Here is a 144,179-nt window from a genome sequence, read left to right on the forward strand (position 1 = left end):
CTAGGACTGTTAGCGCTCTAGTTGTTCTTTAGAACACTCTAGGAGGCTGCAGTAGAACACAAAGGAATCAACTGACAGTCTCTGTCCTTGTTGGATGTGCATGTTTTACTGAGAAGGTCAGACTTCATTCTCACATGACTGAGAAAGATAATGTGAATTTACAGAAAATATGCTTTCAGTTTAGCTTATAGATCCCCTTCCAAACCACTGTGGGAAAATCATGAGATATTAGTTTTCTTTCAAACATGATTCATGATATCACAGCAGAAGGCTTTTTCACATGGTAAAATCACCTTAGAACACACCACAATTCCTAAAATGAGTATGGAACCATCAACAAATGATTTATAATGTAACTAAAGTCCTAAAACCCTCTATTAACTACAATGCTTTTTAATGAGGCGCTATCATGTATATTGGTCCCAAGGTGGCTGCCAACACTTCTTGGATGAAGTGCTGACAGCCAATCAGATCAGATGTGTGGTTAGGCTCCGCCCAGATACATATATTCTTTTAACCTAAATTACTCAAAATCCACTGGAGCACATATCTTGAGACATAGCAAAGGCACATCGGGCTACCAGTCCCTACAATTTTGCCAAGTTTTGTGGAAATCCATTCAGCCGTTTGGGCTAAAAGTGAGTCCAACCGCCCTATTGAAATTAACATGGGGAAAACACGTTTTGGGACCCACCTTTTATCTCGGCCCCCGCTTGACGAATCCCCCCCAAACTTTCAGGGAAGGAGCGGAGCGCAGCGAGGCAAATTTAAGGAACATTACAGGCAGATTCCTCAACCGGCGCCAAAGTTATTCTCAATAGAATGTTGCGGATTTCCTATAGAAAACAATCCTAACTATAACTACCTACTGGCGACCGCCAGTAGGTAATATGTACACACTTTCGCACACACACACACACACACACAGATCTTGTAGTACAAAGGATTACTTAGTAACCAGCAGTCCAGAACTTGTTAAGAATAAAAATTGGCTTCGCAAACGAAAGGGATTTGTCCGATGCACGAATTGCAAGGCCTGTAAACATGCAGAAAATCGTACAACATACAATGCAGGCTTCAAAGACAACCCCACGATGATAAATAAACAGTTAAATTGCAAGTCGGAATTTGCAGTATATGTACTGGAATGTACCTGCGGATTAAAATATGTAGGAAGTACCCGGCTTCCAGTGCATAAAAGGATTCTTCAGCATCTAAGGGCCTGGCATTTCAATGAGATTCATAGTAGAAAAACAACAGATTTAAAATACTATGTAATTGGCTTGGATGGCAACGCAGGCAGTCGCCTAAGTCCAAGAGCTCCGCAACCCCGGGACAACAACGGCGAGTCATACGGCGAGAACCTGGTGCTGAAGGTGATGCGAGCCTTCCCTAACGCAACACAAGAAGGAAGAGCAACTAGCTAAAATATCTCTAGCACTGCAGAGAGGTAAGGCGTACCTAAGATGGCGGTGCATTGAAGAAGGCTACAGCAACCACCACACACTGCGGTGCCAGAACGCCTCCCTCATAACAACGAGCGGAAACAAAGGGGGGCGAAGCTCAGGAGAAGCAGCCACTCCAGAGCCTCAAAAGAAGGTGAAACAATGCTCTGAGCTACCCGCGAGCAACCAACTCCCCGATAACGGAAGAAACGAAAACGAAACTTACCACTCCAGGGCGGACATCTTGCGCTGGCAGCACACAAGCACGGACAGCAGCAGAGGTGATCACACCGGAAGGCGGGGTACATTTTTTTAAATGCGCGCCACCACCGAGGCATTAAAAGTCCCAGCAATTAAAGACCTAACCGAAAAAAGGAACCGTTAACCAGGCAGCATTTACGGAGGTCACAGAGGCTGATACTGGAACACGGCGGCCATCTGGAGAGGGGCAGGTGGCAGAACAACGGGCACAACGAGCACGGAAGGTAAGCGCGCCGGGGGGGAGAGCAAGCCCCAAGGCGCGTGCAGCACCACCTCAAACCCCCGAGCCAAAGAAGCAAAAAGGACAGCCCAAGCCGGAAGGGCGCATAAAGGTGCTGGATGGCAACACGGCGGCCATCTTGGAAGGGGCAGTCGGTGACTAAAGCGCAAGCAATACGACACGAGAGGCGACCGCTGGAGGGTATTGGAGCCTCAAGCGCGCGACACCTGGCCTCCCCAAAACCAAAGTGAAACAAGAAAGTGCCGGGGGCCCAGACCGTAGAGGCGGACACACAGAAACGGCAGCCATCTTGGAAAGAGAGGCTGGCGGCACGGCGCAATGAGCCCAGAGTAACTCCACAGTCATTGGAGGTGAGCCCCCAAACGTATGCCACCACCCAGAGCTGGCGACACAATAGACACCGGAGCTCATCCCTCGCTGTGGGCGGCCATCTCAGAACAACCAAGAGGTAGCGACCCAGCCGGGAAGTGCGGTACTATCCTTCTGAAGCTCAACCGCCTGGCGCGCTAGACGGCACTACAGAGCTAGCTTCAAACACCAGGGGAGCACACCGAACTAACGCAGCATAACAACAAGCCGCAAGCCAAACCCCAACGGCACCGTAAGTCAGTCTGCGGAAAGGGGCAAGGTCAGAGCCAACACAACAAGTAGTGTTACCAGCCCACGGCAGGCAGCTCGTCAGGGCCTACGCCTACGGAACAAACGGTCCTACCCCGTAGAAGGTCTAGCACCACACATGGCTACAATCGCAGCAGCAGCAGGCACTGGGAGGCAAGCAACAGCAGTGCACAGAGAAGTCCTGGCGTCCAGCAAAACAAGAACCAGGACAGTAAGGTGGCCTAGCAGGTTCACCTTCAGTGGCAATACGAGGGACAAAGACACCACATCAACAAACAGCGGCCCACACCAAGAGAACCAGCAGACGGACCAACAGAAGAAGGACATGCTGTCCATATACCTCGCAAGAAGAGGTTTCGATAAGATGGCCGGCAGAGATGACAAATTTGCCAACGACAATAAAAAGCAGAGGAAGGATATGGTGGAATCGCCAATCAAGATGAAAAACAACCACACCATTGATGAAGCGATGTACCGCTCCTCAAAAAGATAACGGAAGCCAACGACCTAGCCAAGGCCACTAAGAACTCCATGGATAACGTTCAGCTAGAACTCACTGCAATACGAGTGGACCAAAACAAAATCACCAGCAGGTAGGTGAAGCGGAGAGGAGAATTAGGGACATAGAAGATAGAACAGCCAGCACAAAGAGAGACGTACGCTATGTCTCCAAGATATCCAGCGACCTTCAAAGAATGTTTGCGGAACAGGAAGACAGAAACAGGAAGGGGAACATCAGGATCCTGGGAGTGCCAGAGGATGAAGAAGAGGCCGCAGGGTTGTGCGCAGCAATGCTAGAAACCCTAATTCCAAAACTGATGGGCCTCAAATTCGAAAGAGCCTTCGAGATAGACAAGGCATATAGAGTACCGGCAATGAAGCAACAGCAGACAAAAGGTCCGAGAACAATCATTTGCAATCCCTTGCGAGCCAACCACACCGATGCCATTTTTGCGTTTGCGAGAAAAGGCCAAACAGTGAAGTGGAATGGCCATAAGATAATAATTGCCCAAGACTTCTCGAAAGGGACAGTGGAAACTAGAAAAGGCTTCCTAGCACTCAGGGAAAGGCTAAAGAAAGCTAACATCACGTGCAGCTTTGCAGGGCCTGAAAAAATGCGAATAACGGACAGGGGAGGCACGCGCACTTTTGACGACCCAGCCGACCTACGTAGATGCCTCCAAGGACCAGACCCAGAGGAAATGGAAGAAACAAGCCCAGGGACAGCGAAAAGGAGGGCATCATCAGACGGCTCAGAAACAGGCGCAGCAGGCGGACTCTAAGACACAAGCCAGGCCAACACTACAGCAGCTTCAGCATACCTAAACAACGTCTACCTCACCACGCCACAATGCAGCGGCACCACTGATCACTACAAACAAGTATCTACCTCATGACCGCTAAGGCGCGGCAGGCCTGTGACCTAGACTTACCACCTGAAGTATTTTGTATCACTCAGGAAGGCTGCAGCCACACCGCAGCGATACCACAGAACACTCTGAATGACTCATCTACGTCAACGGACCTTTGAACTTGAACTCTGAACTCGGAACTTGGACTATATACTATTATTATGTATCTCTCAGGGAAGGCCGGATCACGTGCAGGCTCCAGCAGTCTGAAAAGAATATCCTTTACCAGATGTGTACAGCACAGCAGGAGGCAGGGGAGTATCGATCTAGAGGGGGGCGGGGGCGGAGGATCGTTGCTGTCGCGTGTTTACAGTACATTGACAGGGAGGAGGTGGGAGGGGACGGAGGGGAGGGGAAGAGGGCCGGGCGGGGAGCCAAGCGGCATGGACAATCGTAACCTTGTGGAGACACTTTTTCTTTTTTTCCCTTTTTCTGTCCTACTACACATCCCAGATTCCCAACCTGCCCCGGGGGGGAGGGTGGGCGGGGGGGGGACCGACAACATGTGGCGGGGGTAGCCTCTCTGGGCCCAAATCTGACACCAAGGACTAATTCTAGCACATGCGTAAGCACAAGCAAAAAACACAGACCGCCATGACCACACTCACCACACAGACCCTAGCGCAAATAGCCGCAGACATCAAGATAGTATCCCTAAACGTCAAGGGCCTTAACCATCCCGTTAAACGTCGGAAGACACTAAAATATTTAAATAAACTCATGTCCTCCAAGAGACCAGAGTCTCAGTAGAGGACGCGAACCGACTCAAGGCGAGCTGGATAAGCGAGGTAGTATGCTCACCAGCCGTAAACAAGAAGGGGGGAGTGATCACCATCATCAGCAAGAAAGCAAAGTTCAGGGTACACGACCACCAAGCAGACACAAAGGGCAGAAGACTACTCACTTGTATCAAAAGAGGGGAAGAGACTATACACATAGCCAACATCTATGGCCCGAACTCAACAGACAAAAAATTCTGGGAAGAGGTAGAAAGCGAGCTCAACAGCATCCCCTGGGGGAGCTGCTAATCACAGCGGGAGACATGAACCAAGCGATGGACATTGCCACGGACAGACATCCACATAGACCCAGCCACATAACGCAAGAGCAGACAACACTCAAAAACGCATGCGCCAAGCTAGCACTGTCAGACCCATGGAGACTACAACACCCCAGCGCCAGAGAATACACATTCTACTCAAACCCACACAACTCATACAGCAGAATTGACTACATACTCATGTCCTCCACTCACACACATCTGACTGAAACAACAGAAATAGGGCCCATAACAATTTCAGACCACGCTCACATCTCCCTCTCCATAAGCAGGAAGCACAACGAGAAGCCAAACCGTAGCTGGCGCCTCAACAGCGACATACTAGAGAACCCGACAAACATAACTGAGGTAGAAGAGGCGATTAAGGAATATCTAACATTCAATGACACCGCAGACACTGACACCATCACCCTCTGGGAAGCACTAAAAGCCACAATAATGTAATGTAATGTAATGTGTCTTGTAAAGCGCACTGCTGCCCTGAGGCGTCGTGGCGCTGTAGACCGCTGGGGAACCCGTCCTGGCTATCCCTGTGAGATGGTCCCTACTGGGTATCTCCAAGGTGAAACCAGGCATCCCCGGCGAATGTGGGGGGCCGTTGTAGAGATGAGGCAAGCTAATGCCCAGAGTTGCCGAGTGTGATCCCTGGTTAGAGTAGGCACCGAGGCGAGAATTATCGAGTCCGCTGACCCTGGTCTACGAGCCTGCCGCGTCGAGAATTGAACCCTGGTCCCATGCAGTTCTCTGCTTCCGGGTCTGCCGCCTCTAACCAGTGAGCCACACCACTCCACTCCACAATAGGAGGGAAGCTCCTGAGCATCAAAGCCAGGATGAACAGAAGTAGGCACAAAAAAATTACAGAATTGGAGGGCCAGATAAAGGATCTAGAAAGGAACCATAGCGCCAACCTGGTGGATAGGAACACCCTCACCACACTCACAAAAAAGAAGTACGAATTGAACAGGATACTAAGTGAAAGGGCAAGCACTTGGATTAACAAATACATATCCATAAACCTATGCTCAGCAAACAAAGCAGGCAGAGCACTAGCAGGATACCTGAAAGCCAAACAAAGGCAGCACTCTGTTGTAGCGATTACAGACAAAAATAACAGAACCCATACGGCCAACAAGCTAATCCCTGAAACCTTCAGGGGTTTCTACAAGGAACTGTACACAGCGGACAAATCACTAGCGGCAGATGGCGGCGCAAACTTGCTAGACAAACTCGATCTGCCCAAACTGAGCAACGAACAAAGAGACTCACTAGAGCAGGACATAACTGGAGCCGAGGTGGGGATGGCAATAGATTCGCTGAAGCCAAATAAAGCGCCAAACATCATTGTCATCCCCAAAGAGGGGAAGGACCCACAATTCCCGCAAAACTATCGGCCGATCTCACTAATAAACGTAGATTGTAAAATATATGCAAAAGTAATGGCTGCAAGACTAAACACATATCTACCTGACCTCATACACAAATCGCAAGTAGGCTACCTAAAAAACAGACTCTCACAAGACAACACCAGACTACTCTGCCACCTCATAAACCGCACAGCTAATAGCATGGAGAAGGCAGTCATGATTGCGCATGACGCAGAAAAGGCCTTTGATAGAGTCTCGTGGCCCTTCCTTGACCAATGCATGCGCAAATTCAGCCTAGGGGATAAATACCTGGGTATGGTCATGTCACTCTACAAAAACCCCCGGGCACGAGTGGTGGTCAACACAACCACGTCGGCGATGTTCACCCTGGAGAGGGGGACGAGGCAGGGGTGTCCTCTATCACCGGGACTATTCCTACGCGCATTAGAACCACTCCTTCACATGATCAGGAGTAATCCGCTAATAGCAGGAGTACGAGTCGGAGGACAAGCTTTCAAGCTGGCAGCATATGCCGACGACATCCTCATCACCACTAATGACCCAGAAACATCAATAGAATCCCTGATGCAAACCATTGAGGATTATGCGCATTTCTCAGGATATAAATTAAACCGTGACAAATCTGAATGCAAGACAATGAACTGCCACACAACAAGGACAGTACTAGGCACGTCCGGACTTGCGTGACAGAGGAAACCCCTGAAGTACCTGGGCCTCCTCTTTGGAAGAGATCTTAGGTCGACCCTAGACCACAATGAGGAGGCAATGCTGAGGAAGATCAGGAGCAAGCTAGAAGCCTGGAGCCCCAAATTCATCAGCTGGTGGGGTCGAGTCAAGACGATCAAGATGATGATCACACCAATGCTAAACTATCTGCTGAGCATGCTACCACTAACCTTAACTACGGACTTTCACAAAAAAATAGATAAAGCAATCAACTCATTCCTCTGGGGTGGCAAGAAGGCCAGAATCAGCCTATCAAAACTTAGACTAAAAAAGCACCAAGGTGGGCTAAACCTTACGAACTACAAGGCCTTCCAAATGGCCTGCCTAGCAAAACAGGGCATACACTGGATCTCCCCCACACCAGAGTACTTGCCGGTCTGGCTCGACCTGGAAAGATGCATCCTGTGGGGGGGGGGGGGGGGCATTCATGGCGCTGACAGCCAACAGACACCCAGAAGCAAAGAATGCAATCATCAGGAACATCACGACGCCGGCCCAACTAGAGCTAGGCAGCAACCCGCTCACATTCGAAGCACTACAGCGCACGCATAAACTACCAAACAAGGAGTTCTATGAATTCCTCAGGATCAAGGCAGCCATCACCAAAGCTAACCTCTCGAAACACAAACCATCCATCAGACAGTACTCACAAAACCTAAACAAGACAGGCCACCCAACTGCTCACATTTACAAACTCATCACCCCCCGCACCACAACACTAAACAACAAAACACTAGCATTCTGGGAAGGGGAGTTACAGAGACCACTAAACGAAGATGAAAGGGCCAGACTATGGATCTCAGCTTCCAAAAACAAGATAACTCCACAACTAGCCCAAACAAAATACTGGCTATTACACAGACTACACTGGACCCCAGCCAAGCTAGAAGCAGTAGGAGCCAGCGAGAGCGGCACCTGCTGGAACTGCCACAAAGCGAGGGGGGACCTTGCTCACGTCCTATACGAATGCCCCAAGGTCAAGGTTTTGTGGCGCAAAGTTTACGAACTCATAGACACGCTTACAGGCTGCCACATACAACGCGGCCTACCAGGCATAACCATGGCCTTCCTGGCCACAGAGCTTGACTCCAAAGAGAACCGCAAACTAGTTGACGTCTTGCTAACCGCAGCCGCCAAAACAATTCTAGGTAACTGGAAAAACACGAGTAAAGCCACGTTCAAACGTTGGTTCAACTGGGTAACATTTCTACGAGGGGCCAACATCATTACCGCCAACCACCACCCAGCGAATCACACGGCCAGAGGGGACATGTGGACGGCCCTGGACGCCCACCTGGAACGATAACCCCCCACCCCCTTTCTCTCTCTCTCTTTTCTTTCTCTCTCGTGCTCCACCACAAGCCAGACATTATATTTTGGTCTAAGCAGTCAAGAATTGTGACAAACTGTTTGTATATGTCAAATTTATTTTCAATAAAAAATACTTTGAGATCTAAAATAAATAAATAAATAAATAAAATAAAATAAAATACTATGTAATTGATAATGTCCCGCCTCTAAGGAGGGGTGGAAATAGAGATGCAGCACTCAGAAGACTTGAAACTAAGCTAATTTTAGAAATAGACAGTAAAATCCCACATGGTCTTAATACATCGGAAGACCTACACACATGGTTATAAGTCTAATAATATAAAGCCTGTATCCCTGATTGAATAATGACATATGTCTTCTTATGTTTATATGTAGTTATTAACTCAATAGATATATATTTACTGACTTTTTAGTATTTTTATATATTTATTTACGATATATTCCTCTTCTCTTCCGGATAGTTTCCCTGAATTTTATGTTCATGGGCTCATGACATAAAAACACAGATTTTTAATGCACAAATATAGAAAACTTGAATATGCTGGCTAGCATAATGAGTATTATTTGAACTTTGAACTAAACAATATTCCACTAACAGATTTGCACATTGCACTTTTTGCACAACATAATTTATTACAATTTTAAAATGTATTTGCCACTATTTATAGGTTGTGACAGGATAGTATTGCTATTATGGTCAACACTTCAAAGTATAATCAACTGCTTTATCAAATGATATACACCCATAGGAAAACAGGATGTTTAAAATAATTTATGATGAAAAGGATTTATCCTTTTTAGATTATTTATATTCATATTTATTATTATGCTTTTATTAAGTATTTATACAGTTAATTTAAAAAGCATATGTACCTGTAACCTATATGTGGAGAAATATATTTTGATTAATTCATGTATTGGAAGTGTTGAAAACATGTATTTTACAGATATGACACCAACTATACAAGCCCAAATGCTTAAAAGTTACAAGAAATAACCCTCTTTTATAAAAAAAAGATTTAAAAATGTAAATATGCAAGGAATATGAATTGTATTATAATGTCGAAATAATGGATTACAATCAAAATCAAAATCTGTAAGTAATGGTATACATGAAAAACGAAAGTATTTTGTTTCTGTTGTTTAAAAAAGTAGCACTATAGCACTTTAAATGATTTGAGAAACTCACTTGCAGGTCATGTGATCAAGGGCTCAGTGAAGCACGAAACGCGTCATGGCGGCCGAAAGAAGCACAAATAAATAACGCTGCACCAAAAAAAGTGGAGTCCGTTCCGTTATTTCTTCTGTGAATTCCAAAGAAAGGAGGTATCGAATACTGTTTCCAAGGAGGCTTCCCTGGTAAAAACGCCCCCCCCCCCCCTCTCAAATTAGAAGCCTAATCCGGTGTAAACAGGATTATACAAATTCTCCAGGAGGAGATAGCGTTGCAAGCCCCCGGACGGAAAAGGATTGTAAAACTACCGATTACTGCAAAGCAGCATTTTCTTTGAGTCGGAGGACAAAGGAAAAGACCGCGAACGTCGGAAAGGTAGGAGATACTAAATTAAAGTCCGGTGAGAGGAATGCAAATAACAACTGTCAGTTCGTAAATAATATACAGCAGGAACGAACGTTTGTTAAATTTCTGTGCAAAAAAATGGCTGCGGACGTGCTAAGAGGAAGGGAGGAGGCATCTGGTGAATTGTTTTCTGACACAGTCAGCACGCCTATGACACAACAATATAAACAAATGGATAAAAGAAACGAGGGCAACAGTCTAAAAGACTTATTTAAAAAGCTGGAAAAACTAATGAGATCTGAGCAGCAAAAATGGTGGGAGCACAAATCATTGACTAGATATCTTGAGGTGGGTCGGATTCCTAGGGGACTCGGGATAATGCTGGCCCCCAGCTACGATAATCCGAATCCCAACATGATGAAAGACTGGGGTGAGTGTAACCTGGACTCGTCCAAGAGATTAGTCAAGATACTAGTAAAATATGCTGACATAGACAGGATGGCTTTACAAAAACAAATTGATGAAATGGAAGTACAGATCAGCTTATTGGAGGGTGAAAATACAGATCACAAAATGAGAGAAGAAATGATGGCACGATTGAAAAAGGAGGAAGACACTATAAAACAGCGCAAAGCGTATAAATTTCAACGCGATAAAAATGATTATGAGCAGGGGCAGATATTCACGTTCTCGAGAAAATATGATGCGGCAAAAGCAGCCAACAAACCAATACAACATCGCGGGGAATCAACTGTGATAGTGGGGACAAGTAAAGAATTAAATACGGTGTCTTCAATATCTGACCAAAGCTGAGCTGCAGAAACAGAATCAGAATCGGAGATGCTAACTTCAGCAATGAGTGGCACATCAATGGTGAAACGCAAACACACTCTCGCAGAAGAATTGGATTTTTTACGAGAGGAGCGTCGCCAAACCCTTCGTCCACGGAAACAAATGCAAAGGAGAAATATCAGGCGACGCACGCGAAGAAAAAGGCGGCGACAACTCGCAAACGAAAAACAACAAAAAATCTTTCAAGAATGGATGGCGCAAATAGAACCATTGGAGTGCACTAAAAATGACAACTCTGTAATAGATCTGGCAAACATAAACTTGGACGCAGCAGAAAAACAAATATTGTCCTTAGGACTCTCGTATTGTGTAGAAAGTAATTTCAATTACCCCAAACACGTGCAGATATCTATGAATATATCAGAAAAATTAAACTCCAAAAATTTCACTTACTAAAATCTCGCAAACCGAGCACAGTAACACCACTAGTGGGACAAGCGAATGATATTACAGCTTTGACAGCAATGGATGTGGGGCTCTTATCAGATTTGAACGAAATACAAAATGGAGATAACAATGAGAGTATTGAACAGAACTCCACACAACAAAGAATGGCTGACTTGGGCATGAATGTTGATGTAGCGCCAATTACAACATTCAAAGCAAAAAAATGAAATTTGTGCCAATAATGACTCGGGATTCGATTGACACTTTTAATGAAACGATCGTAAGTGAAATCCGAAAATTAAATACCAAAATACAAAATCAGAAATTCCGAAATAAACCGCACGTGCAGAAATACTATCAAATGATGAAAAAATTACAAGCTTATGACTCCATAGTGATTCGTAACTCTGATAAAGGAGGAAATGTGGTCATCTGGCCAAAGAAATTATATCTAGAGAAACCTCAGCGACAACTTGGTGACAGAGAATGTTACAAGGTGTGCTCCAAAGGTATAATTAAAGACATCCAAGACGAATTGTTTAATAGATTAGTGGCATGGAAAAGTTTAAACATGATTACTCAGGAGGAATTAAAATTTATGAAAAATGACCATCCAATAACGCCCAACATATATTTCATCCCAAAGGTAATAAGGACAAATTAAGACCGCCAGGTAGACCAATAATTTCCGCCAATCAGAGTTTAACAGAGAACATTTCAATTTATATTGATTCGTTTTTGCAACCACTTGTACAAAAGCTCCGGTCATATATTCAAGATACCACTGATGTTTAAAGAAACATATATGATCTACAATGGGACTGTGAGTATTTAATAATATCCATGGATGTATCAAATCTGTACACATCGATCCAGCATTGGGATGGAATAAGAGCAATGGAATACTTTTTAAGCACAAGACAAATTAAGTACCATCTACATAATAAAATGCTGCTGGATCTTACAAAGTTTTGCCTGAATAATAACTATTTTATGTTCCAGCAACTGATATACCACCAGGAGAGAGGCGTAGCGATGGGTGCAAGTTTTTCGCCCAGCTACGCCTGTCTCCACATGGGGTGGTGGGAAGAAATGGTTGTCAGGAAGATGTACAGTAATGAGTGGTCTGGAAACATCATAAAATGGATACGTTTTATAGACAATTTATTTATTGTTTGGAATGGGGACAAGGAGAGAGCTGAGTTATTTATAAAAAAGTTAAATGTAAATGATTTAAACCTGCAATTTACGTATGAAATCAGCAATAATAGGATTTATTTTTTGGATGTGGAGATATACATTGATGAGAACACCATACATACACGACTCCATCAAAAACCCACATCGGGTCATACCATACTGCATTTTAGCAATTTTCATCCAAAACATACAATAGGGAGTATCCCATACGGGGAATTTCTAGGAATTCGCAGGATTTGCAGCAGGAATAGCGATCTAGTTGTAGCACAACAGAGCTGTAAACAAAGATTTTTAACTAGAGGCTACTCTGAAAATAGTTTAAATCAAGCAATTGTAAGCACTCAATCTAAAACACGTGAAGCTCTTCTGTTTAAACAATCAAAAAATAGGATGAAACAAAGAGCTAAAACAGAAAGTAACAATAATTGCCCCAGAATAATTATGACATTCAGAAAACAAAAAGAAAAACTTAGACAGATCGTCAAGAAAAACTGACATATGATCCAGAGTGATCCCGTAATTGGGTACAAAATGCCAGCATCTCCCATAATCACTTTCCGCAGATCTTGTAGTACCAAGTATTACTAAGTAACCAGCAGTCCAGAACTTGTTAAGAATAAAAATTGGCTTAGCAAACGGAAGGGATTTGTCCGATGCACGAGTTGCAAGGCCTGTAAACATGCAGAAAATCGTACAACATACAATACAGGCTTCAAAGACAACCCCACGATGATAAATAAACAGTTACATTGCAAGTCGGAATATGTAGTATATGTACTGGAATGTACCTGTGGATTAAAATATGTAGGGAGTACCCGGCTTCCAGTGCATAAAAGGATTCTTCAGCATCTAAGGGCCATCACAAATAATGATAGTGCATATCCGGTGGCCCGTAGTTTCAATGAGATTCATAGTAGAAAAACAACAGATTTAAAATACTATGTAATTGATAATGTCCTGCTTCTAAGGAGGGATGGAAATAGAGATGCAGCACTCAGAAGTCTTGAACTAAGCTGATTTTAGAAATAGACAGTAAAATCCCACATGGTCTTAATACATCGGAAGACCTACACACATGGTTATAAGTTTAATAGTATAAAGCCTGTATCCCAGATTGAATAATGAAATATGTCTTCTTAGGTTTATATGCAGTTATTAACTCAATAGATATATATTTATGCTGACATTTTAGTATTTTTATATATTTATTTACTATATATTCCTCTTCTCTTCCGGATAGTTTCTCTGAATTTTATGTTCATGGGCTCATGACATAAAAACACATATTTTTAATGCACAAATATAGAATACTTGAATATGCTGGCTAGCATAATGAGTATTATTTGCACATTGAACTAAAAAATATTGCACTAACAGATATGCACATTGAACTTTTTGCACAACATAATTTCTTGCAATTTCAAAATGTATTTGCCACTATTTTTAGGTTGTGACAGGATAGTATTGCCATTATGGGCAACACTTTAAAGTATAATCAACTTCTTTATCAAATGATATACACCCATAGGAAAACAGAATGTTTTAAATAATTTATGATGAAAAGGATTTATCGTTTTTAGATTATTTATGTTCATATTTATTCTTATGCTTTTATTAAGTATTTATACATTTAATTTAAAAAGCATATGTACCTGTAACCTATATGTGGAGAAATATATTTTGATTAATTCATGTATTGGAAGTGTTGAAAACATGTATTTTACAGATATGACACCAACTATACAAGCCCAAATGCTTAAAAGACACAACAAGAAATAATCCTTTTTAAAAAAAAAGATTTAAAAATGTATATATGCAAGGAATATGAATTGCATTATAATGTCGAAATAATGTATTACAATCAAAATCTGTAAGTAATGGTATACATGAAAAAAATGAATTTTTTTTTATGTTGTTTAAAATAGTAGCACTATAGCTCTTTAAATGATTTGAGAAACTCACTGGCAGGTCATGTGATCAAGGGCTCAGTGAAGCCCGAAACGCGTCATGGCGGCCGAAAGAAGCACAAATAAATAACGCTGCACCAAAAAAAAGTGGAGTCCGTTCCGTTATTTCTTCTGTGAATTCCGAAGAAAGGAGGTATCGAATATATATATAACTGAAGGATGCAATGAAAACACGCCTGGTAAGATTTGAACAGAAGATCACGACGCGCAAACAGGAGAAGTTTGAGCGTGACGAGAATGACTACCTGCAAGGGCGTGTTCGAACCTTCGCCAAGAAATACGATGCCACTAGAAAAGCAATGCATCAAGGTACCCAAGGCACTCAATCCACCCAATCAACACCAAATACCAGTGCGGCGACCTCTGAATCTGAAGTAACTGCCGGCGAATCAAGTGATGAGCAGCGGGACCCCATTAACGAGCGTAGAAGAGTGGCTGTCCCTTTTCACGCCGAGTTTCAACTGATGAGACAGAATTGGCTAAGAGGGGGAAAGAACAAGCCCCCGGAGACAGGAAAAGGCGAACCAGGAGATCAGGCGGCGGCGGCAAAAGGAAGAGGACGGGGAAGAGCAAAGACCCAGAACTGGGCCATTCGCACCAAAAAGAAGTAAGGAGGTCCAACGAGAGTATAGGAATGACCAATTTGACTGTGGTCAACCTTACGAGCAAAGTCCTTACCAATGAAGAACGAGAACTCCTGAGCCTGGGACTTACTTTCTGCACCAATACAAACTTGGAGTATACACAAACAAAAATCGATCTTTTTCGTTTTACCAGGAAACTAAAACTGCACAAATATTTCAAGTTAAGACCACATACCAAGGCGTCAACAAAACAAGGGACTAGACTGACGGCTACTGATGCCCTAAGTGGCAAAGATATGTCATGTATTGAGGCTATGGAATCTCTGAGAACTGAGATGGAATCTGTGCAGACATCAGACATGGATATGGTACAGAGGGCCGCAATACAGGGGATTGAACAGGAGAGGGAAGAAAGTCAATTCAAACCCCCCTCTACATTCATCCCTCAATCACCCTGGGATGCAATTGATGCTTTTACAGAAGCTATGACTATGGATTTGGTCAAGCACAGAAAGACAACAAGCCCGAGCATCCGGAACATCACGATGGCACAGAACAAGGCCTTACAAAACCTGATGGCCGATAAGGAAATCATTATAAAACTCTCAGATATGGGAGGAAACGTTGTTCTGTTGTCTAGAAAATACTATCAACAAGAGGCCATTAGGCAACTCTCAGACAATAAGTACTATACCATCACTACAAGGGAAGCTTATGAATCCAGCATCAGGCAATACGACGACCTGATTCAGAAATTGTATAATCTTAAAATGCTAGGCAATGATGAACATCTCTTTCTACGCAGCAGCAATCCAATGACACCGACATTTTATCACTTGCCCAAGCTGCATAAAAACAGTATTTCTCCGCCAGGCCGTCCCATTGTCGCCTCGATTGATGGATTAACTGAGAACATGTCTAGATTTATTGACAATATCATCTTTCCCTTGGTTATGAACTTGGAATCCTATATTCAAGACGCTAAAGATTTCCTGAATAAAGTGGCAGACATGGGTTGGAGGCCGGATTATCTATTTCTGGTGATGGATATCACCGGCCTATATACTATCATAGACCATGAACACGGTTTAGCAGCCGTTAAACACTACTTGGACAACCGTCAGATCCGTTTTGCACAACACAATGTGATGATCCTTGAGTTTATAAAATTCTGTCTGACTCATAATATATTTCTTTTTGAGGACAAACTCTACAGGCAGACCTCTGTCACGGCGATGGGCACCTGCTTTGCCCCCGGCTACGCAAATCTTTTCGTAGGCTGGTGGGAGGAGCAGGTGCCCAGGAGCTGTAAGATTGGCCTTGACATCGGAAGGGTGGTACACTGGTACCGCTATATCGATGATTTGTTCATCGTATGGCAGGGTACTAGGGAGACAGCGGAGAAGCATATCGAATGTCTTAATAACAACCACTTCAATGTGCACCTATCCGGGACAATTAGCGGGGTGGCAGCCAACTACTTGGAGCTACGGGTGTACATTGAAAATGGACAAGTCCATACCTCGCTATACAGGAAGGAGACAGCGGGGAACTCCGTCCTCTTCGCGAACAGCGGTCACCCACCTAAGCTCATTAAGCGCATCCCCTATGGGGAACTCCCAAGGATTAAAAGGAATAGCACACAGGACAGGGAATTCGAGGCGGCCGCCTCAGAATGCCTGGATCGCTTCCGACTGAGAGGCTATGAGGAACCACTACTACAGAATACTTTGAGGAGAGTTAAGAGGATCCCTAGGGTGGACCTACTCCTAAAGAGGCCTGCCGCTACAAAAACTGAAGAACAGGGTAAATTCAGAATGATAACACCTTACTCTCTCGGAGCAACCAATTTAAAGGCAATGATGCATGAAAATTGGCATATTCTGTTAACCGATGGTGTGCTTAGAGAAGATCTGCCACCATACCCGCTAGTGACCTTTAGCAAGGCTAGGTCACTGGGGGATATGTTGGTACATAGCCATCTAGAGGTACCCACGCCAAAGCCCAACACTTTCAAGGAAATTAGCGGGTTTTATCCCTGTGGGAACTAAAAGACGTGCTCCACCAGCCGGAGGGTACTGCATTATGACATCCCAGATGCAGGGAGGACTAACAAAATATCAAAATTCATCACATGCAGCACCACCTACGCAGTGTATTGTTTAATATGTCCATGTGGTCTGCGCTACATTGGAAGTAATATCAATCAGCTCAAGCTGAGAGTGTTAGAACATCTCCGGGCCATAGATAGGGTGGATCCATCTTACCCAGTAGCCCGGCACTTCGCGAAGTACCACAAGAAAGATAGGAACAAATTACAATTCTTTGGGCTGAATCATGTTCCGTACAACCCACGGGGTGTTGATAGACTAAGACGGTTGAGACGCCTAGAATCTAGGCATATCTATCTACCAAGCATCCAAAGGGTCTAAACAGTGGGGAGGAAATGGCAGTCCATTTGGGTAAATGAACTGTACCTACTACATTAAGATCTAGAATACTGCCTACCCACACCTACCTTAGAATCTATAACTGTGATACACGACTAGAATTTGTATTTTATTGTAATTTGCTACTTTGATACAACACTGGGATTAATTATGTCTTGACAAAAGTGCCTTTATGACTATTCTTAGGATTTTCCTGTATTTATCGTATGAACTTTCTCCTCACTAAGATCTGTCTGATATATCTCACTGCATCTTATTTAACTTTAATTTCAACTCTTCTTGGGACAAGGGCTAAGCTGCTTCACTAACGCCTTATCTTCCATTAGAACTGATGTCGAATACTATGGAATCATGTATTATATATCTACAGCTTCTTCCTGCGAATAATTATCACACCAGCATGTCTATTGATATTTCTTTGCATGATACATGTTCTTTAATGGGATACATGCCGATCCACGGCTTTATGTTATGAAATTGTACATTTATTTAAAAATGCCTGTTTCTTTTTTGCCATTTTATTGATTAATGACATTAATCTGTTTGGTTTCTCACTTTGGGAAACCCGTTTCAAAATGGCGCTATTATTTGCTAAGGCTGGGCTAGTCCCTTGTTCATGTTTATCATTTGCAGCACAACTTTATTAGGAGCTCTGTGTTTAGATGGTCAGTAACACTGATGAAGGCTAACGTCGAAACGCGTCTGTTTATTTTGTAATTAAAGAAAAGTTTTCTAACTGCTACCCCCGGAGTGCTGTTTTCCTTTCAGACGGAGAGGATTTTGAGCGTCATATATATTATATATTATTTATATATATATATATATATATATATAACCTACTGGCGATCGCCACTAGGTAGTTATAGTTAGGACCTAGTTTCCATAGGAAATCAGCAACATTCTATTTGGAATAACGTTGGCGCCGGTCAATGAATCTGCGCCAAATTCTGGCCTGCTCCACTCCACTCCTTCCCTGAAAGTTTGGGGGTGATTCATAAAGTGGGGGCCGAGAAAAAAGAGGGGTCACAAAACGTGTTTTTCCCATGCAATTTTCCATAGGGACCTTTAAGACTGGCTACAGCCCGAACTGCTGAATGGAATTACACCAAATTTGGCAGAGAGGTAGAGTTTGGTTCACAGATGACGCTTTTTGTTAAATGGTGTAAATCCATGCAGTAGTCCCTGAGAAAATCAAGAGTTAAATAATAGATATGTCTATAGACGAAGTACCATCCGGGGATTATACGTGTACCCTTACGAGCACGAGCTGCATGCTAATTGGCTGTAAACTGTCTGTCAACACTCCAAACCAGGATGTGTTGGCAGCCATCTGGTGTCTCGGTAGAACTGAGGCACAAGAAAACAGAAAAAGAAGTGCGCAAAAGATGCAAAGGGGGCAGGTTAGACACACCCTGACCATCTAGGCCTGCTAAGGGGGTCCCACAAGGACCCCCAAGTCCTAAAAATTATTATGAATTATTTTAAATCGCGCAATGCGCGTATGATACGCGTATGGCGTGGAAAAAAAAGAAAACCTGAAGCCCGCTTTATGGCTAATTAGGCCCTGGGGGGTCAAAGAAACGGGAGCAACGTAGTTTATTATAATGGGGGGCCCAGAGGGGACTGCTACCCCTGGGTTTTTTTTAAAATATATGTGCAGCGGGGGCTCATGGCCCCCGCAGTAAATGTAAATGTATATGTGTGGGGGGGCTCTTAGAGCCCCCCCAGCCCCGGGGACCTCCACTCCCCGGAGCTTTAAAACATTAATTGAGGGGGGCTCTGAGGTCCCTTCAGCCCCGGGGAGCGCCACCCTCTGGAGCTTTAAAATATTAATTGAGGGGGAGTTGTGAGGACCCCAGGCCCGGGAACCGCCACCCCGGGGCTTTAAAATATTAATTGAGGGGAGTCTGAGGGCCCCCAGTCCCGGGGATCGACACCCCTGGGGCATTAAAATATTAATTGAGGGGGGGCTCTGAGGCCCCCCAGCGCCTCACGGCTCCCACCCTGTCATTGGAAACTGCTTTCCTATTAGGAAGAGAGAGCAGATTAAACTGCTCTCTCTTACAAATAGGAAAGCAGATTGCTTTTTCACAGGGGGAGTAGCATGGTAGTTTTTGGGATTTTGATAATGAGAACAGATTTCACTGCTCTGTCTTTCAAAATTCAAACTAAGTTTGTTATGGGGGGCGGAAGCCAGGAGACTTCCGCCCTCTCATAGAAAAAACTGCAGTATCCCAGAGGTAGGCACCCTGGGATGCTGCAGGAACCGGCTTTGGGCTTGGCGGTCTCCAGGGCACCAGGCGGAGGGCCACGCAGCCCCCCCTCACACAATACAGAAATCTCTGGGGGTGGTTATTCCTGGGGTTTGAGGGGCATTATTGAGGCCCGCACACTTTTAATTTTGTAGGAGCGGGGGCCTTGGACCCAAAAGTGGTGCAAGGGGGTTTTAAATCTGGTATAGTGTTTTGTTTTACTTTGCTTTCTTTTCTGTCTTGTAGAGCATCCAGGGTAAATATAATGGTTTTTGTACAGCCACTGCCTTTCAACCCTACCCCCAAACGGCTTTCTGCCTGTTACCATAGTAACAGTTCATGGAAGACTTACGTGAGCACAGAGGTTAGAAGTTCACCACACTATGTTGCTAATGGCGTTGTACTTTTAAAGTTTTGGATTGGTACAGCTAGTTGTAGCTATAGACTCTGGTACAGATCTGGTAAAGAGTTAGTCTCAGAATTATACTTCTAATTATAAATATCATTTCTATTGGGGACCGCTATCCCCCCCCAAAAACGACGTATATATTTTTTTAAATTAACTTTTATTAAAACAACGACAAATAACTGGAAACATAACTTAAAGATAACAATACAAGAAAGAACTAGAAACATAACTTTAATAAAACAATATAATAAACAAAATGTGATGTGTACTCCAATAGACATATGGTAGGTAATCTGCAAAACAAAAAAGAAAATTAGTGTTTAAAATTAGATCAAAGTGACTAAATGAGGTCAAACATCACAAGTCAATGTAACACTAGGATTTTATGTGTGCAGTGTGCCTGGCACATTTCACTTGTGTTATAGGTCTGCGATGAAGTGGTGTCAGTATGGAAGTGCCTACTGCGTCAGATTTAAATTCCAGATCAACAGGTCTTTAAAATGATTAAGAGATGAGAAGGAATTAGGTTAGAGATCAAGTCATTATGCAGGACAATATTCTTTAGGGCTTATTTACAAGAGTCTTGAGCCACTTTTGTGTTACTTTTTTCATGTTGAAAGTGACGCAAAAGTGGTGCAAGGGGCTTGTAAATAAGCTCTTTTATTTGTAATGCATTTAATCAGAGGTATTGTACATCTAGGCCGATCTGCTTACCTTCTATAAAAACTGGGGCCAGCAGAATTCACAATTTTTACTTAGCTTTGGTTCTACACGTCAGAGTAGACAGCAGCGTTCATAAGTTTAAAAGAGGAAGAGAAATTATGTTAAAGAGAAAGAGAGAAAAAACGACATTAAAACGTGGGAGAGAGAAAGTTATAGATGGAACAGTTAATACTGGAGAAAATACTCGTAGCTCATCTTTTGCCTCCGTTGTGTCCAAGAACATGGTAGTTCATAGTGCACCCTCCAATCTAATGATCTGAAAGATAGTATAAAGAGTTAGTAATAGTATAGTCCCACTTTCTCCTTTGACTGGTGACTTGTCGTTGTTTTGGAAACAAGCTTCTTTGCTCACCTTGTGCCATTGTCTTGATTGAAAGAGGGTGCACTTCGTGTCAAAGAAGCTTTCTCAGAAGTTGTTACGATGGCCACGCATCATCGCAGAATCCTCGAACATTGAGTTTTAGAAGTGTTGGGGGGGGGGGACGCCAATTTGTGATACACAACCTGTAAGATAAAAAGGAAGTTAACATTGTGTGTAATTTTTTTATCAAAGGAGAGAGGAAGTGACAAAGTGACTGCAAAGAATATTCGCAGCTCAACTTTCTGTCACCAGTGGGTTTTCACCACGTACTGGTACATAATGCACCCTGAAGCTTTACATCTAAAAGATAGTAAAAGAAAGATGTTATGATTGGTAATTGTTACTATCTTAATGTGGAGTTGGATAACATCGCCCTTTCTCACACGTTCCTGCTCACATTTATAAGAACTATTTGTATAGTTTATATTCTGGACGTTTGAGCGATTATAATAACGTTCCTGCTATTGGAAAAAAATATGTACATGTAATTTGATACACTATATAGGACTGCGTTTTTCTAAATCGCTGTGTCGCTTTTTTGTGTCCAGTCTGCTACAGCCCTTCGACTCCCTCCGATGCGCACCCAGGCCTCACTGCTCACCTTTTCGTGGATAGGACACCTTCTACATCATGCAGTCCCGCTCTGCCACTAAGAAGTCTCACATACTGCGCAGTCTTGATATCTCTATGGCTAACTACATACTCGTGCTCCCATCATCATCATCGCAGGTTTTTCACTCGCTCAGTGCTTCGGGTACCACTAACTCAGTGACCAAAGAGGCCATGCGTGTGGTAGTGGGCCCCTTTGTTCGGTAGTTTGGGCCTACATGAAGCGTGCGAACCACCAGGACGGGCCATCACAGCGCATGCGATGGGAACAACTCTAAAATGGCGTAGAGCACGTATGCCCTGTCTTTTTTATAGGTAGGGTCACATGTGTAGTGACGTATGTGCCGGATGCGTGTGGTGTGGGTGTATACCAGCCATGAGGGAATGTGTGTGCCGATCTGACAACTAGACCTGGAACTAAGAAATCACTACAATGGAAATCTGGGCCATGCGGTGTTGTTGTGTTTTCCTGGTAGCGTAAGCGGAGTGGATGTACTAAAGTATTCAGCCTCGATTAAGTTACCACCACCCCCGAGGCTTTTAAATGTTGGGAGGGGGGCCGCGCGGCTCCGGGACACTACAGGAGCTGGTTCTGGGGCCATCGAGGGCTTTAGGCATAGGGACACGCAGTCTGCCTCGCACAATACACTAAAAAAGAAGAGAAAGTGATGAGAGATGATTTGTGACGTGTTTGGGCTTGAGAGCCTGGATAAACATTTAAATGGGGTCTGGCAGTGAAGTGCATAGTTATTCTAGAAGAAGTCTTACGGAGTCTTGCGAAAGCAAGTCATCTTTAGTAATTGCCTCTCGCTGTGTGTACTTGCAAGGATATCTGATTTGCTCGTATGTTAAAAAAAGATACTTTCAACACCTCTTTTTGATTGGTTGTGAAGCATTGTAAGAAGATGTATTAGCGACCAATCCCTTTCCTTGCGCAGTTTTTGAAAAACATTTGATTGGCTGTTGTGTGGTTACGTGTACCTTCCTCATGGTAATTTTGATTGGCTTGTTTTTTCTGTCTGTGACATTACAATACACTCACCATGTATGTAGCCCATTTTGTGACACACTTTATTTTACAATGTGTTTCAAAAACTATTTGTGGTAGGGTGTTTTTAACTTAAAGTGTGTAGTCTGCTTACAAGTTTGTTGACTGTAAAGGTATTTAAAAATATAGACAAGTTTTCAAAATATTTTTATCGAGTCTTTTATATTCATCATATGGGTGAAATGCAAATCTTTATTTTTCCTTCATTGGTATCACGCTTTGGACCACATTTCTTTTATTTTATCATAAGCAGTCATTTCTTAAGTTTGCATTATATAAGTGTTGCCCCATCATTTTTTTAAAAAATGTTTAGGCTTTTTTTTGCTTTCAGATAAAGTAGAATAGAAGTGCTATGACAAACACTCCCTCACTCCTCCCACTTTTAAGTCACGTTTTTCAGTTGACAGGTGTTCTCATTTGCACTGTTTTAGTGTGTCACGGGTTTATGTAAAAATGCCTCTTTCTATACTTTTTAACTTTTGTATAATTTCTAAAATGCTTTATTTAAACTTGTTTTTATTATTTAAGCATTTTGTAGGGAGGGGGCCTTGGATGCGAAAGCGGCGCAAGGGGGTTGTAAATCTGGAACACAGTGTTTTGTTTTACTTTGCTTTCCTTTCAGTCTTGTAGAGGATCCAGGGTAAATATAACGGTTTTTGTACAGCTAGTACCTTTCAACTCTTCACCGGCTTTCTGCTTGTTACCATAGTAACAGTTCATGGAACAGTTTAGTGAGCACAGAGGTTAGAAGTTCACCGCACTTGGGGGCTCATTAGGATTGCGGATAACTTGCATCCTCCGAGCCGGCGGAAGCCACCGCCGGCCCGTAGGATGCGGATTATCCGCTGTGGACTGGAAAAAGACCCCCCTGCCAGATTAGGATGGCTGGGGGATCTATTTTACGTCCGCCGCAGTCGCCTTCGACCACGGCGGAAAAGCTCTAACATTGCTGGCGGTGTCTATCAGACACCACCAGGCATATTACGATAGCTGCGGTCATATGCCGTTCCACAGGGGCATTTCCGCCGTGGAAAGGCATACAGTGTTGTCTTCGGGGGAACTATAACAGGGGAATTTCAATGGTTTTGTATGAGTGAAATGTCCAGCTAACTATAACATGTGTGAAACCTATGGTTTTTTCAGTGAATTTCTAAGGTTTTTTAAATGCTAATTCCTAACTATAAAGTGAGTGAAACCTATGTTTTTTTCAATTAATATAAATATATATATATTCACTGAAAAAACCATAGGTTTCACACCAGTTATAGTTAGCAGAACATTTTACTCGCGCACCCCCAATCCACTGCTGATGATGTCGCATATTACATCATTCATGACATGGTCAGTGACCTCACTGATTACATCACTGATGACATCTCAAATGACATCACTGATGACATCATCCAGTGTCTGTGTGTTTCTGTAAAGTTGAAATACAATTAAGTTACAGTTAATAATTTACATATTGAAGAATGAGTGGATGTATGAGTGTCTGGATGAAGGATTTAGTAGGTGCGTGACTGACTGTATAAGTGAGTGATTAAATCTGTCTTACTGAATGCATTGGTTAGTGACTAAACTGTCTGAATATGTGCTTCAGTATGTTTGTTGCTGTGTAAGCTGCTGCATGTGTTGATCAGTAGCTATATGAGTGGCTATGTGGGTTATTGATTTGTTCAAGTATTTGTATGTGAGGGTGAGTGTGTGTGTGGGTGGCATATACGCAACTCCAGCAATGCATCCTTTCACATGGGGCCAGCCTCATGTGAAAGGGCTTGCATCAGTCTTATGCCTGCTGTGAGGCAGGCGCAAGATTTTGACGCAACGGTGTCCTAAAAGTGACGCAGTGAAATCTCATAGATTTCACTGCATCACTTCTACGACCCTTTCTTGCGTCAATACGCCCCCTTTGCATACATAACACCTGGATGATTTTTTTTGTAATTAGCTCCCGGAGGGACCAAATCCCGGGGGCATAATAAACAAAAAGTGTGGGTGGGGCCCCATCCCACCCACACTGCCCTGGGGACCGCCACCCCCATGGCAAAGTAATTTTAATAGCAGGGGATCACACGGCCCCCTGCAGCCCCGGGGACCGCCACCCCGAGGCTTTAAAAAAAAATAATAATTAAAAACCACGTGTGGGGGGCTGAAGTCCCCCCACACGCCCCGGGGACCGTCACCTCCCCGGGGCTCTAATATTTAAAATGGGGGGGTCCGTGACGGACCCCCCCAGCCCCGGGGACCACCCCCCACAGGGTTTTACAATTGTTTGGAGGGGGGCCGCGCGGCCCCTCTCCTGGAGCCCTCGATGGCCCTGGGGACCGTCACCTCCCAGGGCCGGCTCCTGCAGTGTCCCAGGGTGCCTACCCCCGGGACACTGCTGTTTTCTATGGTAGGGCGGGAGCCTCTTGGCTTACACTCTACCACAGCAAACTGCTTTGATTTTTGAAAGAGAGAGCAGGAAACCTGCTCTCTCTTTCAAAAATCAAAGCGTATTGCTTTTCTGCGGGAGCAGCATGTTAGCTTCTCCCCAAGCAGAAAGGCAATACCGGGTCCCAAAGGACGCGGAGAGCTGGCTCTATCTATCAAGTTTATGTGTTTATGTGTTGGTTGGTTCTAATGAGACCTTTTATCTTTATTAGTACTTATAAGTAAGTACTTATGCATAGTTTAAACTTGTTGAGGAGCAATGTTTTATAGAGTGCTGAACGTTTGACCTCTGTTGACAGTTCACTTTTGCATGATCTGTTGGGGGTAGGGTGGAAAGTTATGTCAGTTGGAAAGGTTTGAAATGTTGAACCAATAGAAATGTGTGTTTGGTTTTGAATTATTGTGTGATGGAATTTGATTTGTTATTAACATGTATATATGTGTAAATTTAGAGGGAAAATGTGTCATTTCTTGGTTTTGCTGCAAGCACTGAAGCAGAGAGATTCTGTATAAGACTATCTGCTGTGTGAGTGGCTTTCTTCTTAATCTACTAATCAGTTTGAGAGGTGAGTTGATAACTTGGAAGGGAATGTACTTGGTGCATTTTATTTTTAGTAAGAGTAATGTGTTATCCTTTTAAAATTTGTAGAATCATATTCTGAGTTTGTCTGCATTTGGATAACTATTGTGATAAAATCATTTGGTAAGTTAATGTGTTTAGTGAGTCACCTTTGTGCAATAAAGTGCAGTACTAAAAAATGTAGAATGTGTGCAGTCACTTTCTTAGTTATAGAGTAGTTAATAGTGTTGTTTGTTTAGAATGAGGCTTGTGTTCTAAATCTACAATTTTGTAGTCAGTATGCATAGATTGCTGCATACACTCATGGGCAGATTTACAAGCTCCTTGGGCCTCTTTCTTGTTCTATTGTGTCACATTTTTGGATGTAATGTTGGCAAAAAATAATGCAGCAAATTGGAAATGTATTTGCAAAATGAGTTAGGGTTGTCCACTGAAATGTAGTAGTTATATACGTGGAATGTGTTCAGTTACTTAAACGTTTTAGTGTAGTAAATGTGTTTTGGTAAAATGTATTGATTTTTTTTAAATATTTTGTCTCGAATCACACTGAGTGTCTGTGTACATTAAGGAATTATACTTGCCCCTTTCTCTATAATCGTTCCTGTCTCTCCTCACAATCTACCTCTCTCTGCTTATACTGTCCCCTCTCTTCTGATATTTCCCCTCTTTCCTTATTCTCTCTTGTCTTTCCTTATAGTGCTGCTTGTTCTCATAGTCCCTCCTGTCCTCTTAGTCCCCCTCTGTCCTCATTGTCTCATCTGTCTCCTAATGCTACCCCTTCTTTTTATACTCCCTCCTCTGTCCTCTTAATCCTCCCTCTCTCCTCCTACCTCCCTCTTAACAATTCCCCAGTCAGTATACATAGACTGCTAAATACACTCGGGCAGATTTACAAGCTCCTTGGTCTTCTATCTTGTTCTATTGTGTCACATTTTTGGATGTAATGTTGGCAAAAAATAATGCAGCAAATTGGAAATGTCTTTGCAAAATGAGTCAGGGCTGTCCACTGAAATGTAGTAGTTATATACGGGGAATGTGTTCAGTCTCTTACATGTTTTAGTGTAGTAAATGTGTTTTGGTAAAATGTCTGGTTTTAATACTCCATCGTGTGTACTACACTAGGACTACTCTGCACACCATAGGACGTGCCGCACACCGCTTTTGTCTAAGGGGCTGCGGGGAGGAGGGAACATTCTTTCATACCATATGGCAATGCCCCAGGGTCGCTGCATACTGGGCTAAGGTCATGAGGACGATGTCGCAGGTGGTGCATGCATCTGTGTTACCTGAGCCACGGTGTTGTTTATTAAACATCTGGGACCCGACTGACCTTATCCACCCTGCTCAAGACTGGGTGACGTTAGATATAATGTTTGCCAAGCGAAATATCGCCAAATACTGGGGAGCTGAGGAGGTACCCACGTTGAGGGACTGGTGCGCAGATTTAGATACTGCCATGCTGGCGGAAAGAGTGGTATACCTGCACCGGGGTTGTCCCCGGAAATAGGATAAGATTTGGGGTGCCTGGAATGAATACAGGGGGCATCTGTACGATCCACAGAGGCCGGATGAGGAAAGTGATTCTGAATTTTAGACGGGAGGGGGTGGGGGGCTATGGGAATGTACCGATGGATTTCAAACACTGTTATTTGAAGATTTTGCAAATTGTGCTGGCACTGTCTTTTACATTGAACTGCCTCTCATGCTGTATGTACCACTTGTCTCTCAGAAGCCCTATTATTGTTCTAAATAAAAACAATTTCACAAAAAAATGTATGGTTTTAAATATTTTGTCTAGCATCACACTGAGTGTCTTTGTACATTAAGGAATTATACTTGCCCCTTTTTCAATAATCTCTCCCGTCTCTCCTCCCCTTTTTCAATAATCTCTCATGTCTCTCCTCACAGTCTACCTCTCTGCTTATACTGTCTCCTCTCTTCTGATATTTCCCCTCTTTCCTTATTCTCACTTGTCTTTCCTCATAGTGGTGCTTGTTCTCATAGTCCCTCCTGTCCTCTTAGTCCCCCTCTGCCCTAATTGTCTCATCTGTTTCCTAATGTTACACCTTAGTGTGGCTCACTGGTTAGAGGCGGCAGACCCGAGAGCAGAGGACGGCCCGGGACCAGGGTTCGATTCCCGGCGCGGCAGGTTTCTGGACCAGGGTCAGTGGACTCGATAATTCTCTCGCCTCGGTGCCCACTCTGATCAGCGATCACACTCGGCAACTCTGGGCATTAGCTTGCGTTATCTTCACTAACGGCCCCACCAGACCGCCGGGGATGCCTGGTCTCACCCTGGAGATACCCATTAAGGGACCATCTCTCAGGGAAGCCAGGAAGGGTTTCGCAGCGGTCGAAGCGCCTTGGGACCCTACGGGTAAGTAGTGCGCTATATAAATGCCTATACATTTACATTTACATACATCTACCTTCTTTTTATGCTCCCTCCTCTGTCCTCTTAATCCTCCCTCTCTCCTCATACCTCCCTCTTAACAATTCCCCAGTCAGTACACATAGACTGCTGCATACACTCTTGGGCAGATTTACAAGCCCCTTGGACCTCTTTCTTGTTCTATTGTGTCACATTTTTGGATGTAATGTTGGCAAAAAATAATGCAGCAAATTGGAAATGTATTTGCAAAATGAGTCAGGGCTGTCCACTGAAATGTAGTAGTTATATATGTGGAATGTGTTCAGTCACTTAAATGTTTTAGTGTAGTAAATGTGTTTTGGTAAAATGTATGGTTTTAAATATTTTGTCTAGAATCACACCGAGTGTTTGTGTACATTAAGGAATTATACTTGCCGCTTTTTAATCTCTCCTGTCCCTCCTCACAGTTTACCTCTCTCTGCTTATACTGTCCCCTCTCTTCTGATATTTCCCTTCTTTCCTTATTTTCACTTGTCTTTCCTCATAGTGCTGCTTGTTCTCATAGTCCCTCCTGTCCTCTTAGTCCCCCTCTGTCTTCATGGTCTCCTCTGTCTCCTAATGGTCCCCCTTCTTTTTATACTCCCACCTCTGTCTTCTTAGTACTCCCTATGATATAGTAGTAAATAGTAATATGCATGGTTTCATATTTTTTGTCTAATATCACACTGTGTCTCTGTGTACATTAAGGAATTATAGTTGCCCCTTTTTTCATATTTTCTACACTCTTATCATACTCCCTTTTCTATCCTCGTACTCCTTCCTCTCTGATTATACTACCTCCTTTTCCTTATAGTTCCCTCTCTACTTATACTTCTCTTTTCTCTTCATATTTGCCTTGCTTTTTGCATATTTCCCCTACTCTTCATAATCTCTCCTGTCTTAAAGTGTGGCTCAGGGGTTAGAGGCGGCAGACCCGGAAGCTGAAATCGGCCCTGGACCAGGGTTCAATTCCCCGCCTCGGCGGGTCTTGGGCTCAAAAATTCCACGGACTCGATAATTCTCGCTCCGGTGCCTTCTCGACTCATGGGTTCACACTCTGCGACTCTGGGCAATAGCTTGCTTAATCTCCACAACGGCCCCTCGCGGCGGGATGCCTGGCTTTCACCTTGTGGATACCCTGCTGGGGTTATCTCACAGGGGAATACCAGGACAGGTTCCCTAAGCAAGCGCCGGGAAACCCTTTGTGGGTAGCTGTGCGCTATATAAGCTCAAATACATTTATATTTACAATATTCATCCCTGTCATCATAGATTTTACTGTCTCCTCATAGTACTCTCTCTCTCCTTATACACTTAGTCTTCTCTTATATTTCTTTTTTCTCCACATTTTTGTCTCTCTTTATATTCCTTCTTATTTTCTCATATATACTCTTTATTCCTTATATTCTCCCTTTCTTCTTGTTCTCGCTCTTCTTTGCACATACTTCACATTCTTTTCTCTTATTTTTGTTTTTCTTCCCATACTCTCCTCTCCCTGCTCACACTTCTCCTCTCTTTTCTTATACTCCCGACTCTGTCCTGATATTCTTTCTTTTCTTATTGTCATATTCCTCTCATCTATCTACTATCTGTTTATACTCCTTCCTTTGTCGTTATAGTATTTCCTCTCTTTTTGTACACCCTTTTTCTTCTCATGCACGACTTTTTCTCACATTCTCTGCTCTCCTCTGGTAATTTTCTGTCTCTTGTTATATTCACCCCTCTTTACTTATATATATTTTTGTCCTTATACTAGTGCCTGTTTCCACATATTCCTTGTTTTCTGTATATAGTCCTTGTCTCTCTTATTATACTGCTCCCCTTGTCTCCTCACAGTCTGTCTCTTTCTTCGTATACTGTCCCTTCTCTCGACATATTGCCACCTTTTTCCTCATACTCCTTCTTATCTCTTCATACTTTCCAGTCTTTTCATAGTCTCTTTATGCCCTTATACTGCAGTGTCTGCTAATATTCTTTTTTCTATATAAATTTCTCGTTGTCTCATAGTCCTCTTTGTCTTGTTGTAACACCTTCTATTTTCATACTCCCACGTTTGTTGTGATAATTTCTCTTCTCTTCTTATAAGTAATATAATAGTGTATTTCATATATTTATTTTTCTAAAGTGATATATATTTTTTATAATAGATTCTTTTGATCAACACTGAAAAAAAGTCATCATGCCGACAAAAACTAAAGAGGAAAGAACGAAAGAAAGCAGTTTATTTAAAGAGAAGTCATCTACAAGATTTACCTGAACAAGAATGTGTTAATAAAAAGAAAAAAGTCCTGGTAAGAAAACTAAGACTTTTCTGCGAAAATTGTTAAACACTAAAAGTAGTTTGCACAAAACCCAAAAGAGTATTACTGTATCTCCAACTAAGAGGAAAGAGAAGAACCATGGAAAATAATTTTTTTTTTAAATCGTGTATAGCAAAAGAAGGAAAAACCAATATAAGGAAATAAGGAAAAAGATGTTCTATAATAGAGTATTGACTAATTTGACTAAAGTAGTAAAGAATTGTAAAAAAAAACTGTATTTTATAAGAAAAAGAAATGTATTGAAAAAGTAGTTGAGAAAGCTTTTGAATTGAAAAAAAAACTTTTTCTTTTAGTCAATCAATCAATCAATCAAAATTTCTTTATTCGACTGACAGAAAAGCAGTCATAAAAGCACATAATACAGTAATATACAATTCATTCATAGAAAGGAAATTTTTCAGCAAACACGTTAAAAAATAGGCAATTCGTGAGAGAATTTTTAAAAAAGAAAAGATACAGTAGTCCAATGTGAATGTACTTAGTCAAGACAAGATTACATCTGTAATACAATTCAGCTTGGAATCATCCTTCCATACTTAATCTAAACTTCAAGGCTGTTTTTAAAAACTTGCAGGTGAAAAAAGTGCTATCTTCATGCAACATTTGAAGGTATAGGAGTGCAGGCTTAATTTGTACAAAATTCATCCTTTTGAGCAAAGGTTTTAAAAACATATTTTGTGGACTCGAATAATAAGAACATAGGAATAAAAAGTGAGCCAAGTCTTGCGGAGACTTATTGTCGCAGCCGCAAGCTGGCAACACTTGACCTCTATGGGCTCCACTCGGCACAGCTAGGAGCAGATGGTAGAGACCAAATCGGAATCTGCTCAGCAGGAAGCGCTCATATCTGGATATATTCCATGATAAATATGGTTCGGAGAACACACAGGTCTTTGTTAATGTGTGGCTCCTTACGCTGGACTTCTTTAACTCAATTTCTTCCCTGTCAAGTTGTCGTTTCAATATGAAAGTGTTTTTTACAAAATTAACATCTTTCTTGGTGATGTTCTGGGGTGTTAGGTAAAGGTCCAATCTACCCAGATCTTTACAGCAGTTTCTAATGTATTTCAACCAGGTTAACTTGAGTTGTCCTTCCCAAGTAAGGGCTTCAGCAAGGATGTTATGAGTCAGTGGTATAGATATATTGCGCCAACAGTTTAACCAGCAGAGCAGAGGGTTTGCAGCGATTTTGTCTCCTAGGTACGGTGTGCCCAGTTCCTCATGTACAGAGAAGTTAGCGGTACTCTTTGGCAAACTCATGACCTGTTTCAGAAAGTTGTTTTCAAGAGTCACCAGGGCATCTGCTGGTAAGAACCCCCACAGTTCACTTCCGTAACATGCCACCGCAACGCTTTTTGCCTGATAAAGCTTCATTATGGCGGACACTGGAGTATTACCCAATTTGCGAGCAAAATCCATTATTCCAGTGTTGGTCCTTAATATTTCGCCTTTCTTTTTGGTTATGGCAGGGCCCCATGTAAGTTTGTGGTCAAACAGTACTCCTAAATACGAAAATGTTTTTGTTAGCGGTATGTTTTCCCCATTGACTGAGAAGGGGTATCGTTTTTTGGGAGTTAATCCAACCGTCATAACAAAAGATTTGGAGTTATTGATATTCAGGCCACGTGAGGACATGAATTGATAAAAAGAGTCCAATAATTTTTGGAGTCCGAGTGCGGTTCTGGATAAAAGAACGGCGTCGCCCGCATACAGCAGGACCGGCACGCCTGTTTTCCCAATACGAGGGTAATCCGTGTCCGTTTTTACCAAGTGGTCTTCGAGTCCATTTATATATAGATTAAAAAGAAAAGGTGCTAAAATACAGCCCTGCCTGACTCCCCGGTTAATTTTAAAATCTCTCGTTACTTTCAAGTCTCTTGTGAAACGTACATTTGCACGGGTGTCGTTGTGTAGGTCGGCCAAAAAGTTGATCAAATTATTTTCAACGCCCATATTTTGCAGGACTTCCCATAATTTGCTCCTATCAACACAGTCAAAAGCCGAAGAAAGGTCCATAAAGGCCATATACAAAGTTCCCTCTCTTGCTTGGGTGTATTTACCACTTATTAGATATAAATTCAGACACTGTGTAGTTGTTGCATGTCCTGGTCTGAATCCATACTGTGCAGGGGTCATTATGTTGTTTTGTTTGGCCCATGCATTCAGCCTCTTTAGTAGTACCCCGCCCACTACCTTCGCAACAGAGTTTATCAGGGAGATTGGTCTGTAACAGGCCGCTTTTGTTCTGTCACCCTTTTTGTAAACAGGGACGATGGTAGATGCTCCCCAGGATTTAGGAGCCTCCAATTCGACCCCGGCGTTGATGACAGATGTGAGAATTGGTGCCCATAAAGTGATGTTAGATTTGAATAGGTCAGGTGGAAGACCATCAGGGCCCGGGGCTTTGTTACTGGAGAGACCAAGTATCCCTAGCTCAATTTCTTTAGTTGAAAAATGTAGCGGACTGCTTTCAGGGAGATGAAATGGTTTTAATGACTGTGGAGAGTCGCTCTTGAAAATAGATCCAAAGTGGGTGATCCATTCATTCTCCGGTATGACTGTACCGAGACTCTCATCATTTGGGTCGCCAAAAAGTGGTTTGTTTATTATGTTCCAGAATTTTGAGCTATTGCCCAAAGTAGAGGGGTCGAGCAAAGATTCCCATGTTTTAGTTTTAATTGACTTTTTGCGTGAAGCAAGGGCGTTTTTGTAATCTGCTCGAAGGGCCTTAATAAGTGCAGAGTCTCTCGGTTTGTTTTTAAGAGCAGCTTTTAATTTACGGTTTGCTGAAGAACAGGCGTGATCAAACCAACGGGGGTGTTGAGCAGTTGTTCCCTTAGTGGTTACCGTCAATAGTTGATCAATCCTTTTGGACACCACAGCAAAGGCGGATAAAATAGATTCTGGTGGAGCGGAATTTGTGGCACAGAGCTTAAGTTCAGGTTCACAATGTAAAGCAACGGTCTCATACAATTTGTCGCTATTTACCAGGTTCCATTTCAAGCGGCGGTTGTTGTTGACCGACTTAAGTACCCCGGTGTCCTTGATGTTTTTTTGGAGTACTAAGGAGCCGCATTGTAATTCAAGGTGCAGAGGATTGTGATCACTATGAATGCTGTCAAGAATATCAAAGTTTAAAACCTGTTGGACAACCCCAGCAGAAAGGAGGATATGATCTATGAAAGACCCTGACTCAGATCCTTTATAGGTTGGATTTTTGAAGGAAAAGGTGTCGTCTTTCATGGATAATGCCATGATCAAGTTCATGGTATCCATTAGGGTATTCAGTTTTGTTCCGCGATGGCAATGTGTAAAGTGGGGACCTGTTCTGAGTCCGCAGCCCAAGGATCCCAGAGTGGTTAAAAGAGGATTGCCGCAAATATGTGTATTAAAATCACCAAGAAGAATTTTATCCTGTGGCAATTTTGACCCATTTTCATTTAGGTAACTTTCAAGATTGTCAATATTGCAGTCATTCGAATTGGCGACAGAGTTGTAGAAGTTAATTAGGGTTATAGCTTTCTTCCCCCTTCTGAGGGTCAGTATCTGTATATTCCTGCTATCCAACTGCACACGGTTAATCTGCATTTTAAGAGACAGACTTATAAATATTGCCAAGCCCCCCTTTGCCCTGCCACTGGGCGAAGGGGATGCGGGAACAAAAAAACTTTGAAATCCCTCAATGAAGGTGTTGTTATCTATTAGCCATGTCTCCTGAAAACACAGGATGGTGTAATTTTTGACAAAAACTTCCCATGACGGGTCATTGATTTTAGAGGCCAATCCTGCAATGTTCCAAGACAATATTTTGATTGAATTAGGGACATTGTGCTCTAGGTTTAATGCAGGTGTTATAATAGAGAGAGGGCACAGTTCTGGGTTGTCCCTTGTCACAGGGTGCGTCCTTGGAATTACAGGTGATGGTTGAAGTTGGCAAACTATGGGTGTAGGAAAACTACCTACCTCGTCCGCTGAAGGGGCCGGGGCTTGCTTTGCTTGAGGGCTGACTGAGTGGCTTAATCTCATCGTGGAGGTGGTATTGGGTGGAATGACCACCGGGGAGTTAGATGTTTTAAATGAAGTGGTCATATTTTCTACATAGCTGTTTGTCTTATCAGGAAATGAGACGGGAGACAAGTCAGATGGCAGTCAATCAACCTCATCCAATTGGTCGTGGTTGAAGAGAGCATCGTATCTGTTGGCTGTTGGAAACCCGTAGTCCTTATATTGTGAGGTAGTATGGTTATATGCTCGGTAGAAACCATGCCCTTGTCGTTCAGCTATTTCTGTTGGTTGGTAGTTGTACACTTTGTTTCCCCATGGGTGAGAGTATGGGTGTTGATCTAGGCCCATTGGTATGTCTGGACGGGGTGGAACAGAGGCCAGCCAAGGTTGATTATTTTGCTGTGTCCTGTAAGGCCCTTCTTGGGTATAATTGTATTTGGTTTTGTTACTATAGGTGTCTAAACGGACTGGATAAAAGTAGCTTAGTCCCATAGTCCGGATCAAGCTGTTTGTCCCAGGGCTTCTCCAATCTGCGATGAATTTTGCCGGTCCTAGATATTTAAAGGTGACCACAATGCAGTCACCCTCTGTGGATTTGAAGCGAGTACCCACCCACTCTACTCTTTTGACATGTTGGATGGTACCTATTATGTTTGGGGGGAGGGGCCTATGTGTGGAAAGCCATTGCATTACTTTGTTCCTCAGTTCCTCCCGCGTTTCCTCCCTGTTGTCATCAACTTTTGGTACCCCAATCATGACTATTGTGTAGGGGTTGGACTGTGGGGGTAGGTTAATATGTGTTAGTGAGCGTGTTGTAATAGGTCTGGGGGGCTGTGTTCCTGTTTCTTTAAGTTGACTGTTAACTTTAGGAGGAGCCGTGCATCTTTTGTCCTCAGATGCGCCTACGTTTGTACTAGGTAGGTGACCCTCTGCAGCCCACTCACTGTCATCCTCATCCTCATCTATTTGAGTATTTGACGTGTTGAGTATGGGTGTCATTGTAATCACAGTGGTGGTGGGAACTGGTTGTGAGTTTGGTGTTTGGTCAGTTGAGGGTAGGCTCTGAGGTTGTGGTTTATTTAGCTTTCCTGTATTCTTTAATGAGTTACCTACTTTTTTCAACGTTTTTGAGTTTTTTACATTAAGTGTTGTTGAAGATGGAACAAAGGTAGTAGGCGTATTAGTTGTTTTAAGCAATCTGAGGATACTAGAGGATATATCATTTTGGGCCCTCTCAAATTTACTCAGCGCCCTTTCTATATTATCAATCTGATGGCTAATAGGTTGTAGAAGTGTTTTGATTAGGGCTTCAATCTCTCTCATAGATGGTAAGATCGTACTACTCTTCTTATCAATGTGTCCTGTTTCCTCATTAACTAAAGAAATACCTAAGTTGAACTTAGTGTTTCCATGTGCATCATAGACTAATGGGGAAATTGATAAGGGCCCCCCCCGTGTTGGATCAGGGAGTTTCTCTAGACTTTTCTTCTGCCACATGTCTTTGAGCGATCGCTTGGATTTGCCTGAGAGGAGATGGATTTTCCTTTTAGGGAGTTTGATTCTAGGCTTTTTTCGCTTGGTCTTTGGAGAGTTGCATTGTTTTGGTGGTTGAGTTTCTGTTATAGCAGTGGCTAATGGGGCATTCTCCACAGTGTGAACTTCCAGTGCAAAAGGGGGATCCCTTGCCTGCTGGACGTTATTTGCGCTGCTAGTTAGAATCGTGAGGCTGTTATCCAGGGTGTTCGCTAATAGCTCCATGGAAGAAGAATTAGAGGGTTTTTCCTTGATATGTGATCTTGGTAGTTCCGAAAATGATTGCATTAGAAGGGACTCCTGTGATGAGGCCGTGTCCTCCATATTTTGGTCTTCTGTAGTTGTATGTGAGGACAGATCTGGGAAGCATAGATTAGGTGTCAGAGAGAGCCTCCTCTCAGTGTCCTTAATAGCGTCCGCCACAACATTTATGGTTTTTTGCAGCATTTTATCTATAGCGGTAATAGTGGGCAAAGGTGTACTCACTGTTTTTAGTCTGCTGGTTGATCGTGTGGCCATCGGAGTTTTACAGGTTTTGGTCATCTTGGAGCAGTGTGCTTAGGGAGGTGGCCGAACCCGGCCACTTCAGGCCCCAGAGGGCCACAGAGGGCCCGCCCTTTGCCCGGGCTTAGCCCCGGGCGTCCCGCTCGCGTCCCGCGACGCGGGGGCTCTCCTGCTTTTAACCTCCTCTGGCGCTCTCAGGAGCGCGACCCGCGTCACTGTGTACGCGCCGCCGCGAGGCCTGCCGGGATTTGTGGTCTCCCGGAGCGGCGGCGCGGAGTCCGGTGTCCTAGGACTCTTGGCGGTGGCGGCGGCGTCCCCTGGAGCCTTCTCTGCTGCTTGGCTGACTCGTGGCGGTGGCGGCAGAAAGGTGAGTGATTCCCCCGCTTTGCCGGGGCTCTCCTGCTTTTAACCTCCTCTGGCGCTCTCAGGAGCGCGACCCGCGTCACTGTGTACGCGCCGCCGCGAGGCCTGCCGGGATTTGTGGTCTCCCGGAGCGGCGGCGCGGAGTCCGGTGTCCTAGGACTCTTGGCGGTGGCGGCGGCGTCCCCTGGAGCCTTCTCTGCTGCTTGGCTGACTCGTGGCGGTGGCGGCAGAAAGGTGAGTGATTCCCCAAAAATTTGTTAAACACTAAAAGTAGTTTGCACAAAACCCAAATGAGTATTACTGTATCTGCAACTAAGAGGAAAGAGAAGAACCATGGAAATTTTTTTTTTTTACAATCGTGTATAGCAAAAGAAGGAAAAACCAATATAAGGAAATAAGGAAAAAGATGTTCTATAATAGAGTATTGACTAATTTGACTAAAGTAGTAAAGAATTGTAAAAAAAAACTGTATTTTATAAGAAAAAGAAATGTATTGAAAAAGTAGTTGAGAAAGCTTTTGAATTGAAAAAAAACTTTTTCATTTAGTCATCTATATAATTTGATCACTAGATAAGCCAATCCATTTAATGAAAGCCAAAAGTAAGTGGAGAAGATTAATTAACAGAAGTAATTTTTCTGAGGTTTTTTGGGTGAATGGAAACATAGGGGTCGATTAGGATCGCTGACGGAAACGTGTTCCGTCCGCCATGGTCGCGGGAAAAATACTCCCGACCGCTCCGCGAATAATCCGCGGTAGCGATTAGGATATAACTGACAGCAAACACCGACTGCGGCGGACGGATCACATCAAACACCGACCGCGGCGGACGGATCACATGAAAGACCGCCACAGGCACAACATAAATTCCCTCCGCCGCGGACGCAAACACTGCGGAAACAGGGCCAACCGCCGCACGACCTGCAGAGGGTCCAGCCGCACGATTAGGATAACCCCGCAATCCCTACGGAACTCACCAGCTCCCACGACCGCCGCGGAATCATCGGAAAATGGAGCATGACTGCGGAAGGACCAAACGAACATCACGCCTGCCGACAAACCGATTCTAAAATGGCAGACGGAAGTAAACAGAAAACATACAAAACAGGACACCCACCTCCAACAACTACACGCCCCAAGGCCCCCCCAACACAAACAAGAGCACCCAAGTCACCACACCCACAGAATACCTGACTGCCAACAACCATTGGGACACAAGATCCACACAGAGTATAAAAGGAATCCCTTCCATTACCACAATCCTTTGCATCATAGCACAGCTGGAAGAAAGAGGCAGAATATCACAAACAGCAGACACACACACACACATAGAACCAGCACATCAGCACACCCACCACACAAACCCCCACAACACCATCCCTACATACCACACACCTGCACACCCCACCCCACACCACCCACACCTTGCACATCACACACCATGGCACCCAAGAAAAACCCCAAGTTCACAGACACGCACCAAACACGAGATCCAGAGGCGGTGGCACGACCTCAAGGCAAGGGTGAAAGGCATCCGGGCCAAGAACCACCTGCAGGCACACCACACTGGCGGCGGCACTCCCCTGGAGCCCATACCATTTTCAGATTGGGAGGAGAAGGTGCTGGACATACTGCACCCTGAGAGCCTGGAAGGAATAGAAGAGGGACTTGAGGCTGGTAAGTACAAACCAATGACCACTATCACACAGCACTACAACTCCCAACAGGCCCCCATGTTCACAGGGAGGGTGAGGGAGGGTGGGGTAGGGTGGGGGGGGAGGTCCAGCACTACAACTCCCAACAGGCCCCCACGTCTACAGGGAGGGTGGGGTTGGGGGGATTGGTCCAGCACTACAACTCCCAACAGGCCCCCATGTCCCGTCCCAGAGCAAGATGGAGTCCGCTTCCAACTCATATGTAGGTAGCCATCTTCACAGGGGCACCATCCAATAGCAGGACAGTCCCACACATATCCAAGTATTGTCTCCCCACCTCCACACCGCCATAATGCCCTGTACTGTGTAACACACCAATTTGATGACACCAACAACCAAGTACTCATTCCCTACAAAATAGAAATGTAACAACAACAAACCAGTCATGTCCACAGCATTGATTTCTATATTCTTGTCCCTCAGGTGACCGAGACTTGACAGGAGAAACCAGCAGCCGCCAGCACCAGTCACCCCCCTCACAGCATGGACTCTCAGGTGATGATCCGGTGGACACCTCGGGTGCGGAGGACGATGCCGGCCCAACTACACTCCCAGGGCCATCAGGCTCACAGGACATCCCTGCCTCCACCACCATCAACACTGGACCAACAGCAACTACTGCCACTGTGACCTGTGCAGCTACCACCACCACCACCACTTCTGCCCCCGCCATCCTGCCTGACCCATCGGACAATAATGGACCATCAACATCACAGCTAGCATGGAGAGTGGACGGGTGAGGACACAGGAGACGGCCCAGGTCACAGGTGAACAACACCCAGCCCATCCTGGGACAGAGACACTGGATGCCATCGCCAGAGTGGAAGCTCCTACGAGCGGTCGCAGGCACAGGCCGATCGTGCACACCAAGACTCCATAGACACCTGCCAGCTGTTGCGGTCTGTGGACACCCGTTTGGGACAAATTGTTGACATCATGGGGCAGCAAACAGCTCTTTGGAGGGGCTGGTTATCCCGCACCACACCACCTCCCCTCCCGCATATGGCCAGCGGGATAGGGCACCAAAACCACCTCCCCCTCCCCCAAGTGGCCAGCAGGACAGGCCACCAACACCACCTCCCCCTTCCCCAAGTGGCCAGCGGGATAGGCCACCAACACCACCTCCCCCTGGCCAGCGGGACAGGGCACCAACACCACCGCCACCATCAACTGAGGCCCCTGACAGGGAGGTTGTCCCGGAACAACCTGCCCCCACAGCTGGCACCGCTCCGGCTCCAAGACGGAGGGGCCATCTGAGGCTGGATCCAGCTCACAGCAGTGGCAATGCACCATCCACCCGCTCAAAGAGGGGCCGCCTTTGACTTCACCCTTCCTTGAGCCTGGCATTCACTCTGCGAACTATCTTGCACCACAATGCCAATCATTGGCCCACGTCTGTTGGACTAGGTGTACATCACACAATGTGGTGTCCCCACGGTGTTTTCATCTGATAGGACCTTCAACTCTCACTTCTCCACCAACACCTATTTGTAAATATGCACAAACAGTAATCCGCACCCTGTAAATAAACACCACGTAAACACTCAATGCTGTATGACCTCCATGTTTCAATCAAAGGTTCGTCTTAGTACTTGTCATTACCAGGTGCAGGTATCAATGTACTTGACAATCATTTCTCTGTGGGAGTGACCTAGGTATAATAAGAGAACAACAAGCACAGGTCAGGAAACTGAATCACAACCATCACACCACACCATACAGCAACATCCCACAAACCACACTCATCACAAATTAAGTGGATCACAGGACACACATATGGGAGCATTGGACGTACACCATCTCCCACACCCATTTGTTATCAGAACATAGCAGAACAGGCACCATCCACACACCACATCAACACATCACCAGCGAACATACATCACGCTTTGAACACCAGCACATGAGGTAGTTACTCACATTCAAGTAAAGTAGCGTGCAATGAGCTGACGCCTCTGGTCCACACCTTCTTCCTCCCCACTATCCTCATCACTGGACATGGGTGGTATGGGAGGCGGAGCAACCTGTTGGTCTGCAGGGTCCATGATCAGTGCAATGTTATTGTGTAAGGCCAGGTTTGGGAGCATGCAGCAGGCAACTACGATTTTGCATACTTTGCCGGGTGAGTATGGCAGGGCCCCTCCGGTTTTATCAAGGCAGCGAAACCTAGACTTCAGCAGTCCAAATGTACGTTCCACCACCCTACGTGTCCTCCCTTTGGCCTCATTGTAGCGCATTTCTCCTGGGGTAGTTGGATTCCAAAGGGGGCTCAGCAGCCACGGTCCTTTTGGGTACGCAGAGTCGCCTAGGTGGGGGGATGACAGACACAAACATCATTACCAGGATTGGTGGTAACAGCATGGCACACATACAACACAGTAGTCATCACAGCACACTCACCTACAAGCCATGCACGTTCTTGACGCAAATTAGCCATCAGTTGGGGGACAATGCTGCTCCGCAGGATGTGGGAGTCATGTGCGGACCCTGGAAACCTTGCACACACATGGGAGATGATGTTGTCAGCCAGGCACACCACTTGCACATTTATAGAGGGGTAGTGCTTCCTATTACGATAGACGGCTTCACGTGCCTGGGGTGGAATCAGACCAATGTGTGTCCCATCAATGGCACCCACTACGTGTGGGTTCTGGGCCAGGGCATAGAAGTCACCCTTCACTGCAGCCAGCTCTGCCGGACGTGGGAAATGGATGTAATCATCCTTGTAAGACATGGCATCCAGCACATCCCGCAGTACCATGCTGAACATGGATTAGGACATCCCCCCGGCATGTCCAACTGTGTACTGGAAAGTGCCAGTTGCAAAGAAGTGAAGTGCCGCCATCACCTTTGCTGTGGGTGTAATTGCTCCTGGATATGACCTGTGTGGCTGCAGATGAGGTGACAATTGGCCTACAAGGTCCTGCAACCTCCGTCTATCCAGCCGGAGTTTACAGATTACTTCCTCTTCAACCATGTCCTCCAGCACAGTGTATGGTTGATGCACATTTGGGGCTCTCCTGTGTGGGAGTACGTGGGAGCAGATGTCAATTGACCAACAACGCACATCTGGGCCACACCATCACATCTTGACCAACACAATACAAATTATACATGTTGCAGACACTGATTGTATGTGTGACGTGACCAAAATATAAGGCACTACAGCTACACACAATGTACTTCCACTACACACAATGTACATCCACAAACAACTCCGGTGTGCAAAAATGTTGAATGTTACGTGCAGACATGTTGAAAGGACTACCAACATAACATGACTGATTGCCCAAGTGTGGAGAAGCGTCCCCACAGTCACACCTTGACGTGCACACACAACACGAACATGGACCACACCCTCATTGTCATCATGCACCCATGACCCCAGCTACAATGCTCTGCATCCTCACATGAAAGGCATGGCCATTCAACAAGCGACACACAGACGCATACTCAGTATGCATGTATACCACCATCAATGCGGCTTGCAGACACAAACCACACACTCACGAAAGCTTCTGGATATGGGTACACAGCCGTGATGTACTGTGTAGATGTGTACCAATAGAAACGTGTGACCTCAAAACCAAGACGTAAACACATAGCCATGCACATCTGACGCAACTTGGGCTCACATCAGGTGGAGAAGTGTGGCTCACTGGTTAGAGGAGGCATACCCTGAAGCAGAGGTCAGACCCGGGACCAGGGTTCAATTCCCGACGCGGCAGGGTCTTGAGCCCAATTGTCCACGGACTCGATAATTCTCGCTTCGGTGCCCACTCTAATCACGGGTTCACACTCTGCAACTCTGGGCATTAAGCTTGCTTAATCTCCACTACGGCCCCCCCCCGGCGGGATGCCTGGCTTTCACCTTGGGGATGCCCAGTACGGGTTATCTCACAGGGAAAAAGCCAGGACGGGTTCCCAAGGCAAGCGCCGAGATGCCCTAGGGTAAGTCGAGCGCTATATAAGAACACACATACATACATAAATACATACATACATCACTGGCCTATGTTTAACACTGGCAAGGTCAATAGTATGGCCACACATGTCAACAATGGACATTCCTGATACACGTGTACACGTGCCATTGACATGACATAATGATTAGTGACGCATTCCGGACATGTCCTGACACACATGTACAACTATGAACATTACATGTGTGCGGAGACATGCATTGTGTGTACACACGACATCCGGGTACGCCTTCACCCAACACATAGGATGATCCTTGACACTGCAATAGTGCATTACATTTGCTGAGTTGACAAGGACAATCACGGTCACAACCCGCAAACCGCATGTGTGCACTACCAAGACGGTGCATCATTTGAAAATCATCACTCACTGGCATCGCAATGGCGGAGCACGCATTCCGCGTGGGCAGGGCAGGCTAACACATACATTTGAATGGACAAGTCGAAATGCCAGTTGGTATCCCTCCTTACCGTCACATAGCAGCACAGACCGCCGGGCCTGGCCGCCGGGTGCGGGCGGTGGGTGACCGCCGGTTGCAGGCAGTGGGTGACCACCGGGTGCAGGCAGTGGCTGACCGTCCTGTGTAGTGATATCAGCCTGGCATGGTTGCCCCTGGCCGCTCACCCACTGCCGGATGCGGGTGGTGAGTGACCGCCGAATGCGGCCGGTGGGTGACCGCGGGGTGCGGGCAGTGGGTGACCACGGGGTGCAGGCAGTGGGTGACCGCGGGGTGCGGGTGGTGGGTGACCGCGGGGTGCGGGTGGTGGGTGACCGCGGGGTGCGGGCGGTGGGTGACCACAAGGTGCAGGTGGTGGATGACCGCCAGATGCGGGCGGTAGGTGACCGCCGGATGCGGCCAGTGGGTGACCGCTTGGTAATGGTGGTGGGTGACCGGGGGTGCGGGCGGTGGATGACTGTGGGGTGCAGGCGGTGGGTGACCACGGAGTGCAGGCGGTGGGTGAGCAGACAGGGGCAACCATGCCAGGCTGATATCACTACACAGGGCAGTCAGCCACCGCCTGCACCCAGCGGTCACCCACTGCCTGCACCCGGAGGTGGTTGAGCGGCCAGGGGCAACCATGCCAGGCTTATATCACTACACAGGGCGGTCAGCCACTGCCTGCACCCGGCGGTCCCCCACCGCCCGCACCCGGCGGTGGGTGAGCGGCCAGGGGCACCCATGCCAGGCTGATATCACTACACAGGGCGGTGAGCGGCCTGGCCCGGCGGTCTGCGGTGGGTGCTTGAATGTGACTGTAAGGGGCGGTACCAACTGCCATTCCTACTTGCACAGTCAAATGTATGTGTTAGCCTGCCCCGCCCCACGGAATGCGTGCTCCGCCATTGCGACGCCAGTGAGTGTTGAATTTCAAATGATGCACCATCGCGGTAGCTGCTTACCAATCCTCCAACTGCTGCTGTTGTGCCGCAGTCCAGGACCCTGCCATGTCGAGAGTGCGAGAGATACGGTCTCGTCCCTTCACCGCAGCAGAGCTGGATGTCCTTGTGGACGGTGTGCTCCGCCACTATGACCGGCTCTATGGAGCCCCCGGACAGGTGGTAAGTGCAGTGGGGGACATGTTGGTGTGCAAGAGGTTGTCAGTGACTCCTGGCTTCTGCAATCTTGGCGGAGTGCTGTGGGACCTTCACATGTGCTATACTGTGCATGGCTGCTGAAGGATACGTGTTGCTCCTATCTGTGTGAATGTCCCAATGTCAACTGACTTTCCCCTTTTGTCTCCCATCATGGTAGGTCAAGCTGCACCATCGCAAGGCCGTGTGGAGGACCATAGCACGTGATGTACGGGCAGTGTGGGTGTGCAATAGGCGACACACACGCTGCCACAAGCGCATCTCCAGGCTCAGCAAGAATGTGGCGGAGATGACACTGGGGCAGATTCCACGTTCATCCCGGCTTGCACGACGCACCATGACCCCTCTGATGCTCCGTATCATTGCAGTGACGCATCCTGACCTGTCCGCCCTGTTGAGAGGGGATCAGCAGCAAACTAGCGGTAAGCACACTGAAAGTGTTTGTGACTTGTGAGTGCATGCATGTATTGATGCCAGACGCAGTAGTGACATCCGTGGTGTGTATGTTGTGCTGCAATAGCATGTTGGTGCCATTATCGGAGTGTGCCTTGGCATCCATGTCAGCCAGGTGGACATACCAGTTGCATTGTAGTGCAGGGTCCCATGACATGCCCTTGAGGTCTGTGTTCTCATGGCAACACATGTGTAGTGGTCTGCGTGCACTTGCCCTGTTTGTTAGAAGTACATGTTTCACAGGCACCCCCGGCTCTTTGACATGAAGATGTCTGGTAGGGGTGGTTCTTGTGCAGGATTGGGGCTACATGTTGGTCAGCAGTCAAGGTGTTTTGTTTTTGCAATTTGCAGTACGTGAGTGTGGCACTTGCGTATACCTATTTTCTCTCTTTCAGCTTTGGCCGAGGGCACTGACCCACAAACGACAGAGCTCAGTGGTGGCAGTGCATTAGAATCCAAAATCACACACACGCACACTGAGACTGAAGAGAGCAGCCCCGGAGAGCGGGACAGGACTGTCCCTGAGGACTCACATGTGGAGACACCATTGTCCTCATCTTCAGACGGTGTTGGTGAGTCAGCACTGTTGGTAGACACAGGGAGTGGACAATCTACACCTTCAGTCTGTACACAGCACACAGGGCCAACACTGCCAGCAACTGCAACAAGTACTGCTCGTGCTCGCCAGAATAAGGGGAGCAGAGTGGCCTTCGGTGCAGGCACCGCTGCCCCAGCCCCTGTGACACAAAGTGCCCTTTGTGCAGAGGCGGTTGATCTGCTGCAACAGCTGTGTGTAGGGCAGACCAACATGATCAATGCATTTCTAGACCACGATAGGAGGTTGGGACAGGTGGTAGAATTCATGGAGGGGATTAAGCATGGGCGGAAAATCCGTACCGCTCGCTGATTTTGCGGATTTTCGGTAAATTCGGGATCCGCGAACGCTCGCGAATTTACCGAAAATCCGCAAATTTGCACGCAGGGGATTTTTTTTTCTTGGTGATACAATTTTGCGGGGTGCGGCGTAAGTTCGCAATTGCGAACATGTAGGTGCGGCGGGCAGCAACAATCTCGCACTCGCGAAATTACAAAATTTGCAATTCTGCACAAGAAATCCACTAGCAAGCAGCATATACCTTCTGAAAATGATGATTTTTATCAGAATAACTCCTCAGGTTGACATTTGCCTGCCCTTTTTTGGATTTGAGGCCTTTTGACTTTCTTTGGATCACTTTTGGATTAGAAATCAACTTTCACAAGTAAGTTTGTTTGGGGCATTACATCTGCTGTTCTGCAGAAAAACGAGTTTTGCTAAACTGAAAGCACTCAGCAGGTGCAAAAGTTCAAATTCATCATTAGTAACCATTCCCTGTAGTGCTTCCTGACTGGGGCCCCTCCAGAGTTCAGTTGCTAGTTGCAACAATTGTATGATCCTGCTCTGACCCTCACAGCCGGATCATAGAATAGCTACAAGTAGGCCACAAAGGTCCTGGAAAAAAAAATTGCACTGCAACAGAAAGCAAATTACAGATAAGGAAGCAGGTGCCAGAGTGGAATTTTAAAACAGTGACACATTAATAAATCAACCCCAAATTAATTCATGTCAGTTGAAGCAGGGCAGGTGTGCTTGCTTTTTCCCCCCATAATCTACAGTGATGATGATGAACCAGAGGGTGGCATTGATGTACCAGAGGGTGGCATGGGTGAAACAGAGGGTGGCAGTGTTGAAACAGAGGGTGCTGTGAACCTGTGATGAACCAGACGTAGAAACAACATAGTCGCGACCATTGCGTTCCGACAAGTAAGTTCGCGATTGCGAACTGGTACAAAATCCTCGCGAACTGGCAGAAACCCTTGCGAACACTATAAAAACAAAAAAATCCGCAAATTCGCGAGAATTCGCGGATTGCGAGTTCGTAAATACGCAAATTCGCGAACGCCAGATTCGCAAAATTCACCCATGCTTAGAGGGGATGCATGGCGATGTTGCTGGTCTACACAGAGCAGTTCAGTCATTATCCAACACAGTATCTACAGCCATTCAAAAGTCGCAGGGACAAGGTTGTACTTCAGTTCCCCCCATCCACACCACTTGATGTCTCAGCAGAGAGTGACATTTCTGAGCAGGGCTCATTTTCGGGATATTGCACTAGAAGCAGCCACAGGCAGAAAGGCAGGGCATGGAGGGCACAGACACCATCCCCTAGGACAGGGAAATCTTTCACAGACCACGACATCAGCTACCCTGGAGTTGACACACAGGATAATCAAGGGGTGTTGGAGGACAGGGATTCACATGTAACACAGGCATCCCCCTCCAAAGGTACTCCCACGGCAAGGGCACCTCCCAAGGCCAGGGACACTCCCAAGGACAAGGACACAGCAAAGGAAAGGGCACCTCCCAAGGCCAGGGACACTGCAAAGGACATGGACACTGCAAAGGAAAGGGCACCTCCCAAGGCCAGGGACACTCCCAAGGACAAGGACACAGCAAAGGAAAGGGCACCTCCCAAGGCCAGGGACACTCCCAAGGACAAGGACACTGCAAAGGAAAGGGCACCTCCCAAGGCCAGGGATACTCCCAAGGACAAGGACACTGCAAAGGAAAGGGTACCTCCCAAGGCCAGGGACACTCCCAAGGACAAGGACACTGCAAAGGAAAGGGCAGCTCCCAAGGCCAGGGATACTCCCAAGGACAAGGACACTGCAAAGGAAAGGGCACCTCCCAAGGCCAGGGACACTCCCAAGGACAATGACACTGCAAAGGAAAGGGACACTGCAATGGACCTGGACACTACAAAGGACAAGCCAACTCCCAGGGACAGGGCACTGCCCATGGATCAGGCACATTCCAGAGACAGGACACATCCTACAGGCAAGGCACCTTCCAGGGCCAAGGGTTCTCCCATGGACACAAGCTCCATCAAGGACAGGCACACATCACCCCTGCATGCCCTGAGGCTGATGTTGGAGAAGGAACGTAAAAAACATGTGTCAGCGGTGGAGTACCCCCATACCTCTACTCCCATCCACACCCCGCAGAAGCAGAGGAAGGAGTACACTGTTGTTGCATCCCCCATAACACATGATGCAGAGGGCAGAAGGCAAGGCCACAGCAAACATCAAGCAGGGTCCAGCACGTTCCCAGAGAGCAGACCCACACCAGCACATGATCCACCTCACCAGTCCAGTCATGTCCAGGGTGCCCTTCCATATCCCAAAGAAACAGAGACACACACCTGTGACACCTGCCCACCCCAATGTCGCTCAAGTACAGCTGTCCCCAGCTCCCAGAGCCACTCTGCCTCCTGGCCCATACAGCCCTGTGGCTCATCATTTCAGTGGTCCTAGTGGGTCAGCTGCAGTTCACTCTCATGTGTCAGATAGTGGCACTGTGTCTGTTGTTCGCTGTCATTCCTCATGTAGTAGCACTGTGTCAGTTGTGCCCTCTTCTGTTTCAGGTACTATCAATGTGTGTGTCCGCCACTCTCATGTCTCAGATGCTGGCATGGTATTTGTTGGTCACTGTGCACGGTCATGTCCTGGCAGTGTGTCTAGGTCTATGGCTCATGTGTCAGTCACTACATCTGTGGCTGTGTCTTACACTCCTGTTTCTGGTGCTTGCAGTGTGTCTGGGTCTATGGCTCATTTGTCAGTCACTAGAGCTGTGGCTGTGTCTCACACTCCTGTATCTGGTGCTCGCAGTGTGTCTGGGTCTATGGCTCATGTGTCAGTCACTAGAGCTGTGGCTGTGTCCCACACTCCTGTTTCTGGTGCTGGCAGTGTGTCTGGGTCTATGGCTCATGTGTCAGTCACAAGAGCTGTGGCTGTGTCCCACACTCCTGTTTCTGCTGCTGGCAGTGTGTCTCGGTCTATGGCTCATGTGTCAGTCACTAGAGCTATGGCTGTGTCTCCTAATCCGGTATCAGATCCTGCCACTGTATCCGAGGCTACTAGTACGAGAAGTCCACCAGATTCAGTGCTGTGTGGTGTATTCACATCACTCACATGTCATTTTACTTGGTGTATAAACACCCTTGCATTATTTATGTCCATGGGACGGGCCGCTTGACACACGTCCTTGTGCTGCCTCTGATGTAGCTGCTCTGTAAAGAACACTGCCCTGTTGCTGTTAGGATGCTGAAATTTGGCCCCTCTCATGTGCTGCCTCTGATGTACCTGCTGTGTGCCATGGACTGTTGAGGCACTTGGCCCCTCTCATGTTCTGCCTCTGATGTACCTGTTCTTTGCCATGGACTGTTGATGCTCTGTGCCCCTCTCATGTGCTGCATCAGATGTACCTGTTCTTTGCCATGGACTGTTGATGCTCTGTGCCCCTCTCATGTGCTGCCTCTGATGTACCTGTTCTTTGCCATGGACTGTTGATGCTCTGTGCCCCTCTTATGTGCTGCCTCAGATGTCCCTGCTGTGTGCCATGGACTGTTGATGCACTTGGCCCCTCTCATGTGCTGCCTCAGATGTCCCTGTGGTGTGCCATGGACTGTTGAGGCACTTGGCCCCTCTCATGTGCTGCTTCTGAGGTACCTGCTCTGTTATGAACACTGCCCTGTTGCTGTTAGGATGCTGCATTTTGGCCCCTCTCATGTTCTGCCTCTGATGTACCTGCTCTGTTACGAACACTGCCATGTTGCTGTTAGGATGCTGCATTTTTGCCCCTCTCATGTGCTGCCTCTGATGTACCTGTGCCTTGCCATGGACTTTTGATGCACTTCACCCCTCTCATGTGCTGCCTCAGATGTCCCTGCTGTGTGCCATGGACTGTTGAGGCACTTGGCCCCTCATGTGCTGCCTCGATGTACCTGTTTTTGCCATGGACTGCTGGTGCTCTGTGCCCCTCTCATGTGCTGCATCAGATGTACCTGTTCTTTGCCATGGACTGTTGATGCACTTATGCCCTCTCATGTGCTGCCTCAGATGTACCTGCTCTGATGTGAACACTGCCCTGTTGGTGTTAGGATGCTGCATTCTGGCCCCTCTCATGTGCTGCGTCTGATGTACCTGCTCTGTTACGAACACTGCCCTGTTGCTGTTAGGATGCTGCATTTTGGCCCCTCTCATGTGCTGCCTATGATGTACCTGCTCTGTTACGAACACTGCCCTGTTGCTGTTAGGATGCTGCATGTTGGCCTCTCTCATGTGCTCCCTCTGATGTACCTGTGCCTTGCCATGGACTGTTGATGCACTTCACCACTCTCATGTGCTGCCTCTGATGTACCTGTGCCTTGCCATGGACTGTTAATGCTCTGTGCCCCTCACATGCGCTGCCTCAGATGTACCTGTTCTTTGCCATGGACTGTTGATGCACTTATCCTCTCTCATGTGCTGCCTCAGATGTACCTGCTCTGTTGTGAACACTGCCCTGATGCTGTTAGGATGCTGCATTTTGCACTCTCATGTGCTGCCTCTGATATACCTGTTCTTTGCCATGGACTGTTGATGCTCTGTGCCCCTCTCATGTGCTACATCAGATGTACCTGTTCTTTGCCACGGACTGTTGATGCACTTGGCCCCTCTCATGTGCTGCCTGAGATGTCCCTGCTGTGTGTCATGGACTGTTGAGGCACTTGGCCCCTCTCATGTGCTGCCACTGATGTACCTGCTCTGTTACGAACACTCACCTGTTGCTGTTAGGATGCTGCATTGTGCCCTCTCATGTGCTGCCTCTGATGTACCTGTTCTTTGCCATGGACTGTTGATGCTCTGTGCCCCTCATGTGCTGCCTCAGATGTACCTGCTCAGTGCCATGGACTATTGATGCACTTCACCCCTCTCATGTGCTGCCTCTGATGTACCTGCTCTGTACCTTGCCATGGACTGTTGATGCACTTGGCCCCTCTCATGTGCTGCCTCAGATGACCCTGCTGTGTGCCATGGACTGTTGATGCACTTAACCCCTCTCGTGTGCTGCCTCTGATGTACCTGCTCTGTTATCAACAGTGCCCTGTTGCTGTTACGATGCTACATTATGCCCTCTCATGTGCTGCCTCAGATGTACCTGCTCTGTTACGAACACTGCCCTGTTGCTGTTAGAATGCTGCATTTTGGGCCCTCTCATGTGCTACCTCTGATGTACCTGTGCCTTGCCATGGACTGTTAATGCACTTCACCCCTCTCATGTGCTGCCTGAGATGTCCCTGCTGTGTGCCATGGACTGTTGAGGCACGTGGCCCCTCTTATGTGCTGCCACTGATGTACCTGCTCTGTTACGAACACTGGCCTGTTGCTGTTAGGATGCTCATTGTGCCCTCTCATGTGCTGCCTCTGATGTGCCTGTTCTTTGCCATGGACTGTTGATGATCTGTGCCCCTCTCATGTGCTGCCACTGATGTCCCTGCTGTGTGCCATGGACTGTTGATGCACTTGGCCCCTCTCATGTGCTGCCACTGGTATCCCTGCTGTGTGCCATGGACTGTTGATGATCTGTGCCCCTCTCATGTGCTGCCACTGATGTCCCTGCTGTGTGCCATGGACTGTTGATGCACTTCCCCCCTCTCATGTGCTGCCTCAGATGTACCTGTTCTGTGCCTTGCCATGGACTGTTGATGCTCTGTGCCCTTCTCATGTGCTGCTTCTGATGTACCTGCTGTGTTATGAACACTGCTCTGTTGCTGTTATGATACTGCATTGTGCCCTCTCATGTGCTACCTCAGATGTACCTTTACTGTTGTATCCAGTGCCCATGCTCCTGCCTACTCTAGGAGTTATTTACTAATATGTGCAATAAAACAATTTATTTGTGTGTAGTGGTTTCTGTGTGTCATTCCTGGTTGTCTACTTGCATTGTTGATATATTGGTGGTATCGTAAATGCTGTTTCCCCAATATGCAACTCCCCCCTCCCCACGTCACAGCCCCGGCAGGTACTCCCCTTCCGGCAGCGATTGTTGTGTTTGTGTACTTGCGTCGTCATCGGCGACGGTCCATGACTTGGTGGTGGTGGAGCACGAAGAGGATTGGAAATGCGTTCAGAGCTGGGTCCATGACGGAGATCTGCCTTTGGTGGGTATCTTTCTGCAATGTTTTGCCTCTCTGCTGTGGTGAATCCGCCGTGTTCAGGCTGGTGGTTTTTCCGCTGCGATTTGCTGTGTCTTATCCGCTATCGTAATTACGTGGACGGTCGGAGACGTCATTTCGCACGGCGGTGTCTCTGGTTGGTTACGTCCGGTGTATGTCCGCGGTGGTGCTTGTTCTTCCGCGGCGTATGTAAATTTGACAGTGCTCCCCATCCTAATGTGGCGGACAGACTGACCGCGGCTGGCGGACTGGAAAAAGGCATTTTCCGCCTACTTCATGCCGGCGGACGTCCTTCCGTCCGCCATCGTAATGACCCCCATAGCTCAAGTTCTGAGCCTTTTTTAATGAAGAGAGTTATCTTCAGAGTAATGATTTGTTGGATGCAGTTGACACTACTGGTCGTGCTTATGAGGTTAAAATAGTTGTCCTATTGAGAAAGACTAAATTGTTCCTAGAAATGTAGAAGAGGTGTTAGCTGATGAAGTTTTAGGGAGACGTCATAAAGGTCCAGTGTACACTTGGAATTGCAGTAGTATTTGTAGTGTACGGCAGGAAGCTATTGATTTTTTATGCAATTTCTTACGTAACTATACTAAGAAAAGTGTTAAACAAAAGATTAAGATGTTGCAAGGACTAGACCCTTGCAGAAAGAGAGAAAGTACTGGTTTGCAAGGTCATTCTCTGGCTTGTCTTTATAAAAAAGTATGTTGAAGTATTTTTCACCATTTCACGATGTTAGCAGCACATCATACTGAAATGAGGAAATTAGTGAGAACGTTGTATTATGCAAAAAGTCCAGCACTAATGTTAAAAAAGTTGAACAGTGCTCTTTTGCGTGGATCTGTATCAGATGTAATGAATGTGTGTGATAAAATTCAGGTTAGTTACTTTGGTCCTGAAGAAGACAGTGCCGAAATAGATACGTTAATAGAAGGAAATGTAGAAGAGAATGTACACCATTTTAGTACAGAAGAATTTGAGCAAGAAATTTCAAAGTTCAAGGTGATTTCAGGTGAAACACCAAATTATTCTTGTATTTGTTGTCGACGTACTCATTATAAAAATCAGACCAGGACTGTTGATCTGTATTTAAAATGTGAAAAGGAAAATAATAAGGAGTGGATAGAATTTGCAACGTATTAATTGGTAGAGAATTGTTTTGATTTGGGTTCTGATCAGCATATTCGTAAATAGTGTTATAACAAATTAGACGAGAATAAAATGCCTGATAGAGCTGTGCATAATAATTTTGAGTTGGTGAATATTCCTTCTGAACTGATGGATATAAATACTTATGAGTCTATTCTTATTCAATGCGTGCATCCTTTTCAGGCTATTGTTCGTATGGAGCCTAAAACAGGGAAATTGCCTCCTACAGATTTACAGAGAGGATTAAAGGAAAGAGTTTTATATTTGCCACTAGATTTAAAGAAAAATATTGAAACAATTGGTGTAGGAAATGTAGAAGATGAACCTTTAGTTATTCTTGTTAATGGCGTTCCTACTAAGAGTAAGAAAATCTGGCAGGAATTAGTGGATGTTACGAAAGTGAAAAAGGCAACGTTGTATCTGGTAATAAATAATTAATATTATAAAAATGTGTTTGTGAGAGAAGAAGAAATAACTGTAATATGTAAAATAGTGATTTGCCATCTGGACAAATTGAAAAAGTGGATGTGTCCAGAACTGAAGAAATCTACGAACATTACAGTGTTCATCCACTGCATTCTAAAGAAGTGATGGGGAATACTATAGAGTTATTCCAAATGAAAGAAGCAAAGGGAAGTCCTATTAGTGTATGGGAAAAAAAGCTTGGAAGCTCGCTGTTTCCCTCAGTTGTTTCCCACAGGAAAAGTAGGACGATATGATGACCGACCTGTGCAGATTCCTGCATCTGAATACCGGACATCAAGATTGTATGCAGAAGATCCAAGATTTCGAAAATGTATTCCGTACTTGTTTCATCTTTTGTTGGAGAGTGATTTGTCTGGACTTTTTTATGCAGTAAACCATATATTGAAAACAGATGTACATCTGCAAAATGTTTTGGCAAAGGAATTTATGGATAAACTACACCAGAATGATAATGTTTTGGAATCTCAGCTAATTAATCTCATGGCATTTCAGCGTGGTACTAATGAGTACTGGTACCTTCGTCATGGAGAATTAAATGTATGCTAAGGAACTTAGGAACTCCTACATGGTTTCTTACTCTAAGCTGTGCTGAATATGCTTGGGATGATTTACTTCAATTTCTTTGAGAGGCAAATCCAAATATACTAAATATTGAATACAAGACACATGGAGAATTGTGCTTTTTGGATCCAGTTAATGTATGCAGATATTTCAATCATAGATTTGAAGCTATGATGTCTTTTATCACCAATAAAAAAAATCCTCCTCTTGGAGAGGTTCTGGACTTTTTTGGGAGAAAGGAGTATCAAGCAAGAGGTGCTCCTCACATACATATGCTGATATGGATCAAAGATGTTCCCAAATTTGGAACAGACTCAGATGATACTGTGTTGTCTTTTATTGAAGAATATGCTACATGTGATGTACCCAAAAGTACACAAGATAAGGACTTAAGACAACTAGTCTTACGATTCCAAAGCCATCTAAGGACAAATTCTACACCAAATGCCGTTTTGTATTTCCACATCCTGTAATATCGAAAGCAAGAGTGAATAGTTTTATGTCATCTTTGCGACATACTATCACAAGAAAGTCTCCAAAAAATACCTACAACTTAAGAAGAAATGAAGAGTCAAAATACATAAATGACTATAACCCAGTCATTTTGTCCATGTGGAATGCTAATATGGATATTCAATAGGTTGTGGACAATTCCATTGCTGTTGCTCGATATGTAACATTGTTCATAACAAAATCAGAAATTACGGAATTGAAGGAATTGTGGGAAGAGATTTTCCACGAGAAGAGTCTAAGTAAGAAATTATATACTTACAGTTTGAAGATGTTATCTCATTGAGAAATTGGACCGTATGAATGCTCAGATCTCTTATCATCTGCAAGTCTATACTCCAAATCTAGAGGAATCATTTGGGTGAGTCTAGGTCTTGCTGCAGCATGAAACCGAGTACTTAGATCTGTACAAGAAATTGAATATTTAGCTGAAAAAGAGCCAGAAAGTAGAAATATTGTGAAAACAAATATGTTGGATACATATTATCCAAATAGAAGTCCTCATCTTGAGAACATTTGTCTCTATGAAGTGCTGCAAAACTATATTTTTAAACGGAATATTACAGAAAACATCAATAATGGTATATATGCTGTGATTGGTTCTGAAGGATGTCTGGTGAAACAAAGAAAGGGACATTTGATTAATCACAGTAAACTGAGTTGCGAAACACCTGACAAAAGGGAATTTTACTATTTAGCTCTTTTGCAACTTTTCAAGCCATAGCGTTCAGAATTGGAATTACATGGAGATTTCGAGAGCTATGAAGATTCCTTCAAAGCAAGTAAAGATACTATAGAATGTCCTGTTTTTGCTAATCATGTGAAAATGTTGAACAACGAAATTGAGCAAGAAGCTACAATTGCAGCTGAGATTGCTAGAGACAGTTCTCAAGACAGTCAAACTTCTGCTCTGTTAAGTCAGGATCCATTAGGAGAACCAATTATTCAAAATGAAGCAGCAACTGCTATGGAAGAGGTTGAAACAACAATGTATCAAGCTCAAGAAGATGTAACAAACTTAGGAAACTTGGAAGAACAACTAAATGTTGAGCAGAAACAAATATATGAGTGAGTGAGATAACAGATTAACCATGGATTACTTCATGAAAAGAAAGAGTGCTCTTGCTCATCGTTTCAACCTATCCGATTGTACGTGAGTGGACAAGCTGGAACAGGAAAAAGTTTTTTAATTAAAGTAATTTCAACTTATCTACACAAAACAACTGAGTCATATTTGTCTTGTGTTGTCACTGCTCCAACTGGGTTGGCGGCACACAATATTAAAGGAATTACTTTACATTGTTTATTAATGCTACCAGTAGAGCATGAAAACAAATTGGAATACCACAAGCTATCTGGAGAAGCTTGTTGTGAAGTTTCAAGAGTCTTGAAGAAAATGAAACTTCTCATTATTGATGAGGTAAGCATGGTATCAAACTTAATGCTTGCCTTTGTGCATTTAAGAATGCAGCAAATTCTTAAAACATATTATTTGGAGGAAAACAGGTCATCATTTTTGGAGCTCTACTACAACTTACTCCTGTAAAAGGACAACCAGTGTTTAAAACACTGGCACATGAAGATACCAGAAAGTCTTTGGGGAGTATTGGAAATGTTAACATTTGGTCATTTTTTCAATATAAGGAACTTATTACAAATATGCGTCAGGCAAATGAGGCAGATTATGGAAAAATTCTTCAAGATATAAGAATTGGAAAACGGACAGAACATGGAAAACAAGCTTTACAGAGACGAATACTTTTCAATTTGTTTCCAAATGAAAATATTGTTCCCGAGAAAATATATATGAGAATTGCAGAAAAAAAATCTGTAATCTGCTTATTGCCAACACTGCGTGAATGTTCTATATTCAATGAAGAAATGTTGAAGTTGGAAAATGAAGAAATTATAAAATTGGAAGCTATTGATAAAATAGAACAAGGAGGAATCACTATTATTTTGACTGAAAAGTTGAAGAGGAAATTAAATTCTTTAGAGAAATCAATAAGTAAAACTGCTGGTTTAGAAAAGAATTTGTATGCATGTGTAAACTGTAGAGTAATTTTACGACGTAATTTGAATGTGGAAAAAGGTTTAGTAAATGGAGCAATGGGTAAAATTGTTGAGTTTGTTAATTATGTAAATAGAGATGGGATTGAATTTTTGAAAATCAAATTTGATGAAATTGCTGAAGCACCACAATTTAGTCGTTGTTCATCTCGGTTTTTGCTTCACCAAGGTTTGTATGTACGCAGAAAACAGTTTCCTATTTGTTTGGCATATGCGGTGACCATTCATAAATCTCAAGGATTAAGTGTAGATAGTGCTTTAGTGAATATTGGAAGTACCGTGTTTAAAGAGGGTATGGCATATGTTGCTTTGTCTCGAGTCAGAACTTTATCTGGATTGTACTTGATGGATTTTGATGAGACAGAGGTTAGTGCTGATGCAAATTGTGTGAAAGAGTATAATAGGTTAAGAAAAGAATATGCACCCAATTTAGGTCAATATCCAGTATTTGAAAAGGGTGTGGTAGGTAGAAAAAAAGATTTGAGAATATCTGTAGTGAAACTGTAGTGAAAGAAAAAAACAAGATGAAGTAGCGCCTGCAAGCAAAAAGAAAAAGGACAGTGTAGAAGAGAATGTTGGTTATTGGTTTGAAAATAGCTGTGGTGTCAACTGCTATGCCAATGTAGCTGTTAATGTTTTTTTTTTTTTCTTGAAAGTTTGCAACAGAAAATTGTTGAAAATCGGGATGAAAGATTCTGTTCATTGTTGTATTCTGTTTATGAGAAATGTAGTAGTGATAAAAGTAAAAACAAAGTGTTTCTGATATTCGAAATGTTTTGGACATATGTTCTGGTTCTAATCAATTTACACAGAAAATTCAGCAAGATTGTCAGGAATTTTTAATGTTTGTGCATGGTGTACTGGAAGATGAAGGTATAGATATTGAAAACCTTTTTGGCCTTCTTATAAATGGCAACATGACTGTGAAAATTGTTTTTCACATGTAGCACCTACATAGACACTGAAAGATTCATATATTTGACTTTACCAGACTGTGAATCAGTGTCTTTTAACAATCTAGTTAGAGGAGCAAGCCAAAACATGGAGTGTAGCCAATGTAAATCAGAAATGTCATCAACATTATTTATAAAAAGATATGGACAGTATGTAATTTTAATGCTGCACCGTTGTAGAGCTGATGGAAGAAAATTGGAAACTTTAATGAAAAATGTTGTAGCTACTCAACTATCAATATCAGGAAGAACTTTTGTAGCTGTTGCAATTATTTTTCATGAAGGACCTTCTACAACATCTGAACACTACACTATTTAAAATGTCTGAAAGGTTGAATACATTGTAATGATAGTCAATTCGTTTTTAAGCAACATTTGCCTAAAGAGTTACCAAATTCTTACCTAATATTTTTAAAGCCAAAATTTTAAGAACAAAAGTTGGCCTTTCAGGATTACTGCTTTTAAGGTAGATTAATCTGGTGTTGTAGAGTATTTTGTAAGTGAGGGTGATGAGCTTGAAGGTGATCCTCTTGCTGATGTTGAGGCAGTGTAGGTGTATCAGGTCGTGGGTGATATGGCTGCAGCAGGAAAGATTGAAGATCAATCAGGTGGAGGTGTTTTGGATTTGTTGTAGTCGTTGTAGGTGTTTGGCTGGAATCCCTGTGTAGAGTGTGTTGCCACAGTGTAGTCTGCTACTGAGGAGGGCCTGTGTTACTGTTCTTCTTCTTTTGGTTAGGATCCACTTGTAAATGTTGCAAAGCATGTGGAGGGTGTTACAGCAGTATGAGGAGATACTGTAGACTTGCTTACACATGGAGAGGGAGGAGTTGAGGATGAATCGTAGATTGTGTACATTGTCAGTAGGTGTTGGTACTGTTCACAGTGTAGTTGGCCAGCAGGAGTCCTCTGAGGCCGAGGTGGTGGGTCTGAAGATGAATACCTCCATGTTGTACAATTTTAGGTTTAGAGAGCTGCTCCTTATGCAGTCGGTGGCGTCCTTAATTGTGTCGTGGACGTTGGATTTTGTGGTATTTGTCTCCTTGGTGAGGAAGAGGATGAGCTGGGTGTCGTCGGTGTAGGAGATGATGTTGAGGTTGAGATGGCGGGCCACTTGTGTAAGAGTGACCATAGAGATGTTAAATATCATTGGGCTGAGGGATGAGCACTGGGGGACGGTGTAAATGATGTCAGTGGTTTTGGATCAGAAGGCTGGGAGGAACACGCTCAGGATTACTATTGCAAAATTTTCAAAGTAAGAATATTACACATACTATTTGGCCATGTGGAAAAGTATCTGAAACCATTGAACTCACTGCTTCTAGTGAAATTCAATATATTCTGAGAACAGCAAAAAAGGCAAATAAAATGCTTAACAAATTATTTTGTTTAATAAAAGATATATTGTAACTGTATTTTGTTTGTCTTCTACAGATGCTAATTTTATATATATATATATATATATATATATATATATATATATATATATATTTTTTTTATTTAATATTTTGAAGGTAAGTATAAGTAACTGTTAAAAATGATCCATGGGATGTACTTCTACAGAGCTGAAGTAACAGAACGTGGATGGAGTACATAAGTGTGTAAAGATGGTTTGTATCTTTTAAACACATTTGAAGATATTAAAATATATATACTGAGTGTACCTGTATTCTTTGCAATTTACTACAACACATCTGCTCCTTTGGAACTGGTAAGGTGAATAGAGATATTGTATTTTTTTTAGTACTGCATTTTATTATAATAGCCTTAGTTTTTTCCTATCGTGATAAGGAGTGACTTTTTTGAAAATCTAAGAAAATTTTATATCTAAAAATTCATATAAGTAATTTTATTTATATAATCTTATAAAGTAGTTGAGAATGATGTTTGCATAATATTTTTAAAGGGCAAAATAGTTGATAAAGTTAGTTTTGTATTATGTATTAGGAAAAATAATAAAATGAAATGTTTATATTTTTCTACAAGGAACAACAACATAAAAAAATTCACTATGAAAGAAGGACAGAAGAATATAGAAGATAGTTTTGAAATTAGTAACACTCTCATAGAGGAGCTAAATATACCTTTCATGGGGAGCGAGAATGAAGATGAAAGTATTGGTGCTGCAGATATTAGCTGCCATTTTTTAGATGAAACATTGGATGCTGATTTTGTGCAAGCATTAGAGGACATCGAGTTACATTTATTTATTTATTTATTTTGCAATTTATATTGCGCAACTAAACCCGAAGGTGTCAAGGCGCCTACCAAAGGGGATCAAAAAAGGCAGAGCACAACTACAGGTAAGCCCGCAAAAAGAGACTGGTTTTCAAAGCAGTTCTAAATGATTGAAGAGTGGGAAGGGACCTTAATTCCAATGGGAGGGCATTCCACCACTTTGGGGCCAGATTGGAAAAGGCTTTACCACCCCATCTAGTTTTCCGAATACGTGAAACTGAAAGAAGGAGTCTGTTGGAGGAACGAAGGCTCCTACCAGGACTGTAGCGAGACAGAATGGATCCAATTCCAGTAGGGCTACTTTTTGCTAGGGCCTTATAGACCATGCACATGGTCTTAAAAAGTATATGGTCCTCTATAGGAAGCCAGTGAAGCTGCTTTCTGGCAGAGGTAGCCGAGGCGCACCGAGGTAAATCCAGGACAAACCTGGCCGCTGCGTTCTGGACCACCTGCAAGCGTTGCAGCAGACTTTTATTCAGTCCCGCATACAGCGCATTGCAGTAGTCCAGACGAGAGCCAAGGAGGGCAACAGCAAGTTGTTTCCTTGCCTGCTGTGAGAGGTAGTGCCTAATCTTCCTCAGTATGCGAATGATGCCCCAACAGGTCGGTACAGTTCTGTTAACCTGTTGGCACATACTGAAGATGGGATCAATCATAACCCCAAGATTTTTGGCTGAGGAGGTAGGATCAGGACAGACTCCCAATGAGTCTGGCCACCACTCAGCTGACCAGATCTCCTCCTTTCGTCCAAACACCATCACCTCAGTCTTTTCCCCATTCAGTTTCAATGAATTGTGAATCATCCATTGGCCGACTGCCTCCATACAAGATCTAAAATTGGAGGCAGTCGACGTAACTGACTGGGAGAGAGAGACGAGGATCTGCGAGTCATCCGCATAGGAAACTACCTCCATCCCAAAAGATCTAATTAGTCTGGCAAGGGGGGTCACATAAATGTTAAAAAGGGTCAGACTTAACGCCGACCCCTGAGGGACCCCACATTGCACAGACCGGGATGGAGATAGAAATTTACCCAGCATCACCCTTTGCTCTCTATGATCGAGGAAAGAGGTAAGAAGCCCAGGGCCGCCCCCTGAACCCCAATCTCCCTCAGGCGAGATGTTAAAACCGAGGGAGAAAGGGTATCGAAGGCAGCCGTAAGGTCTAAGAGGATCAGGAGGGAGGTCTGTTCCCCATCCACAGGCGTGCGGATATTATCCAGCACTATGGTGAGGGCAGACTCGGTGCTGTGTTCCCTCCTGAAGCCATGCTGGGAGAGATCCAAACAGCCCGAGCTTTCCACGAAGGCAGCAAGGTGTTTATGTAGATGTGCTTCTAACATCTTCGCGGGAGCCGGGAGCAGTGAGATGGGGCGAAAGTTCTTTAATACCCCGGGATCAAGAGAAGGTTTCTTGAGCAAAGGTTTTACTACAGCATTTTTCCACTGCTGGGGAAAAATGCCCTCCCTCATCGCCCTATTCATGATGTCAACGAGAGGGGGCAAGAGGGATTCTCTACACTGCTGGAGGATCCTAAGCGGGCAGACATCTAGCGGGGAGCCGGATTTAGTTTTATTGAGGAGAGTCTCTAAATCCTGTAAAGAAAGGGGAGGAAAGGATTCCAAGCCTCCCGGCAGGAGTTTCTCCGAGAGAACAGGGTCCAAGTCAACGGGGGCAGGGGGCTCAATGGTAAGAGATCTCTGCAGCTCCAAGGCGATGTAAATGTCCGAGATTTTAGTCTGAAAAAAGGAGGCAATACTATCACAGAGCTCCTGAGATGCAATGACCGGGTCCGGGGTCTGGAGGGTTGTAAGAGAGTCCACTATCCTAAAGAGCTCTTTAGGAGAAGAGAGTGAGGTTGTAAGGGCCGTGAAGTATTCTTGTTTGGTCCTAATCACCTCCAGCTGATATTTCTTTATCAGGATCTTGTGGGCTTCCTTGTCCCTTAGGTCCCAGCTAGTATGCCATAAGCGCTCCCGTCTCCTGGCTTCCTGTCTAAGGAGTCTTAAGTGCTCTGAGAACCATGGGGCTGATGGTCTTTTCCTGGCTGAGTAACATGACCGGATGGGAGCCAGTTCATCCAGGGCCTCCTTAACGGTCTTTTCATATTGTGAGACCGCCGACTGAACATTATTCTCCTCAGATGTGGACAGGCTAGGTGTCCACGGATTAAAGGAACTTTCCGTAATGTTTTTAAAATTCCTACGTAATTCCATCGTGCTTGGAATTTTTCTAAAAGTGTCCTGGATTGGATAGGCCAGATTGAATGGGACGGCCAGATGATCTGACCATGAGAGAAAAAAGGGATCCATTACCGTCAGCCTCTGGTCATTAGAAAAAATCCCATCGAGCGTATGTCCCGCTCGGTGGGTGGCCCCTTTCACCAGTTGGGTGAGTCCACAGGCTGACATAACTTCCAGCAGGGAGAGAGTATCATGAGTCTCCAACATCTCCAGATGAAAATTAAAATCTCCCAAAATAGTTAGATTTTCGCAACGAAAGTAGGGTTCAAGGACATGAAGCAGCTTCTGTCCAAAGTCTGCTCTGAAACCAGGAGGACGATAAACCAGAATCCCGTTGAATGTGGGATTATGGGAGTCAGTCAGGGAAAAACATAACACTTGAAAAGCATCCTTGGGATCAGAGACTGGTATAGTGTGACAGTGGAAACTGTCTTTATACAGAATCGCCAACCCGGCTCCTACACGGCCTATTCTGTCCTGCTGTGCCAGGCAGTACCCTTCAGGGACCGCTTCGACAAGGTCGGGACCTGAGGAGTCTCTTGCCCACGTTTCAGTGACGAAGGTAGGCATGGGCGGATTTTGCGGATCCACGATCCGCGGATTTTGCGGATTTGCGGATCGTGGATCCGCAAAATCCGCGGATTTTGTGGATTTGCGGATCCGCGGATTTGGGGCGGGGGCGGGGCTTCCATGCGAGTGCACATGCCTCTTGTGAGGCCTCTATCCAGCATCACAGCTTATTTTCCACGGTAGAGTTGGGAAGAAGGCACACCTGTCCAGCCTCGACGACGCTCACGATTGTTTTTGGGCTAATGAATGAGTCACTGAATTTGAGCATCAACTAGTTCGAGCAACCATGTGTGTGTTACTATGCAATCGCCCCGACGGGCGCAGGGGTCCCTTGAGTGAGCTGTCCATCATAGTGGGTGAATGGCGGGCAGACGGTGCAAACCGCGAGTGTGTGGGCGGGGCCAAACGGGCAGGGCTACCATGCGAGTTCACATGCCTCTTGTGTGTATAAAAGGTCAGAGAAAGATCAGTTCAGCAGATGAAGAGAAAGAAACCCGAGTTGGGAAGAAGGCACACCTGCACCAGCCTCGGCGACGCTCACGATTGCTTTTGGGCTAATGAATGAGTCACTGAATTTGAGCATCAACTAGTTCGAGCGACCATGTGTGTGTTACTATGCAATCGCCCCGACGGGCGCAGGGGTCCCTTGAGTGAGCTGTCCATCATAGTGGGTGAATGGCGGGCAGAGGGTGCAAACCGCGAGTGTGTGGGCGGGGCCAAATGGGCAGGGCTACCATGCGAGTTCACATGCCTCTTGTGTGTATAAAAGGTCAGAAAAAGATCAGTTCAGCAGATGAAGAGAAAGAAACCCGAGTTGGGAAGAAGACACACCTGTCCAGCCTCGACGACGCTCACGATTGTTTTTGGGCTAATGAATGAGTCACTGAATTTGAGCATCAACTAGTTTGAGCGACCATGTGTGTGTTACTATGCAATCGCCCTGACGGGCGCAGGGGTCCCTTGAGTGAGCTGTCCATCATAGTGGGTGAATGGCGGGCAGAGGGTGCAAACCGCGAGTGTGTGGGCGGGGCCAAATGGGCAGGGCTACCATGCGAGTTCACATGCCTCTTGTGTGTATAAAAGGTCAGAGAAAGATCAGTTCAGCAGATGAAGAGAAAGAAACCCAAGTTGGGAAGAAGGCACACCTGTCCAGCCTCGACGACGCTCACGATTGTTTTTGGGCTAATGAATGAGTCACTGAATTTGAGCATCAACTAGTTTGAGCGACCATGTGTGTGTTACTATGCAATCGCCCTGACGGGCGCAGGGGTCCCTTGAGTGAGCTGTCCATCCTAGTGGGTGAATGGCGGGCAGAGGGTGCAAACCGCGAGTGTGTGGGCGGGGCCAAATGGGCAGGGCTACCATGCGAGTTCACATGCCTCTTGTGTGTATAAAAGGTCAGAGAAAGATCAGTTCAGCAGATGAAGAGAAAGAAACCCAAGTTGGGAAGAAGGCACACCTGTCCAGCCTCGACGACGCTCACGATTGTTTTTGGGCTAATGAATGAGTCACTGAATTTGAGCATCAACTAGTTCGAGAGACCATGTGTGTGTTACTATGCAATCACCCCGACGGGCGCAGGGGTCCCTTGAGTGAGCTGTCCATCATAGTGGGTGAATGGCGGGCAGAGGGTGCAAACCGCGAGTGTGTGGGCGGGGCCAAACGGGCAGGGCTACCATGCGAGTTCACATGCCTCTTGTGTGCATAAAAGGTCAGAGAAAGATCAGTTCAGCAGATGAAGAGAAAGAAACCCCTGGTCACAAGAACAGCACGGGTATTGTGCTCGTGAAAGTCAAGGATGCAAAAGCCTCTATCCAGCATCACAGCTGATTTTCCACGGTTGATTTGTGAAGAAGGCACACCTACCTCGTTGACGCTACAGGAAGGGCATGTTGTAAGTATTTTAGGATGGCGATTAAAAACAGGGGAGAACTGTGCTCTAAAATAACAGCAGAATAATAAGACAAAAATGGGTAAATTAAAAGCGCTAACGGGTCTAAATGCGAGTGCAGTGCGTAGTTGTGATGAGCCAGAAGCTCATACATCATATGACTTTTGAAATTGATAATGAAGAAAATGAAATTTCAGATGAAATCATGTTGGAAGCTGTATTAAATTATGAAAGGTTACAAGAATAAATGTATTATTAAAAAACGATAATGGTTTGAGAGACTTTTCTTGCAGAATTGTAATCATTCAGCTAGTATCCAAGGACTCATGGTGCAAGTGGGCCTTACGGCATGACTCCTTCAAACCACTATAGATTATTTATGGACTCTTCTATGCACCAGCTAACTTGTCTTTTATTCCTTTTATTTCCAGGTCTATATCCTTTCACTTCCTGCAAAGACAATGTGATTGCTGATTCCGTATTGTACTGACCTATTGAGCAGAATGTACTTATCTATGCACTGTGCTAAAAATGTACCTATTTTAAATTCAGTCAGGCACTCTCCTTGCAGAAGTGTAATTATCCAGTCAGTACCTAAAGAATCATGGAGGAATGTAGACCTTAGGCCATGGACTGCTTTAAACCTGTATAGACTATGGATGCAGTCTTCTATGTACCTGCAAACTAGTCCTTTATACATTGAATTCCCCAGTCTGTATCATTAGACTTTCAGCAATCACTCTCACTCTACTGTTTCAGTATTGTAGTGAGCCATTCAGCAGTATTTCATTATGTATGTACTGTGGTAAAACTGAAACTGTTATATATTGAGGGAGGGATTTTCTTTGCAGAACTGTAATTATCTACTCAGTATCTAGGTACTCATACATTAAAATAGGGCTTAGGTCACACACTGCTTTAAAATCCTATAGACTTTACATGCAGTCTTATATGCACTGGTAATCTTGTCTTTTATACCTTCAATTTCCCAGTCTGTATCCTTACACTTCCAGCAAACACTACCACAATACTGTTTCAGTATTATATTGAGTCATACAGCACTATGTGCTTCTCTATAAACTATTCTAAAAGTGAAGCTGCTATACATTCAACCAGACAGTTTCCTTGCAGAATTCTAATCATTCAGGCAGTACCGAAGTACTCTTGAGGTAACGTGGGCCTAAGGGCATGGACTGTTTCAAATCCCTTTTGACTATGCACGCACTTTTCTGTGTACCGGCAAACTTGTGTTTTATACCTTCAATTCCCAGTCTCTATCCTTACACTTTCAGCAAACACTCTGTCATTGCTGATTCAATATTGTGCTGAGGTATTCATCAGAATGTCCTTATGTATGCACTGTGGTAAAAATGAAGCTCTTATGAATTCAGTCATGCAGTCTCTTTGCAGAAGTGTAATTATACAGTCAGTACCCAAGTAATTATAGAGCAAAGTAGGCATTAGGCCATGGAGTGCTTTAAAACCTGTATAGACTATGCATGTAGTCTTCTATGCACCTGCACACTTGTTTTTTATACCTTCAATTCCCCACTCGATATCATTATAGTTATAGCAAACACTCTGACATTGCTGTACTTATCTATACACTGTTGTAAAAGAGAAGCAGTTACACATTCAGCTTGACACTGCTTGCAGAAGTCTTATTATCCAGGCAGTACCCAAATATTTGTCTAGTAAAGTAGGCCTTAGTTATGGACTGGTTCAAATTCCGGTTTACTGAGCATGTACTCTTCTATGCACCTGCAAAATTGTCTTTTAAACTGTTAGTTACCCACTCTCTATCCTTATACTCTGTCCAAACACTTTGCTACTACTATTTCAGTATTGTACTGAGCTATATAACAATATATGCTTGTCTGTACACTGTAAAAAAAGTGAAGCAGTTATACATTCAGCTCTACACTCTCCTTAGAGAAGTGTAATCATTCTGCCCCTACCCAAGTAGTCATGCAGCAAAGTAGGCCTAAAGGTATGGACTGCTTCAAACACCTCTTTATAATAAATGCACTTTTCTAAACATCTGCAAACTTGGCGTTTAAACTTTGAAATGCCTAGTTTGTATCCTGACACTTCTTGCAAACATTCGGCTACTGCTATTTTAGTATTGTAGTGAGTCATACAGCAGTATGTCCTTATGTATGCACTGTTCTAAAAGTGAAGGTGCTATATATTCAGCTAGACAATTTCCTTGTAGAATTGTAAGTATTCAGTCGGTTCTCAAATAGTCATGCACCTAAGTAGGCCTTAGAGCATGGACTGCTTCAAATCCCTATAGACTATGCCTCCACTGCTCTATAAATCGGCTAACTTGCCTTTTATACCTTTAACTCCCCTTTCTGTATCGTTAGACTTACACCAAACAGTCTCACACTACTGTTTCAATATTATAGTGAACCATACAGCAGTATGTGCTTATCTATACACTGTTCTAAAAGTGAAGCTGCTATACATTCATCTAGACACTCTCCTTGCAGAATTGTAATCTAGTCAAAGATGCTTTATTCGGTATGTAAAGATACAACCATATAGCAACAAACATAATAACCAAAACAACATACATATGTATCAGTTTTTTGGAGCATACTTCCACTAAAATATGTACAAAATATGTAAAAGTAAAACGCAAAGCATTATACAATTTTTTTTCTGTGTACAATATACAATAGCAGCATTTGTCCGGTATTAATATATGTGCAAATTGGCCTAATAAAGTGCAAAGTATCGATACCATCCTTCCTAAAGTGCGATATGCATTTAGCAGCACAGAGTCAAATACTTAAAAGATCTAACTATGTCAAAGTAAAGTGCAAGAGTTATACCATTCTTTCAGTGCAAAATATACAATAGCAGCAATTATACAGCGTTCATATATGTGCAAATTAGCATGATAAAGTGCAAAGTGTCAGCACCACCCTTCCCAAAATCCAAAATTCATTTAGCAGCACAAATCCCAATACTTGAAGGATCTAACTCACTAAATGCAACTAACCATAAGTAGTATTAGTGGTAAAGGTATTCATTCCGAAAGAGTAAGGAAAATTTTAAAAAGTTTTAAAAGAAAAAAGCATCATTGAATGAATTCATATAATAATTGATTTTCTTACAGTAATACATTTTAAAATATAAGTGGCCACATGAAAACATACATCTGGGGTCTCTAAATTAAACATCAATTGCATCGCTGTTTGTATACCACGCATGTCATATTTTAAAAAGATGGGTTTCAAATAAAATTTTCTAAAAGAAGTATAAAAATTACAGAATAGCATAAAGTGACAGGTGCTCTGTTTGGATTTATTATCGCAGGGACACAGACAGGTGCCGGGTTTCCTAACCACGGGAAAGGCCACTAAGTGATGCACAATTCCCAAGCGGAGACGGGTCAATACAAAACGATGGGAATTAATACTAACAACAGTAAGATAGGTTTGAAGCCTTCATTAATATTATATTCCAGGTAGAGATTGAACGTACTTTGTTTTGCATATCTTTCCGTTCTAATCCCAGCTGTATATTTAAGGAGTGAAACTTTAAGCTGCCGCTTCGATAGTGTAGAACCTAATGTTAGATCTTTAAAAATGTTTAGACCATACAGTGTCTTATACCAATGTTGTATATGGCTCAGCCAGGGCATATTTAATCGGCGGTCAAGTTTAATACAATCAGTAATTACATCCTGGGTAAAATTTGTCTCCTCCTTTGCCCAAATTGAGCGCCATAGAGATAGAGGACGTAAAATAATTAAATCATTAATATGATTCATGTCAAGTTCTCTATGTATTATTTCAGTAGAAGCCGTAGCCGGGGCACTGATTAATCATTTTAAAAACACATTCTCCTCGCGCTGGATCAGTTTAGCACTCTGGGCATCTTGCCCCCAAACCCCGGCCCCATATATGGCTGAAGATATACATCTTGCATTAAATATGGATAACATTTCATAAATTCTGCGACCCCCTAATTTGGCTGTGAATCTAAAAATACAACTTGTATTCCTAAGCATTTTAAAAAGGACACTTTTTTGTTCATTGACCCATCTCCCATCTCCTAAAAAAGTAATGCCTAAATAACAGAAACTACTGACAGATTCTAATCTCTCCCCGTCTAAAAAGAAGGGCTTGCATTTTCTTAGTTTCTTACCACATGTTATTGTAACCATCTTCCCTTTGTTAATTTTCAACTTCCTACTTTCAGTAAATACGTGGAATTGATTGATTAGATGTTGCAGTCCATTATGTGTCCTAGGTAGGAGGACCGCGTCATCCGCGTATAAGAGGATTGGGATCGGGTTACCATTAATAATAGGTGCATCTGCAGTAGTCTGTCTTAAAATTTGATCAACCTGATTTATAAAAAGGGAGAACAGTAAAGGGGCAAGTACACATCCTTGTCGGATACCTCTCCTGATTTTAAAAAAAGGGGTGCATTATCCATCTTTTCCAAATCTAACTTTACTGGACAAATTATTGTACAGTCGGGCAAGCAGATGGATAATTTCAGTAGGGGCATCCATCGCCAACAGAGTAGGCCAGAGCAGGGCGTGTTCCACCAGATCGAATGCTGAACTCAAGTAGGCAAAGCACAGGTAAAGATTACCAGCTTTAGTTTTGATATATTTGCCGACTATTAGTTCCAGGTTCCCGCACTGCTCCATTGTACCCATCCCTCTACGAAACCCATACTGGACTGGGGATAAGATGTTTTTTTTCCTCAGCCCACGCTTCCCATCTCACTAATAGGACTCGACTAAGGATTTTAACTGTTGAGTCCAAAAGTGAGATGGGGCGATAATTTCGGGACTCGGACCTAGATCCTTTTTTATAGAGGGGTACAATAATTGACTTACCCCATGTCAGTGGTAGACTATCTTCCACCGCAGCATTAAAATAGCGTGTTAAAATTGGAGCCCATAGAGTCATTTCATGTTTATAAAAATTCAGGGGTACCCCATCATGCCCAGGTGCTTTACCCCCCTTACTGTTTTTAATTGCCTCTGTGACTTCATCCAAAGTTAAAAAATAACTGCATTTTCTGCCATTTAGGACATAATGCTAAATCTGTATTAAACGTAAACCCATCTAAATTAAAATCAGAGTTAAAAATCTCCAAAAAATGGACAATCCATGCGTTGCAGCTGACATGAGAACTGACTTCAGGAATGTTATCATTCTTAAGAAAGGGGCCATTAATAGTTTCCCAGAATAATTTGTGGTCTTTTGTTTCGGCGGCCATATCCAGTTTGTACCAAGCATCGTTTTGTAACTCTTTTTTCCTGGATGCTAAAGCAGACTTATAATTAGTTCGTCCTTCTCTAACTCTTTCTTTGTCTCTTGGTTTATCATCAAGCGCTAATTTTAGCTTTTTTAGAGTCTGAGCACAATGTTTATCAAACCATACAGTTTTATTTCTTTTGGGCTTTCTGTTTCTTACGGCCAAAGAATTCTCAACAGTACTCGTTATTTTTAAAATGTAAAAAGAGTAAGGTGTTCGCGCGGTCACATTTGGTGCTAGGCAATATTCAACCTCTCTGCTGCATTTACAGATGATATCCTTCGTCAGTTTGTTAGGGTCTATTTTGGTCCATTTGATCCTCATGCCGTTCGGTCTCTCGGCCGTGATCCCTTGGACAGGCCTGCCATACACAATTGTTTTTGGGCCCCAACCCATTAATTTCACTGAGATACTATTATGGTCACTCACTGGCTGCTCTATTACCCAGACATTGGAGTAAGCAGAGCCATTAGACACCAAAATATGATCAATATTAGAGTGGGCGTCCCTCCCTCTAAATATGGGGCACTTTTCATTGTTTTTATTCTTTGTACACTCTAGTAGCTCCAGGTTTAATTTAGCTACCAGATTGTTCAGTGCACTACCATAATTACTGTGTGGAAAATGATTAAAAATAATATTGTCACCACCCGGGTACTCTTCCCGGTGTCCACAAATCCCCTTCCTGGCGTGACTACATGCTTTGATAATAAAATCTCCTGCCCAGAGTATTACAGTGCTATTATTTGAACGTGCGATTGCTTCTTCTATTGCACACTCAACGTCCAGAACAATCTTATCCCGGTTGGGCCCCATGATATTATTATAAAAATTCACAATAATTAAATCCCTGCCTTTGCTGTGTATTAAGCGCAAGACTGACGCGTGCTCACCCACCACCACATTCCCCCAACATTAAATTCCATTAGTTTTGTGGAGACCAGAGTCAGTAGGCCGCCCTTTGCTCTACCAGCCTTAGATGCTACTGCTGCCACACTGTAAGAAGTATAACCATCAACTTGTATTTGTTCTTTATGCCACGTCTCTTGTAGACATATTATATCGTAACCATGTATAATAAAGTTGTCCCAGAACGGGGTGCTTAATTTAGCGGCAATTCCTGCAATGTTCCAGGTGGTAATTACAAGGGAATCCGCATAATTGCCTCTTATGGCCTCGGGGTGGTTAGTCAGTAATGATGTTTCTAAACTCGCTATCAAATGAATGTCATGTGATACGTTTACATTTGTCACAATTACATCATTGTCTTTACATGATTCATTACTGGTCAAGTTTAATTTTAGCTCAGTTACAACTTCTACACAGCTTTGGCCCCCCGACTCTTTTTCCATAGTTATTGTATCGTCAGATACAACAATTTCAGGGTGTGGGGCCATAGATGATACATTCAGTCAGTCATTCTCCTCTAAAGAGTTGAACACCTGGAATCTGTTGTAAATTGGAAATGTAAAGTTGTCATATATATTAAAAAGTGAAGAGGAAATGGGGGGAACATTAGGATGGTTGATATGGGCAGCTCTTGGATGCTGGAAAGAATGCGTAGTAATTTGTCTTCCTGACTGGTTCCTGTAAAAATAATCAAGTGGGAACAACGTGGTGTTATATTCGTGGTTGGATGGCATGGGTGCATGTAAAATCGAATCTCTGGCCCATTCGGTAGTCCTGTAATTTATAACTATGCAATCCCCATTTATCTCCTTTTTATTCGGTCCCACCCATCCTACCCTCTGTGTAGAAATAATCTCACTAGCCCCTCGTATTGGGAAGCCACAGTTTTTCACTAACCAGTGTAGAGTTTTGTTTTTTAGGGTTTCCTGATTTTCAAATTGGGTGGGCTGCAATTTGGGTACATTAGCAAGGATCGCTACGTATGGTCTACATTCCGGTGGTAAATTAATTGTGGCTGGGATGATATTATTAGTGTGGCGCCTGGGTACTGGTAGATTCTTGTTGTTATAAACGTGATCACCTGTATTCCTCTGACCCCCAGTGGCTTTCTGCCCAGTTGTTATATATGGGGAGGTGGCCGATGACCTATTCGTTCCACTTGCTACCGAATTCATCACTGTGGTGGGCACACTAGGGATTCAAGTTACTATGCTAGTTGTATTTTTGCTCAGTCTCCCAGATGGTACATTGATTGTGGGAGACCTTGCTTGCATACCCAGATGTTCTAGGATATCTAAGTTAGCTATACGCAATTTTTCTGGATTCTCTACTTTTTTATTTAGGGTTTCTAGAATTTCTGTCACTGGTGCAATGTAAGATTTTATCGTTTTCTCCAAATATTGCACCAGTCCCTCAACACTAGTTGGAATTAGTGTTTCCTTTGGGTGTGTGTTTCCACTACGTTGGTGTATCTTGCCCTCCTTCTCGGAGTCTACTGGAATTTGTACTACTCTCTTCTTTTTACGTCTATAAGTCTTACCCTGCTTACTGATTATCAGCCTATTCCTACTATGAGTAGATTTCCTTTTACGCTGGGCAGACCCGCAATCGATTTCACTACTTAACAAACTGATGTCACTAGTTTCTACGATGGGGATTATACCATTGGTGTTACAACCATCTAATTCCCCTATGTCATTAGACACATCATTCCGGATTTTGGGCTGCGGTATGACACTTGTTGTCAAGTCAGACGTTATTGACAATCTGCTCTCCCTAACACAGAACACGGTAGGTTCTAAAGGTTGTGGTACAACAGATTGATTTTGGTCATTCCTTGGCAAGCCTGCAAAAGATTGTAACAAAAGAGAGTCATGTGATAACGTTGTTTCATTTGTGATGTTAACATGTGTACTGACTACTTTTGGCGATTGGGTTATTAAACACATACTAGATGGTAAAGAGAGTCTTCTTTCCGTATTTTCAATGGCGTTAACAACAACCCCAATTGTTTTCTGCAGCATTCTATCGATTGCGGTTAGGGTAGGTAAGGGAGTTGCCACCAATTTTTGTTTTCTTGTAGCAGAACGTGTATGCATAGGAGTTTTTTTTTACCACCACTCTACTTTTACTTTTACCCTCCATCAGGGCTATTACAAGCTGCTACTCTATATAGTCAAGCGATAAGGGATTACCTTAGTTAAGAAGACAAAGTCAAGAGGGGTGGCCCAGCCCAGTCTCCTGCGGTCTCAGAGGGCGCGCCATTTGCCAGGGCTTCGCCCAGCGCGCCCCGCGTGCGTCCTCGCGGGACGAGGAAGTGGGTGTTACTTTATGCGCCTCCTGGCGCTGCGCGCTGATGATGGGGGAGGCGTCCTGGCCACAGAGCTGCTGGGGGCTGTAGTTTCACGATCTCCTGACCGGCGGAGCCAAGCCCGGCCAGTCGGAAGTGCAGGGTGATGCGCTGCAGCGGCGGAGCAAAGCCCGGCCGCCCCTCAGCCACGGTGATCAAGCTGCACGCCTCTGTGGATCCTCGGCAAGCAGGAGGTAGGCTCTACCGGCGTGTGACCCTCCAAGAGACTTCCACCCGGTCCTCGGTAGTGAGTGTTACTGTATGCGCCTCCTTGCGCTGCGCGCTGACGATGGGGCAGGCGTCCTGGCCACAGGCTGCTGGGGGCTGTAGTTTCGCGATCTCCCGACCGGCGGAGCCAAGCCCGGCCAGTCGGAAGTGCAGGGTGATGCGCTGCAGCGGCGGAGCAAAGCCCGGCCGCCCCTCAGCCACGGTGATCAAGCTGTACGCCTCTGTGGAGCCTCGGCAAGCAGGAGGTAGGCTCTACCGGCATGTGACCCTCCAAGAATTCCACAGAATTGTAATCATTCAGGGCCTTATTTATCAGGCTCCTTGTGCAATTTCAATGTCACTTTTTGTGATATTCTGTGGCGCAACTGTCTATGTGATATTTATCAGGCAGCACTAAGCCACTTTTTTGGCGTACTGCTGCTTGATAAATACCAGCCCCTTTAACACAGTGTTTTGCGTTAAAGGGGCATGCAATGCGTGTTGCCGGGTGTGTTCCCAGCAACACCCATGGCCTTTTGACACTGCCCCAGATTTACGAGAAATCGTAAATCTGAGACAGAGCCAAAACGTGGAAAAATAGTTTTATTTCTACTCGTTTTTCCTTTTTCTATGTGTGCTGCATTCTGCAGCATTCGTAGAAAAAGTAGAAGTCTCTTGTGATTATTTTTGTACAGAAAGGTTTCCCTACCTATACAAAAATAATCATCCTCGCAACCCAGGTACCCTTGCACCATTGTTCAAAGGTGCCTGCGTTGGCGCAGGCAGACAATTATGTGCCGGCGCAAGGGAAAAGGACAGGATTGCACCATATCTTATGGATATGGCGCATTCTTGCCTTTTTCTTTTGCCGTAGGGAAGTGCAGCAGGAAGGCCTGCTGCGCTTCCCTATGGAAAAATCTCATAAATGTGGCCCTATGTCAGTAGTCAAGTACTCATGGTGCAAAGTGGGCCTTAGGGCAAGGAGTGCTTCAAACCCCTATAGACTATGCATACAGTGTTCAATGCACCTGCAAATTTGCCTTTTATATGTTTAATTCCGCAGTCTCTATCCTTCCACTTCCACCAAACTCTCTGTTACTCTTGGTATAGTTTTGTAGTGACTCATTGATCAGTGTGTAGTAAGGCATTCACTACATTAAAACAGTAATCAGTGGATGTACAATAAGTGGTACATCCCCAGAGATATGCCAGTTATTGTGCACTGTGACATCACCAAAATTGATGCACCGTATTTACAATGTGGTGCACTAGGGGCCAAAAACGGCACAGATATGTGATGTATCTGTGCTGTGAAGATGGCGCATTGCTTGACTTGTATTGGAAGTGCAACTCAGCTCCAGCAATGCTCTTTGGGCCCTGTGCTCATAATGCTGTGTCAATCTTTACACCTGCTTCAAGCCGGTGCAGGGTTTTGACGCAATATAAGCCCAAAAGTGACTGAACGAAATCTTATAGATATAACTTAGTCACTTTTAGGAGGCGTTCCTGCGCCAGAACACCCCCCCCCCCCCCCTGCGCAGGAAGGCCTCCTTCTGGTGCAGGGCTTTACAATGTGATATACCTTCCAAATGCGTCACATTGTAAATACCACACACCATGGCACATCTGTTGCACCACCGCTGCATCACAAAAGTGACGCAACAGCTGTGTAAAAGAGGCACAAGAGGGTTGTAAATCCACCCCTAACACATACAAATTCATCCAGGCAGTTTCACCAGCAGTGCAAATTGAAGCATAGACTTGTAACATATTTATGTGCATATGTTACATTCAAGTGCTTCGGAGGTACTACACTATAGTATAGGTAAGCACCTTATAGATTTATGCTGTAGCACTTCCTTATAGTTCTACACTTTCACATTATCCATTCACTACTAATGTATTTATTCATTCATTTATGAACTACACATTCATTCTGCCAAACTTTTACACATTAACATAGAAATATATATCTTTCTTTGACCGGTGAAGGTAGTTCTGAAAAGAAGTGCTTTTTTTTTTGTCTTTTTATTTTTTTATTTTTTTGGTATTTTTTCAACAAGTTTTTTTAATTCTTTCTTTTTTTAAGCAAAAAAATGGAACTGGAAACAAAAAAACTGTGGAACAGGAAGAAAAAAGTTTTTACAAAATGAATGTTTTGGGCAACAGTGCTGTTCTTGTCTTTTTACAATGAGTTCAACAGATTGCTCACCATAACAAAGTAATTCTTTGCAATATTTACAATGAAAAGAGAGTTCTGCAAACTGTGGCACAATTATGGGATGTGCACTTCTCTGAGGAGGTGGTAGTGCAGTTGAGGTGCCAGCAACTGCAGGTGGAGGATTCTCCTTCAAGCTTTGAGTTGCCACCCTTGCATAGTTGTTGGGATGCAAGTTTTTTACGTGGCGATCCATACTGGCAGTACCAAAAGAATACTTTTATAGGGGTCACCCCTGGATGGAGTAACGTCACAAATATTGTACGTTACTTTTGGTGCGTTCACCTTCTTCTGTCCCGCGATTTGCGTAATTGCTTTTGAAAGTAATATACACTTATTAAAAGTAAAAAAAAACTCTTTTCATGATTATCTCAGATAATGTCTTCCCTTAATATACACATTAAATACATAAATATATGTTTTTGAACAATAAGAAACTTCGCAAGGTGCACGTACGGGGCGCCGTACATGACGTCACGCGGAAGCGTTGATGCGACTTACAACGTCAAAGCGTATTCGTAACGTATGCGCGGATACGCGAAGAGGATGACTTACCGGACAAAGTATTGTGCGATCACCGTACGCGTAAGGTGCGATTACCCCCCAAAAGAATGAAAAAGGAATTATATGGAATTTTATTTATATATATTTTAAAAAAATGTAATTAATAAAAAAATGTTTTTTAATATACTTTTGTTATTATTTTACATTAAGAATATGAAATATAACTAAAAAAATAAAATAAATATTTATAAATAAAATGTAAGAAATGAGTATAAAAAGAAAGAAATGTAATAATTAACTCCTTTAAAATTATCATTTAAAAAACCTTCGAAATTCACTGAAAAAACCATAGGTTTTATAAAGGTTATAGTTAGGAATTAGCATTTAAAAAACCTTAGAAATTCACAGAAAAACCAAAGGTTTTGCACATGTTATAGTTAGCTGGTTAGTTAGCTGGACATTTCACTCATACAAAACCATTGAAATGTCCCCGTTATAGTTAGTTCAGCTAACAACAATGCTGCTTGCAACGTTTGCCTGTCAAAATATTTTTGGGGAGATTATCTGTACCACTAACCTATTTTTAATCTTCTTTATTTCTTACAACAGCACCACAAGGCAAGAAGAGAGCTTAAGAGGCGGGTCAGGAGGTGGGGCGTGCCACCACCAGTGACAAGGCTGATGGATCTGCTGGCCCGAGTATGACTTCCTGTTAATGTTGTTAATATTTCCCTAACTTTTTCCTCTCACCATTTAGAATGTTTCCTGTTACTGTGCCTGTCTCCTTTTTTGTCAACAAGTCTTTGTTCTATCAAATGCTTGTTAAATTACTGTTATCCCTGCATTATCCTTGTGTTATTCTATATTTCATGTGTCTGTAGCTGACTTCCTCCTGTCTGTACTAGTCTATAACTTTTTCTGCTTTGCTAGTACGATTTCCCTCTCCTCTTATATCTTGCGTACTGGCAGTGTAAGACTAAGAGAACAGATTTTAGGATGGGTGCTCAACGGTGAAGATTGCTTTCCTAAGTAAGCTATTCTACGCAAATTTGTTGAGAAGGCTGTCTTTTCTAGCTCACGTTCAAACAGTAAAACGAGAGAGCGTTCATGGTGGGCACTCCAATGGTGTATTGTATATTTTATCATCATTCATTTATACAGTAGTATACCAGCAGTTTTGATGACAGTGCAGCATGGCTGGAAAATAGTATGAGGACAGTCCCATTGCATTTGCCAACCATGACCTATTTCCTTCATTGACCAATCATTCCACTCCTTCATTGCCCTTCAACGATTCAGAGTCATCAAAGTGCTGCTCCTCCATTCCAAAAGGTTTATGGCTGACTTGACTTCCTGTATTTCCTAGCATTGTTAACCCTCAAAATGTTCAAAATTATGTTTTTGACTAACCAAACTGTAGTGATGTATAGCAGTTGTACTATTTTGTTAAACAAATAACAAGGTGAGGCATATCTGGCATCTAAAAATGTGTAATGGTTTTCTAGCTGCACAGACAGCAAGTGTTGGGGCCAGCGCAAGTGTGGCAGGTGCAGCGGCGGTGATAAGTCACATTGCTTATTTATTGACAATTACTATTATACTTTGCAGGGGCACTGTGTACCTCCCAATTTAGCAGCTACCCTGGGAGTTGAGTCATCATGGCCCAGTTCTATCTGCAACTCAGCAGACAAAAGATCATAAGGAAGGCTAAAAATGATGGGTTAATGGAAAAGGGAAAGAAGGTTGGAAGGTTCTTATAAAGGAGAGGTGGAGTAGTATATGAGCAAAAGAATGTATGGGAGGGTGAAAGGATGCACAGGTGGGTGATAGGATTCAGGGGCGGTGAAAATATTAATGAAAGGGTATAAAGGTGAAAGGATGCCTGGGTGGATTGAAGGGTAAAAGGATGCTTGGGTGAGTGAATGGGTGAAAGGATGCATGGGTGGGTAAGTGGATAGATGGGTGAAAGGATGGTTGAATGGGTGGATAGATTAATGGTAGGATGAATGGATATATGGATAGATGGATGAATGTTTGTATGGATGGATGGATAGATAGATAGATAGATAGATATATGGATGGATGGATTGGAATGGTGAAAGACTGGATGAGAGAATGTAAAGTTTAAATCATGGGTATCAAAGGGTGAACAGAAGAATGGAAAGATGAATAGATCATTTCTTGGATGAAGAAACAAGGGAGTTCTTCTGGAGAGGGGCATGGTCACCTACTTCACTTGCTTGCTTTTTTAAATCAAAACTTTATGTCAAAGTGGGGGCATTTTAATATTCTGTCTACTCCTTTGTCACCTCCCTGCCCATGGCCTTTTGTCACTCATGATCTAATTGTAGCATGGTTCAATTTGCACTACAGTGTTGGCTGTGAAATGTGTATCAGTTTCAGTTAGTGTGGCATACACAACGTTTTCTATGCATTGCAAACCGACAAAAAATAAAATAATTCTCCATTAAAACTGCCCCAGATGCAGACTGCATAGAGTAGCAAACTCTTAACGAGCCAGCTAGCATGCCTCCATTAATTTAGCACAAGAATACTTGTACTCCATAGTTCCTAATTCATTACTCATTGAAGGGAGGTAATGTATATGTATTTTGGGCCCCATTATAATGTCGGGCAGATCACCACCGCCATGCGGGTGGTGGCAATCCGCCCGGCATCTTTGCCCGCCCACCACCCATTTCCCCCAGCCATATTACTATGGTGGGGGGACCGCAGTGGACGGAAAGACCATCTGCTGCTTTTCCACCCGGTCAAGGAGTTGACCGGGTGGAAAAGGGTTTCATATGGTGGCGGTGTCTGTTAGACACCGCCATCCATATTAGGGTGAAGGCGGGGACATGCGGGAATGTTTTGTGGGGACCTGTTGCGGGACTCTGGGAGGGTGGGGGTACACATGGGGGGTACCACTTCACTGTACAACGTGACAGGCACGCTGCCTGGCACGTTATGCATTGAAGTGCACAATGTGCGTTTTTAGAATTGTGGCGGGCGGTGCTTAGTGCACAGCCCGCCGCAATGTTAAAAATGCGGGATGCGCACACCAGTGTGGCGGGCGCATCCTAATGGCCCCCACGAGACCGCCGTTCTTATGGCAGACGGTCCCGTTTTACATCGGGATCGCAGGCGGACAAAGTCGGCCCGCCATCCTAATGGGCCCCTTTTTCTCAGAAAGTGTCTTTTTAGTTTTTTACTAGGAAATCCTTTGAAAATAAAAAAAGAACTGTTTGTTTAATCTGGTGTTCTGTTATTCTGCCTAAATTCCTTTCAGGCAGTCAGTGCTTTTAAGTGAGTCATGTGTGGGGGAGAAATGTCCCTGTGACTCGTAATCACATCATATTCCAATGTCCCTAGGGGACTAGCAATGTACTGCTACAGTGTTGCTATAATTTTGAACATGTGTTTGCACAAAGCATTGACATTTGTCTTTCTTCTTTTATTTCTTTCTTGATATAGCTACTCCTGATGGCCCACCTACACACCAGGCGATAGTAGCCCGGCTGTGGCAGCAGAGGTTGGAGTCCATCCACATAGAATTCTGGAGGAGAAAGATCCTGAGGCATCTGCCCCTGCCCTCAGCCCCAGTTCCTCCAGCCAGACACCTGGCAACAACCCGCTCAAACCACCTTTTTCAGCTCCACATCCTGCAGCATCTGGTGTGCATAGACCGCAGTATGGGGGCAACAAAAATATAAAGAGTCTGTGCTGGTAACTGATGATTAGCGGCTCACAAGGAGTCCAAAGGATTCAAGTTAAACAACATTGAGCTCACCAGAAAGCATAATCAGGCCACACGATTGATCAAACTACATATATAAAAATAGATATTTTGTTATTATTGTTGTTTTCTCTTCATAATGCATCAAAAATTTAAATAACAATACAGTTTGTAACATCTCATATTTCACAAGGTTTCCTAACAACCCCACCTCACCCTCTCAGCAGTCATCCAACATCATCCTTTCTCCTCACTTATGACTCATTTCACATTCACACAACTAAACACACAAAACACAGTTCAAACAACATCATTATGCTCAATAGACAAAGTAAAGCATTTAGGGACCCAGAGGGAACTTCTCGGCACAAGGCCGGAGACCCAGATCGAATTCAAGGATCCGAAGAAACAACGCCAACGCGCGTTTCGGTGCTTGGCCAGATCTTATGGCTGCACCTTCATCAGGGCTTGTGCGTCGGTGGGGTGGGGTAGAACAGAACACGTTTTACCATTTACATCATGGAACACATTCTATTTACAACATTTCAATATTATTCTAGATCCATTCTTTGCTTATGGATTACACTTTAATTAGTAAAACATGCGAACATGAAAGATGTTTCATTTCAAAAGGACATCATGGTGCAAACATTTAGATTGTGGACATGGTGGGCTCAAAAGTTGTTCATATATAGTGGATAGATATGGTTAACAAGTGAGTTCAGACATTGGGCAAAGAAATAACAATGATGTTGTATGAACTGTGTTTTGTGTGTTTAGTTGTGTGAATGTGAAATGAGCCATAAGTGAGGAGAAAGGATGATGTTGGATGACTGCTGAGAGGGTGAGGTGGGGTTGTTAGGAAACCTTGTAAAATATGAAATGTTACAAACTGTATTGTTATTAAAATTTTTGATGCATTATGAAGAGAAAACAATAATAATAAAAAAAATCTATTTTTCTATATGTAGTTTGATCAATCGTGTGGCCTGATTATGCTTTCTGGTGAGCTCAATGTTGTTTAATTTGAATCCTTTGGACTCCTTGTGAGCCACTAATCATCATTTACCACAGCAGACTCTTTATATTTGTGTTGCTCTTATCTTTCCCCTGCTGTCTGCCCTGCACTCATTACAGGGGGCCTCTCTATTCATTGGTCTATTTTCCGAGAACCGTGCTGTGGGGTATATGTGTGTGGTCTGTAACCCCTGAATTATTATGAATAACTGAAGTTTTGAATGTTGTGAGGTGCTACGTTGTAGATTACCGATCTTTGTGGCAGATTGATTATCTAATCTGCAAGTCCCTTTATAAAAAAAAATGTGTCTGTTGTTTAGCCAGCATTGTCAAAATGGAAAGCATTAAAACTTTTGGCTTTACGGATGAGGATTTCGCACTGATGATTGGCGCAACTGAGGGAACCTTTAGCCACTTTACCTTTTCTAAAGGATTAGATGGAGAATGGGATAAATTGCTTAACCTAAAAAAGAAATCTCTCCGTACCGAAGCACATGCCAAATTCATGTTAGATTACCTAAAAGCTGGAACAATTCCCATATGCCGCAGAGTTAGAAACATCCCGGGATTATTTTTGAATTGCATCATTTCCTTGAGAAATGGGCTCTTATCTCTCTCTAATAGATGCTCTAGGGATTATATGATGCTCATTGTAGAAACGGCGCGTGAAGTCTTGGCCGCTTTAGGAAAAGAGATTGAGGAACTGGAAGAGAAGCTTAAGAAAGACAATTCAGTAGACCTTGGAAAGAAAAAACTAGAAGAGATCAGTTTGGAAATTGACTCCTTTGCTGAATATCTTCTCAAAAGAAAGATGGAGAAGTTCAGGAAAGATGTAAGATTGTTCTCTCAAGAAAAGGCCTATCCTTTCCTGACCCCCCAGTTCTATTCTAATTCTGACTATGGAGATCGACAGCAGGGAAACCCAAGAGGAGGTTACTCGAATCCAGACAATGGCGATCGTTATCAGGGGAGTTCTAGAGGAAGTAACAGAAGAGTGCAAACCTTTTCAGATACCACTGATTCGGACGGGGAAAGTGTTCCCAACCAGAATCCCAACTATGGTACGGGCTTCCAACAACGCCCAGACTCATTCGATAGATCTAATGGCCAGGATAATTTTTTATCCAATTGCAGGGGCAATCCAAGACCCAGAAATCGGACACCTCAAGTGCCCCAATTTCACCAATACCAGGCCTGTCCTCAGAGATACATTCAGACCAGGAACACACAGTACTGGAGAAGGTAAATAGTATTCCAGTATTCAACTTATCTGACACACCTATCTCGGATGAGTCCATGGCCCTGCTATCCCATGGCCTTTCCTTTGTCCCGACCACTAAACTGGATCGCTTTGAACTTATGAAGGATGTTCATTCGTTCTTTAGAAAAATACGTTGAAAGAAATTCTTTTTGTCACGATCCGCCCTTGAAGAACCTGAAAATGTTTCTGGCCTTAAGCCCCCATCCAGTTTCACTCTTAGCCTTGATGTCCTAGGACCTGAGGTGGGTGTGTTTGAAAAGGCTGTCATTAACAAGCTAGACAGATTGTTAAAGTTTGTTCCCTTCCCTGACAGCAATCTCCCTCGTAAAGAAAGCAGGGCCCTAAAAGAACTATGTAACAACCCTGAACTTACCATCAAGCCTTGCAAAAAAGGCGGGGGCATTGTTGTTTTTAGGACTCCTACCTACATTGACAAGATAAACTCCCTTCTAGCCTCTGACACCCATTATCTAAGAATACCGAGATGCCCAGAAGAGGGCCTTAAACAACGCATTCTGAATCAAGTGACTGCAGCTGCCGATGCTGGCCTTATTTGCACAAATGAAGCTGAATTCTTGACACCTACGTTCACTAGGATGCCCATTATTTATTGTCTCCCTAAAGTTCACAAGAACCAGAACAATCCACCTATGCGCCCGATTGTTTCGAGCATTGGAGCAGCAACGGAACCCTTATCGAAGTATATCGATAAATTCCTTAAACCTCTGGTCAGTGAACTTAGGTCCTTCATCAGAGACATAGGACACTTCATTTCTAAGATCGAAAATTTGCCCTTTGATCCCATCTCTGAGCTCCTTGTGAGAATGGACCTCAAGTCCCTATACTCTAACCTCCCCCAGGAAGGGGACCTTTTGGTCCTTGAAGACCTACTGATCAGACAAGCAAACCTTCCGAACGCCTTGGTTATTTTGAACTTTTTAAAAGATTTTCTCAGTGATAACTATTTCGAGTTTAATCAACAATATTTCCACCAAGTGAAGGGAGTGAGCATGGGGGCCTCTTGTGCCCCCAGTTTAGCTTGCCTCTATATGGGCCATTTCGAAGAGATCAACATCTGTAACGAATTGGCACCGTTTTATGAGAATGTTCGAGCCTGGTTGTGCTTCATTGATGATATTTTCTTCATCTGGAGTTGTGACCAGGCTTCCTTGAATGAATTCACTTCTTGGTTGAATGTTGCTGACCCTAATCTGCACTTCACTGCTAAGATCAGTGATGTGCAGGTAGAGTTTCTTGATGTATGGGTAAGACATGAACATGGACAACTATTTGTGTCTTTATACACAAAACCCACCGCCAAAAATACCCTGCTGGAGCATGGAAGCTTCCATCCACGGTGCCAGCGCGACTCGATCCTCTTCAGTCAATTTCTTAGACTGAGAAGAAATTGTTCCCAGATGAGAGACTTTCTCCAACAACCTGACATACTTAAGGATAAGCTGTCCAGACGGGGATACCCACACCGTCTTATCAGAGACTCCTTTAAGCGTGCTAGATATTTCAATAGAGATAGCATGTTTGCGGAACGTGAGCAAGCCAATCAAGACCGTCTAGTGTGTATTACCAAGCATTCGATGGCTGATAATAAGATCCGCCAAGTAGTCAATTCCCTATGGCATATTTTGAACACCAACGAATCAGACAGCCAACTATCCAAGCCGATCTTTGCCTTCCGCCGCAACAAAAATCTCCGTAACCACTTGGTAAGAGGACCTGTGGTCAAAACTGGTGAAGCTAGGCAACTTGGAGTGTTTGGCCTTCCCCCGGTGATGAGCAACCGCCGCTGTGGGAATTGCCAAGCGTGTGCTCAAGCCATGACTGGCAGCACCTTGATGATTGGCAACTGCAAAATTGAACTGAAATGCATGAGTAACTGCCGGACCTCAAATATAGTGTATGTCATCTTATGCCCATGTGGGCTCCATTATGTGGGGGAGAACGGCCGTGAGTGCTGCACCAGGATTGGTGAGCACAAGTCAAATAACTTTAATCAGAGAAGCGGGCCCCATTGGTATCTCACTGGTCCCTACCAAACACCTGAAAACAGACCTTAAATGGTCTATCCTGGAAAAAGTGCACACTGTACCAGGTAAGGACGTCACCTCTATCAGGAAAAAAAGAGAGGTGTTCTGGATTTTCCTTTTGGATGCTGTTAAATCTGGGCTCAATGATTTGTGCCCGTGGGAAAATGCCTTTTTGTAAACTGTCCTGACGCTCCTTAGACATGGGATATTCACTGTTTACCCTTCGGAGTGACTCTATGTATGAGCTCCATTGACCACCTACATTCATTTGAGATATCCAGGCCGATTTGCCTTTACCTTGATATATGGCCTGTACATGTTTGCGACTAAATGCTTAAATGAGTATTTGATTCCCTTTTATGAATATTCTATCTCTCTAAAGGCAATTTGAACTGTTATCTGTTTCGTGTATCTGAAACGGTATCTCTTCCGTTGTCTCCGTCATCTTGGTAATTATTTAACATTAATTGATTGTATTTTTTCGAAACAGGCTTTTCTCCTGAATTGTAGCCTGCATCGTGAGCACACAGCCCGATATATATCGTACCACATATCCCACTTTTGTCTTTTTATTTATCATTATTTTTTTGATCTGCCTTTTTAATCCTTGATGAATTTTAGGTATCTCGGATTGACGATGCACCGCTCTCAGGATGCACCTTACGGGCTTACGAAACATCATATCTCGCTTCTCTTAAAATTCCATCTCGGGAATGCATCGAGTCTTTTTTGTGTTAAAATTCCATCCCGGGAATTCATCGCGTTTATTAGATCGTAAACGTGCTGTGTATATAGTTTATTTAGCAAGCTGCACCCAAAAAGGAAAATAATGGAATCCAATCCGATACCCAGTCCGCCGCTTACATCGAGTACTGCTTCCTGGGAAAACTGCTACCCAGGTGCTGTGACTTAACTATCCCGTCGGGTTGGGCCCGCTATTTAAACCCTTCAAGAAACTGATACTTATTCTTACCGGAGCACTACGGAGGTGACGGAGGCTCGTAAAACGGCAGTACTTCGGCCCTTTATTCGACATATCTGGTAAGCGGTTCGTACTTGGAGAGTCCTGATGTTTTAATATCCCTAACCTCTACGGCTTCTTTTTAATATTCCTAATCCTTACGGCTAATTATGGCCTTCGTTTAGCCAATTCTTCCAACCCGCTAGCTGTATGCATCAGTTTTACTAACTTGGAGTGGCGATGGCTTGAATTTTGTCATTTATCTCTTGTAAGCCTGGACACCCCCATGACCATCTGTCTAGCAGGTCTCCGGGTTTAATCCTCCAAACTATCTGTCTCGCTTTTAGAGACTGATAGAGATCGTTTCGCAACTTAGAAGTATCCGTTGCATTTAAATATGTTGGCACCATGTTCAGTAAAAATCTTTACTAATAAACGGTTCTGCTTTGATTTGGTTGCCTTTTAGCATCCATATGAGGACCGTCGAAGTTAAAACTGATTGTCCTGGAATTTTCGAACTTTGCGCCTGAATTTTACTGACAAGCCCTTGTAGTGAGCCACTGTTACCTCGTGACTTCTGGTCAGCCGCTTATACAGTAATTACCAATTTCTTGTTTAGAAGTATGCATACTAATCAAGGTGTAGAAAAATGTCTACAGCATCTACGCTGCATGTCTTGCTTGAACTCACTTAAAAATTCCTTTTTCAAAATTATCTGACTGAAACTGAGTGAAACTGAGTATTTATGCCCCGGCGGACCGTGCCCTGGAGATTTGCCGATGAGTTTCTGCGACTAACCCCTGTGATCCTTTGACACCTGTTGGGCTCTCATATGGTAATTATTATTCACCCACCAGCCGTTATCAGAGAAGTGACGTTGAATTATGGCTTCTGTTATAAACCTAGTTAGCTCTCCTTATACTTGTTTGGCGTGGCCCTAACAAATTCCATCTCTCTGTTCTACAGCCCTCGCCTACTGCGTGGAGATTTAACTGGTTTAAACCCTGGAGTGCTATATATCTATAATTAGCCTTTTGTGCTAGAACTCTTGTCGAGAAATGAACCTTTAATTAGGTAGGTATTCTGCGGATTCTATACTGAGCCCCGTGAGACTGGCCAGGCGAATCTGAACGTGCTCTCCCTTACTACATTACTTTAGTATTGATACTGAATCCTTACCCCCTAGGTGTATATGTGATGCAATGCCATATCTGTCTTCACTAATGCTGATATCGGGACTTCGATATATGAGATATTCCCCTGTTGGCCCAAATTGACCCAATGTTTAGGTAACAAAATGATGCAAATAGCTCTCCTTTATCGGAGATGAGTGTAGCTATGCTCTTCCAAGGGACTTGTACAGAGTTTAAAAAATCTGCACTAGTATGAGTGATTAGTATGAGTAGGGCACTAGCGTAAATGTATGAATGGTATGTGATTAAAGAGGTTTTGTTATTTGTTCGCCCAATGTGTGAACTCACTTGTTAACCATATCTATCCACCATATATGAACAACTTTTGAGCCCACGATGTCCACAATCTAAATGTTTGCACCATGATGTCCTTTTGAAATGAAGCATCTTTCATGTTCGCATGTTTTACTAATTAAAGTGTAATCCATAAGCAAAGAATGGATCTAGAATAATATTGAAATGTTGTAAATAGAATGTGTTTCATGATGTAAATGGTAAAACGTGTTTTTTATACACTACAGATTGGCCACCGGTTTTACTGTTCTGTTCTACCCCACCCCACCGACGCTCAAGCCCTGATGAAGGTGCAGCCATAAGATCTGGCCGAGCACCTAAACGCGCGTCGGCGTTGTTTCTTATGATCCTTGAATTTGATCTGGGTCTCCGGCCTTGTGCCGAGAAGTTCCCTCTGGGTCCCTAAATGCTTTACTGAGCATAATGATGTTGTATGAACTGTGTTTTGTGAGTTTAGTTGTGTGAATGTGAAATGAGTCATAAGTGAGGAGAAAGGATGATGTTGGATGACTGCTGAGAGGGTGATGTGGGGTTGTTAGGAAACCTTGTGAAATATGAAATGTTACAAACTGTATTATTTAAATTTTTGATGCATTATGAAGAGAAAATAAGAATAATAAAAAAAATCTATTTTTCTATATGTAGTTTGATCAATCGTGTGGCCTGATTATGCTTTCTGGTGAGCTCAATGTTGTTTAACTTGAATCCTTTGGACTCCTTGTGAGCCTCTAATCATCATTTACCAGGGCAGACTCTTTATATTTTTGTTGCTCTTATCTTTCCCCTGCTGTCTGCCCTGCACTCATTACAGGGGGCCTCTCTATTCATTGGTCTAGACCGCAGTATGGCACACAGATTGAGGATCTTAGGACCCGCATGGAGAAGGCCATCTTCTAACCTTTTTTTATTTTTTATTTCAGTGGGGGGGGGGGGGGTGTGGGAGGAGAGTATTGGAATTGTGAAGGAAGTTAACTGACATTAGACTTTGAGTTTTCTTTGGACATTGATTGAGGACGGGATGATTTCATTGTTTGAGGAGATGGATGGGCCTGTTGTGGGTGGGGAGGGTGAATTTTTAGTGCTAAAAACAAGGAAAAGGGATGTTATTCTAATTTATTGTGTTTTTTTGTGTTTTACTTGCAATGTGTTTTCATCCATCCTATTTTTAATCTGCTTGCTTTTCAAAATGTATGCATACCAGTTAGTTATAATTATTCATATCCATGTCATACTATCCTCTATAAATATATTATTGACTAATAGGGAAGGTGTGTGCTGCCATTGCCTGTATTTCCAACAACAACCTAGATAATCAAGGAAGGAAAGTCACATCTGTAATAGATGTTAGCTACTTACTAACTAAACTAGTTCTCTTCATTCCATAGTTCTCTTACCTGAATAGGTGAAGCTCATTCAGCTACAATGGTTTAACTCACTGCAGGATTTCCCAAGGAGCCTGCTTAATGGCAGTGGTAGTAGTGGCAGGCTAGTACACCAAAAGGGAAGGCATCATGACAAGCAAGGTACCACTCCCACCTAGGTGACATCCAACTGTAGGATTGGCCAAAAGGATTAAAAATCATAAGCAACTAGTCTGAAAAAAAAAACACAGAGTTAGTGGGCTATATAGTTATGTCATAACTTTTTTTGAGACCAGATTTTCAAACACCATGAGACAAAAAGAAAAGAATACCTGATATTATAACAAAATCTAGCAACAGTAACTTCTTCTGAGCAATGGGAAGCTGTTTACTCCATATCTAAATCTCTTTTATGCATGGGTGGGTAAGTGGGGCTGATATGGGCTATTGCTCAGGTAATAGAAGATCCTACAGTGAGTTGGTATCACTTTCACCATATCCGCCCTCTCAAGTGTGTGATCTATTTATGGTGTAAATTAAGTCACCTCTATAAATCGCACAGCCTAGGGGAAGAGGGTTAGGGGTTTGATGCATAGATGAGAAAGGGGATTTGAGGAAAGGTGTGACAAAGACAAACACTGGACAACAACATTTTTTATCAGACTGACAATGAGCAGCGCATCAACATCAATCTGTTGTGGAAGGAAATGAAGAATTGAGTATGACACAGTAAAGTTAAACCCATGACAAACAGTCCTTCAGCTACAGAGACCCAAGTTAATATATCTTTAAATGTTCTTTCATAAATCTTTGAAAAATACAAGTTATTGAGTAGTGAAAAGAAGTGTAGACTGGGGGTGCTGAGAGGGGCTGTACAGTGTGATAACTGCAGAGATGCCCAGGCAATGTACTTCTAACCAACCACTTGAGACTGAAAAGTGACAGAAACACCTGGGTTTCTGAGAGAATGTAAACCGAGGGCAAATAGGAAGGGTTTTTGTTTGTGGTACTAAAAGGCCTGACAATGGGTTGGTGCACTACCAAAGTTGGAGTATCAGGAGGGAACATTTATGGGGCAATGAGCTGAGGGCACTGAGGGGTCAAAAAAGGAGTCAGAGGCACAGAGGTACAGTGATCCTGGATCTAATCCTACAGTGAGGAGGGGCATAAGTCCCTAATAAAGTTTACTGTGCAACCCTAACCAAATTTTGTGCAGACTGGCTCCCTCTGCAACTAGTGAACCCACACAGTTCTAAAAATTATTATTGTTAACAGAAAAATGAGACTGTATTGCCAAATTGGGCAGTGCATCCGCATTCCCCGTCTGAATTTCGTTCTTTGGTGCCTGGCTGAACTTGTTCAGTAAGGTAAGCAGGAGTGTTATTAAACTTTTGCCTTTTGTGAAGGAGAAGAAGTGGCCTGCGGATTGTGAAAAAGTAACAATGTTGTAGAGTCAAGAAAAAAGACATACAGTAATATTCAGGAGGAGTGTACCAACTTCCAAGACTCAGAGGCAGATCAATTAACTGAGAGCAATTTACAACCAAACACAGACAAGAAGCGGATCAATCTCAAAACTGTCATCATAATGTTTAGCTGAGTACGTGCATGATGATGATGATGATGTGGCTTCAAAAGTCTGTCTCCAGTTACAAGCAACAATCTCCAGACAACAACCTCACTGAGACCTGGCTCAACCCCATCTCTGCCCCAGACATTACCACAGCGATTCCTGGTGGATATATAATCACTCAACAGAACCACACTCAACAAGCCAAGAGGCTATCATCCACAAGGAGACAATACAGTATACCACCACCACCAACACCACCACCCCCATGGAACATCTCAACTTCAAGCTCCACTCAGAAAGCAAGACAACCATGTGAGCACCCTCGCATACCAACACCTCAATCACTACTGCAACATTTCCCGATGCCTGGAAACACGCCAAAGTCAGACAACTGGTCAATAAACCCACCGCCGAACTCTGTGAACTCAAAAACTACTGGCTAATCTCCTGGTTCCCATTACCAGTAAAGGTACTGGAAAAGATCATCAATAATCAACTCATGACACACCTGGAGCAGAACCAGCTACTTGAAGCCTCCCAATCTAGTGTCAGCCAAACCACCCAGATCGCATCTACCGACAATCCAAAACCATCCTTAAAGAGAAACAGCAGCTTGTATCCTCCTTAACCTCTCAGCATCCTTCGACACCATATTACACCACACACTAATCGAAAGACTCCACCACATCGGCATCCAAGGGGACGCGCTCAGATGGATCACCTCCTTCCTCGCCAGAAGGACCCAGAGCCAGAGGATCTACCTCCCACCATTTACCTCTAAACTCAGGGAGAACACCTGAGGTTTCCCCCAGGCTCATTTCACAGCCCCATGCTCTTCAACGCAGATATGACCCTGCTGGCCACCATCGTCAGATCCCACAGTCTCAACATATTTTCCTACGCAGATGACACCCAACTCATCCTCACCCGGATCAACTTCCACAGATGCATGACAAGAGTCACCAACTGGATGAAGAACAACTGTCTGCAGCTAAACACAGACATGATGAAAGTAATGATCTTTGGCAACAGCTTCAAAACATGTAAAAACTCCTAGTGGCCTTTAGACCTAGGACCCACTCCCTCCGACCACGCCAGAGACCTCTGAATTATCATTGACAAAAAGCTCACCTTGATGTTGGAGATCAACACCATCTTCTCCACCTGCTTCCTCACTCTGCTCATGTTAAGTAAGATCATCAAGTGGCTATCTCTACACATGAGATGCACCATGACACAGGCCCTCATCAGCAGCCAACTGTACTACTACAACACCCTCTACCTAGGAATCACCGCACACCTTCTACAGAGACCATACAGAATGTCACAGTCAGACTCCTCCTTGGCCTTACCAGACTAACACACATCACATTCCACCTCAAGCAACTGCACTGGCTCCCCATACAGAAGAGATGCCAACTCAAGCTTCTGACTAACACACACAAGGGCCTACAAAAGGACTCACATACATTAACCCCCACTTGAACTTCCACCATCCACAAGGAAGACTACGCTCCACCTCCCTTTCACTTGCTCGTATTCCCTGCATCTACCGAAGCAGAAGTGGAAGACATTCCTTCCCCACATCACAGCAAAGACCTGGAACAATCTCCCCTCGCACCTCTGGACCATCGCCTGTCTTCCGGAATTCAGAATGGCCCTCAAGTCCTGTCTATTCTAATAAACCTCCAGGACCTAGAGCGCCTGGATACCCTATCGGGTGATTAGTCATGCTTTATAAATCCGTATGAATTGTTTGATAACATAAGTATTTAATTTCTAATCAGCACAAACATACAGATGTAATTCTTTGCTTTATGTGCATCTGAGCTAGGGAGACACCTGTGGCAGTCAGGGAGGTGCAGGGGAAAATTGAATAATCCTTAAAAAATGAATGCTGGTGTGTGCATATTGCAAACAAGGGGGTCAGGGGAATTGGAATAATCCTCAGAAAATGAATGCTGGTGTGTGCGCACCTGTGGCAGGAAAGGGGTCCAGGGGAAAATGGAATAACACTTAAAAAATGAATGCTATTGTGTGGCGTTGTGCCTATGGCAGGCAGTGAGTGGATAGATTGTGAGAACATGTTTAAAAAAAGAAGATTCTAATTTAAACTAACAAACAATTCAGATAAAAAATAAATGACCACAAAAATGTATTAATATGTACTTCGGGACTATGAGAAATCTCTTGGGAAGCAAGAAGGTGCAAGTAAAAATGCAAAAGAAAGCATATCATATAAAAAGCTGTTCATAATAACAATTTACATATAAGACAATGATCATCAAACTAAATTAAACTGGTATCAGAGTAGAGTAAAAAACTGGAAAAAAACAAAAAGGCATAGTCCCCTCCTATCAATCTCCCTAGAAAATGGCTTTGAATGAAAACTGGAATAAAGTAAATTAAGGGTGGCTGCACATGGAAGTCTATGGCACACTGGCTGGTTAAACAAAATGGCTACTGGCCACATGGTGGAACAACAACAACCAGCAAGGAGGCATGGCCACAAAAGAGAACACAGCAAGCCCCTTGGGAAAAAAACACACCGTCTGGCTGCAGAAAATGGTTGCCGGTCACATTGTTAAAACAAGAAAAAAAGCCTGGAAAACAAGGAACACGAGTGGGCATGTAGAACAAAGATGAATAGTGGGCCATAGCAAACACACTCACTGGCCACACAAAGGAGGCATGATAACACTGAAGAAAACACTACCATTAATTCATCAATGCAAAAATAACTGTGCTATAAAGTTTTTACAACAACACACATCCTTCCAAGGCATCAAATATTACCCTACCTATACACATTTTGCAGTAAAGAATGTCAAGTACCCCCATAAACTAATTTATTATTTAATCTAGTGCCATCCCTGCCCTAAATGATGTTTTAAACAAAATATACCACAGAAAAAGTTGTTTCTTGCACCCATGACTACTACTGGGCTGGATGGCCTGTTGGCCGACTAGGCCACATAGTAAAATAAATTAATATATTCCAAATTTATTAACAAGCATGGAAAAAATACACTGGACTGGGAAACATTTTTCCTTTACAAAGATTCAAAATTAATTGCAAAAAAATAACTAGGCCCCTACTGAAACTGCAGACCGCCCCCACAATAAATTTTAAAAACTTGAACAAAAGTGCAAATAAATACTGGTGCATGCACTCCATCAAACAAATTTCAATTCAATTCCATAGTTTTTATACAGTACATGGCTATTCAACCGGGCCACACAGCTGTAGTTACAATAATCTCACAGAGCTACCATAATGAACGCATTGACAGAACAGAAATCCACTCTTCAGAAAATGTACGTTTTTAAAGCTTTTCTTTTGCTTGCTGACTTCTATGTGGGGCTGGGAATTTCAACGCATAGATACAAGGCAAACAAAGGAGCAGCCTACACCTCTTGCTCTTTTGATCTTAGGCACTGACAGGAGTCCCTGTTTACTACGACGCAGAACAAGAGGGGTGAGCAAATTCTGGATGATGTGTATTCCTTTTCCATTGGTGACCTGATTCACAATGCATAAAGTCTTAACCTGTATTCTCTTTTGGACAGAACTGTTAGAGGTGGTTTTGTTGAATAGTGCTTGGAAATTTTGAGCAGGATTCTTGCAGCAGTGTTCTGTACCCCTTAAAGCCTTTTTATCATGTACTTAGGGCTCCCTAAATAGAGGCAATTACCGTAGTCTGAACATGAAAATATTAGACTATGTACCACTACTCCTCTTGTGGATACAGGTAACATCTGTAAAACTTACCTGAGAGAACAAAAACAGGAACCGGACAGTTTTTTGGCCTGTGTCTACATCATAAGCTTGCCGTCTATCCAGATGTCTAACCTTTTTACTGCTTTGGCTGGCTGTAGTAGAGATCAATGAAAAAATATTGCCTCCTAAAATATCATGCTACAAAAATATCAGAGCGTAAATATCGAAGTCAAAAATATCTTCATCCTATACTTACTATGGTAAGTACAAAAATATCAATGAGCAAATATTGTTGTCACTAATAACGTATAAAATATAATTTCTTAAATATATATACATTTGAATTGTAAATATCAAATATATTAAATAATAACATTAATATAATAAACATAAAATATATGTGTTTATTTAAACAAGTCTAACCATTACACTTATTTAAAAGAAAGTTATACATATATATATATATATATATATATATATATATATATATATATATATATATATATATATATACAATCTCATATATCTAGTTAAAAAGTATGAAACTAATGATGTTATGATTTTAATTGATAAAATAGCGCCTTGGGTTACTGAGCAAACAAGAGCACGCCTTTTTGAAAAATGATTTCCCTGTCACTCCTTTCTTTTATTTAATTCCCAAAATTCATAAGCAAACATCACCGGTCCCTGGGCGACCTATCATCTCCGCCCAAGGGAGTTTATTGGAGTCTATTTCGAGATATGTCGATCAATTCCTGCACGAGTATGTGGAAAATCTACCATCCTACATAAAAGACACTGGCCATTTCCTTTCTAAAATCAACAGCATCAAGTGGGAAAATGACTATATTTTGATTGCTTTGGACATTAATTCATTATACACTAGCATCTCTCACAATGATGGTTTAAATGCAGTAAGATATTATTTAAACAAACGGAGCATATCTTACAGTCAACATAGCAATATGCTAATGAGCATGCTAGAATTATGTCTGAACAATAATTACTTTCTGTACAATCGTGAGGTATACCAGCAGTTAAGAGGGGTGGCTATGGGGGCATGCTTCTCTCCCACCTACGCATGCTTACATGTGGGGTGGTGGGAGGAGCATGTCCTCACAAAAGTACTCGCCGATCATTTCCCCAATTGCTTGGTACATTTCTGGCGTTTCATTGACGACATTTGTGTGATTTGGAGAGGGTCGTTGGAGTCAGCTAATGAATTTGTCAATTTGATTAATGTAAACAACCTTAATCTAGGTTTCACTTCACAGATTAGTACACAAGTCATCCAGTTTCTTGATGTAGAGATTTATATTGAGAATGGGAGAGTAAACACTCGCTTGCATAGAAAAGCTACAGCGGGCAACGCCATACTGCACGCGAGCAGCTCCCATCCTAACCATTTGATTAGAAGCATCCCTTATGGGGAGTTTCTTAGGATGAGGAGAATCTGCAGCACCCCATCAGATTTGGAAAGATGCCAGAGTGAGGCACTGGAAAGATTCTGTGCCCGAGGATATGATGTGGCTCTCTTATTAGATGCGAAAGATAGAGCCAACCATCTGGACAGGGATAACTATCTAGCATCCATTACTGGGGTTGTTACCCCTAGTCCAGTTGAGAGTGAGGTTGAGACCCAGACTAACAACATCAGCCTCATAACTACCTTTAATGATGATCACAAAAAAGTGAGAGGAATACTGAAGAAGCATTGGCCCCTTTTGAAGACTGATATCACTCTGGCCCCCCTCATACCAGCTGAACCAGTGGTGGTGTTTAGAAGAGCTCCCGCCATGAGGGATATGTTGGTTAAATCCAGTCCGGAGGTAGTAATTAAACCTTATCGTATCTCTAACAAATGCGGTTTTTTTAAATGTATATCTTGCAGGGCCTGCAAATTTGGTGTAAACACCAGTGAGTATTGCTCTGCTTTTGACCCCACTCCCATTAAGATCAGGGATCATTTCACCTGCCGCACGGACTTTGCAGTATATGTGCTCCAGTGTACCTGTGGACTCAGGTACGTTGGGAGCACCAAACTGCAGGCTTTTAACCGCATTCTACAACACCTACGGGCTGTGGTCAATTCAGATGGCAACTATCCGGTAGCCCGGCATTTTGAATTGGTCCACAATAAGAACTTAAATGAATTGAGATATTTCATCATTGATGCGGTGCCGAAAAATATCAGAGGGGGAAACAGGGAGAAAGCGTTAAGGCAACTTGAGAGTAAATACATCATATTACTCGACACCAGAATCCCAAACGGTTTGAATACAGGGGAGGATCTTTATTGTTTCCTCTAGAGGTAACAGTATAGTAAGGTTTATCAGCCACCCTGTTACTTCAACTATGAATGAGTATCCGTTGGGATTAAGCTGCCCGTTGAACAAATGAAAAGGGCACTACGCCATAATAATAACTTAAGATACCTGTTGGGACCCAGGATGTACCCCATGATGTAGCTTTTCTTGTAAATATTTGTGCACTATGCCATGATGTTTCCGTTGTGCCTTACTACATACGTTGTCTATAAAAGGTTTTTTGACGTCACTGTAACTATTACACACATTTACTTCTGTTAGTGGGTGGCATGCAACTCTTCATTAATAGAGATTAAATTAGCGTGCCACCACCAATGCACTCCCTTAAAATATTAGAGTATAGCACTCGGTTTTAACAAGCACAATTTTGCACATTATCACTAAAAATGCACTTTATAATAGCATATATTGCACGTTCCCTATATGTGAGACTTTTTGCAACTCTGTAATACTCAAATACATGAATTGGAGTAAATCATGAACATGATGGGCAATGCACTTTATTTCCATAGGCATCAGTATAAAATGATATATTTATTTGTAAATAGTTTGTAAATATATTAATTTGCCTTATGATATGTTTACATCGATAGATATTTTATCATGTAATGAACTTGCCTTTTGCACTTGGACCATTGTACATTGTCGATGGGATTGTAAATAACTGCTCCGTTTACAAAGTATTTTTTCCATGTTTATGTTGCATTTAAGTCCGATTGGGAGCATTCACAGTATATAAGCACACTCATTGGTTCTTTCTAGTCATGTGATCAAGGCTGCCGTGTTGCAGCCGAAACGCGTCATGCTGGGGACAGAAGAGCAATAAACCACCCTTGAACTAAAACTTATCGCAGTGTTTGTGGTCTGTACCTACGTCGAGGACTCTGCACTTTTGCCGAGAGTAGGAGTTGGAACGGATATATATATATATATATATACAATCTCATATATCTAGTTAAAAAGTATGAAACTAATGATGTTATGATTTTAATTGATAAAATATTGTAATATTATAACAAATAAATGTATGTATATATATATATATATTCACTGAAAAAACCATAGTTTCACACCAGTTATAGTTAGGTGGAAATTTTACTCGCATAAAACCATTGAAATTCATGACATGGTCAGTGACATCACTCATGACATCACTGATGACATCTCAAATGACATCCCTCATGACAACATCCTTGTGACAAAGTGGCAGACCTCCTATCAGCATAAAATAACCTTTGACACACACATTCAAAAATAGAAACTAACATTTTCTTAAAAAAGGAGAAACCAATACCAATTACGACAACTTATTAGGTAATTCCAACATCTACATACACATCCACTCATTCACCAACAGTTCTATATAGTAACCCTGGGCGGAGTTCGCGGAGTGGGGCTTCGCGGAGCTACGCGAAGTGGGCGAGAAACTACGCCCACCTCCGCACTCCGCGTAGCCCCACTCCGCAAACACCACTGGCCGCCAGCCCCGCCACCCGCCTCCCTCCCGCCCTCCCTAAATACTTTGAAATAAAAGAATAAAATAATTTAAAAGCACTTACCTTGCCGCCGCTGCCCGCCGCGTCCCCGGGGCTCGCGATCTTCCGTCTTCCGTACTAATGCGCATGCGCGGGCGGCCGCGCATGCGCATTTTCTCGTGAAAATGCGCATGCGCGGGCGCCCGCGCATGCGCATTAGTACGGAAGACGGAAGACGGAAGTAAGTGAGCCCCGGGGACGCGGCGGGCAGCGGCGGCAAGGTAAGTGCTTTTTAAATTATTTCATTTCTTTATTTCAAAGTATTTAGGGAGGGCGGGAGGGAGGCGGGTGGCGGCCAGCTACGCTCCGTCTGCGGAGTGCCGCCTGGCTCCGCCAGCTCCGCAAAATGCGGAGTGGGCGGCACTCCGCACACTCCGCAGACGGAGCATAGCTGGCCGCCCACCCCTACTATATAGTCACTCATGCATGTACTTACTCATCATATGTACTCATACACCTATACATCCTGTTACACACTAATACTCATCCATATAGTTACTCGCAAACAAATTCACACATGCAAATAAACTATCAAAAAACCATTTACTTGATTATACTGCTATATACACACCACTACACATACTTCTACAGAAACGGAAACATATTTACTCTCTTAAACAATCAATTGTAAAAACACATACTCACTAACCCACCCATACACACAATCATCCACCCATACAGTCTTGCACACATGCTGTCTTAAAAATACATACAAATAGTGAGTCACTCATTCATGCATCTGTGCTCTAAGTAATATCCCCCACCGAACCATACAGACACTGATACTGATACTCAAAAAACAACTAATAACCCATATACACACTCATGTAGCTACTCAACAACCCATGCAGCCACTTATACACAAAGTGAGACACAGATACAGATATTTAAATATTTAAACATTACTCCCTAATATATGTATTCACTAGGATACATTTAATAAGTCTGTTAACCAATCAATTTTACACAAAAAAACATCCCTTTAGACATTTATTTACCCATTTACTCTTCCATCAACCTTTAGATATACATATATAAAAAATATTTATTTTTCAGAAAGATACACATTCACTGGATGATGTCATCAGTGATGTCATTTGAGATGTCATCAGTGATGTCATGAGCGATGTCACTGACCATGTCATGAGTGATGTAATCTGTGATGTCATCAGCAGTGCATTGCACATGCAAGTTATAGTGAGTCCAACTAACTATAACCTGGGAATTTCAATGGTTTTATGCGAGTAAAATTTCCACCTAACTATAACTGGTGTGAAACCTATGGTTTTTTCAGTGAATTTAATAGGTTTTCTAAATGCTAATTCCTAACTATAACTGGTGTGAAACCTATGGTTTATATATATATATATATATATATATATATATATATATATATTCACTGAAAAAACCATAGGTTATAGACCATAAATAGTTAGGAATTAGCATTTACAAAACCTTATTTTACTCACACAAAACCATTGACATTCACATATATAGTTAGTTGCACTAACTATATATCGCGCACCCGCAATCCACTGCTGATCATGTCACATATTACATCATTCATGAAATGCTCAGTGACATCACTGATGACATCACTGATGACATCTCAAATGACATCTCAAATGACATCACTGATGACTTCACTGATGACATCTCAAATGACATCACTGATGACATCACTGATGACATCTCATTTGACATTACTGATCACATCACTGATGACATTATTCATGTGATAATACGATGAACCTCTTCAGACTCTAATATAACATTAGATACACTCAGTGTAAACAGACACTCACAGACTGTCACTCATCCATGGGGTTACTCACACACCTAGTCAGTCATGCAAAGAATTAATCACACCTCCATTTCCTCAACTATACAGTTATACACACCTTACTTATTCAAACATATACTAACACATATTTACTCTCTTATACAATCCCTGATACAAGTTCACAATGATCCATACAGCCACTCACACATTCACTGGCTCTTATGCACAGTTATTTATATATGTCAACTCTCACATGTACTTTGTTTTACTTATGTACTTACTTTGACATGTAGCACTGAGATATCCATTCACTCACCAATACACTCATGCACACAGTCAACCGCCCATACAGCTGTTTCCACATGCACTTTTGAACCCATACATCTAGTGAATCAACTGCTCACACATCTATGCACAGAGTCATACACCTCCCAGCCACCCACACACACACTCAGTCTCCCATACAAATACTTGGGCAACCAATCAATAACCCATATAGTTACTCATATAGCTACTGATCAACACATGCAGCAGTTTACAGAACAACAGACATAATGATGCACAAATTAAGAGAGTTTAGTCACTAACCCATGCACTCAGTGAGACACATTTAATCACTCACTCACTCATACAGTCAGTCATGCACCTACTAAATCCTTCATCCAGACACTTATACATCCACTCATTCTTCAATATATAAGACATATTTTAACTTTACAGAAACATAGTCACTGGATGTTGTCATCAGTGATGTCATTTGAGATGTCATCAGTGATGTCATCAGTGATGTCACTGACCATGTCATGAATGATGTAATATGTGATATGATCAGCAGTGGATTGCGGGTGCGCGATCTATAGTTAGTGCAACTAACTATATATGCGAATGTCAATGGTTTTGTGTGAGTAAAATAAGGTTTTGTAAATGCTAATTCCTAACTATATATGGTCTATAACCTATGGTTTTTTCAGTGAATTTCAATGTTTTTTTAATAGCAAATATCAAACGCTGTAAAATGTATTCTTCTTTTAAAGGAAAAATATATTTTATATGTATTTAATATAATTTTTTTATGTATATACATTTTTTGAGGGAACGAATTTATCAACTATCATGCTGATGAAGAGTGTGGGGAAAAAAAACAAAGAGGAGGACTAAGAGGAAAGAACAATCAGTTCAAAAATACAATTGCTTTAAAGCATGAAGTGCTTTTCCACACATTTACATTTAAATAACCCATATTAGAACATACAAAATATCTACAGAGGAGACGGTGTACATTGAATTTTAGACTCTTCATTGGTACCTACATGTTGGTACTTACATCACCCAACCACATCACAACAGCTCTATTCAGAGCTACCCTACCTCAAAGCACTCTAAAATATTATTTTACTATTTCCCTTGGTTTTCACCTTGTTACACTTTCCAGAACGCTACCCGGTGTGCGGACCGGGCGCTAACATATATGGGCCTCCTCAGCCACCCTCAGAAAACCTAGGGGGTCAGGATATGTCTCCTGTGCCCCCTTATACCCATTCCCAACATTGTTTATCCTCCCTCTTGTGACTAAATTCGTCCGAAACACAAGATGGCGGACTCCCATTACCGGGTAGCGCTTCCACCGCGAAAAATCGAAAAAAAATGTATTTTATTTTTTCGCCCCGCGGGGCCCTTTAATAGCCCCCACATAAATCCTAGGGGGTCAGGAGGGGTCTACCTTGCCCCTTTCATTCATTTCCCCCTTCGTTTATTTCCACCTCTTGTCTCTCGATCCTACCGAGAGACAAGATGGCGGCCGCTCCGGACTGTTTAGAATGTTGAGAGTCACCGGAGAGCCAATCCGCTTCTCATCGCGAAGTTCCGTTACGCTTCTGGTATGCGAACCGGGGCGCTAACCGGGACGCTGTCACAGATATATATATTTTTTTGAACATTAATTTCTCAAAATCCACTGGAGCACATATCTTGAGACCTAGCAAAGGCACATCGGGCAAACAGTCTCTACAATTTTGCCAAGTTTCATAGAAATCCATTCAGCCGTTCGAGCTAAAAGTGAGTCCAACCGCCCTATGGAAAACTCAATGTTAAAAGCACGTTTTAGGACCCCCCTTTTTTCTCGGCCCCCACTTGACGAAACCCCCCCAAACTTTCAGGGGACGCTCAGAAACAAAATGTGCCATTTTCCTGAAACTTTCAGCCAATTCCGTCCATCAACGCCAAAGTTATTCAACATAGAATTTTCAGAAATCCCTATTCAAAAAAATCCTAACTATATATACCTACTGGCGACTGCCAGTAGGTAATATATAACATTTCTATGGCAAAATGAAACCCCTCATTTTGTTCCTTTGCAAATTAAATGTTTTAAGTGTTAACACTTTATTCCAATCAAGATGACTTCAGGTTTGCCATACTTTTGTCATAAGTAAGACTGTTAGTGCTCTAGTTGTTCTTTAGAACACTCTGGGACATTCTGTCACTGGGCTATAGTTGGGCTACATCTGGCTGATATTTGGGCTACATTTGTTTTTTTTTGTCTCTGGTGGCCATCTTTGGGCTACATTGGGCTACATTGGGCTACATTTGGGCTCTAACATATATATAGCCCAATGTAGCCCAATATATATTTTTCAAAGTTAATTTTCGTAAAAACCACTGGAGCATATATCTTGAGACATAGCAAAGGCACATCGGGCTACCAGTCCCTACAATTTTGCCAAGTTTTGTGGAAATCCATTCAGCCGTTCGAGCTAAAAGTGAGTCTAACCGCCCTATGGAAAACTCAATGTTAAAAACACGTTTTGGGACCCACCCTTTTTTCTCGGCCCCCGCTTGACGAAACCCCCCCAAACTTTCAGGGGACGCTCAGAAACAAAAAAATTTGCCATTTTCCTGAAAATTTCAGCCAATTCCGTCCATCAACGCCAAAGTTATTCAACATAGAATTTTCAGAAATCCCTATTCAAAAAAATCCTAACTATATATACCTACTGGCGACCGCCAGTAGGTAATATATACCATTTCTATGGCAAAATGAAACCCCTCATTTTGTTCCTTTGCAAATTAAATGTTTTAAGTGTTAACACTTTGTTCCAATCAAGATGACTTCAGGTGTGCCATACCTTTGTCATAAGTAAGACTGTTAGCGCTCTAGTTGTTCTTTAGAACACTCTGTTACATTCTGTCACTGGGCTATAGTTGGGCTACATCTGGCTGATATTTGGGCTACATTTGTTTTTTTTTGTCTCTGGTGGCCATCTTTGGGCTACATTGGGCTACATTTGGGCTCTAACATATATATAGCCCAATGTAGCCCAATATATATTTTTTCAAAGTTCATTTTCGTAAAAACCACTGGAGCACATTTCTTGAGACATAGCAAAGGCACATCGGGGTCCCAGTCCCTACAATTTTGCCAAGTTTGGTGGAAATCCATTCAGCCGTTCGGGCTAAATGTGAGGTCGACCGCCCTATGGAAATTAACATAAGGAAAACCCGTTTTGGGACCCCCTTTTATCTCGGCCCCTGCTTGCCGAATCCCCCCCAAACTTTCAAGGAAGGACCGGAGCTTCGCGAGGCAAATTTGAGGAAATTTTCAGGCAGATTCGTCAACCGGCGCCAAAGTTATACACAATAGAATTTTGAGATTTTGCATTGAAAAAATCCTAACTATAACTACCTACTGGTGACCGCCAGTAGGTTATATATATATATATATATATATATATATATATATATATATATATATATATATATATATATATATATATATTACCTACTGGCGTCCACAAACGTCAAAGTTATTAGACATAGAATTTTCAAAAATCCCATAGAGAAAAAATCCTAACTATATATACCTACTGGCGACCGCCAGTAGGTTATATATATATATATATATATATATATATATATATATATATATATATATATATATATATATATATATATATATATTACCTACTGGCGGTCGCCAGTAGGTATATATAGTTAGGATTTTTTCTCTATGGGATTTTTGAAAATTCTATGTCTAATAACTTTGACGTTTGTGGACGGAATTGGCTGAAATTTTCAGGAAAATTGAACATTTTGTTTCTGAGCAGCCCCTGACAATTTGGGGGGGTTTCATCAAGGGGGGGCCGAGAAAAAAGGGGGGTCCCATAACGCATTTTCCCATGTTAATTTCCATAGGGCGGTTGGCCTCACTTTTAGCTCGAACGGCTGAATGGATTTGCACGAAACTTGGCAAAATTGTAGGGACTGTTAGCCCGATGTGCCTTTGCTAGGTCTCAATATATGTGCTCCAGTGGATTTTGAGTAATTTAGGTTCAAAAAAAGATATATATCCGGGCGGAGCCTAACCACACATCTGATCTGATTGGTTGTCAGCACTTCATCCAAGAAGTGTTGGCAGCCATCTTGGGACCAATATACATGATAGCACCTCATTAAAAAGCATTGTAGTTAATAGAGGGTTTTAGGACTTTAGTTACATTATAAATCATTTGTTGATGGTACCATACTCGTTTTAGGAATTGTGGTGGGTTCTAAGGTGATTTTACCATGTGAAAAAACCTTCTGCTGTGATATCATGAATATTGTTTGAAAGAAAACTAATATCTCATGATTTTCCCACAGTGGTTTGGAAGGGGATCTATAAGCTAAACTGAAAGCATATTTTCTGTAAATTCACATTATCTTTCTCAGTCATGTGAAAATGAAGTCTGACATTCTCAGTAAAACCTGTACATCCAACAAGGACAGAGACTGTCAGTTGATTCCTTTGTGCTCTACTGCAGCCTCCTAAAGTGTTCTAAAGAACAACTAGAGCGCTAACAGTCCTACGTATTACAAAGGTATAGCACACCTGGAGCCATTGTGATGGGAATAAAGTGGTAACTCTTAAAACATTTAATTTAAAAAGGAACAAAATGAGGGGGTATATTATGCAATAAAAGGTATTATTAGTGCTGCAGAAAGAAAAATTAGGGCACATTTTGAGTGACTTTTCAAATCCTCTTCTATTTCATTAAAAAATTCTGACATGCAGTCTCCCAAAATGGCCACCAGAGACAAAAGAGCCCAAATGTAGCCCAAATATCACCCAGATGTAGCCCAAGTATAGCCCAATGACAGAATGTCCCAGAGTGTTCTAAAGAACAACTAGAGCGCTAACAGTCCTACTTATTACAAAGGTATGGCACACCTGAAGCCATCTTGATTGGAATAAAGTGGTAACTCTTAAAACATTTAATTTAAAAAGGAACAAAATGAGGGGGTATATTTTGCCATATGAATTATGATTAGTGCTGCAGAAAGAAAAATTAGGGCACATTTTTAGTGACTTCTCAAACCCTCTTCAATTTCATTAAAAAATTCTGACATACAGTCTCCCAAGATGGCCACCAGAGACAAAAGAGCCTAAATGTAGCCCAAATATCACCCAGATGTACCCCAAGTATAGCCCAATGACAGAATGTCCCAGAGTATTCTAAAGAACAACTAGAGCACTAACAGTCTTACTTATGACAAAAGTATGGCACACCAGAAGCCATCTTGATTGGAATGAAGTGGTAAGTCTGAAAACACTCAATTTAAAAAGGAACAACATGAGGGGGTTAATTTTGCCATAGAAAGTATGATTAGTGCTTCAGAAAGAAAAATTAGGGATCATTTTGAGTGACTTCTCAAATCCTCTTCTATTTCATTAAAAAAATTCTGACATGCAGACTGAAACATGCACTTTGAAAACCAGCAGCAGACGTCCCTGGTGAGCAGTAGCTTTACTACAGTGATCTAATGTGCAACTAGAGTGCTAACATTCAGAATTTATGGCAAATGTGTGACACATCTGAATGCCTTCTTGATGGAACCAAAGTAAACAAGCATTGAAAATGCAATAGATCTCGCCCTCGTTTAAGTTAAAGCCATTCTGTTTGTAATGAGGTGGCTTTTTAGCTTTGCTTTTATTAGTGTTTTTTCAACTTTCATGTAAATAACATGCATCTGTATGCATATAAGTATATGTATGCATGCATTTATGTTTGTATTTATATAGATATATAGATGATATATGTTTATATATGTATGTATATATATATATTCACTGAAAAAACCATAGGTTATAGACCATATATAGTTAGGAATTAGCATTTACAAAACCTTGAAAATTCACTGAAAAAACCATAGGTTATAGACCATATATAGTTAGGAATTAGCATTTACAAAACCTTGAAAATTCACTGAAAAAACCATAGGTTATAGACCATATATAGTTAGGAATTCGCATTTACAAAACCTTATTTTACTCACACAAAACCATTGAAATTTCATATATAGTTAGTTGCACTAACTATATATCGCGCACCCACAATCCACTGCTGATGATGTCACATATTACATCATTCATGACATGGTCAGTGACATCACTGATGACATCTCAAATGACATCACTGATGACATCACTGATGACAACATCCAGTGACTGTATGTTTCTGTAAAGTTAAAATATGTCTTACATATTGAAGAATGAGTGGATGTATAAGTGTCTGGATGAAGGATTTAGTAGGTGCATGACTGACTGTATGAGTGAGTGATTAAATGTGTCTCACTGAGTGCATGGGTTAGTGACTAAACTGTCTTAATTTGTGCATCATTATGTCTGTTGTTCTGTAAACTGTTGCATGTGTTGATAAGTAGCTATATGAGTAACTATATGGGTTATTGATTGGTTGCCCAAGTATTTGTATGGGAGACTGAGTGTGTGTGTGGGTGGCTGGGAGGTGTATGACTCTGTGCATAGATGTGTGAGCAGTTGATTCACTAGATGTATGGTTTCAAAAGTGCATGTGGAAACAGCTGTATGGGCGGTTGACTGTGTGCATGAGTGTATTGGTGAGTGAATGGATATCTCAGTGCTACATGTCAAAGTAAGTACATATGTAAAACACAGTACATGTAAGAATTGACATATATAAATAACTGTGCATAAGAGCCAGTGAATGTGTGAGTGGCTGTATGGATCATTGTGAACGTGTATCAGGGATTGTATAAGAGAGTAAATATGTGTTAGTATATGTTTGAATAAGTAAAGTTTGTATAACTGTATAGTTGAGGAAATGGAGGTGTGGTTGATTCTTTGCATGACTGACTAGGTGTGTGAGTAACTCCATGGATGAGTGACAGTCTGTGAGTGTCTGTTTACACTGATTGTATCTAAGGTTATATTAGAGTCTGAAGAGGTTCATCGTATTATCACATGAATGATATCATCAGTGATGTGATCAGTAATGTCAAATGAGATGTCATCAGTGATGTCATCAGTGATGTCATTTGAGATGTCATCAGTGATGTCATTTGAGATGTCATCAGTGATGTCATCAGTGATGTCACTGACCATGTCATGAATGATGTAATATGTGACATCATCAGCAGTGGATTGCGGGTGCACGATATATAGTTAGTGCAACTAACTATATATGAAATTTCAATGGTTTTGTGTGAGTAAAATAAGGTTTTGTAAATGCGAATTCCTAACTATATATGGTCTATAACCTATGGTTTTTTCAGTGAATTTTCAAGGTTTTGTAAATGCTAATTCCTAACTATATATGGTCTATAACCTATGGTTTTTTCAGTGAATATATATATATACATATATATATATATATATATATATATATATATATATATATATATATATATATATATATATATATATATATATATATATATATTACCTAACTCCTAACTAAAAATATATATATATTATCTACTGGCGGTCGCCAGTATGTAGTTATAGTTAGGACCTAGTTTCCATAGGAAATCCCCAACATTCTATTTAGAATAATGAATCTTTGCGAAATTCCGCTCCGCTCCAATCCTGGTAGCCAATCCTGAAAGTTTCGGGGTGATTCGTCAAGCGGGGGCCGAGAAAAGAGGGGGTGCCCAAAACGTGTTTTCCCCATTCAATTTTCCATAGGGACTTTAGACACAGCTACAGCCCGAACTGCTGAACGGAATTACACCAAATTTGGCAAAAAGGTAGAGTTTGGTTCGCAGATTACGCTTTTTGTTAAATGGTGTAAATCCGTTTAGTAGTTCTTGAAAAAATCAAAAGTAAAATCATAGATATATCTATAGACGAAGTTCTGTACGCGTACTCTCCCGAGCACGAGCTTTATGCTAATTGGCTGTCAACACTCCAAACCAGGTAGTGTTGGCAGCCATCTTGTGCCTCGGTAGAAAGCAGAGAAAAAAACATGGAAAAACACGCAAAGGGGGCAGGGTAGAAACACCCTGACCCCCTAGGCCTGCTTAAGGGGTCCCACAAGGACCCCCAAGGTCCCAAAAAAGTATATATATATTTTCAAATCGCGGGATACGCGTAGGGTAATCGTACCCTGCCGATAAAAAAAAACACGAAGTGCAGCTCCTGCACTGTAATGCAAATTAGCCCCCGGGGGCCAAGTCCCTGGGGCTTTATAATCCCAATCCCCCACCACAATGCCCCAGGGACCGCCACCCTGGGGCTTCAATGTGTAATGATGGGGGCCTTTAAGGCCCCCGAGCTCCAGGGACCTCCACCCCCTGGGGCTTCTTTTAAAAAAAATAAAACCTGTGTGGGGGGCTCAAGCCCCCCCACATACCCCTGGGACCGCCTCCTCCCCGGGGCACTACATTTTGAAATTGGGGGGTTCTGTGACGGACCCCAGAGCCCCGGGGACCACCACCCCCCAGGGCTTTTAACTGTTGGGAGGGGGGGCGCGTGGCCCCCCTTCTGGATCCTTGTGGTGGCCCTGGGGACCGCCACCCCCAGGGCCGGTTCCTGCAGTGTCCCGAGGTGCCTGCTCCCAGGACACTGCTGCCTGCAATGGTAGGGTGGCTCCCGCCCTACCATAGCAAACTGCTTTGGTATTTGAAAGAGAGAGCAGGAAACCTGTTCTCTTATTCAAAAACCAGAGCACATTGCTTTTCTGCATGGAGAGCAGCATGTTAGCTGCTCCCCAAGTGGAAAAGCAATACCGGCTCCCGCAGGACGCGCCCCCCCCAAAAAAAAATAATAAATAAATAAAATGGCCGGCCCCGGAGGATGGGGTCCCCAGGGCCAAATGTGGCCACAGGAGGGGGACAAAGCAGCCCCCCTCCTAACTAAAAATATATTTTTTAAAAAAGGCCCATGCCCCGGGGGATGGGGTCCCCGGGGCAGACTATGGCCTTGGGAGGGGGGCCACGTGGCCCCTTCCCAATTTTTATTTTTTTTTTTAACTTGGGGGCAGGTCCTGGGGGATGGGGTCTCCAGGGCCCAAAAAAAAAAAAAAAGAAGGGGGCCTTAAAAGTAATTTTTTTTAAAAACGGGATCGGGAGGAGGCCACGCCCCCTCATTGCACCTTTCTGCAACGCCCCCCCTGGCACATTTGCAGAGGGGGAAGTAATTCCCCTTGCATACTGGGGTTCCCTGGGGGCCAACTAGCCCACCAGGAGCCTTCAGTATGTGCCAGAGGGCTGTGTTACAGAGTGGTGTAAAAAAGGGGGTGGCCTCATTACACCTCTCTGCAACGCAGCCCCCTGGCGCCTACTGGAGGTTCCTGGTGGGCTAGTTGGCCCCCAGGGACCTCAGTATGCAAGGGGAATTATTTCCCCTTTGCAAACGCGCCAGGGGGCTGTTTTGCAGAAAGGTGTAAAAAGGGGCGTGGCCTCCTTACACCTCTCTGCAACGCAACCCCCTGGCGCGTTTGCAGAGGGGGAACGAATTTCCCTAGAATTATGGGGTTCCCTGGGGGCCAACTAGCCTAGCAGGAATCTCCAGTATGCGCCAGGGGGCTGCATTGCAGACTGTTGTAAAAAGGGGCGTGGCCTCATTAAACCTCTCTGCAACGCAGCCCCCTGGCACATACTGGAGGTTCCTGGTGGGCTAGTTGGCCCCCAGGGACTCCCAGTATTCAAGGGGACTTCATCCCCCAACTTAGAATGCGCCACAGGCACGTTTGCACAGTGGTGAAGCTAGGGGGTGGGGCTTTAGGTGATGCGTGTGCAAACACGCCCTGTGGCGTGTTTTTAGTTGGGGAATTAATTCTTCTTCAATCCAGAGGTCCCCAGGTGTTGTAAAAAGGGGCGTGGCCTCTGAACACCTCTCTGCAAAGCAGCCCCCTGGCGAATACTGAAGGTACCCGGTGGGCTAGTTGGCCCACAGGGGACCTCAGGAATGAAGAGGAATGAAGAGGAATTAATTCCCCAACTTAAAACGCGCCACAGGGCGTGTTTGCACACATGCCACTTCAGGCACCGCCCCCTTCCTTCAGCATTGTGCAAATATTCCTTTAAAATCAGCGGAACTACGAATTCCGATGGACTCACCTGTTATCAAGAGTGACCTCGGTGCTCCAACTTTAAGCCCAGTACTGATCCTGAAAAGTAATTTTAATCGTACTTACCAGTTACTTGAACTTCCTTCCTTAGGAATCCATTGTGTGGTTTTCACCAGAAAAGTTTCTAAGTTTGGAGTTTTGGAATTTTAAAATATTCCTATAAAATCAGCAGAACTACGAATTCCGATTTACTCACCTGTTATCAGGAGTGACCTCAATGCTGCAACTTTAAGCCGAGTACTGATCCTGAAAAGTAATTTTAACCGTACTTATCAGTTACTTGAATTTCCTTCTATAGGAATCCATTGTGTGGTTTTCACCAGAAAAGTTTCTAAGTGTGGAGTTTTGGAACTTTAAAATATTCCTCTAAAATCAGCCATATTATGAATTCCGATTTACTGACCCGTTATCAGGAGTGACCTCAGTGCTGCAACTTTAAGACCAGTAGTGATCCTGAAAAGTAATTTTATCCGTACTTACCAGTTACTTTTGTGGTTTTCACTAGAAAGGTTTCTAAGTGTGGAGGTTTGGAACTTTAAAATATTCCTATAAAATCAACCGAACTACGATTTCCGATTTACTCACGTGTTATCAGGAGTGACCTCAGTGCTGCAACTTTAAGCTGAGTACTGATCCTGAAAAGTAATTTTAACCGTACTTACCAGTTACTTGAATTTCCTTCCATAGGAATCCATTATGTCGTTTTCAGCAGAAAAGTTTCTAAGGGTTGATTTTTGAAACGTACAAATATTCCTCTAAAATCAGCCAAACTACGAATTCCGATTTACTCACTTTCAGCCCACTACAGATCCAGAAAAGTAATACTAACCATACTTACAGTAACTTGAATTTCCTTCCGTAGGCTAACATTGACTTGTTTCACTTGGAAAATGTAATTAAAAAAAAAATCTAAAAATAAATAGTTTTAAACAATGTAGTAAATCAGTATAAAAAATAATAACAATTAATACATTTAAAAATTATCATTTACAAAACCTTTCAAATTCACTAAAAAAAACATAGGTTTCAGCCACGTTATTGTTAGGAATTAGCATTTAAAAAACCTTACAAATTCACTGAAAAACCATAGGTTTCAGCCACGTTATAGTTAGGAATTAGCATTTAAAAAACCTTAGAAATTCACTGAAAAAACCATAGGTTTCACACATGTTATAGTTAGCTTGACATTTCACTCATACAAAACCATTGAAATTTCCTGGTATAGTTAGTTCAGCTAACTTTAACTTGCGCCCGCAATGCACTGCTGATGACGTCACATATTACATCACTCAAGACATGGTCAGTGACATCACTGATGACATCACTGATGACATCATCCTTGTGAAAGAGGTGCAGACCTCCTCTCACCGTAATATTACCTTTGATACACACATTCAAAAATAGAAACTAAAATTTTCAAAAAAATGGAGATACCAATACCAGTTACAACAACCTATTCAGTAATTCCCAACATCTACATACACATCCACTCATTCACCAACAGTTCTATATAGTCACTCATCATATGTACTCATACACCTATACATCCGGTTACACACCGACACTCATCCATAGAGTTCAAACATCCATTTACTTGCATATACAACTATGCACACACCACTGAACTTACTTCTTCAGAAACGTTCACATACTTACTCTCTTAAACAATCACTTATAGAAACACATACTTATTTATACAAGAACTTTTCCAATCTCTCACTCTCACATATATTCACTTATATACATCAATACTCACATATATTAGTTTAAAACATATGCAGTTACTCATATAGATACTATTGAGCCTTTCATTCATTCACTAACACACCCTACACACACTCATCCACCCATACAGTCCTGCACACATGCTGTCTTCAAAACACACACAGTGAGTCACTCATTCATGAATCTATGCGCTAAGTAATACCCCCACCAAACCTATAGACACTCATACTGATACTTTAAAAAAACAACTAATAACTCATAGAGACACTCATGTAGCTACTCACCAACCCATGCAACCACTTATCGACAAAGTGAGACACTGGTACAGATATTTAAACATTACTCGCTAATACATGTATTCACTAAGATACTCTTAATAAGTCAGATATGCAATAATGTTTACAAAAAACATCTATTTAGACACTTATTTACCCATTAATTCTTCCATTGACCTTTAGATATACAGATATCAAAAATATTTATTTTTCAGAAAGACACACATTCACTGGATGATGTCATCAGTGATGTCATTTGAGATGTCATCAGTGATGTTATGAGTGATGTCACTGACCATGTCATGAGTGATGTAATATGTGAGGTCATCAGCAGTGCATTGTGCAAGTTATAGTTAGGTGAACTAACTATAACGGGGGAATTTCAATGGTTTTGTATGACTGAAATGTCCAGCTAACTATAACATGTGTGAAACCTATGGTTTTTTCAGTGAATTTCTAAGGTTTTTTTGAATGCTAATTCCTAACTATAACGTGGCTGAAACCTATGGTTTTTTCAGTGAATTTCTAAGGTTTTTTAAATGCTAATTCCTAACTATAACGGGGCTGAAACCTATGGTTTTTTCCGTATATATTAACCCTGGGCAGGCAACTTTGCTACGCCCACGAAGTGGGCGTAGTGTCGCCTACTTCGCCCTTTGCAAAGTATGCGAAGTAGGCAACACTACGCCCACTCCTTGGGCGTAGCGAAGTTGCCCTTCACCCGCCTCCCTCCCGAACATAGCTAAATTTAATTAAATGGGCCTATATAAATAAATAAAATACACTTACCTTGTCCGCGGCGTCCTGGGGCTCCCTCTGCTCCTTCACGGCACCAACTTCTAACCAATGCGCATGCGCGGGCGACCGCGCATGCGCCTTTCTCGTGAGAAATGCTATGAGGATGTAGTCGGAGGAGGCGAGAGCGAGCGGGCTGATGAAGTCTGCAACGGCTTCGCTGAAGTGGGTGCGTGGTCCCGGGGGTCTGTAGATGAGGGTACCTTGAGGGTGGTCTTGGGATCGGTGTGTATCTTGAAGTGAAGGTGCTCGGCGGTGGAGATGGCGTTGTTGTTGTCGGTCGTGATGCGGATGGTGTTTCTGTGGACAATGGCGATTCCCCCTCCGGTTTGGTTGACACGGTCCTTCCGGATGATCTTGTAGCCGTCCGGGATGGCTATGGCGATGTCGGGGGTGAGGAGGCGTTCATCCAGGTTTCCGTGAGGAAGGCGACGTCCGGTGCTGTGGAGTCAAGGAGGTCCCAGAGTTTGGCGGCGTGTTTGTGGAAGGAGCGGGTGTTGAGCAGGATGCACTTGAGGTGGTTGTTGCTGGTGCCTGGCCTGGTGGGTGCGTGCTGGTCCAGAGGCAGGTGAACTTGCAGGCACAGCAGGTGAATGCTCCGTGGGTGCATTTCGGGGTGGCTCTGTAGCAGGCTGGCTGTCGGCCGGTGTTGAGTGCGAGGACGGTGGTGGCATCGTATCTCCGTCGGGTGGGCTGGCTCCGGTGGGGTCCAGGTGTTCTGGTGCTGGGCGTGGTCCAGGCATGGACAGGCATAGATGGGTTTGCCTTTGGAGCACCTTTGGCGCGCAATCGGTGCGCCCGCTGAGTGTGGCCGCTGCGCTTATGTGCGGTCCCCGCCATATTTGGCCAAGTGGGAGGGAGGAGCAGCTGGGAGGTGGGGCAGCGAATGGGAGCAGACACGGGCTAAGAGAAAAAGTGGGCGGGGCCGCAGTGGAGAAGCAGCGGGTGGAGACAAGAGCGGGAACAAGGCACGGGGGTAGCAGCGAGGGGGCGAGCCTCGAGGACAGAGGCACAACAATAAAAAATAATAGAGTGGACCAGGCAGAGAGGGCACGGAGGCTGTAAAAAAACGGAGTGGCCCAGGCAGAGAGGGCACGGAAGCTGTAAAAACGGAGTGGTTCAAGCAGGGAGGGCACGGAGGCACAAGCAGGAAGGGCAGCAGGAGAAGCGGCAAGAGATGCGGCAGTAGCGGTGCCCAGGGCACACGGGGGCCGTGCGGTGAGTGGAGCGAATGGCCCTGCATGATGAGCACTTAAAAAATCCTGTTCTCAGTGTGAGCCAAGTACCATCAGTTCTAATTTCCGGACTTGTCCTAACTAATTGGTTTCTCATCGATCTTGCTTGTCTGAAAGTAATCATAGGTGACTCAGGTAATTTACTTGCGAGTACATCATCAGTGAGCACAATGGGCCAGTTCTTTTTGATGATGGCTTTGATTTTTCTTTCTTGTTTGCTAAATTTGGTTATTAATCGGGGACTTTCTTCTTTATCGCTAACCACTATAGCTTTTGGGGTCAATAATGATTCATATGTTCGGTCCCCAGTTTTCCCCAAGGCTTTAGCGAGAGTAGTTTTAGAATACCCTCTATCACTTAATATATCCATCATCTCTTTGGCACATCTGTCATAGTCTTGTTGGGAGCTGCAAATACGTTTTAGTCTTAGCAGCTCACCCAAAGGGATACTCTCAATTAGATGACGGGAATGGCTACTGCTGGCATGCAGAATGCTGTTGCCAGCAGTTTTCTTTCTAAACAAGGTAGTTTCCAAAATATTGTCAGTTACTGTGATACGTACATCCAGAAATTCAACAGTTGATGCACTAATAATTGATGTGAAGTGCAGATTACATGAATTAACATTTAAATTTCTTACAAACTCCTCTGCACTTTTCACATCGCCCTCCCAAATTGCAAAAACATCATCTATGAAGCGAAGCCAGTGCTTCACCTTGTGTCTATTGGATGTGCACTCCAGAACCTGTTTCTCCCACCAGCCAATGTGCAAACACGCATAGCTGGGGGAGAAACAGGATCCCATTGCTACTCCTCGTTCTTGTTTCCAATATTCCTTGTTGAACGGGAAAAATTATTGTTCAGACACCAAGCGGTCAATTCACATAGCATCTTATTGTGACTGTAATATTCACATGATTTTGTGAATAAAAGTAATTGACCGCACGTAGGCCAGCTTCATGTTTAATGCTTGTGTAAAGTGACTCGATGTCCAATGTAATTAAACACCAATCGCCATCCCATTTTATACTACCAAGTTTGTTTAAAAAGTCCCCTGTATCTCTCACATAACTCTGAAGACTTTTTACATGATCCTGGAGGTAACAATCTATATATTGGGACACATGTTCCGCCATGCTATTAATTGCGGATATTATAGGCCTACCCGGTGTAGGTAAGACCATTTTGTGCACTTTCGGTATCAAGTAAAGAATTGGAATCACTGGGTGTTCCGCATGTAGAAACTTGAATTCAGTTAAAGATATTAGACCATTTCTTTTGTACTCATGTAGCAGTTTCTTTATTGCATCTTTCGCTTTTTTGTATTCCATTCCACTTGATTTTGAATAACTATGTGCATCACCCAATTGTCTCATGGCTTCTTTTACTACAGTCCGTCCTTGGCCATAAGACAATGTTGCCTCCTTTATCATATTTATTTATTATTACCTCTTGATACTCTGATATTTTTTTCATCAGCTTAGTGTATTGTTCTAAATTATAGTTTTTCTTTTTGTTGTGATGCTGTTTTTGCACAGCCCGTTTAAGCTTCTTAAGATCTTCAACAATCCACTCATGGAAAATATCAATTGCGTCTTTTGGCATGTTGGGAGTGAAGACACTTTTAGGTTTAAACAGACTTTCTACTGTTCCCCTTTGCTTAACTTCTATACCCCTAAGGCGCTCTTGTGTGCTTGTTGTTTCTTCATCAGAAAAATTGACTTGATCTGATCCTGTTGCTGCCAAATCGTGCAAGGTCAATAAAGTGTTAGCATCAGATGCTTGTATCTCTTGATATGGTGGGTCAATTGATTGTTCTTTGTTGAGTTGATTATCCATGCTTCCTCCTTCTTTTATAGTGAAAAACTTTTTTAATTTTAATTTTCTTAGGAAACAGAAGACGTCTGCTCTCATGCTTGAACAATTAAATAAGCTTTCTGGACAGAAATTTGGGCCAAGTGCAAAAAGTTGTTCTTCCACTGTTGTTAGCGTGGTTGTTGATAGATTCGTAATTGTTAAATCTGTTGTTTTTTCTTTTTGAACCACTGCTTTTTCTTTGGCTGTAGCTTTTTGTCTTTTTCTTCTTGCCCTGCGACTTGCATTTTTGTTTTTTCTTGAACATTCTTCGTTCTTGGACGCAGCGTTTTTAACCTGCCCTCGACTAAAAAATCAATCTCTTCACTTAAATTCAGGACCAAATTGCTTCCAGAGCTCGTGATGCTACTGCTTTCTGCACTAGAGGCGCTAGATACAGATATGGCATCTCCTTCTGTATCGGTGTTTTGCTCTGTTTGTGATATACTTTGCAGTGCTCCTGTATTTGCTCTTCTATCATTGATTTTTTATTTTTTAGAATGGTCGAATTTTTTTGAGAAGGTGTAGATCTGTCCGACCTCATAATCCTTTAAATCCCTCGCAAACTTATGCACCTTGCAGATTTTGATCCTGTCTTCATGTTTCTTTAGGCGTTCACTAATGTCCTTTCTGGTTTTCTCAATTAGCTCTTTGCATTGACCATTTTGGCTTACCACTTCTAATTCCTCATTAATCTTTTTTATTTCATCGAGTAACACCAGCCGATCAATTGCTGCATATTTAATTAAGATTTTGACCATATTTATTGAGGCCTCCAGATTTCTTTCGCCCCATTCACGGAGCATAGCAGGATTTGGTGCTTCAAAACTCAGCGCTAATAAGATTCTGAGACCCCGAGGCACCCCTCCTCCCTCAACATATTTTGTAAGAGATTTATGTTCCCACCACTTTGTAATCTCGCTTTTGTTTTTTTTCTCCAGTGTTTTCAACAATTGTTTTATGTCTTGGTTACTTTCTCCTGCATTCAAGACTGCCGGTTCTTTGTTGATGTTAATCCCTGGCAGATTGCCGAACAATTCCTCGGCCGCCTCCTCTCGCTCTCTTTCAAGGCTAGCCGCCATTATCTTTAGGCAGTGCGGGGTCTAACACTGCACTTTTCTCGGGACGGCATCCGCTGTATCTCCCGTCTTCTTTCCACCTCACGATCCTGTCCTCCCCCACCTACACGCAGCTTCTGGCAATCACGCACCGCTGGTCAGCAATGGCGACGGGTCCTCCGACTCGGTCGTCATCACGTTCCTTCCGGCTTCCGTGCATTTGGATGTCCTGCTGCAGTAGTGGGCTTCTGTGTGAAAGTTCCTCCTTGAAATAGCGCTTTATTGGTTGTAGTCAGAAGCCACTTCAGGGAGAAGGGGTACCGCCACCGGTATCCCATATATATATAAAAACACCGCAGCTATGGAAGCACAGCAGCCACAGACAACGTAAAGAACTTTTCAGGCAGCAAAGATTTATTCACAAAAGACAGGCAAAAAGTCAATAACACTCTACGTGTTTCGGGATCGCTCCCTTGGTCACGAGTGTATGTGTGTACGTCACAACTACATTTAAAGGAACACGTGATTATTTTAAGGTAAAAAGTGAAAACAGACTGTCATCATAACTCCAAATTAATCGAAAAATGTCAAAGTTGTATAAAATAAATACAGTGCTAATACAATATTTAAATGCTGGCATCCATGCAAGCAGAAAAGAGAAAAAAAACTGAAGTTTAAATTTATTGTAAATCCATGGCACTTAGGATTACTGCCACAAACTAATTAAATGTAAATCGGTAAAATAAGCCAATACATAAATAAAGCTGAAATTACATATTGGCGTCATATAATAAACAATAACACATGTAAGAGTCATTCAGTGATGAGATGAGGACCTAAAGACCATATCAGTACCTAATATGCACGCTGTCGGCAATACGCCGCAGCACTTATTGTTTACCACGATATCGTTCAACATAAAACTTTATCAATACCGCTACTATACATATAGAGAACATTTGAGTATAAACTTGACGCTTTAGTGGGTACTAAGGTCAAAAGAAAATAATCGCTCAGCACCTGCTGTTACTTAATGTTGTCGTTCAAAATAACTTTATTGATGCTAATATCTCATGATTTTCCCACAGTGGTTTGGAAGGGGATCTATAAGCTAAACTGAAAGCATATTTTCTCAGTAAAACATGTACATCCAACAAGGACAGAGACTGTCAGTTGATTCCTTTGTGTTCTACTGCAGCCTCCTAGAGTGTTCTAAAGAACAACTAGAGCGCTAACAGTCTTACTTATGACAAAAGTATGGCACACCAGAAGCCATCTTGATTGGAATGAAGTGGTAAGTCTGAAAACATTTAATTTAAAAAGGAACAAAATGAGGGGGTTCATTTTACCATAGAAAGTATGATTAGTGCTTCAGAAAGAAAAATTAGGGATAATTTTGAGTGACTTCTTAAATCCTCTTCTATTTCATTAAAAAAATTCTGACATGCAGACTTTGAATACCAGCAGCAGATTTCCCTGGTGAGCAGTAGCTTTACTACAGTGATCTAATGAGCAACTAGAGTGATAACATTCAGAATTTATGGCAAATGTGTGACACATCTGAATGCCTTCTTGATGGAACCAAAGTAAACAAGCATTAAAAATGCAATAGATCTCGCCCTCGTTTAAGTTAAAGCCATTCTGTTTGTAATGAGGTAGCTTTTTAGCTTTGCTTTTATTAGTATTTTTTAAACTTTCATGTAAATAACATGCATCTGTATGCATATATGTATATGTATGCATGCATTTATATTTGTATTTATATAGATATACAGATTATATATGTTTATATATGTATGTATATATATATATATATATATATATACACACATACACATACACATATATAAATGCATATGCATATATATGCATATATATGTGTATATGTGTGCGTGTAGAGAGAGGTAGAGAGGTAGAGGTGTAGAGGTAGAGAGGTAGCGGTAGAGAGGTAGAGACTAGTAGAGAGAGAAGTAGAGAGAGGTATAGAGTAGAGAGTGAGTAATAGAGAGTAGAGAGTGAGTAGTAGAGAGTAGTAGAGAGCAGTAGAGAGAGTAGTAGAGAGTAGTAGAGTGAATAGTAGAGTGAGTAGTAGAGAGTAGTAGAGAGTGAGTAGTAGAGAGTAAGTAGTAGAGTGAGTAGTAGAGAGCAGTAGAGAGTGAGTAGTAGAGAGTAGTAGAGAGTGAGTAGTAGAGAGTAGTAAAGAGTGAGTAGTAGAGAGTGAGTAGTAGAGAGTAGTAGAGAGTGAGTAGCAGAGATAGAGAATAGTAGAGAGTAGTATAGAGTGAGTAGTAGAGTGAGTAGTAGAGATTAGTAGAGAGAGAGTAGTAGAGAGTGAGTAGTAGATAGTAGTAGAGAGTGAGTAGTAGAGTGAGTAGTAGAGAGTGAATAGTAGAGAGAGAGTAGTAGAGAGTGAGTAGTAGAGAGTAGTAGAGAGTGAGAAGTAGAAAGTGAGTAGTAGAGAGTAGTAGATAGTGAGTAGTAGGGAGTGAGTAGTGGAGAGAGAGTAGTGGAGAGAAGTAGAGTAGTAGAGAAAGAGTAGTAGAGTGTGAGTATTTGAGAGTAGTGGAGTAGGAGAGAGTAAGTAGTAGAGAGTAGTGGAGAATATTCCAAAGTTTGGCACAGCACCACTTGCACAATAAGTCCAATCAAATCATATCACTTAGAGTCCTTATTGAAGCGCTGAATCTTGGTGTATATTCAAATGCTTTTATTTTCCTTAAGTTTATGTACCACAGCCAGTTGAACCATTTTGTTCTGTACAACAGAACTTCTTCAGGGCGTTCTTATTTCCTTCAAGTTATGTCGGTATCCTGTTGTCATATAACTAGATATTTCTTCCAAATGTTAGAAGAGACGTAAGTACATTCTTATTCAAAGTGACTAGGTATCAATTTTACCCACACAATTCGGGCAGACTTGAGTAATTTATAGCATCCTCAAAGTCAGTCTTTCAAAAATTCCAAAGTATAGGACTTGATAATCCAAATCAGAATGTTTCTCAAGAAAAGTCATTTTCCATTGTTCGGAATATCGGTGTTTGGGCAGATATGACCCAGGGACCCCCAGTATGCAAGAGGATATAGTCCCCCCTCTGCAAACGCGCCAGTGGCCTGCGTTGCAGAGAGGTGTAAAAAGGGGCATAGCCTCATTACACCTTTGTGCAATGCAGCCCCCTGGTGCATACTGGAGGTTCCAGGTGGGCTAGTTGGCCCCCAGGGACCCCTAGTATGCAAGGGGAATTAGTTCCCCCTCTTCAAACATGCACGGGGGCTGTGTTGCAGAGAAGTGTAAAAAGGGTGTGGCCTCATTACACCTCTCTGCAATGCAGCCCCCTGGCGCATACTCGAGGCTCCTGGTGGGCTAGTTGGCCCCCAGGGGCCCCCAGTATGCAAGGGGAATTAGTTCCCCCTCTTCAAACATGCACGGGGGCTGCGTTGCAGAGAGGTGTAAAAAGGGGCGTGGTTAATCAGTTTAATACTTTGCTCTCCATAGCAAATTGTCCTTCCACAAAATTTGCAAACAATTTTGAAATCTCCAAACTGGGTTTGGATGTTTGGGACCATCTCACTTGTCTCTGGACCCGATGGAGTGGGTTGCTTACTTTGGGAGGTGCTGGTTGAAGATTGGGGAGCGTTTCTGGTCAGTTCTCTGACCTCTGCTGCAGCATAGTTGTTTGGGCGCCGGCGTTGCATATGGCTAATCATGGTGTTGTTGCCAAAAGAATACTTTTTGGCAGGGTTCCCCCTGGAAAATACAGTGCCACAGATCAGACACGTAACCTTTGGCGTATTGACTTTCTTGAGGCCCCTTGGGATTTTAAAAAACTCCCAGACAATGTGCTCCTTTGGTTTATAGGTGGTAGTATCTTCAGGCAGGTACCGTCTCTCCTCCTACTCCTCCTCCTCCTCCTCCTCCTCTTCTTCTTCTCCACCACTGTGGTGTTAGGTGTGCCTTGTGGTGGTGGTGGTGGTGGTTGAGATGCTCCTGCTGCTGCTGCTACTGTAGCCATTTCTCAGTACAAGTAGGTACAACTAGGTCTGCAAACAGGTCTTCCTCAGTCAAAGTAAAAAGTGAGAATGAGGAAAAAAGGTGGGGGCTTTCATCTTTTGGAAAACAAAACTGTCCTGAACCAATGAAAAGTGTTATTTTCAGGTCACATGACACTGGCTTTATCATTTGGAAACCAAAACTGTCCTGAACCAATGAAAAGTGTTATTTTCAGGTCACATGACCCGACGCTCTTACGCTACGCGCCCCGGGGCGCGCCCGGGGGCGCACACGTAGCGCGATCGTATGCGCTCGAGTGCTTCCGGGTGCGCTTACGCTGTGCGTATCACACGAACGTGGCTACGCGATACGTCACGATGATGTTTTAGTTCGCGGCAATAGCGCTAACGGGACGCTCACTGGTACGCGCACCGGGGCGCGCCGCATGACTGCGCTTACTGGTGCGCTCACCGGTATGCGCACCGGGAGGGCTCCAGGGCAAAAAAAAAAAACCATGAACAATATACATAAAAAAAAATAGTATTACATAAATATACAATATAGGATCCATTATAAAAAATATTACATTTCATAGCTAAGCTATAGAAATTTGCTATTAAAAAACCTTTGAAATTCACTGAAAAAAACATAGGTTTGAGGGCCTATATATAGTTAGGAATTAGCATTTAAAAAACCTATGAAATTCACTGAAAAAACCATAGGTTTCACACCAGTTATAGTTAGGAATTAGCATTTTAAAAACCTTTGAAATTCACCTGAAAAAACCATAGGTTTCACACCAGTTATAGTTAGGAATTAGCATTTAAAAATCCTATTAAATTCTCTGAAAAAACCATAGGTTTGACACCAGTTATAGTTAGCTGGAAATTTTACTGACATAAAACCATTGAAATTCCCATGGTCAGTGACATCACTCATGACATCACTGATGACACCATCCTTGTGACAGAGTGACAGACCTCCTTTCAGTGTAATGTAACCCTTAAAACACATATTCAAAAATAGAAACTAACATTTTCAAAAAAATGGAGATACCCATACCAGTTACAACAACCAATACAGTAATTCCACCATCTATATACACATCCACTCATTCACCAACAGTTCTATATAGTCACTCATACATATACTCACTCATCATATGTAGTGTTACATCTATACATCCTGTTACACACCGACAGTCATCCAAAAGTTACTCACACACATACTCACACATGCAAATAAACTATTGAACATCCATTTATTTGCATATACAACTATACAAACACTACCACCTTACTTCTAAGAAACTTACACATAATTACTCTCTTAAACAATCACTTATAGAAACACATACTTATTTCAACAGGAACTCTTACAATCTCTCACTCTCACATATACTCACTTATATACATCAATACTCACATATACTAGATTAAAACATATGTTGTTATTGATAAAGACACTAGTGAGACAGTCATTCACTCACTAACACACACATATACACACTCATCCACCCATACAGTCCTGCACATATGCTGTCTTCAAAACACATACAAACAGTGAGTCAGTCATTGATGCATCTATGTGCTAAGTAATACCCCACCAAACCATACAGACTAAGCATGGGCGGAAAATCTGTTACGCTCGCGGATTTTGCGGATTTTTGGTAAATTCGCAATCCGCGAGATTCGCGAATTTCCCGCAAAATCCGCAAATTCGCACGCAGCGGATTTTTTTTCTTTGCGGTGTAAGTTCGCAATTGCGAACATGTAGGTGCGGCGGGCAGCAACAATCTTGCACTTGCGAAATTACAAAAATTGCAATTCCGCACAAGAAATCTACTAGCAAGCAGCATAGACCTTCTGAAAATGATTATTTCTATCAGAATAACTCCTCAGGTTGACATTTGCCTGCACTTTTTTAGATTTGAGGCCTTTTGATTTTCTTTGGATAACTTTTGGATTAGAAAACAACTTTCTCATATAAGCTTGGTGGGGCATTAAAGTTGCTGTGATGCTGCTCTGCAGAAAAACGAGTTTTGCAAAAGTGAAAGCAGGTTCAAAAGTTCAAACTCATCATTAGTAACCATTCCCTGTAGTGCTTCCTGACAAGGGTCCCTCCAAAGTTCAGTTGCTAGTTGCAACAATTGTATGACCCTGCTCTGACCCTCACAGCAGGCTCATAGAATAGCTACAAGTAGGCCACAAAGGTCCTGGAAAAAAAAATTGCACTGCAACAGAAAGCAAATTACAGATAAGGATGCAGGTGCCAGACTGGAATTTTAAAACAGTGACACATTAATAAATCAACCCCAAATTAATTCATGTCAGTTGAAGCAGGCAGGTGTGCTTGCTTTTCCCCCCCATAATCTACAGTGATGATGAACCAGAGGGTGGCATAAGGCATTGATGTACCAGAGGGTGGCATGGGTAAAACAGAGGGTGGCAGGGGTGAAACAGAGGGTGCTGGGAACCTATGATGATGAACCAGACGTAGAAACAACATAATCGTGACCGTTGCGAGCCGACATGTAAGTTCGCGATTGCGAACTGTTACAAAACCCTCGCGAACTGTCAGAAATCCTTGCGAACTGGCAGAAATCCTTGCGAACACAAAAAAAAGAAAATCCGCAAATTCGCGAGAATTCGCGGATTTTGCGGATTGCGAGTTCGCAAATTCGCAAAATTCGCGAACGCCAGATTTGCAAAATTTGCCCATGCTTAATACAGACACTCATACTGATACTAAAAAACATCTAATAACCCATATACACACACATGTAGCTACTCACCAACCCATGCAGCCACTTATACACAAAGTGAAACACTGATACATATATTTAAATATTTGAACATTACTCGCTAATATATGTATTCCCTAAGATACAAGATACACTTAATAAGCCAGTTAACCAATCAATTTTTTTTTTAAAACATCCTTTTAGACACTTATTGAAATATTTATTCTTCCATCGACCTTTACATATACATATATAAAACATATTTATTTTTCTGAAAGACACACATTCACTGGATGGTGTCATCAGTGATGTCATGAGTGATGTCACTGACCATGTCAAGAGTGATGTAATATGTGACGTCATCAGCAGTGCATTGCAGGCGCGCAAGTTATAGTGAGTCCAACTAACTATAACGTGGGAATTTCAATGGTTTTATGTCAGTAAAATTTCCAGCTAACTATAACTGGTGTCAAACCTATGGTTTTTTCAGTGAATATATATATATAGACCATATATAGTTAGGAATTCGCATTTACAAAACCTTATTTTACTCACACAAAACCATTGAAATTTCATATATAGTTAGTTGCACTAACTATATATCGCGCACCCGCAATCCACTGCTGATGATGTCACATATTACATCATTCATGACATGGTCAGTGACATCACTGATGACATCACTGATGACATCTCAAATGACATCACTGATGACATCTCAAATGACATCACTGATGACATCACTGATGACATCTCATTTGACATTACTGATCACATCACTGATGATATCATTCATGTGATAATACGATGAACCTCTTCAGACTCTAATATAACCTTAGATACAATCAGTGTAAACAGACACTCACAGACTGTCACTCATCCATGGAGTTACTCACACACCTAGTCAGTCATGCAAAGAATCAATCACACCTCCATTTCCTCAACTATACAGTTATACAAACTTTACTTATTCAAACATATACTAACACATATTTACTCTCTTATACAATCCCTGATACAAGTTCACAATGATCCATACAGCCACTCACACATTCACTGGCTCTTATGCACAGTTATTTATATATGTCAATTCTCACATGTACTGTGTTTTACATATGTACTTACTTTGACATGTAGCACTGAGATATCCATTCACTCACCAATACACTCATGCACACAGTCAACCGCCCATACAGCTGTTTCCACATGCACTTTTGAAACCATACATCTAGTGAATCAACTGCTCACACATCTATGCACAGAGTCATACACCTCCCAGCCACCCACACACACACTCAGTCTCCCATACAAATACTTGGGCAACCAATCAATAACCCATATAGTTACTCATATAGCTACTTATCAACACATGCAACAGTTTACAGAACAACAGACATAATGATGCACAAATTAAGACAGTTTAGTCACTAACCCATGCACTCAGTGAGACACATTTAATCACTCACTCATACAGACAGTCATGCACCTACTAAATCCTTCATCCAGACACTTATACATCCACTCATTCTTCAATATGTAAGACATATTTTAACTTTACAGAAACATACAGTCACTGGATGTTGTCATCAGTGATGTCATCAGTGATGTCATTTGAGATGTCATCAGTGATGTCATCAGTGATGTCACTGACCATGTCATGAATGATGTAATATGTGACATCATCAGCAGTGGATTGCGGGTGCGCGATATATAGTTAGTGCAACTAACTATATATGAAATTTCAATGGTTTTGTGTGAGTAAAATAAGGTTTTGTAAATGCGAATTCCTAACTATATATGGTCTATAACCTATGGTTTTTTCAGTGAATTTTCAAGGTTTTGTAAATGCTAATTCCTAACTATATATGGTCTATAACCTATGGTTTTTTCAGTGAATTTTCAAGGTTTTGTAAATGCTAATTCCTAACTATATATGGTCTATATTCTATGGTTTTTTCAGTGAATATATATATATACATACATATATAAACATATATCATCTATATATCTATATAAATACAAACATAAATGCATGCATACATATACTTATATGCATACAGATGCATGTTATTTACATGAAAGTTGAAAAAACACTAATAAAAGCAAAGCTAAAAAGCCACCTAATTACAAACAGAATGGCTTTAACTTAAACGAGGGCGAGATCTATTGCATTTTCAATGCTTGTTTACTTTGGTTCCATCAAGAAGGCATTCAGATGTGTCACACATTTGCCATAAATTCTGAATGTTAGCACTCTAGTTGCACATTAGATCACTGTAGTAAAGCTACTGCTCACCAGGGACGTCTGCTGCTGGTTTTCAAAGTGCATGTTTCAGTCTGCATGTCAAAATTTTTTTAATGAAATAGAAGAGGATTTGAGAAGTCACTCAAAATGATCCCTAATTTTTCTTTCTGAAGCACTAATCATACTTTCTATGGCAAAATTAACCCGCTCATGTTGTTCCTTTTTAAATTGAGTGTTTTCAGACATACCACTTCATTCCAATCAAGATGGCTTCTGGTGTGCCATACTTCTGTCATAAGTAAGACTGTTAGCGCTCTAGTTGTTCTTTAGAACACTCTGGGACATTCTGTCATTGAGCTATACTTGGGGTACATCTGGGTGATATTTGGGCTACATTTAGGCTCTTTTGTCTCTGGTGGCCATCTTGGGAGACTGTATGTCAGAATTTTTTAATGAAATTGAAGAGGGTTTGAGAAGTCACTCAAAATGTGCCCTAATTTTTCTTTCTGCAGCACTAATCATAATTCATATGGCAAAATATACCCCCTCATTTTGTTCCTTTTTAAATTAAATGTTTTAAGAGTTACCACTTTATTCCACTCAAGATGGCTTCAGGTGTGCCATACCTTTGTAATAAGTAGGACTGTTAGCGCTCTAGTTGTTCTTTAGAACACTCTGGGACATTCTGTCATTGGGCTATACTTGGGCTACATCTGGGTGATATTTGGGCAACATTTGGGCTCTTTTGTCTCTGGTGGCCATTTTGGTAGACTGCATGTCAGAATTTTTTAATGAAATAGAAGAGGATTTGAAAAGTCACTCAAAATGTGCCCTAATTTTTCTTTCTGCAGCACTAATAATACCTTCTATTGCATAATATACCCCCTCATTTTGTTCCTTTTTAAATTAAATGTTTTAAGAGTTACCACTTTATTCCCATCACGATGGCTCCAGGTGTGCTATACCTTTGTAATACGTAGGACTGTTAGCGCTCTAGTTGTTCTTTAGAACACTTTAGGAGGCTGCAGTAGAGCACAAAGGAATCAACTGACAGTCTCTGTCCTTGTTGGATGTACAGGTTTTACTGAGAATGTCAGACTTCATTTTCACATGACTGAGAAAGATAATGTGAATTTACAGAAAATATGCTTTCAGTTTTGCTTATAGATCCCCTTCCAAACCACTGTGGGAAAATCATGAGATATTAGTTTTCTTTCAAACAATATTCATGATATCACAGCAGAAGGTTTTTTCACATGGTAAAATCACCTTAGAACCCACCACAATTCCTAAAACGAGTATGGTACCATCAACAAATGATTTATAATGTAACTAAAGTCCTAAAACCCTCTATTAACTACAATGCTTTTTAATGAGGTGCTATCATGTATACTGGTCCCAAGATGGCTGCCAACACTTCTTGGATGAAGTGCTGACAGCCAATCAGATCAGATGTGTGGTTAGGCTCCGCCCAGATATATATCTTTTTTTGAACCTAAATTACTCAAAATCCACTGGAGCACATATATTGAGACTTAGCAAAGGCACATCGGGCTAACAGTCCCTACAATTTTGCCAAGTTTCGTGCAAATCCATTCAGCCGTTCGAGCTAAAAGTGAGGCCAACCGCCCTATGGAAATTAACATGGGAAAAACGCGTTTTGGGACCCCCCTTTTTTCTCGGCCCCCCCTTGATGAAACCCCCCCAAATTGTCAGGGGCTGCTCAGAAACAAAATGTTCCATTTTCCTGAAAACTTCAGCCAATTCCGTCCACAAACGTCAAAGTTATTAGACAGAGAATTTTCAAAAATCCCATAGAGAAAAAATCCTAACTATATATACCTACTGGCGACCGCCAGTAGGTAATATACATATATATATATATATATATATATATATATATATATATTGAGGCTCCAGCTTGAGTCCGTAGTACAAGGAATCACTCGAGCTACATCGAAGGCTTCAAGCGGCAGCCTTTATTCAGAAGGTAAGTGAAACATACTTTGGCAGAATCCTTTTGGCAGTCACACGCCTGCCTGACGCGTTTCGATAATTCTCCTCAGAGGCTTCTGGCGAATGAAAAGCACCACCGTACTTCCCAGTTCTCTCCAATGTTCATGCGCACCTGTTTTGGTTGCTAATTAAGACTACGCTGTGGATTATGGGGATTGTAGTGCCGGTTTCGGGTGCAATGTTCTGCCGGCTTATTCAAGACCCGGGATGGGTCCCCGCCTCAGATGTTTTCCAAAATCCTGCATGATGTAGCTCCAATGGCCTGGCGGGATGACAGACCACACGGCTCCCAAGTTACCAGGATGGTGCATTCCTTACGGCACGGCCGCCGTGTAAACATTGAGGCTCCAGCTTGAGTCCGTAGTACAAGGAATCACTCGAGCTACATCGAAGGCTTCAAGCGGCAGCCTTTATTCAGAAGGTAAGGGAAACATACTTTGGCAGAATCCTTTTGGCAGTCACACGCCTGCCTGACGCGTTTCGATAATTATCGTCAGAGGCTTCTGGCGAATGAAAAGCACCACCGTACTTCCCAGTTCTCTCCAATGTTCATGCACCATCCTGGTAACTTGGGAGCCGTGTGGTCTGTCATCCCGCCAGGCCATTGGAGCTACATCATGCAGGATTTTGGAAAACATCTGAGGCGGGGACCCATCCCGGGTCTTGAATAAGCCGGCAGAACATTGCACCCGAAACCGGCCCTACAATCCCCATAATCCACAGCGTAGTCTTAATTAGCAACCAAAACAGGTGCGCATGAACATTGGAGAGAACTGGGAAGTACGGTGGTGCTTTTCATTCGCCAGAAGCCTCTGAGGAGAATTATCGAAACGCGTCAGGCAGGCGTGTGACTGCCAAAAGGATTCTGCCAAAGTATGTTTCCCTTACCTTCTGAATAAAGGCTGCCGCTTGAAGCCTTCGATGTAGCTCGAGTGATTCCTTGTACTACGGACTCAAGCTGGAGCCTCAATATATATATATATATATACAATCACATATGTCTAGTTAAAAAGCATTATTATACTAATGATTTCATGATTAATTTATAATATAATGTAATTATTTTTAAAATAATGTAATATTATAACAAATAAATGTGTATATATATATATATTCGTTGGCTGGTGGGAGAAGTAGGTACCCAGGAGCTGTACAGCGGGCACAGACACAGGGCATGTAAAATGCTGGCATCGTTATATTGACGATTTGTTTATTGCTTGGGACGGAGGAATGGATTCAGCAGAAGAATTTATTAAAATTCTTAACACCTATGACCTCAATCTACATTTATCAGGCTCGGTTAGTCCGGTGGCAGCGGAGTACCTAGACCTGAAGGTGTATATTGAGAGTAACCAACTGCATACCACCCTGTATAGAAAGGACACTGCTGGCAATTCTACACTCTTTGCCAGCAGTAGTCATCCCACCCAGCTAAAGAACAGCATTCCCTATGGAGAGCTATTAAGAATCCGTAGGAACTGCTCTAAGGACTCCGATTTTGAGGCGGCTGCTTCAGAATGCTTAATAAGATTCTCCATGAGGGGTTATGGCAATACCTTACTGAAAAACACCTTGAAGAAGGTAAGGAAAATACAAAGATCTAAACTCTTGGCAACAGACGAATCTACTGTGGGTAGGAATAGAAAATCAAACAAGGAAAACGGAAAATTCAGACTTATTACTCCATATTCTACGGGAGCAAAAGATCTGAAAGCCATGCTAAATAAAAACTGGCATATCTTGAAAACGGACAGTGTACTTGCGGAAGACCTACCTGCTCACCCCTTAATCACTTTCAGCAGGGCTAGGTCACTCAGTGACATGCTGGTCTCGAGTCATCTAGACAAACAAACACCTAAAACTAATTCCTTAAAGCGAATGGCGGAATTGGCCAGTATGGAAGCATGACTCGATATGAAAGGTCTCCTGGGATCTTACTTCCCAACTGGGGGTCTTTTGACATTACAATGGACTGTATTCCATAACAGCCGAATTATGATTTCTGTATATACTAGTATCTAGAATATGCTGAAGCCTAAGTCCCTGGAGATTCCTTTTGGCCAAGCTATACTGTTTACATATGACATACCCCGGATGATGCCTTTTCCTCTCTGCTTTGTATGCTTATTGTTTTGAAAGAGTATTCTTATGGCATACACTTTATGGAACAAATCTTTTCGTTATACTTAGATGAACTTCCTTGATGAACTTCCTTGATGAACTTTGGATTAATTTCACATGTAGTATGCTATTACTCTTTCTCTGTGTTTGAAGTTTTGCCTTATGAATTGCACTGCTTGTTTATTTGTAAATATGACATTGCACACTGTATCATAGGACATTAGCCGATCCACGGCTTTATTTCAATGTGAAATTACACAAATGAATCTGATAAGACCCCCATATGGACAGAACACCTTTCCAACATGGTACCCATAGTGGCAAAAGAGGTGTAGTCCTATGTCTATGTCAATGCTCATAAACTTGTATATTTAATGGGTTGTCTAAAATTGACGAGTGACACACTGACGAAGGCTCACGCCGAAACGCGTCTGTGCTTTTTTGTTCCCTTTAATTAAATCACTGGTTGATTCTTGGATTACGAGTGCTGCCTCTTTCTTGTGAGACTAAGAAGAGTCTTGAGCGATAATATATATATATATATATATATATATATATATATATATATATATATATTCACTGAAAAAACATAGGTTTCAGGGGTGTTATAATTAGCTGGATGTTTCACTCGCACAAAACCATTGAAATTCCTCCGTTATAGTTAGTTCTGCCAACATAACTCGCGCGTCCGCAGTCCACTGCTGATGTCACATATTACATCATTCATGACATGGTCAGTGACATCACTGATGACATCACTGATGACATCTCAAATGACATCACTGATGACATCATCCAATGAATGTTGTTTGGTTCAATATTTAATATGTATTATATATATATATATATATATATATATATATATATATATATAGCAATCAGCATTGAAGAATGAGTGGATGTATAAGTGTCTGCATGGAGGATTTAGTAGCATGTGAGTGAATATTTAAGTGACTAATTTAAAGTGTCTCACTAAATATATGGGATAGTGATTAAACTGTGTGAATATCTGTATCACTCCATCTCTTGTTGTGTAAACTACTGCATTAGTTGGTTACTAGCCATATGAAAGTCCATATTCGTTATTGTTTAGCTAACTGAGTATTTGTATGGGAGAGTGAATGTGTGTGTGGTTGGGTGGGGGGGGTGTGACTGTCCAAAGATGTGTAAATAGTTGATTTAGTAGGTATATGAGGTTAAACTGCATGTGGAAACAGTTGTTTGGGTGAGTGAGTGTCTTTATGGGTGTAGTGATGAGCAAATGTGTCTCTCAATGATACATGTCCAACAAAGTAGAAATATAAAAGGCAGTGTATGTGACAATTGTTGTATAAAAATAAGTATACATAAGACTCAGTGATTGTATGAGTGACTGTATGGATAACTGTACACTTGTAAAAGTGATTTTTTATAACACACTAAGAGCCTCATTAGGAAGGCGGGCTGACTTTGCCCGCCCGCCATCCCATCGGAAAGAGGGACCTCCCGCGTGTTGCCTGCCCCCCCCCACTCCTTCACTCTGGGGGTCCACAAAAGGGTTTGTGGATGGCTCCCTTCCTATTTTTACTGCAACAAGAACATCTAAGGATTTTTGGATCCAATGATTAAAATTATCATTAGCTGTTTCTACATTCGTGGAGGGCTCAGGTTTGGTCTCTTCCAGTACTGAGGTCCATTGTTCTATTGAGAGTTTGGACCATGGACGCCTTTTTAAGTAGGTAGGGAATTTACAAAGGGTCGAATGGTGTGGTGACCAAGTCAGTGGGATAAGAAAATGGTCCGACCACAGGATGGGGATGGGTTTACCTCCAGATAGATCCTCTAGATTTGAAAAGATAGGATCAAGTAGGTGACCCTTTAGATCAGTCGGATCACTACATTTTTGAGTAAAAAGAAAGGCTGCTAAGTCCTTTATGAGTTCATTAGCCGAAGTCTGCAGTGGGTCGTCAAAATGGAGATTGCAATCCCCCAATAAAGTGAAATTGGTCAATGAGCTAGCCATATTTGCAGCCAGGTCTGGTAAAGCATTGCAGAATTCCCCTTAAGGACCCGGGGCTCGGTATATCAGTATGCCTGAAAAGGTGTGGACTGGGAAAAATTCAATAGAAAAGGCAATATTCTCTCAGTCTGGGACTGAGCTGCCGATCACACGGCAAATTAGGCCGTGCTTGTATATAATGGCTATCCCTCCCCCCTTCCCTGAAGGCCGGTCTAGCCTTGCGATAGAATAAGATCTAGGCAAAGCCTGAATAAGGTTGGGGTTAGAGCTGCGCGTAAGCCATGTTTTAGTAAGAAACAGAACCTCTGGCGATTTCTCCTCAAGGAGGATAGAAATTTCAGCTGTGTGTTTGGGCAGTTATCTGCAGTTTAAGACAAGCAACTTATGACTCTGTGGATTAATAGGGGCAGGCAGTGGATCTGTCATTCGATAATAACAACAGGACAGACATAAGTGCTCCTCATTTGAGGGCAGGATGGAATGTTTGCATGCTCTAGCGATTGAGCCTGCTCGGAAACTCAGTTCTTCAGAGCCATACTATATCAACTGGACGGCGTGATGGGCAGGGGTTTTGGCCCCTGGACCCATCGATACGCGAACAGACGCAGACGGGCTTGCCTTTGGCGCGCCTTCGGCGCTTCGGCTGCGCGTCTGAGCCTCTATGTGTATTTATAGGCCTCCGGCAGGAAGTGGGGTAGTTGGGTGAGGAGTCGTGTCCCTCTGTACAAGCGGCACCAAAAAGCTGTGACGGACCGGGGAGGCGATATTAAGAATGGCAGTAAGTGCAAATGAGCATTTTAAAACACAATAACAAATGTGCACATAGGCGGTTAAAAGCTCAGTAAACGTTTTTCTTAAGAGTCCCAATCAACTTCCCAAGCGGCAGGCGTTCCACATTGTGTCGTGGCCGAGCCCCCTGCGCTATTTGCAAGCCTCCGGCAGGAAGTGGGGTAGTTGGGGGAGGAGTTGCGTCCCTCTGTACAAGCGGCACCAAAATTCCGTGACGGACCGGTGAGCAGATATTAAGAATGGCAGTAAGTGCAAATGAGCATTTTAAAACACAATAACAAAATGTGCAAATAGGCGGTTAAAAGCTTAGCCAACTTTTTTCTTAAGAGTCCCAATCAACTTCCCAAGCGGCACACACTACAAACAGAGTCGCGGCCAAGAAAAACGAACTGAACAACGACCAATTTGTTTTACTTCTTCTATCAATGGCTTCCATTTTTATTATTTCTTCATTTTCTAGCTTCAAAAGTTGTTCATTGAATATAGAACACTTGCGCTGTGCTGGTATTAAGCAGATTATAGATTTTCCTCTTTTTAGAGTTAGTAATTGGGGGAATATAGAGTCACTTTAAAATTATTGTATGATATTAATACATATATGACCTATACCTTTGAGACTGTTATATCGTTGACTATGTCTGTGCAAAGGATCCTTGATGGACCTTATTAATTGGGTTTTGAGGTTGTGGTATGAATATACAAAATAGCTTTGACCTTAATCTGGCCACTTTGTCTTGTACGGATTGTTCTATATATTGGACTATGTGATGCAACATGTATGGTTTCTTTTTGAGTAGACTTGTGAATATATTTATTGTAACATTTCCAGCCCCGAAGAAGTCTTTTGGTCACCAGACCAAGACGAAACACGTGTTGGCAATGGCTAATGTATGTTCTCTTGGTGAAGACTGGATTAACTAATGAACTGGAAAATAAATGAAGATGAAATGAAGACAACCTGACTCATTAGATTTAATTGATGGACTATGATATTGTTTTTTTAGCCCAGGATATACCATTTACAATTGTGGTTTGTCCTTTGATCACATTGTCTGGTCCATGGTGGGTGACCAGGACCTTATCCTTGGAGCTTAACAGATATTGACCTTTACTTGTGTTTCTTCCTAGTGCAACCATCACTCACTCACCCGTTTTCTTTGTCTAGATTATAGATTTACCTTCTGCAATTTTCATATATATCTTTTCAGGAACTATATTTTCATTTGGAAACAAATTTGTAAGTAGTTAACTCTGCAAAGCTTGTCTGCCACGTTCTGTCAGCACTCCAATTATTATATCTTGAAGAATAGTTCCAAAATCAACATCATTTGTCTGTCGCATATTTGTAATGAGTTCTTTGTATTCACAATATGACCAAATATTAAGGTTTCCAGTACTTCCCAACGATTTTCTGATGTCTTCATGCATTGGTTGTCCTTTTAAGGCAGTAAGTGCAGTAGATCTCCAAAAACTATGAAATGTTTTCCTCCAAATAAGACATCGTACTCTGTTTTAAGAATTTGCTGCATTCTTAAATGCACTAAAGCACGCATTAAGTTTGAGACCATGCTTACTTCATCAATAATCAGAAGTTTCATTTTCTTCAGCACTCTTGAAACTTCATAACAAGCTTCTCCAGATAGCTTGTGTTATTCCAATTTGTTTTCATGCTCTACAGGTAGCAGTAGTAAACAATGTAATGTGATTCCTTTAATGCTGTGTGCTGCCAACCCAGTTGGGGCAGTTACAACACAAGACAAATGTGAATTAGTTGTTTTCTGTAGATAACTGGTCAAAACCTTAATTAGGACATTTTTACCTGTTCCAGCTTGACCACTGACATACATTCGGAAAAGTTGAAATGATGATCATCCGCATTCTTTCTTTTCCTGAAGAAATCCATGGTCCATCTGTCGTCTCACTTGCTGATATATTTCTTTCTGTTCAATATTTAGTTGTTCTTCCAAGTTTCCTAAGTCCATAATATCTTCTTGAACTTGATGCATTACTGTTTCCACTTCATTCATCGCAATTGCCGCTTCATTTTCAAGAATTGGTTGTCCTAGTGGATCTTGACTCAGTGGAGCAGAACTTTGACTGTCTTGAGAACTGTCTCTAGCAATCTCAGTTGTAATAGTAGCTTCTTGATCAATTTTATCATTCAACATTTTCAGATAATTTGCAAAAACTGTACATTGTATGGTATCTTTACAAGTAATTCCAATTCTGTACGCCTCGGTTTGTACAATTGCAAAATCGCTAAATAGTAAAATTCCCTTTTATCAGGAGTATCACAACTCAGTTTTCTGTGATTAGTCAAATTTCCTTTCCTTTGTTTCACCAAACATCCTTCGGAACCAATCACGGCAAATTTTCCATCATTTATGTTTTCTGTAGTATTCTTTTTAAAAGTGTTGCTTTGCAGCACTTCATAAAGACATATGTTCTCGAGGTGATGACTTCTATTTGGACAATATGTGTCCAACATGTTTGTTTTGACAATATCTGTACTTTCCGGATCTTTTTCTGCTAAATGTTTGATTTCTTGTACAGATTTAAGTACTCGATTTCGCATTGCTGCAAGACCTAGACTCACCCAAATGATTCTTCTAGATTTTGAGTATAAACTTGCAGATGATAAACCATCTGAGCATTCATACGCTCCAATCTCTCAATGGGACACCATCTTAAAACTGAAACTGTAAAATTTCTTACTAAGAGTCTTCTCGTGAGAAGTTTCTTCCCACATTTCTTTTAATCCCGTCTTTTCAGATTTTGTAATTAAGGATGTCACATACCGGGCAACAGCAATGGTATTACCTGCAACATATTGAATATCCATATTAGCATTCCACATTGGGAGAATAACTGGATGATAATCATTGATATAATTTGATTCTTCATTTCATCTCAAATTGCACGTATTTTTTTGAGATTTTCTAGTAATGTATGTCTCATAGCTGACATAAAATTGTTTGATCTTCCTTTGGATATTACAGGACGTGGAAATCCAAACGACATTTGGTATCAATATTTTCCTTAGACTTGTACTTTCGTCGACAGTATTTTCCACATCGATGACTTTGGAATCGTACCACTTGTTGCCCTAAAGTTGTTTTCTTCTGTTCTTTTTGGTATAGCACATGTGGCATATTCTTCCATAAAAGACAAAACAGTGTCATCAGAATCAGTTACGAATGTGGGTGCATCCTTGATCCATAACAGCATATGTATATGAGGAGCACCTCTAGCTTGATACTCCTTTCTCCAAAAGAAATCCACAACTTCTCCAAGAGGTTGATTCTTTTTATTGTAGATAAAAGACATCATAGCTTCAAACCTATGATTGAAATATCTGCATACATTAACAGGATTCAAAGAGCACAATTCTCCAGGTGTCTTGTATTCAATATTTTTTATATTTGAATTTGCCTCTCGAAGAAATTCAAGTAAATCATCCCAAGCGTATTCAGCACAGCTTTAAGTTCGCCATGACAACGGTACCAATATTCATTAGTACCACGCTGATATGCCATCAAATTAATCAGCTGAGATTCTAAATGATCGTCTCTGTGATGTACTTTATCCATAAATTCTTTCGCAGAAACATTTTGAAGATGTACTCCTGTTTTCAAAATATGGTTGACTGCATATGAAAGTCCAGACAAGTCACTCTCAAACAAAAGATGAAATATATATGGGATACATTATCAAAATCTTGGATCTTCTGCATACAATCTTGTTGTCCGATATTCAGATGCAGCAATCTGCACAGGTCGTTGATCATATCGTCCGCCTTTTCCTGTTGGGAATAGCTGCAGAAAACAACGAGCTTCCAAACTATTTTCCCATACACTCATGGGACTCCCCTTTGCTTATTTCATTTGGAATAATTCAATAGTATTCCCCATGACTTCTTTTGATTGAAGTGGATGTACACTATAATGTTCATAGATTGCTTCTCTTTTGGACATGTCCACTTTTTCAATTTGACCACTTGACGTTTAAGTCTCATCTCCTAAAAGTATTCCTTCTTCTTCCACATACACTTTTTCGTAGTACTCATTGTTTTTTATAAGATATAATGTTGCCTTTTGCACTTTCCTAACATCCACTAACTCTTGCCAGATTTTCTTACTCTTAGTAGGAACACCATTAACTAGAATAACTAGTGGTTCACTTTTTACATTCTTTACATCAATATTTCCAATATTTTTCTTTAAATCTAGAGGTAAATATACAACTCTTCCTTATAATCCTCTCTGTAAATCTGAACGAGGCAATTTTCCTGTTTTAGGCTCCATACGAGCAATAGCTTGTAATGGGTGCACACATTGAATCAGAATAGACTTATATGTATTTAAATCTATCAGTTCTGGAGGAATAGTTACCAACTCTAGATTAGTATGGATAGCTCGAGCAGGTATTTTATTCTCATCTAATTTGTTATAACAATGTTTACAAATACAATGATCAGAACCCAAATCAAAACAATTCTCTACCAACAAATAAGTTGCAAATTCCTACCACTTATCATTATTTTCTCTTTCACTTTTTAAATAAAGATCAACAGTCCTAGTCAGATTTTTATAGTGAGTTCGCCGGCAACAAATACAAGAATAATTTAGCCTTTCATCTAAAATTACCTTAAACTTTGTAATTTGTTCTTCAACATTTTTTGTAGTAGTATATTGCACATTCTCTTCAACATTTTCGTCTATTAATGTGTCAGATTCTGCACTCTTTAGGACCAAAGTAACAAAACACAATTTCATCACAAACTTTCTTCACATCTAATACTGACCCACACAAAAGAGCATTATTCAACTCATTTAACATTAGTGCTGGACTTTTTGTATAATATAGTCTTCTGACTAACTTCCGCATTTGAGAATGATGTACTGCTAACATTCTAAAATGATGAAAAACACTTTGACATATGGCCGAGATACCCGCCACCCCCTCTCAACACAATCCCCAAGGATGGGAAACCGAAACCAGATCTGAACTTTTGGAAGACGGGAGGGAGTGACCCTCCCGGCCGTATTTATTAAAATATGAAACAAAATTAAAACATTAAAATAACAGTTTCATATTATGTACAATTTCATTTCCACATTGCGATGTTTGGCTAACCTTAACATAGTCTCTAATACAAAGGTTCTCCTAGCCGAACTAACATCCTACAAAACATCTAACTTGAAATTTTGAAATTGTACATCCTAACGTTTAAGGGCCAACGGCAAGGTCGTAACCGGTGTCAAGATCCCTAACCAGAAATATCCCCCCCACTTGTGAGGGGCGACCGCACCGAGGTGTACCTCGAGTGCAACTACCAATTTCCCTTGACTTGACGGGGGCCCCAATAAACTCGACGCCACTTAAAGGTCGTCCGAGGACTCGTGTGAGGAATCTAGAAGGTAGCGTAGACCCCCCCCCAAACCCCACACATCTTACCACATCTGCCGTCGCAGATGTCTTGGCCCCGGGAAATTCTCCGGGAGGGGGCTGTAGCCCCCCCTACCCAGGAAGGGGCCTTGACTGCCTTTCCTTTCCTTTCGGCGTCCCATCCTTAGAAGGGACCGCCTTCCCCGTTGAGGGGCCAATGGCCACCTCCTTCGAGCGCTCCCATCCGTAATGGGTGACGCCCACTCATAGGGATCTACCAATTAGTGCTCACCGATCATGACCTTACCGCCCGACCAAAATAAATACGACAGTTCTAAGCTAAAAACAATTCTAACCACATGACTAAATGACTCAAAAGACAGTCAAAAGTAACAATTTTACTCAAACATGCTACTGATCAACACCACTAAAACATGCTACTGATCGACATTAGAGCAAGATCACTTTATTTGCAAAATAATATCACAATTGACCATATCTTTATTGCATACTTAATGTCTATCACGATAATAATCCGACCTGCAAAAAAGAGTTACCACATCAAACTTTATTCAAAACAATTCGCGTCTTCAAGGGCTGGTGGGTGGGTCAAAATTGGCTCTTCGTTCCGTCTCGAGCTCACGTGCAGCGAGGTGGTGCAGCTTCAGAGCACAGGAACAAGAGGATGCTTCCTTGGCTTGTTGCTCCTTTTATCCGTCTTCAGGGCGGGCGTAAACCCGCCCCAGCCGGCCCCGAGGGCGTGGCCCGGCTGCGTCAGTGTCTAGGCCAGCCCACTCCAGGGCGGGAAAAAGGCGCGCCCCGGCTACGCCGCTTCGGGCATACCAGCCGGGACTCGCCTCCCGCCCAAGATGGCTGCCCGGGGGGATCGTGGTACTCGACCATACGTTCGGGGGGACCGAATGGTCGCCCCTTTCCATATGGCCGAGATACCCGCCACCCCCTCTCAACACAATCCCCAAGGATGGGAAACCGAAACCAGATCTGAACTTTTGGAAGACGGGAGGGAGTGACCCTCCCGGCCGTATTTATTAAAATATGAAACAAAATTAAAACATTAAAATAACAGTTTCATATTATGTACAATTTCATTTCCACATTGCGATGTTTGGCTAACCTTAACATAGTCTCTAATACAAAGGTTCTCCTAGCCGAACTAACATCCTACAAAACATCTAACTTGAAATTTTGAAATTGTACATCCTAACGTTTAAGGGCCAACGGCAAGGTCGTAACCGGTGTCAAGATCCCTAACCAGAAATATCCCCCCCACTTGTGAGGGGCGACCGCACCGAGGTGTACCTCGAGTGCAACTACCAATTTCCCTTGACTTGACGGGGGCCCCAATAAACTCGACGCCACTTAAAGGTCGTCCGAGGACTCGTGTGAGGAATCTAGAAGGTAGCATAGACCCCCCCCCAAACCCCACACATCTTACCACATCTGCCGTCGCAGATGTCTTGGCCCCGGGAAATTCTCCGGGAGGGGGCTGTAGCCCCCCCTACCCAGGAAGGGGCCTTGACCGCCTTTCCTTTCCTTTCGGCGTCCCATCCTTAGAAGGGACCGCCTTCCCCGTTGAGGGGCCAATGGCCACCTCCTTCGAGCGCTCCCATCCGTAATGGGTGACGCCCACTCATAGGGATCTACCAATTAGTGCTCACCGATCATGACCTTACCGCCACAGGCCGGATAGTTGACCGGCTATCCGGACCCCCCACAAAACTCCTACCTAAAGGTCATGTCTTAAAGTCTTTAGCCAAGCTATACAGTCACCTATGAGTAACTCGTTCCCTACCCGGGACAAATGAACACCATCCCCCAAATACATACTGTCGCCAATAATACAACCATGCGAAATAGAATGCAGTGTATTGGAACGGAATAATCTACTCACTTTGTTATTAATTTTTCTTACCGAATGATTCAGAGCAGAAACAGAAATAGCCCCCCGCCATACTTTTCGTGGGATCATATGTGACCATGCAATCATGCACCCTGGAACTCTCCTCGCCAACCAACTTACAGTGGAAAGCATCGCCTCAAGAAGAAGTCGTCTACCAGTGGTGACCAAATCATTGCCCCCAAGATGTACTATGACTATAGACGGCGGTGACCTCGTCCGCCCTAGTAAGCCCTCAAAAAATGACTGAAACTGGTCAATACAGAGCCCGCCCTTTCCGTAGAAGGACATACTGTACCCGTATTCCCCAGCCACGTGATTCATGTCACCTGCTTTGAATACGTCCGCGGCTCGCCTCACGTATGAGTGGCCCACGACCCACACCTCCTTTCTCACAGCCGGTGAAGTATGACCGCTGGCCAGGTGATGGGTCGACTGGATAGTCCGCCCCGCCTCGTAAGCTTGCGCAACTGAAACCAAACAAAACAAGAAGCGTGAGTACATCGTTACAGCTTCACAACATGTGCAACCGCACATATCTATTATAACAATCGGAGGACCAACGCCCCACACGTTTAATTTGTTCAACATTCAGACCCCTGGCCGTAGCCTCTGTGGCGGCCCCTATCCGAAAGGAATGGGTCCCAAACTCGCTCGGGTTCAAGCCCGCAGCCGTAATCGACATCGCAAGCACCCGCTGAAACTGAAACCTCGTCAGTGGGGTGGTGTCAGCGTGTCTCAACAATGTCCCCCCCCATGATGCCACCCTCTGTGCTAAATACTCCTCTACACAGCTCACCGGGCACATGGATGACCCGGGGATCCTTCGTATCACTATGCAGTCCCCCACTGAACCCTGATCAGTCTTCGACTTGACAAATGAGACAGTCATTGTCTCGCCCTTGATTTGGACATGCTCTCGGCACAGTCCTCCCCTGGTATCCTGCTTGTTCCTTGCCACTAATTCGCTTACCCGCATAGCCCCATAGAATGCTAGCACAAAAGCGGCTCGGAACAACACTGCTTCATCCTGGGATGAACATGTTGTAGGAAGTACAGATAACAACAAAGCCAACCTATCCAGACCTATCGGGCGCCTATCATCTATTCTGCGACCCTCAAGGCGTTGCCACCCGCGTAGCGCCTTCTGCACCACGAAAGACGCTGTCGGGTCCTGGATCCCATGAGCCCTAGCCATAAAGGAAATGGCGGCCCGATGCCTCTGGGCCGTAGCCACTGATTTGCCTGTCTGACGTAAGTACAGCAGGAAGTTCACTACCCACTCCTCCTGGCCCCAAAGCTCCCCTCTAGCTGCCCCAAAAAGGCCCAATAGGAACGGAACGCCCCTTCGTATGCCTTCCTCGTCCTGGGTGCTAAACTCTCTCCCACGAGGTTCTGTAGTTCGGGGCACCGAGAGACCAGAGAGCTTCGGGAAAGGGTGCTGCCACCGGGTCCGCTGTGGGCAGAAATCCCCAGAAGGCCTGCATACGAAAACGAGAAAGCGCATCAGCCGCCTGGTTCATCACCCCCGGGACATGTCTTGCCTTAAATAGGACATTCAGTTGCATACACAATAACACAATCTCCTTGAGTAATCTCAGGACCCATTTGCATCGTGCTGCCTGGCTATTGATACACTCAACCACGGTCATGTTATCAGACCAGAATACCACAGAGTGATCTCTGAACCCCTCGGGCCAAGTTCTCAGGGCCACCAGAATGGGAAAAAGTTCTAGGAAAGCAATGTTGCTTGTCAGACCATTATCATGCCACCATTGAGGCCATTTTTGTGCCGACCACTGAGTGCCGAATATGGCACCAAAACCAATGCTCCCTGCTGAATCGGTCCACAGCCCCAGCTCCTCGGAGGACACGGCCGGTTTGTTCCAGACTATTCGGCCATTGAAATCCGCCAGAAATGCCAACCAAATGCGCATGTCCTGGCGAACCTCTGCCGAGAGCCGAGTGCGGTGATGACCTTCCTTCAGGCCGACCATGGCTTGAGCGATCGAGCGAGAAAAAGGGCGGGCCATCGGTATAACTCTTAGGGCAAAATTCAACTGTCCCACTAATTGCTGTAATTGATGTAGCCTAACTTTAGACTCACTTATACACATTTGCAGGGATGCCCTGAATTTTAACACTTTGTCCCCTGGTAAACGAAAACAACCTTCCACGGAATCCAGCTCGATCCCCAGAAACTCGAGGCAAGTCGAGGGACCCACAGTCTTACCTGGTGCCAATGGCACGCAAAATTGATTCATCAGAACACAAAATTCAGTCAAAGCCTGTCCACATTCAGGATCACCGGCTGCCCCCAGAAACAAAAAGTCATCGAGATAATGCATTACATTTTTAAACCCCGTTTTCCTCGTGAAGACCCATTGTAGGAAGCATCCGAACTTTTCAAAATAGGCACAAGATATAGAGCACCCCATCGGCATACACTTATCCATGTAATAATGACCCTGAAACATAAAACCAAGGAGACGCTGATCGTCAGGATGTACCGGGAGCAACCGGAACGCTGATTCGATATCAGATTTTGCCATCAGCGCACCGGGCCCCAGGCGATTCAAAATGGCTACGGCCTCATCGAAGGATGCGTACCGCACCGAACATACTTCCGGGTCGATCGCATCGTTCACTGAAAGACCACGTGGGGCTGATAAATTATGTATCAGCCGAAACTCACCCGGGTCCTTCTTGGGGACCACCCCTAAAGGGGAACAAACAAAGTTAGCCACTGGTGGCACATTAAATGGACCGGCGACTCGACCTCGAGCCACCTCCTTCCTGATTTTTTCCTGTACCACGGTCGTATGTTGTTGGACCGATATCTGATTTTTACATTGTGGTCTACCCTGAAACTCTCCCACTGGGATGCGGAAACCATATGAAAAACCGTTGCGCAACACCCCAGCGGAAGCGTGATCCGGGTATTCGTTGAGCCAGGGAATCATTGCCAAGGTATCAATCGGGGTAGGTAAAGGCGCCCCTCGGACTATGTTAGACCTGTTTGGCACCTCCTCTACCCCCGTTATCACCCGTTTTGGCTCTGCACATGGACTCAGGGTGGGATGATTGACCACACCCCCCACATTCGTGCCTAAATTTGCATGACCCCTGGGGCCTCGTACACTTCCCCCTGTTAAAGTTCCAACAAACCCCCTTTTTGTTTGCGTTGCCGGCCGGCCTCGAGTGATTGTCGTTACTTGTGCCTGATCGAAAGGGCGTCCCCGCGTAATGGCGGGAGGATTCCCCAACGCTACTTCCTATCAATGGCACCTTTAACATACCGGAGTCCTCCATTTTGGACCAAGACACAGAATCATAACAGTCCCAAGTTAAGTTTTTATCATGCTCTTTCGCTTTTCTGAAGACATTGTCGTAACAAAACCAATGATTGCCCTCGTGAGATACAGAGTACCCCATGATCTGTGACTGATAAATCGGCAATTCGGGCAGCAATTCGGGCCTACGTTCACCCAAGATGGATGTAAAAACCCCCCATGCCTTGCCCCAATTACCAATGTTTTCATTTACCTTAAAGGCGGCCATCTTTGCGCGCCAAACACTTGGGTGCATGAGCTCTTTCTGGCTTTTAACATGCTCCATTTCATAATGATCGGTTAACAAAGAGAAGATGTTCACATATTCCCCTGCCCATATCTTCTCCTTAATTGCCAGAGGGACATGTTGACCCAATTTTTCCCGCCGAGAGGGTGCTGACTCATCCCTCGCAATTGGCAATGGCCGCTTACCTGAACCTGAAGCTGTATCTGCGACAGGAACTGATGGCGATGGTGCCGCCGTCGCTTCCCTTGTTTCCCGCAGCTGCCTCATCAGCACCTGCGCGTCGTCAGCCGTGGCGCCCTTGCTACCTTTACCCAACCACGCTGCTAATTGAGCTGCCAGCTCGGGCGGCATATCCTCCCCGGACACAGGGGTGACCACTACGGGAATCGGATTTCCTCCTTCCGGCACGGGAGTTGGTGCCTCAAGCGGGGCTTCGAGTGGGGGACAGGGAAGTGGGTTGTCTCCCCCAGCTGCTCCCCTTCTGGGCCTCTTGCCTTTTCCTCCTGGAGCTGCTCCCGCCAGAGGACGTTTCGGGCCCCCTTCCCCATCTTTCTCCGCCACCCGCTTCTTTAACTCGGTCACCTCTTTCATGAGAACACGCAGCATCTGGTCAGTAGTCATTCGCTTTCCAACCTTCTTCGGCATTCTCCCGATAGAGTATCTGAAAAACAAACAAGAAAGATTACAACGCTCAAAATTGGCTCTTCGTTCCGTCTCGAGCTCACGTGCAGCGAGGTGGTGCAGCTTCAGAGCACAGGAACAAGAGGATGCTTCCTTGGCTTGTTGCTCCTTTTATCCGTCTTCAGGGCGGGCGTAAACCCGCCCCGGCCGGCCCCGAGGGCGTGGCCCGGCTGCGTCAGTGTCTAGGCCAGCCCACTCCAGGGCGGGAAAAAGGCGCGCCCCGGCTACGCCGCTTCGGGCATACCAGCCGGGACTCGCCTCCCGCCCAAGATGGCTTCCCGGGGGGATCGTGGTACTCGACCATACGTTCGGGGGGACCGAATGGTCGCCCCTTTCCATACTTTTCTTGAAAGACAAGCCAGAGAATGACCTTGCAAACCATCATTTTTTCTCACTCTGCAAGGGTATAGTCCTTGCAACATCTTAATCTTTTGTTTAACATTTTTTTTTACTATATTCTGGTAAGAAATTGGGTAAAATATCAATAGATTCCTGTTGTAAACTACAAATACTACTGTATTCCCAAGTGTACACTGGGGCTTTAGGATGTCTCCCTAGAACTTCATCAGCTATCTCTTCTTCTGCATTTCTGGGAACCATTGTCATCTGTCAATTGAACAACCATTTCTAACCTCTTGAGCTCGACCACTGGTATCAACTGCATGCAACACATTATTGGTCTG

This window comes from Lissotriton vulgaris, chromosome 3_1 (genome assembly GCF_964263255.1).
Source record: "Lissotriton vulgaris chromosome 3_1, aLisVul1.2, whole genome shotgun sequence".
NCBI classification, from domain to species: domain Eukaryota; kingdom Metazoa; phylum Chordata; class Amphibia; order Caudata; family Salamandridae; genus Lissotriton; species Lissotriton vulgaris.